Genomic DNA, 121,896 nt, shown 5'->3' with positions numbered 1-121,896 from the left:
ATTTCTGCACTTTTTGTATTGTTTCTTTCCAGGTGATAATCATCGTCCCTCCTAGTTTTGTACATGTGCACTTCTCTATTTAGATGATTGTACTGCTTGTATTTTAGCATCACCTGAAAAAATATATAGTGACGGGAGTGTTAGTAGTTTCTTAATTTTAAAAATTGCTTTGCAAGACTCAATATATCTAAGCTTACACATGATCCTAACTGCCTTTTTTTGAAGGATTAATACCCTATTTACGTACTTGGCAGGAGCACATCCCCATACTTCAATTCCATATGTGAGGTATGGCTACACTAAAGCATAGTAGATTATACTCATTTGCTCATATTTAAGAAATTGTGACATTGTCCACATTGCATAAACTGATTTGCTAAGTTTTTGGCATAAGAAATCAATATGATGCTCCCAACAGAGATGCTAATCTAACATTACGCCAAGGAAGGAAGTTTTATGTTTCAATTTTATTTCTGAACCATCATCAGACACAACACTCCATTGCATTTCATCTTGTTTGTGGTGTATTTGAAATTCCATTAGTTTTGTTTTATTGATGTTGAAGCTTAAGTGATTGTTTTGAAAGTAGTTCTTCAATCCACATAAGACATCAGAACAATTTTGGGCCAGATCATTCTCGTTAGTTCCCCAGTTAACAAAAAAACCTGCAGACAGTGCTGAATGTGTTGTACAAAAGAGCTTGAAACAAGATAACAAAGAATACGCAGCTTCTGCAGAGTGACTCCAGGTATCACTAATTTCATGGAAAATTTATTTATGTATTTTAGAAATAAATATTACTCATTTACTAACACTATATTATTGACATTGAATGTAAACTACTTGAAATAAAGTGTAAGTGTTTTTGAAATAAAGTAAAATAAAAACACAAAGTGCCACCTTCTGTTTTTTCATATGTAATGGCAACCCATAATAGCACACAAAAGGGCAGGGGGAAGAATACTTACCACCATAATTTTTGGTTCTGAATCACAAAAATAAAATTGTCCAAAATTAAATACAGCAATCACATTTTAATGGAAAAAAAAGCTTTGCTGAGTGCCCACAAAAGAGGAACCACAGAAGTAAATTTATTCTGCATAACTGAACAATCATGTGTGTCATGTGGAGGACACACCTTTGAATTCCAGTGTTACCAAGACATTTCTTACTAACTTGGAGGACTGCAACAGCATACACTCATGTCGCAAGGGGAACAACTAGCATTTTAGGTCTGACAAAATCAACTTTCTTTTTTTATTGTCATCAGTCTGCTGACTGGTTTGATGCGGCCCGCCACGAATTCCTTTCCTGTGCTAACCTCTTCATCTCAGAATAGCACTTGCAACCTACGTCCTCAATTATTTGCTTGACGTATTCCAATCTCTGTCTTCCTCTACAGTTTTTGCCCTCTACAGCTCCCTCTAGTACCATGGAAGTAATTCCCTCATGTCGTAGCAGATGTCCTATCATCCTGTCCCTTCTCCTTATCAGTGTTTTACACATATTCCTTTCCTCTCCTATTCTGCGTAGAACCTCCTCATTCCTTACCTTATCAGTCCACCTAATTTTCAACATTTGTCTATAGCACCACATCTCAAATGCTTCGATTCTCTTCTGTTCCGGTTTTCCCACAGTCCATGTTTCACTACCATACAATGCTGTACTCCAGACGTACATCCTCAGAAATTTCTTCCTCAAATTAAGGCCGGTATTTGATATTAGTAGACTTCTCTTGGCCAGAAATGCCTTTTTTGCATAGCGAGTCTGCTTTTGATGTCCTCCTTGCTCCGTCCGTCATTGGTTATTTTACTGCCTAGGTAGCAGAATTCCTTAACTTCATTGACTTCGTGACCATCAATCCTGATGTTAAGTTTCTCGCTGTTCTCATTTCTACTACTTCTCATTACCTTCGTCTTTCTCTGATTTACTCTCAAACCATACTGTGTACTCATTAGACTGTTCATTCCGTTCAGCATATTATTTAATTCTTCTTCACTTTCACTCAGGATAGCAATGTCATCAGCGAATCGTATCATTGGTATCCTTTCACCTTGTATTTTAATTCCACTCCTGAACCTTTCTTTGATTTCCATCATTGCTTCCTCAATGTACAGATTGAAGAGTAGGGGCGAAAGGCTACAGCCTTGTCTTACACCCTTCTTAATACGAGCACTTCGTTCTTGATCGTCCACTCTTATTATTCCCTCTTGGTTGTTGTACATATTGTATATGACCCGTCTCTCCCTATAGCTTACCCCTACTTTTTTCAGAATCTCGAACAGCTTGCACCATTTTATATTGTCGAACACTTTTTCCAGGTTGACAAATCCTATGTAAGTGTCTCGATTTTTCTTTAGCCTTGCTTCCATTATTAACCGTAACGTCAGAATTGCCTCTCTCGTCCCTTTACTTTTCCTAAAGCCAAACTGATCGTCACCTAGCACATTCTCAATTTTCTTTTCCATTCTTCTGTATATTATTCTTGTAAGCAGCTTCGATGCATGAGCTATTAAGCTGATTGTGCGATAATTCTCGCACTTGTCAGCTCTTGCCGTCTTCGGAATTGTGTGGATGATGCTTTTCCAAAAGTCAGGTGGTATATCGCCAGACTCATATATTCTACACACCAATGTGAATAGTCATTTTGTTGCCACTTCCCCCAATGATTTTAGAAATTCTGATGGAATGTTATCTATCCCTTCTGCCTTATTTGACCGTAAGTCCTCCAAAGCTCTTTTAAATTCCAACTCTAATACTGGATCCCCTATCTCTTCTAAATCGACTCCTGTTTCTTCTTCTATCACATCAGACAAATCTTCACCCTCATAGAGGCTTTCAATGTATTCTTTCCACCTATCTGCTCTCTCCTCTGCATTTAACAGTGGAATTCCCGTTGCACTCTTAATGTTACCACCGTTGCTTTTAATGTCACCAAAGGTTGTTTTGACTTTCCTGTATGCTGAGTCTGTCCTTCCGACAATCATATCTTTTTCGATGTCTTCACATTTTTCCTGCAGCCATTTCGTCTTAGCTTCCCTGCACTTCCTATTTATTTCATTCCTCAGCGACTTGTACTTCTGTATTCCTGATTTTCCCGGAACATGTTTGTACTTCCTCCTTTTATCAATCAACTGAAGTATTTCTTCTGTTAGCCATGGTTTATTCGCAGCTACCTTCTTTGTACCTATGTTTTCCTTCCCAACTTCTGTGATGGCCCTTTTTAGAGATGTCCATTCCTCTTCAACTGTACTGCCTACTGCGCTATTCCTTATTGCTGTATCTATAGTGTTAGAGAACTTCAAACGTATCTAGTCATTCCTTAGTACTTCCGTATCCCACTTCTTTGCCTATTGATTCTTCCTGACAGATGTCTTGAACTTCAGCCTACTATTCATCACTACTATATTGTGATCTGAGTCTATATCTGCTCCTGGGTACGCCTTACAATCCAGTATCTGATTTCGGAATCTCTGTCTGACCATGATGTAATCTAATTGAAATCTTCCCGTATCTCCCGGCCTTTTCCAAGTATACCTCCTCCTCTTGTGATTCTTGAACAGGGTATTCACTATTACTAGCTGAAACTTGTTACAGAACTCAATTAGTCTTTCTCCTCTTTCATTCCTTGTCCCAAGCCCATATTCTCCTGTAACCTTTTCTTCTACTCCTTCCCCTGGAACTGCATTCCAGTCGCCCATGACTATTAGATTTTCGTCCCCCTTTACATACTGCATTACCCTTTCGATATCCTCATACACTTTCTCTATCTGTTCATCTTCTGCTTGTGACCTCGGCATGTATACCTGAACTATCGTTGTCGGTGTTGGTCTGCTGTCGATTCTGATTAGAACAACCCGGTCACTGAACTGTTCACAGTAACACACCCTCTGCCCTACCTTCCTATTCATAACGAATCCTACACCTGTTATACCATTTTCTGCTGCTGTTGATATTACCCGATACTCATCTGACCAGAAATCCTTGTCTTCCTTCCACTTCACTTCACTGAGCCCTACTATATCTAGATTGAGCCTTTGCATTTCCCTTTTCAGATTTTCTAGTTTCCCTACCATGTTCAAGCTTCTGACATTCCACACCCCGACTTGTAGAACGTTATCCTTTCGTTGACTATTCAATCTTTTTCTCATGGTAACCTCCCCCTTGGCAGTCCCCTCCCGGAGATCCTAATGGGGGACTATTCCGGAATCTTTTGCCAATGGAGAGATCATCATGACACTTCTTCAATTACAGGCCACATGTCCTGTGGATACACGTTACGTGTCTTTAATGAAGTGGTTTCCATTGCCTTCTGCATCCTCATGTCGTTGATCATTGCTGATTCTTCCGCTTTTAAGGGCAATTTCCCACCCCTAGGACAAGAGAGTGCCCTGAACCTCTATCTGCTCCTCCACCCTCTTTGACAAGGCCGTTGGCAGAATGAGGCTGACTTCTTATGCCGGAAGTCTTCGGCCGCCAATGCTGATTATTTATCAAAATTTAGGCAGTGGCGGAGATCGAACCCGAGACCGAAGACGTTTTGATTATGAATCAAAGACGCTACCCCTAGTAGACCACGGGTATTCAAATCAACATTAACACCCAACAACCCCATACTGATACATCATAGGCACAGGACAACGCATCCCTCCTCCCCCCCCCTCCCCCCCCCCTACAATTAATGGTGTTTTCCCATAGGGGCTTTGGATATCATTGAGCATTTCCTCAACACTTGCACAGTGACTACTGGAAATTGGTAATGAATTACACAGCCCATTTATCAACCTCTCTCTACAAACCCTGTCAACAGAATGTAATCCAGTCTCTCATGTATGTGAAAAAGTGCTATGTCACCCACTGCTTTCCACTGTATGTTAAACTGCAGGCTCCATATAATTTGCTGGGTGAATCAGGTCACGGGTTTGATGAAGACAGAGAGAAACCATCTGCACTAAGACCTAGCTTAATAAGTGCGGCAGTGTTTAAGCTATAACCATTCACTATTACACGTTACTGTGTTACCATGATAAAAAAAAATGCTCTAAGCTGACATAAATGAATGAGAGGAGGCCTTGTGTATATGTGCAATAAATGAAAGTTAATTATGTTCTCAAAGTTTTTATTAAATTGATGTATAAGAAATGAAGTAACAAATTATTCAAAATGGACCATCAAGTACAATTGTGGAGATATAAGTTGTACATCATATCACACATCAGTTTTGTATACCACCAGCAGTCCCTTTATTATGCAAGAATAATTCATGCCGAACCATTGAGGTCCTCATGAGCATCAACAAAATCTTCATTTTCCGCAGCGGCGTTTTCCCGCAGTCTTGCATTCTCCTTGATGAGTAACTGTACTTTTTCTTCATATTTTTGCTGTGGAAAAAAATAATTAAAGGCATCTTTGAAATATTTTAATGAAACGTAAATTACTAACAATTATACTATTGGGTTTCCAGAACACACAAGTAATAATGGAAATTGCTTCAATTCGAGGTAAAAAGCACAATAAACAGACCACTATTGCTCAGTTATTCCTGTATTTGTGATACTGGATGAATGGAATAATTTCAGCATAGTAATCCTATAGTAGCACCTGAAGAGGTACGGTTCAAGAGGAGGTTTAACTTCAAGAAGGCTGACTGGCAGTTCAGTGAAGATCTTGACTCAAAAGTGATAAACACTCCACCGCAACCTGAAATGTACGAAATCTTTATCAAATGCATCCAGCAAGGTTCGAGGGAAACTATTCTGAGAAGATGCAGGACTCAGTATGTTCCAGGCATGTCCAATGACGACAAACTGTCGCTAGAAAGATACCAAACTCTCTATGAAGAGGATCCATTTGCAGAAGAAACGAGCCAAGCTGGTGAAATATTGCTGCAAGCCATTTCAGCAACTCACAAGGCCAAGTGGAATAACCTGGTAGAGAACCTCGACATGAAGCTGAACAGTAGACAAGCCTGGAAACAGCTGAAAAACCTGAGTGGCAACCCTGTAAATTCACAAGACAATTTTACAAGTGTGACTACTGATAAAGTGGCAACCCAGCTCCTGCAGAACGGCAAAATAAAATGGAGGATGCCCAAAAGAAAAGAAAAATTCCCCTTCACCTTTTGATCACACCTCGTATGGTGGTGTTGCTTTTCTAGGCCTCTGAATCACCAGAAGTATGAGACAGAGACGGCACTGCCAGTTCACAGAATAATTGGGTGATGTCCACCACTAACAGCGGTCACAAATGAGAACTCACTTGTAACGAAAGTTCATAGTATGAGCTATAATGTGTTCACTGTCTGTGTCAAGAGGCAATGGTGAGTGTATAATTCAATGAAAAGTACTGTGGCAAGCATTGCACTTGTGAAATAAATTCATGACAGCCCTTAAAGAAAATTACACAGACATTCCTCGAAGGTAGTCCTGCATATTCCCTTAACAGTTTCATAGAGACAGGTCATACATGGGACCACAACTGTGAGTGATCTTCTGTGAGAGGGACTCAACTTTAGAAGACATGAGGTGATCAATTAGAATTATTGTGATTTGTGCCTGATATAAGTGTTCAACTGAACTCTTGTGTCCACATTTAGCAAGATGTGTTACAGTATATTATGTATCATGATTTGAGAATCCGTAGACTTTAATCCAGTCAACACTGTCAAAAGTTTTTCTAAATCTATGGATGCTATCTGGTGGTTACAATTAAAGTGTATCTACTCACGGAGGTCCAGTGTGAGCCGTAATTATCTTATGGCAGCAAAACTTGGTACATACACTAATGTGTTAATGCAGAAGCAATTTACACTGGGAGAAATTAGCTCCAGTTTTGGCCACCAGCTTCAAATCTGGCACTGAACATTGTTTGTATGATGGTGTGACATCCACACTGCCATTTGACAAGCCATAACACGAGTGAACTGTATGGCTATTGACAAGAGAGATTGTGCGCTGTTAGTGAAACTGTTTTATGTGAACAGTAACAATAAAAGTGCTGCATTGAGAGAGTATCATTGACTAAAAGGTCTGAGGAGAGGCCTGATGTCATTAAATGGTTTAAAGAAGATGATAATGAGATTCAGACGCACGAGTGAGCTTGGTGTGGCATCTGGAAGAGGAAGGCGTGCTATCCTGATGGAAGTTATTGATGAGGTTGCTGTTGTTGTATCTGGCCATGCAGTATGTGTCCCGGGTAGTGCTAGTGCTCGTGCAATGTCATGAAAATTGTCTACCGTGTAGTCACAATATGGAAAATTTTGTGGTCTATTTTACTCTGGCACCTGTACAAGATCTGGATGGTGCAGCAACTGAAACTTCATGATCCGCAGCAGCATCACTCTGAATTCACTCTTTGCTTTCTGGCATAGATTGATACTGATGACATATGGCAAGGCTTGATGTGATGAGGTACATTTAACACTACAGGGTGCAGTGAATACACAGAACTGTTGAATTCAGAGTACTGTTAAACCATGTGTTGTGTGTGAAGAGCCACTGCACTCACCATGTGTGGCTGTGTGGTGTAGATTCACAAGTACCTTTATTCTCAGTCCATTTTTCTTTGAAGAGAACACACCCAGAGGGCCTTTCAGGTGTAATGTGACATATGCATGTTACTGAGACCTCCTTGTAGAGCATGTGGTTCCTGCTTTGGAAGAACACAACTTTTGAAACCACTTTTTCATGCAGGATGGTGCAACACCTCACTCATGTCACTCACACAATGAAAGATCTGCTTAATTCAACCTTTCAAATATGTGTCACCTCCAAAGGTTCTCCAGATGCATAGCGTGCAAGGTCACTTGAGCTGAATCCATATGACTTTGGCTGTCGGGATGTCCAAAATATTGTGTTTACTAAGGACACATTCAGTCTCAATCTGATCTGAGGGCCAATATACAGGAACATGTCACTCGAGTCCACCAGAACAGCTTGAGCAACTGTTGACCACATTGTTTTATGGATTCACTATCTCATCAACATCTCTGGTGCTCATATTGAACAAATTGTGTAAGCATTGGTTAATAATAAAATCAACATTATACCTTTCCCACTTGTTTGACTTCTGCCCACATCCAGTTCCAAATCCATTACATATAGAAATATTTCTATATATCTTTCTTGGACTCACAGCACCAGATTTTCACATGGTGGCCAAAATTGGAACTAATTTTTTTTCCAGCGTACATCGGTTTCACATTAATGTGTTAGCATATCTACCAAGATTTGCTGCCGTATGATAATTACCACCGGCACTGGACCTCCATGACGAGTTGCACTAATTATAACCATCTGGTGCAAATGAAGTTTTGCCTTTATGCAGTGTATACTCTAAGACTAGCAGTAGGGTCAGCATTGCTTTGCCTGTTCTTACATTTCTCTGGAACCCAAATACATTTTCCAGCAAGTCAGCCTCTACCAGTCATTCCATCCTTCTATAGAAGTTGAGTTAGTATTTTGTAGCCATTACTTATTAAACTGATGGTGCAGTAATACAGCTGCCTCCTTTGGAACTGGAATTATTACATTGATCTTGAAGTCTGTATCTATGTTACCGTGTCTCATATATTCTGTATACCAGCTGGAATAGTTTTGTCATGCTTGGTCTGCCCAAAGATCTTAATCATTGTAATGGAATGTTATCTACTCAAGGTGCTTTCTCTCAATGTAGGTCCTTTAGTGCACTGTCAAATTCTTTGCACAATGAAAATAATCAATTATTGATAATACATTATAACATAAATGGATAGATAAAAAATCTACTCACCAAGCAGTAGTAGGAGAACACACACACAAAAAGGTTTAACTTTTGCAAGCTTTCAGAGCCAGTGGCTCCTCCTTCTGGCAGAAGAGTTGAGAAGGAATGAAGAGGGGCGAAGGAAAAGGACAGGAGAGGTTTAGGATAAGGGTTACAGTTCAGAAAAACCACCCAGACCCCGGGTCAGGGGAGACTTACCAGATGGGATGAGAAGGAAAGACTGTTGGGAACTGCACTGGATGAGATTTGAAAACCTGAGAGCTTAACAGTGGTATACACCTTTCCCTTCAACCCTCTTCCCTCCCCTTCAACTCTTCTGCCAGAAGAAGGAGCCATTGGCTCCAAAAGCTTGTAAAAGTTTAATCTTTTGTGTGTGTGTGTGTGTGTGTTCTCCCACTGCTGCTTGGCAAGCAAATTTTTTATGTATCCATTTACATTAAATTCTTTGCACAGTTCATATCTCCCATTTCATCTTCATTTATTTCCATATTCCTTTCCATAATGTTGTCCTTAGGTTTCTTTCCTTTGTATAGTTCCTGTATGTTTTCTCCCACCTTTCAGCCCTCCCTTCTAATACTGACTTAGCATCTGAACTGTTGATATTCATACATCTGCTTCTTTTTCTCCAAAAATTTCTTTAATTTTCTTGCAATCAGCATTTAACCTTATTACATCTACTTATGTTGCCACAGCTTTGCATTTCACCTTTACACAAGAAATGGAGTACTTACAAAAGGAAAGCCTGGGTGGAAAGGTGGAAATATCTACGAAAGTGTCTGATTTCAACAGATAGGATGACTACAGGTTATTGGTTTCATGGCTTCTGGTCATCAAGCAAGTAACAAGCCAACCGTACCATATGAATAATATAGAATAATTTCCACGAAGGTATCTGGGAAAGCATTGCATTAGTGTCTGATGATGATGTATTTAATAAATCAGCCCACTCCTTGCATGACTTTCTGTCACTAAGGGACTGTAACAGTGGCATATCATGAGCACTTGAGAAATTTTACCTGATAAATTCACTTCTTCAGAAAAAGCATTGAGCACACACCCATTTACATGCAGATGTGACACTGACTAACAACAATGTTCTCCCACCAGAACCCTCCTGAAGAAGATCCTAATGAATATGATTAAACATTAAGTTAACAGAAGTAAAAGGAGAAAATCATTGCACCCTAATCACCCAGAAAATTTTGCTTTTATTGGTAATGGCGTACGCAAGGTTTCACACTTGGTTGATGATTAATGCAGCTCCCTCACATTGTTAATAAATAGTTTATCTCATTCCACATCACCGAAGGTTTTCCCTCACAACAGGATAAATAAAACACACCAAAATAATGAATTTGTGAAAGAATTGCCCCTATGTTTATGCATAGTATTAGAGACAAAATGTTGAATACCTAATCTAGGATGGCTCATCCATGCTTTAAAATTTACTCACCAAAACACAAATCTGTCACATTAGTCTCTCTTCCAGCCCACTTACTGGCCCATCTGTTAAATTTCTGATATTACAACTTGATAATGAATTCAGTTGGGAAGGGCACACCACAGAATTGCTGAAGCACCTAAACAAGTCTGTATTTGCAGTGAGAATGAAGTCAGGTATAGGAGATGTAAATATATAAAAAGAAAACATGCATAGTTTGCTTACTTTCATTCTGTTATGCCACATGGGATCATATTCTGGGGTAACTCATTAAACTGAACAGAAGTTTTTAGCGTACAAAAGCATGTGGTGCAAATTCAAGAACGTCATATAGAAACCTGTTCAAGGAACTTGGTATTCTAACCACTGCTTCTCAGTATATTTATTCCTTAATGAAATTTGTTGCAAGTAATATGTATCTATTTCAAACCAATAGCTCAAGAGATAGCATCAGTACTAGGAATAAGGACAATCTACATAAAGACCTAAAATCACTTACCTTGGTCTGAAAAGGGGACCAATATTCAGCAACACACATTTTCAATAAATTTCCAGCAACTATTAAAGCTTTGGTTTCAGATAAAGTATCGTTTAAACAGAGCTTGAAAGACTTTTTGACAGGTAACTCCCCCTACTCTATAGATGAATATCTTAACAAGGACTGTTAGACGAACTTCGATAAAAAGTCTGTTAGGTTTCAGTTTTGACAGCACTTGGTCACAACAGTCAGGATTAGATATTTTGTGTATGATAAATTTATTAAAAGTGCATTACTATATTTCATTCTGACAGGGTATTAATTCTGTAAATATTAGCAGTTCCAGTTTACTGTAATGTATTAACATATTTTGACGATCTCCTGACTAATGATCAGTGTAGGTAGCACAATTTCTTACTTGTTCCACACCCATGAGAATCTTCTCATTTTTGGATCTATGGAATGAAAACCGAATCTAATCCAATTTAATCTCTCTTTGCGTAACACAGTATTATGTACCTTAGAACATAAAGCCTTTTACTGTAGACATTAGAAGAAATTGTGGATCTGTGGTGTTAGCTCTGTACTATAATTTTCCCATCACCGACCTTACCAAGTTGTTTATTATAATAAGTTAGAATTATGCTGAACAAGAAATACTTTTTAGGTAAGCAAAGTGAAAGGCATAACTTATATACAAAAAAGTTGCCTAATTTTCAAGCTCAAGAACATTATAACTGCATAAATACATTCCTAATTGTATCAAAAGGAAAATTCTGACAAGAAAAGTAATAAGTTATGAGACAGAATTGTTGACTAGTAAATCCATTTGGGAGGCAAAATGTGTACTGTACTACTGCAGACAGACACATATAAAAGTGACACCACTGCTGCTTGTGGAAATGTGTTTTGATAAGGTTAACAGAAACAAATTATTACAGATTCTGGCAGTTAACCAGGTTCCCAAGCAGGTTATCAAAAATATTTACAAAATTTACAGAACAAATTAACCTATATGAAGAAAGAGGGCAAATTATCAGAATATGACAGAATCCATGCTGGACTACAACAGGGAAAATAGCCAGTACAGAGTGAGATATGCATGAAAAATAAAATTCTGGAAAGAGTGGACACATTCACATATTTAAGCTGTACACTATTTTTTCCAGTAGAAACAGATCTCACTGAGAAAGCTTCCACATATAGAAAAAGAATGGTAATCATTAATAATGCAATGAAACGTTCCCTAGTCTGGAAATATACCACATTATGCCTTTATAAGACCTGCGTTGTGCTGTAGCAGCGAATTCAGACAAAAAGGCAAAAGATGCAAAAAGATGAAGATTAATATTTGTGCTGTGGCAGCAAATCCAGACAAAAAGGTAAAAGATGCAAAAAGATTCACCGTCTGTCAAATGAAATTCTTGAGACAAACAACTGGTTACATCAAATGAAATCACAAAAGGAATAAAGGTGTTTTGAAGGTATGTAGTGTGAAATCCATCACAAACTGTATATAGAACTACCAAAATAACTGGAGAAAATATCTACAACAAGTCCATGTTACACTAAAACCACAATGGTGTAAGATCACTTGATCAACCAATGGAAAGATGGCAGGAGAACTTTTTGGTGACACAGTAACAGTATGAGATACCCTACTCTTGGAAGGAAGAAGAAGAAATATTTGTTTGTTTATTTACTTGTTGGCATCAAAACAGTATCAATGACTTCTGTATGTTCCCTATGTCACAAGAATAGGATCTCTGTGATTCATAGCTCTAAGTTTAAGTTGCACAGTAAGAATTTTCAGCTCGGTATATACCTTCAAGTCATTGAAGAGAGCAACCTGCTTTTCGTACTCTGCTTTGACGTCAGCATTGAGGCGTGTCGCGAGCTGCATCTTCTTGACAGCTTCTGCGTACCTCTCCCTCTCTCCCTTGATCCTTTCCTCCATGGCATTTACGTCACGCTGCAGGTGTTCCACCTCCATGTTGCGGATGTTCAGCATGTCCTTTGTAAGGGCTACAACCTCCTTCAGTGACGACACCTGAAATCCATATTACAAGAGCAAATATTTGAAAACCTGCTAATAACAAAAATAAACAGAAAAATAGGTTTATTGGGGATTCAGCTGCACAAGGATTTAAAAAAAAAAAAAAAAAAAAAAAAAAAAAAAAAAAAAAAAAAAAACCTTGGACCCTGTTAAATGATCCATCCCAGCATTAATATCAAATGATTGGCTGTCACCACAGAATATCTACAATATTAATAAAGTGCAGCCTGAAGATTTCTGTAATCTTTCATATAACAAAATAATAGTTTTTAGGGAATAACAGAAAATGGAAAAGAAAATTGAGGATCTGTTAGGTGATCGTGAGTTTGGCTTTAGGAAAGGGAAAGGCAGCAGAGTGACAGTTCTGATGTTGTGGTTGATAATGGAAGCAAGACTGAAGAAAAATCAAGACATGTTCACAGTATTTGTCGACCTGAAGGAATTTTTCAACAAAGTAAAATGGTGTAACATGTTCAAAATCTTGAGGAAAATTGGGGTAAGCTATTGGGGAAGGCAGGTAAGATACAATATGTACAAGAACCAAGAAGGAACAATAAGAGAGGAAGGCCAAGAATAAAGGCCAGAGATTAAAAAGGAGTGTAAGACAGGGATGTAGGCTTTCCCCCCTGCTATTCAATCTATATGTCGAAGAAGCAATGGCGGGAATAAAAGAAAAGTTCAAGAGTGAGATTAAAATTCAAGATGAAAGGATATCAGTGCCAAGATTCGCTGATGACATTGCTATCTCAGTGAAAGTGAAGAAAACTTACATGATTTGTTGAATGGAATGGACAGTCTAATGAGTATAGAATATGGATTGAGAGTAAATCAAAGAAAGACAAAAGTAATGAGGAGTAGCACAAATGAGAACAGCGGCAAACTTTATATCATAATTGGTGATCCTGGAGTAGGTGAAGTTATGGAATTCTGCTACCTAGGCAGCACAATAACCCATAACATACACAGCAAGGAAGACACAAAATACAGACTAGCATTGGCAAAAAGTGCAATCCTGGCCAAGAGAAGTCTACTAATTTCAAACACAGGTCTTAATTTGAGGACAAAATTTTTGAGAATGTATGTTTGGAACACAGCCGTGTATGGTAGTGAGACATGAAGTGTGGGGAATCTGGGACAGAAGGGAAAAGAAGCATTTGAGATGTGGTGCTACAGAAGAATGTTGAAGATCAGGTGGACCGATAGGGTAAGGAATGAGGATGTTCTCCACAGAATTAGCAAAGAACGGAATATATGGAAAACACTGACAAGAAGAAGGGACAGAATGGTAAGGCATCACTGGGGAGGTGGCAACCAAATGACTATTCAAGTTGGCATGTACAGTCTATGAGACTTGAAAACATAGGCAAGGAGAAGAGAAAGGATGATAGGACATGTGCTAAGACATCATGGAATAACTTCCATGGTACGTGAGGGAGCTGTAGGGGGTAAAAACTGTAAAGGAAGACAGAGATTGGGATATGTCCAGCAAATAAGTGAGGACACAGGTAGCAAGTGCTACTTTGAGATGAAAAGGTTGGCACAGGAGAGGAATTCTTGGTAGGCTGCATCAAACGAGTCAGAGGACTGATTTTTCTTTTTTTCTTTTGGTGTGTGTGTGGGGGGGGGGGGATATGAGATATACATGGCCAGAAAAAAAAATGCAACACACTCAAGGACAATGTCCTCTGGCACCAGGGTGTAATATGTGTATTTTAAGGGTTGTAGTGTTAGTGATTCATTTGTCACTGTTATCATTGATCAGATGGCACTCAGGAGGCCCGTCTACACACCCTTTGTTTTGAATCTGCACGCAATAACTGTGCTGAGTTTAGAGGTGAACAGTGTTTCCAACATTTACTCTATGATGGAACAATTGATGAATACATACTCCTGCGGAACAGCTTGAACCATCTGAATGGGGTTGCATTGTGGACCTGTGGAAAGCTGGACTGATATCTTGACGGAGTGCTGCACATGTTGTACACAGTGCATTAGTGGTGTGTTGCCGCTTTCAGCAGTGGTTTGTGGAACATTTCACATCTGTGCATAAGGTTATGGATGTCTGTAGATTACAGCTACACAAGTTTTACATATTGCACAAGTAATTGTGGCCAACCAAACATCACCCAGGAACAAAATCTGGGGAAGTGTTACACCTGATGTGTCACCAAGGACGATTTTGAACTATCTGCAGCAGGATTAAGATCACGTGTGCCTCTGGCCGGACTTCCACTGACACCATGACACCGCCAAGCATGGCTCCTCTGGTGTCATGAAAGAATCAGCTGGAGAGTAGAATGGTGCTCTGTTGCCTTCAGTGATGAGAGTAGTTTGTGCCTGTATGCAAGTGTTGGACGTGCATGCATATGGCATAGACTTGGTGATCTGCCTATTCCAGAGTGCATTCACCTACGGCACACAGATCCCATCCCAGGCTTCTAGGTGAGGGACCATCAGTTGCAACTCATAGTCACATTTGGTGTTTCTGCAGGGTAAAGTAACCACTGCCTGCTACATTGCACAGGTTGTTATAGCCATGCTACAGCCATTTCCTTGACAGAAAGGTGATGTGCTTTTTCAGCAGGACAATGCATGTCCACATATGGCTATTGTGATGCCACATGCTCTTCGTGGTGTACAACTGCCCTTCCTCTGCATTGATGCGACTGTTAGGCACTCATTACTGTGACATGTGTTTCATTTAGTCTGAGCTTATTATCAGATACTTCTACAATGATGAACTGCCTGTCAGCTCACTTGTCAATAAAATGACCTCATCCTTGATGTTGTTCCATTTTTTTTTCTGGCATGTAGTTTGCATGCTAAAAATATAAATATACCTCTAATCAGATGAAACTGTAACTGCAACTCTGTCCCGATGGGAATGGTAAAAAACAGTTGTATAATTGAAGTGAAAACTTAGCAGAGTAGCACAGTGATTAGCACACTGGACTCACATTTGGGAAGACAACGGTTCAAATCCACATTCAGCCAACCTGATTTAGGTTTTTCATGATTTCCCTAAATTGCTTAAGGCAATAAAATTAAGGAATAAGAACATCAGCAGAATTCAGGCAGCTGAGATGTGATTTGTTCCTAACATGGCAGGGAAGACAGAGAGGGATAGAAGCCTGAATGAGGATATCCAAAAATAGGCTCAAGTGCCTGGAAGAATTCTGGAAAGTGTCGTAAATACTTTAGAGAAACTTGAATCTTGGTGCCATCAAAATAGGCTGAAACTAAGTGTAACTTAAAACCAAATTGATGTAATTTGAAGATAAATCATTTGAATGAAGTGAAAAATAGATTGCTTGCAATGATCAGAATAACACAGAAGCAAACCAAATGAAGTTCTTAGGCCTAAATCTTGATAAAAATTTAAATTGAAAGGTACACATAGACTACTTAGCAAACAAATTTAACAGCCTAGCTTTTGCAATGTATGTAGACATCAAAAACATAGTCTATCATTCTTGCTTTGAGTCAGTTACTCGTTATGGCATAATCTTCTGTGGAAATTCAGCAAATGTCATGAGACACCTAGTACTACAAAAAATTAAAAAAATAGGAACATGTGTATTGACAAACAACAGGCATCATGATGACAACTGTTAAAGAAATCTAGAAATACTATCTATTCCTTCCCTTTACATGTAAGAGGTATTGTAATTATTATGTAAAAAATCAACATGTACTTAACTCTTTCCATTTCATCCACAACTACAGCACTCACCACAGAGAGAAATTTAAACTCCCACAGCATGGTTTAAAACTCTATAACCAACCATCACAGTATATGGGGTAAAAATTTACAATGAAATAAAAGGTTGTAATATATTTAACACGGAGTTAGGTTCGCTGAGAAGATTACTTTAGACCTCTCTGATGGAAAAGTGTTACTATTCTACTGAAGAATTCTTTGAGGGTAGTTTTACAGTTTAAACAAGGAAATTATACATTTACTTTCGTATACTGAAAACAGTAGTATGTAATTGTGTAGCAATATCTCAGAAATGAAAATAAAATGAATTAAACACTGTGATATGTCTCTAATGCATAAAATCAACAATGATTTGAAATCATATGTTATGAGATGACTAAATCTATCTATCTACCATGTAAAGACTAATGTATGATTTGAAATGCAGAGGCAAAACACCAGAGGATGACCAAGAGTGAGATGGCAAAAACCAGAGCAGAAAGGGACAGCACTGAAGAGGGAGAGAAGTTTAATGACTGTAATTGAAAAAGAAGCTTCACTCACTCACCCACAAAATAAGATGGAATGATGTGGGATATGATGATAAATGCCAATCAGCCTCAATTTCTGTTTTAAATTTCATAAATTCTGCATAATGTTAGCTAGTAGTTGAGGTCAAACAAAAATATTATAATTTGACATGTTGCCTGTCGATGTTCACCTTGGGATCCTTTGCTGAGCACTAATTGACTGTCAGCCAAAGCTCAGGAGAAGGGTACCGACAAACAAAAAGTAAAAAACTGGCTTGCAAAATCCTCAACAATTTTGTTCACTATCAGTAAACCTCTGATTCCTTAAAGAATTGAACTACCATGTATAAAACAACTGCAAATGTCTGATTACTTTACAAATAAGTTAATGTGCTAAATATTTTATAATAAACAAGTAAGTGAGAAAAAGTATAGAAAAGGTTTGGAATTATGCTTAAAATTTGTCAGAAGTCACTAAGTGCTTCACTTATGAAACATTGGATGCATATAGTTTGAGTAATGTGCACTTCATTTTGGGCAAAGACTAGTTATTGATGCATCTAAATGTCTATGACATATCTCCTGAATTGTGTGTGGTATAATGAAGTAATTTTGCAGGTACAGTCAGTGGTATATGTGGATACTGTCTGCAGGCTGCGTTGTGCATAGAGTTAGTAGTAAAATACTAATAAATTAAAAAGTCATGCCTGATGTTGATGTTTTGCTGCATGAACAGTGAAAATGTAGAAAGTGATAAACTTTCATTTTATAGGGAGTGCCAGGTATAAATAGTTTTTAAATGTTTGAAACTACATTAAAGCTCGTTGGAAGTCACTAAGTACTTTCATTATCAAATATTCGGTGAATAACATCTGGATATTTGCACACTGTCAGTCACATTGCCTTGAGACAAACATGCAGTTTCTAACTACAATGCTTGCCCTATTGAGGTTAACTTTTAACGCAAGAGTATATCCGTTAATGAATAGATTGTGACAGCTTTTAAATTTTGTAATTCACTAAATAATTACATGAAATATTGAAAATCAAATTTTTGTTATCCCTGCAAGCTGTCAGACAGGCAACCTGTAACTGACACAGGGTTCTCGGTTAGTTGCTTAGTGATATAGATAATTTATTTTTCACTAATTTTTTGTTAAATCATTTAAGCTTCCAAACATATCTACATTCATATCCATACTCTGCAAACCATTGTGAGTGCGTAGCACAGGGTACTTCCCATTCATTGAACAAGGGTGAACTCTCCATTCAGTTTGTACATGCACTATGTGATCAAAAATATCTGGACACCCATAAAACATGTTTTTCATATTAGGTGCACTGTGCTGTCACCTACTGCCAGCTACTCCATATCAACTACCTCAGTAGACATTAGACATCGTGAGAGAACAGAATGGGGCACTCCGCAGAACTCATGGACTTCGAATGTGGTCAGGTTATTGGGTGTCACTTGTGTCATATGTCTGTACACGAGATTTCCACACTCCTAAACATCCCTAGGTCCACTCTTTCTGATGTGGCAGCGAAGTGGAAACGTGAAGGGACACACACAGCACAAAAGCGTACAGGCCAACCTTGTCTGTTGACTGACAGAGACTGCCGGCAGTTGAAGAGGGTCATAACGTGTAAAGGCATCTATCCAGACCAACACACAGGAATTCCAAACTGCATCAGGATCCACTGGAAGTTCTATGACATTTAGGCGGGAGGTGAGAAAACTTGGATTTCATGATTGAACAGCTGCTCATAAGCCACACATCACGCCACTGCTCATAAGCCACACATCACGTCGGTAAATGCTAAACGGTGCCTCTCTTGGTGTAAGGAGCATAAACATTGGACGATTCAACAGTGTAAAAATGTTGCGTGGAGTGACAAATCACTGTACACAATGTGGCGATCCGACAGGCGTCATCTTCCAGCGTGTATAGTGCCAACAGTAAAATTTGGAGGAGGTGGTGTTACGGTGTGATCGTGGAGGGGGCTTTCACCCCTTGTTGTTTTGCATGGCACTATCACAGCACAGGCCTACTTTGATGTTTTAAGCACCTTCTTGCTTCCCACTGTTGAAGAACAATTCGGGGATGGCGATGCATCTTTCAACACGATTGAGCACCTGTTCATAATGCACAGCCTGTAGCGAAGTGGTTACATGACAATAACATCCCTGTAATGGACTGGCCTGCACAGAGTCCTGACCTAGAATGTTTTGGAATGCTGACTTCATCGCAGGTCTCACCGACTGACAGTGATACCTCTCCTCAGTGCAGCACTCTATGAAGAATGAGCTGCCAGTCCCCAAGAAACGTTCCAGCACCTGATTGAACGTATTGCCTGTGAGAGTGGAAGCTGTCATCAAGGCTAAGGGTGGGCCAACACCACAACGAATTCCAGCATTACCGATGGAGGGTGCCACAAACTTCTAAGTCATTTTCAGCCAGGTGTCTGTACACTTTTGATCACAGAGTGTAATGTGGCTGCTATTTGCGTGTATTTGTGTTACCATTGTTTTTATGTCACATTTGACTGTTGTTGTAGATGTGATCTTTTCCATGAAGGCTGGCTTGATAAGCTCTCCATGCTAGTCTACCCTGTGCAAGTCTTGTCATCTCTCCAAAGCTACTTAACTAGGGATGATGGTTATCACTGAAACAACCAGCTTTCAGTTATATCAGTTTTTCACCACACTAGTTTAGTCTGACTGCTAAAACCACTCAAAATAACTGGTTTCTGAAATAACAGTTTCTCAGCTGCAACACACAGCAACAAGGACATTATTGTCTCAGCAATGCTGTACCAGTTCTTACGCCATGTGTTTGTTCCTCGTTTCTGTCGGCACTGTTATTACAATAGCACTGATCGTTTTTCACATTTTCTGGAATAGCACAACATTTCAAACCAATGCAAATTTTGCAGATAAAAATTAATCCTTTTTCAAAAATGGTTTATTTAAAAATGAAAAACTTTAGCACTGCTGTTATGGCTGATTGATATGTCTTAGTAAAAAATAAAAAACCGCTGTTATAACTGAAACCAAACAAATACCTTAAAATACAGGTTATTCAGGACTAAAATATGGATATCAGTTTTAACCAGTTGGCTTTCCCATCCCTACTGCAACCTACATTCATTTGAACCTGACTAGTATATTACTTCCTTGGTCTCACTCTACAATTATTACTCCTTTGTACACTTCCCTCCGTTACCAAACTAACAGTCTCTTGATGTCTCAGAATGTATCCTATCAGCCAATCCCTTCTTTTAGTCACGTTGTGCCACAAAATTCTTTTTCTCCTGATTAGGGTGAATAGTTCTTTATTACTTACTCAATATAACCAACTAATCTCCATCATTCTTCAGTAGCATCACGTTTCAATTCTCTTGTCCGAACTGTTTACCACTCCTGCTTCACATCCATAAATCTATATTTACACCTATACTTTGTGAACCACTGTGAAGTACACAACAGAAGGTGCATTCCACTGTACCAGTTATTAGGTCTGTTTCCTGTTCCATTCACCTATGGAGCACAAGAGAAATGATTGTTTAAATGTCTACGTGCATGCTGTAATTAATCTAATTTTGTCTTCATGATCCTCATGGAAGCAATACGTAGGGAGTTGTAGTATATTCCTAGAGTCATCATTTAAAGCTAATTCTTGAGACTCCCTCAGTAGTCTTTCTCAGGATAGTTTCTGTCTGTCTTCAAGCATCTGCCAGTTCAGTTGTTTCAGCACCTTAATACACTCTTCCATGGGTCAAACAAACTTGTGACCATTCATACTGCCCTTCTCAGTATACATTCAGTATCCTCTGCTAGTTTTATTTGTTATAGGTCATACATTTGAGCAATATTCTAGGATGGGTCGCATGAGTGATTTGAAAGCAGTCTCCTTTGTAGACTGATTGCATTTCCCTACTATTCTACCAGCAAACCAAAGTCTGCTAACTGCTTTAGTCCCAAGAGACCTATGTTATAGATACACTCCAGATAAATACCTTCAGAAAAGGCTTCCTATCGCTAGACTTGCCATATTTCTTGGGTCCAGCCCAGAACATATCTTTGAGATTAGTTAAAGCAGCTTATTGGAACATTAACTTTGTTTATTCTATTGTATTTTTCACTGAACATCACTTTTTTTTCAGAAATGCAGCTCATCTCTAGCTGTGTGCATGAAAACATAGCCTCTTTAGCAGCAGAAGGCAGATCAGTGTTATTCCCATCTTTGGCTTTAAAAAAAAATTCTTACATTTGGTGACGCTATAGCATGAATAACATTCCTATGTTTAGCTGATTTCGCATGGTCTTTAACAGCACTCCTTCCTTTATGCACAACAGAAAATTCTCCAGTACATAGCATGCTGTAAACACCCTATTTGTTACTGTTATTACACAGCTTTAAAAACTTTTATTCCAGCTACATGTTAACATGAAATAGACACTTTCTTTTGCCCATTGCTAAATAATAAGATGAAAAATGAATAGAGATAAAATGATCAAAAACTTACATGCGAGCTACTTCACACTTGAAAATGACATAAAGACATTGATCGTGTGAAGTTGTGAAATGCATAAGTTAAAAGTTGTCGCAGAACTGTTACCTGCACCTCCCCATTGATGACAGCACTTGCTCCATGGTTGGCTGAGAGAAGCATCACCATAAAAAATGTTTAAAAACATGATGTCAAACACATAGCCCTAAGGTTTAAAAAAAGTTTCTCGTCAGTCACAAAATTCTCAAGCCCCGGACATTTTTGCAATCCTGGATATTACCCCAGACAGTACTAAAAAACTAGGACTGTCCAGGCTAAACCTGACATATAGTAAGCCTATTATCACTTCAATTTATATTCAATGTCAAAGATTTTCTTTATTTCAGAAACACTTTTCTTGCTGTTTCCAGTCCACATTCTATATCTCCACATTTTGCTTCCACTTTACTTTGGCAATTATCAGTTATTTTGCTGCCCAAGTAGCAAACCTCATCTACTATGTTTAATATCTCATTTCCCAAGCTAATTCCATCAGAAGTGCCTTATTTAATTGCAACAAAATGGAATTACAAACATTGGCAGTGAGCAGGTATTGATTTAAATCAATGGGGAAAATTGAAAATTTGTGCCAAACCAGGATTTGGACCCAGGTCTCCTACTTACAAAGAAGATGCGCTGGCCTTTGTGCCATCCAGACTTCGCAACTGCACTACCTTAGCATGCCTCCTATCAGTCCCATATTCTCAACTTATCCACACACTACTAATGTACTATTCATGTGCCCCTTCCCCATTATGCTCAATACTGATGGCATTTCATCAGTTTCCATAAGAGTTCAAGCCTGGTGTGCATCTTCACTGAAGAGATCAATGGATGCCTGAATTACATATACTGGGTGATCAAAAAGTCAGTATAAATTTGAAAACTTAATAAACCATGGAATAATGTAGCTAGAGAGGTAAAAACTGACACACATGCTTGGAATGACATGGGGTTTTATTAGAACCAAAAAAAAAAAAAAAGTTCACAAGATGTCCGATAGATGGCGCTGGACAGCAAAATTTCAGTGACTGCGCATGACAATTGTTTATAGAAGGAGCTGTAATGAGAGAGAGAATCAGATGCGCCAGCAGTCGCAGCATGTTGACATTACCTGAAAAGGTGCTTTTAGTGAAGCTGTATTATCAGAATGGGGAATGTGCTAGTTCAGCGTTACGATCCTATCACCATAGGAAGGGGATTCGAACGGGTAAAGGTCCGTTGACAAATACAGCTGTGGCGAGAATGATTTCAAAGTTCGATGCCACAGGTTGTTTAGGCGATAGACCCCATAGTGGCCGACCGAGCTCAAGGCGTAATACTGCTGAGACAGTTCAGGAAGAAATGGAGATTGTAGTGGGTTCGTCTATGCACGGGGAAGTCAGCGCTCGTGCAGTCGCATGCCGCACCGGCATTCCATACACTACTGTTTGGTTGGCACTTAGGCATACCCTCTGATGCTATCCGTACAATATCCATTGGCATCATGAACTGTTACCTGGTGATTAGTGAAGCAGAGGGCATTTGCGGTGTGGGTGTTTCAAAAGATGGCGGAAGATGACGATTGGTTGAGTAACGTGTTGTGGACCGACGAAGCTCATTTCACGCTCCGAGGGTCTGTCAATGCCCACAACTGCAGAATTTGGGCTACTGAAAATCCTAGAACTGTCATGGAAACTCCATTGCACGACAAGAAAGTCACGGTATGGGTTGGATTTACCACATCTACTGTTATCGGGCCTCTTTTCTTCTAGGAAATGCATGATTCTGGTTTTGTAACTGCTACCATGACGGGTGAGAGGTACGCCGATATATTACAGAATTGCATCATCCCCAGCCTAGCTTTTAAACACCTGCTGGAACGTACGATGTTTATGCAGGATGGCGCTCCACCCCATATTGGTAGATGCGTGAAAGATCTCTTGCGCATATCATTTGGTGATGATCGTGTGCTCAGCCGCCACATTCGTCATGCTTGGGCTCCTAGGTCCCCAGACCTCAGTCCGTGCGATTATTGGCTTTGGGGTTACCTGAAGTTGCAAGTGTATCATGATCGACCGACATCTCTAGGGATGCTGAAAGACAACATCTGACGCCAATACCTCACCATAACTCCGGACATGCTTTACAGTGCTGTTCATAACATTATTCCTCAACTACAGCTATTGTTGAGGAATAATGGTGGACATATTGAGCATTTCCTGTAAAGAATATCATCTTTGCTTTGTCTTACTTTGTTATGCTAATTATTGCTATTCTGATGAGATGATGTGCCATCTATCAGACATTTTATGAACTTTTGTATTTTTTTGGTTCTAATAAAACCCCATGTCATTCCAAGCATGTGTGTCAATTTGTACCTCTCTATCTACATTATTCCGTGATTTATTCAGTTTTCAAATTTATACTGACTGTTTGATCACCCAGTACATGTTGCCATGAGTAATTAGGATAATGGGCAGGGGCACTACATTAGTAGTGGGTGTATAAGTTGAGAATTTTGGTCTAACAGGAGGTATGCTAAGGTAGTCCATGCAATTGCCATTTTCAACTTTCTCCATTGATTTAAATTAATGCTCACTCACAGTCAATGTCTGTAATTCCCATGTGTGTCAATTCACTGTGGCTGCTGGATCAAAATGGTGTCTGTTCTTTTGGACACGTCCAAAAGAACAGTCACCACATACACACATATATATTATTTAATTCAGCTACATTCCATTACACTTGTTTTACGTTCATAATTATTCATCTTACAACCTCTTTTTATAACACTACCCATTGCATTTAATTGCTCTTCCAAGACCCTTACAATCTATGAGAGAATTACAGTGTCATCAACAAAACTCAAAATTTTAATTTGTTACCCTCTTAAATTTTGATTTCCTTTCCAAACTTGTGTTTAGTTTTCTTTGCAGCTGTTTGTACAACATCATGATTACATTTTGATTAACAAATGTGTGGGTTGCATCTATATACATCTGGCAGTGGACGAATGGTGATGGGCATGATAGCGCTCAGGAAAAGTAATATATGTACAAAATATAAAGCAGAACATGGGGGCAGACCTGGTTGAGGAGTGCCTTGTTCTTGAGCTCTTGGCTGTTGCACACGGCATCCTTGTCACGCAGGAGCTCCGAAGCCTTTGCCAGAGCTGCTCGCAGTTCGTCCAGTGACTCATTGCCCTTGGTGGCAGCAGCCAGCTTCTGACGCAACTCTGCCAGCTCACTCTCTTGCAGCTGCAAGCGTTTCTCAAACCCTTCCCGCTCTGCAGTATTTGTCTGGAAAAGAGGAATGAATGCATTATTGTATATGCCTGATGTAATTGATATAATAATTGGTTCATTAGGCTTCTGTTATGCAGCTGGAACCCAAAACATAATTGTGCAAAAAGAAATATTTCTGCAGTAAATTTTCAACTGTGGAGCCAACACCAATTATGAAATATGCCATTTTTAGAGGCTTGCTATGTGCAATGTGTAGTATATCATTAGGAAAAGCCATGGCACACTCTTAGGCTCTTCAAGAAATGAGAAATATTCACATGAATATAGAGAGAAAAACTATTATTTTAAGTTAACTGAGCTAGAGTCGACATTGTCACTAGTCTTCTGTTAATGCAGAGCCAACAATAATGTACGGACATTGTCACTTGCTGTGGTGGACGTGTTACTCCGTGCAGCCGCTGATGGAAGGTCTTATGGTGGCTCACCAAGGAAGAACCAAAGAGCCTGTATTAGCAATGAACATTATGCAAAATGTAACATATGTGACTTACTCTGTTGCATACAGACCGGAGAGAAGAAGGGGCACGAAGCTCATTGTAAAGTACAATATATGGTTGAAAAGGTGGTATTCTGGTTATGAATGCTTTATGTAGTTCGAGAAGAGAAGTGACCCCTTTTCCCAGCTAACTCACAAAATCTTCAGGGAAGAGGATCAGAGCAAGGCGAAGAAGATTATCAGGTGGAACTGAATAGCAGGAACAGCTCTACAAGATAAATTTATAGGCAACCATAGTATCCAGAAGATATTAATGAAAAATTGAATCTACAAAAGTAATCTATTATTCTGGGAAGATGTATGTAACTGGTAGGTTTGATTGATTGATTGATTGATTTTTATCGCCAAAAACAAAACATTTACAGGGATGTAAAGCTTGTATAAGCAATGTCAATAAATGTACAAACAACAATGACAATAAATACACAAATAATTAATCTATGTTAGAAATTATGCTCACAGAAATCTTCCATTGTATAAAAACAATTTTGAATTAATAAAGTTCTTACAAATATTTTAAATTTTTTCAACTCCAGACTCTTAACTGACTCTGGTAGTTTATTACCTAGCTTTACAGATGTGTGTGTGAAGCTGTTTAGAGTTTTGGTATATGAGCAGTAGTCTTTTCTTACATCATTGCAGTGTCGTGTGTGATAACTATGTACACCTGCAAGCACCAGGCACAAGACAAGCGTTCAAGCCATCACATCAAGCGTATCATCCTCTTTTCATACGAAACAAACAAACATGTCAAGCATCAAATTGCCTGGTGCTCTGTATTATGAGGGCTATTCAGAGACTAAAGTTCTGTTACTTTATGAAAAATGCTAATGCATTACAAGTTTGTTCTATTATATACAACTTAAAGCTAAAATGTTAGCTATTTTGTACGTAACTTTCTCCTAAGGAGTGAGTTTTTCAGTGCCCTCATAAAATTCTGCCACCTATGGGGTAAGCAGCTCTCAGGTTTACACGATGAGCTACTGTGGTCATGCTTTGACAGTCTCCTTCAACTTGTCATCATCTTCAAACTGCTGTGACTCTAGTAATTCTTTCTTCTTGAGAAACAGTTGGAAATCAAAGGATGACAAATCAGTGCAGTATGGAGGATGATCAGACGGTTCCCATTTCAAACCCTTAAGCAAGATTTGTGTGCATGTGGCTGTATGTGGCCTAGTATTATCATGCCCAAAAATGATGCCGGAACTCAACATCCTATGTGTTTTGTTTTGGATGGCGCTTCTGAGCTTGTTTAGAGTTTTACAGCAAATTTCGGAGTTTAATGTAGTGCCTCTTTTGATGAAATCAACAAGGAGTACTCCTTTCCTGTCCCAAAAACAGTTGCCATTAGTTTTCATGCAGAAAATGTTTGGTGGCACTTTAAAGAATTATATGTCCACCTACTGTGGGCTCATTCCATTGATTGGTTTTTTTTTGCTTCCACACTGACATATGCAACTCATGTGTCATCTCCTGCCACAATGTGACTAAGGAGTTCCTCTCCTCCTACATCATACTGTATCAGACACATTAATGCAGCTACCAAATCTTTTCATTTTATGTATGTCAGCTGGAAGCATTCCTAGAACTATGCAAGTTGGATGATGTGGTTTTAATCTTTTATAAAAATGAAATAAGGAATCTGCAGCAGTACTTATGTTGGAAAAATTATGGTATTTCTAAACCAGACTGCAATGTGCTAATAAGGCCGTTTACAGGCCATTGCAGAAATTGTGCATACATGCCTAACGCTGTTAGGTGTGCACACATACACTATGAGTTCAGATTAGTGTGTTATAGACAGTTGTGGTTTGTTAACATATATTAGAGCCACAAAACAGAATGAAGAGAAATCCTTCTCAGATACACAGCAAAGCAAGCCTAGAATATGGCCTCATGGGTAAGGAGGCCTTCTTATCAGAATGAAGAGTATAGGCTCACCAGTGAGTTGAATAAGAAAAGGAAATATTGTACATGCAACTGAAAATATGAAGTATGTTTTTACATTTTAGGTCTCAAGTCTTGGATAGATTGTATTATGTATTGGAAATTACAGGATAGTGTGCACCAAATGCTCTGTCATTAACTGCACCAGGCAACAATTTCAAAACTCTCAGAGACAACAGATTGTCAGATGCAGTGGGATGTTGGAATACCATCAATATGATATGAAAGTTGCTGTGGCCTTCTCCACCAGACATCACGATGCCTAGAGTATCAGCAACCAAACTGACAGCCTGCAGCCGCGGGTTGCCCGCTTTGCAGGCACACCGAAGCACTACACAACCGACAGGAAATATTGATTAACGGCCACAACAACAACAACACCACAGCAAAGACACCAGCGGCCACCAGGGGCCACTACCAGCCCACATAAACATAAGGAAGAGGTCGCTGCAAATCCTGGAACTATTTCCACACGTCAAACCACGTGACGGAAAATAGTTCCGAGGTACTCATCCGCTCAAGGCCGGCGCTCGGCCGCACATCGGCAGTTCATCGACTGCCAGCAGACACGGATAGCTGCCGCCCCGGCAGCCCGGCTTGGATCTTCTCGCTGATCTCTGGATTAGGCTTGGTATATCAGAGAAGTCTCTGGCGGAGACTAGTACGAAATTATTTAAGTTGTTTTCTATACTATTCTTGTACGTAGTTGTGATTTGAAGACGGATCACTGTTTTGTGTTGGTGTTATACTTGGAGAATTTGTTTTGGTTAATTGAACAGTCCAAGAAATTGTTTTCAGACTTAGATCGTTAGTTCCTTCTGCTTATGCAGACATATCAAAAGTAATGTTGCACAGGGTGAAACTGACAAAAAATGGGATTTGCAGCACATACGTGATAACCGAGCTTATCAGCCACAAGTTTATACAACACTGTCTCTGATATAAGAGGGAAATTGACAATTCTGTGAAATGAATTGATAATTTTCTCTGATTTTGTCAATAACATTTTCAACAAGTTCATCCATCCTTTCCAGATAAACAGTATCATTTTCACACAGCTCTATCACTCATAATGTTCTATCTGCACACTGCACAAAATTCACTACAAACGTCTACAGCTTTCTTTTTGTTTTGCAGGTTGAGAATGGATCACAGCACTTAATTCACAGTTGGCAGGGCTTTTTATGACAGTGGCCATTTTGATAGTGTAAATGACCATTCAATAACCTTCCTGCAGTGTTGACAAATTTGTAGTCTCATATTTAGACCAGCGCCACAGCTGTGCTAAAATCACTCCACTGTCTCCACTCCTCCATGAACCAGACAGCATCAGAACTTACTTTCCAAACAGCCCAATTATCTATATAGTTGTACTAAATAAATACAGGGTTATTACAAATGATTGAAGCGATTTCACAGCTCTACAATAACTTTATTATTTGAGATATTTTCACAATGCTTTGCACACACATACAAAAACTCAAACAGTTTTTTTAGGCATTCACAAATGTTCGATATGTGCCCCTTTAGTGATTCGGCAGACATCAAGCCGATAATCAAGTTCCTCCCACACTCGTTGCAGCATGTCCCCATCAATGAGTTCGAAAGCATTGTTGATGTGAGCTCGCAGTTCTGGCACGTTTCTTGGTAGAGGAGGTTTAAACACTGAATCTTTCACATAACCCCACAGAAAGAAATTGCATGGGGTTAAGTCGGGAGAGCGTGGAGGCTGTGACATGAATTGCTGATCATGATCTCCACCACGACCGATCCGTCGGTTTTCCAATCTCCTGTTTAAGAAATGCCGAACATCATGATGGAAGTGCGGTGGAGCACCATCCTGTGGTACGTTTAGCTCTCTGCTTGCTTTATTCGTCGACTTCCGTGAGCTACGCGTGAAACTTGCCCGCACACGTTCAACCGTTTCTTCGCTCACTGCAGGCCGACCCGTTGATTTCTTACAGAGGCATCCAGAAGCTTTAAACTGCGCATACCATCGCCGAATGGAGTTAGCATTTGGTGGATCTTTGTTGGACTTCGTCCTGAAGTGTCGTTGCACTGTTATGACTGACTGATGTGAGTGCATTTAAAGCACGACATACGCTTTCTCAGCTCCTGTCGCCATTTTGTCTCACTGCGCTCTCGAGCGCTCTGGCGGCAGAAACCTGAAGTGCGGCTTCAGCCGAACAAAACTTTATGAGTTTTTCTACGTATCTGTAGTGTGTTGTGACAATATGTCAATAAATGTAGCTACAGTGAATTTATGAAATCGCTTCAATCATTTGTAATAGCCCTGTATAATTTATTTCTCCAATAGTGGAGTAAGAAAACTTATAACAGAGTTCAGATGAAGCTTTACAGTTTTTGGACATCTTAGTTCCTAAAATGGAGAACTTTATCTTGAAGATTATGTTCTTTCTAACTTAGTCATACATCAACCCAATTCCTCCCCCCCCCCCCCCCCTCCCCATCCCTCTCTTCTTTATTATTTTAGATCTGATGTGTAAATAGTTTATAACATGAGCACATTACAGTGGATAATTTTTGTTGGCAGTAAGCTTTCATGACACACAAACACAAATTCCTTGCACTAAACAGTGCACTCTATTGCAGTATTCAGCACATGCTACAGCTTTACATTGTCTTTTCATAGGAGATGCAAATGCATATTATAAGATTAATGTCTCCAATATCAGCTATCTTAACAATTTTTTTGTTATTTATCCCTCCTGTGATGCCAGATGAATATGGAAATCTTGTAATGTTCAGAGTAGAAGAAGTTATATTTTACTGAACAATATATGAAATTTGTTGCAGAAGAAATAATTCATATTCATTTACAAATGTTTAATATATGTTGGAGCATTTCGACTCCAGCATAATCGAGGCTGTGTCAGTGAATAAGACCATACTAATTGCAGCAGCACAGTCAGAATATAATTTAATGCAGAAGCTCAGAGCTACAGGAAGTCAACAAACTCTAATCTGAACACACATGTATTTGAAAAAGGGGAACATTATAGCAAACAAGAAGGGCATTCAGTAAGTAATGAACACCTTTTTTCTGTAAGCAGGTTGGTTTTATTCAGAATTCATCACATTATTCCCCACTCCTCTGGTTAAAAACCCTTTTTTTCAACATAATCTCCATTCAATGTGACAGCCTTATGCTAGCTTACTAGGAGGGCCTATATGCCAGCATGGTACCTCTCTACTGGTCAAAATTGGAGCCAACATTTAACTGCAGCAATGATCTCCCCATCATCCACGTACTGTTCCTGCAGAGTGCATCCTTCATTGGGCCGAACAGATGGAAATCGGAAGGTGTGAGATCCAGGCTGTAGAGTGGATGAGGAAGAACAGTCCAATGAAGTTTTGTGAGCTTCTCTTGAGTGTGCAGACTTGTATAAAGTCTTGTATTGTCACAGAAAATGAGTTCATTTTCATTTTTGGGGTGATAAACAAACTGAAATCATTCTTCAGTTTCCTGAGGGCAGCACGATACACTTCTGAGAAGTTTGTTGCACAATGAGGGAGGACTTCAAACAGAATAACTGCTTCAAAGTCTGACTGCGGGTGCAACTTTGAACTTTTTCTTCAGAGGGGAGGTAGTGTGGCACAACTCCATGGATTGCCATTTGGTTTCCTGTTCAAAGTGATGGTAAAAAGGAAGAGGGAAGAGATGAAAAGCATATACGAAAATTGTCGTTTAAGGCCAACCCAAGAAAATAGGGATGCATATAGGAAAAAGAAGAAAACATACACCAAACTGATAAAAGAAACTAAATCGACATATTATGAAAACAAAATAGCAACCTCAACAAATATCACTAAGACCATATGGTCTCTCATAAATGGAAAGAGGAAAGGTGTAGGTATGGGAAACACTGGTAATAACATAGCACTTGAGGTAAATGGGAGGGAACTCATGGATGCACAAAATGTCAGCAATACCTTAAACAAACATTATACTGAAGTTGTGGAGAAATTTATAACTCAAAATAATACTTCAGAAATAAACACAATAAATATTCTATATGAAACAAAATGTTTATTCTTGATCCCAACTAATGAATCAGAAATTGTAAAAATAATGTTGTTGTTGTTGTTGTCTTCAGTCCTGAGACTGGTTTGATGCAGCTCTCCATGCTACTCTATCCTGTGCAAGGTTCTTCATCTCCCAGTACTTACTGCAACCTACATCCTTCTGAATCTGCTTAGTGTATTGATCTCTTGGTCTCCCTCTATGATTTTTACCCACCACGCTGCCCTCCAATGCTAAATTTGTGATCCCTTGATGCCTCAGAACATGTCCTACCAAGCGGTCCCTTCTTCTAGTCAAGTTGTGCCACAAACTCCTCTTCTCCCCAATTCTATTCAATACCTCCTCATTAGTTACGTGATCTACCCATCTAATCTTCAGCATTCTTCTGTAGCACCGCATTTCAAAAGCTTCTATTCTCTTCTTGTCCAAACTATTTATCGTCCATGTTTCACTTCCATACATGGCTACACTCCATACAAATACTTTCAGAAATGACTTCCTGACACTTAAATCTACACTCGATGTTAACAAATTTCTCTACTTCAGAAACGCTTTCCTTGCCATTGCCAGTCTACATTTTATGTCCTCTCTACTTTGACCATCATCAGTTATTTTGCTCCCCAAATAGCAAAACTCCTTTACTACTTTAAGTGTCTCATTTCCTAATCTAATTCCCTCAGCTTCACCCGACTTAATTCAACTACATTCCATTAGCCTCATTTTGCTTTTGTTGATGTTCATCTTATATCCTCCTTTCAAGACACTGTCCATTCCGTTCAACTGCTCTTCCAAGTCCTTTGCTGTCTCTGACAGAATTACAATGTCATCGGCGAACCTCAAAGTTTTTATTTCTTCTCCATGGATTTTAATACCTACTCCGAATTTTTCTTTTGTTTCCTTTACTGCTTGCTCAATATACAGATTGAATAACATCGGGGACAGGCTACAACCCTGTCTCACTCCCTTCCCAACTGCTGCTTCCCTTTCGTGCCCCTCAACTCTTATAACTGCCATCTGGTTTCTGTACAAATTTTAAATAGCCTTTGCTCCCTGTATTTTACCCCTGCCATCTGTAGAATTTGAAAGAGAGTATTCCAGTCAACATTGTAAAAAGCTTTCTCTAAGTCTACAAATGCTAGAAACATAGGTTTGCCTTTCCTTAATCTATTTTCTAAGATAAGTCGTAGGGTCAGTATTGCCTCATGTGTTCCAACATTTCTGTGGAATCCAAACTGATCTTCCCCGAGGTCAGCTTCTACTAGTTTTTCCATTTGTCTGTAAAGAATTCGCATTAGTATTTTGCAGCAGTGACTTATTAAACTGTTAGTTCGGTAATTTTCACATCTGTCAACACCTGCTTTCTTTGGGATTGGAATTATTATATTCTTCTTGAAGTCTGAGGGTATTTCACCTGTCTCATACATCTTGCTCACCAGATGGTAGAGTTTTGTCAGGACTGGCTCTCCCGAGGCCGTCAGTAGTTCCAATGGAATGTTGTCTACTCCTGGGGCCTTGTTTCGACTCAGGTCTTTTAGTGCTCTGTCAAACTCTTCACGCAGTATCGTATCTCCCATTTCATCTTCATCTACATCCTCTTCCATTTCCATAATATTGTCCTCAAGTACATCGCCCTTGTATAGACCCTCTATATACTCCTTCCACCTTTCTGCTTTCCCTTCTTTGCTTACAACTGGGTTTCCACCTGAGCTCTTGATATTCATACAAGTGGCTCTCTTTTCTCCAAAGGTCTCTTTAATTTTCCTGTAGGCAGTATCTATCTTACCCCTAGTGAGATAAGCCTCTACATCCTTACATTTGTCCTCTAGCCATCCCTGCTTAGCCATTTTGCACTTCCTGTCAATCTCATTTTTGAGACGTTTGTATTCCTTTTTGCCTGCTTCACTTCTGTGTTTTTATATTTTCTCCTTTCATCAGTTAAATTCAATATTTCTTCTGTTACCCAATAACAATACATAGTCTAAATACAAGAAACACCGAGGGACTAGATGGTATATCCATTAAAGTAATCAAATGTTGTTTACAATGGGTAGTAAACCCATTAGCCTGTCTGATAAACTTATCTATAGAAAAAGGAATATTTCCAATGTGCCTAAAAAAGAATAAAGTAATCCCTATACATAAATGAGGATGCAAAAAAGACCCAGGAAATTACAGATCTATAACTATTACATATGTACTCTCTAAAATAACAGAAACCATAATAAAAGGCAGAATAATAAATTTGATAAAAACAGGCAATAATTTCAACAATGAACAACATGGATTCGGAAAGGGCAAATCTACCAAAACAGCAATAGCTGAATTTGTAACACTTGTAACTAAAGCACTTAATGAACAGAAGAAAGTCTATGGTATGTTCCTGGACCTATCTAAAGCATTTGATTGTGTATTTCATGACATCCTTTTAGAAAAACTTCATTGTTATGGTATAAGGTGAAAGCAGTAGACATCATTAAATCGTTTTTGGAAAATAGAAAGCAGTGTGTAGAAATAAAGCAAATAGTTAAAATAATATTACAAGTGTCTTTTCAATTTTTGAAATTGTGAAATGTGAAGTTCCTCAAGGATCCATCCTTGGTCCACTACTTTTAATTTTTTATGTCAATGATATGACCAAATCAGTATCTGATAGTGTAGTCATGTATTTAGATGACATTTCATTTGTTGTTACCAGTTCTACAACACATGACCTGCAAGAGAAGGCATCACTAAATGTGAAAAGTGGAAACAATTATTTCAAGGGTTCTTTAGGGAAGGAGACCAGACAGCGAGGTCACCAGTCTCATCGGATTAGGGAAGCACGGGGAAGGAAGTCGGCCATCCCCTTTCAAAGGAACCATCCTGGCATTTGCCTGGAGCGATTTAGGGAAATCACGGAAAACCTAAATCAGGATAGGTATATGACATGAGAGAATCACGTAAATAACATGTGCAGCAAAATAGGTTCAAGCATATTTCTGATGAGAAAAATGTCAAAGTCATTAAATAGACACACTCTACAATCAATGTACTATGGACTAGTCCATTCACACCTGTCATATGGTATTCTGGCTTGGAGAAATGCTGCAAATGTGCACACACAAAGGGTATTAAGATTGAACTGTTGTCCTCCCGAATGCGAGTCCAGTGTCTAACCACTGCGCTTTATTTCAAGGAAAACAATCTCTTTATAAATGGAAACAAAACAACATACATGCAGATACATGCAAACAAAAAACACACTTTGGACAACATCACAGTCATGCTTGGAGACCTGGAACTAAAGGAGAAAGACAGCTATAAATTTCTAGGTGTAACCGTGGATAGGTATATGACATGAGAGAATCACGTAAATAACATGTGCAGCAAAATAGGTTCAAGCATATTTCTGATGAGAAAAATGTCAAAGTCATTAAATAGACACACTCTACAATCAATGTACTATGGACTAGTCCATTCACACCTGTCATATGGCATTCTGGCTTGGAGAAATGCTGCAAATGTGCACACACAAAGGGTATTAAGATTACAAAAGAGGGCCATTCGATGGATTGCAAAAGCATCACCTAGAGAATCCTGTAGAAATAAATTCAAGGAGCTAAAAATTTTAACAGTAGTAAAAACTAACTGCACTGCATTGCTAAACAGAGAATATCATGAACATAATACAAGAATAAAAAATTATAATATAGAAGGAAGTAGGCTAAAATTAACAGATAAAGAACCTGTAAATGCGGACACATACCATACAACAGCTTACCACAATGTATGAAGATGACAGAAAGTATGTCCCTTTTTAAAAGAAAATTAATGAAACATCTGACCAATATTTGTCCTTACAGTGTTACAGAATATCTTGAAATAGACAAATTAAATAGTGTGCCAGTATACATTTTTTATAATGTACTTTTAATGACATTTTCTGTGATTACTCTATAAAATATATGTATACGTACTATCTTTTTGTAACTAGCAAATATATGTATCAGACAGACTATAAATGCAATCGCACATAAATTGATACATATCACTGTATTTTTCTGCTATGTATATGTGAGATTTATGAAAACATGAAGTGTCCAATGTCGTTGTAAGAAATGACCCATGGACAAATAAAGAATAAAGAATGTACGTGTTTCATTGACTGTGACAATGTTCAACAAATAGTTGTCACAATCAGCCTTGTAAAGCACACGTAATTCTTCACAGATAGTCTTTCGTTGCTCTTTATGGTCTTGTGTTAGGCAGCGATGAAGCCAGCAGGCACACACCTTTGAATACCCCAACTGATGGACAAGTGTGTCAGCATTACCAACAGAGACGTCCTGTTGTGCAGTGAGGTGTTTCATTGTCGTCCATCAATCATGTTGGATGAGAGTGCCTACATGTTCCAACATTGTAAGAGTCATTGCTGTGTGCAGCCACTTGGCAGACAGGTTTGCGTGACATTGGTGTGCTGATGACAGGTGCCTCGTCCAGCGTCTCACCGTGCTTTTGTTCACTGCCAGGTCTTTGCGGGTATTTTCCAAGTGCCTATGAATATCTGCAATGCTCTGGCTTTCTACCAAAATAAACTCAATGACAGCCCTCTGCTTTGAATGCACCTCCATTACAGACACCATTTTGAAGTCTGTGTACAGCACTGCCACCAATCGTAACTTCATGAAACTATAGGAGCTGAAATGTGAATATTTAATAATGTTCCACAACAAATTCTGCATTTTTCAACTGAAATTTGTTGCAAAAATCATATGTTGCATAACTTATTGAACACTTCTCTTATCTGTACTGATTTTATGAAATAGAGAAGAAGATATTTGCATGGTATGAAGTGGGTCTCGTTATAGGTCTACCACTGTCGCTTACCAGACTGATCCCGTCTGAACTTTTGTACCAGTTTGTTCACTTACAGCACTCTGCAGGATGGCCTTTAACTTCAGCAAGGCACTGCATCACACCACTGCTCCTGAACTGAGCCAGAATGGTTACAGGAACACTTTATGGATATGGGAGAACTGCTGTGGCCCTTTAGGCCAACTGCCTCAGTGCTTTTCGGTACATATGAGACAACACTGAGTGAGATGTGAACAGCCTTACAGCCAACTCTGAGCAATCTCTGTGAGTTGTGGGTAGAGTCGAGTAGTTGTGGAACAAGGTGGCTCTGCAATGCTTTCAGTGCTTTGTGTAGTCCATGTTGTGATGAGCCACACCCATCATCAGGGAGTGTCTCTAAGCAAATTTTTCCTGAGTACCATCAAATGGGGTGATTTTGGACAGTTTTGTGGTTATTTTCACCATAACTTGCATAGCTTTTGTTAGATTTAATTATTTGTTACAGGAAAGGTGGGTATATGTTTAACAAATAACATATCCTAAAAACAGAAAATTTGTGTGTACCTCTATTTACCTGAGCAGACAAATAAAATGTCCAAAATCACCCCCATGGATTGGGGTGATTTCAGATGTGTTTTTTAAATCTCTGTTCAAAATTTCAAAGTGTATGGGGGAATTTGGACAAAAATTGACTTTTCTTTTAAATTCTACATTCTTCCTACTTGATTTTGGTTACTTTTGGCACATTTTAACGTTGCCCATGATTAAAAATAGGTGATAAGTGTTGATATAATGAATTTCATACATTAAAGGTCTGTGATACCTTGTTTCAATATTTCTCCTCATTTGGTACTGGTTGTCCTCCCTTACTTCTCTTAGTTAACTGTTAGAAATTTTTTTCTCTTTTCAGCCAGATTAAACAAGATAGCATTTCACTAAATATCTAATATCCAATTTAGTGACAAGAAATCACCAATGATTAGCCCTCAAGGTACCTCACTTCAGTATTTCTTCTTCTTCTTCCTCACTTAGTACTGGTTTTCCTCCCATTTTATTTATTTATTTATTTATTTTATGTATTTCCTCCATTTTATTTTGAAGGGTTGATGTATGTACACCCCGCAAATTACACGGTTTTCTACATGATAATTTGCCACACTGAATATTGTGAAAAGCTTTTATACATTCTCACCATTGCCCAAAATCGCACCACACAGTACACAGTTCTGTAAAAGCTGTACTTATTTTATAGCTTTACACAAAGAACTCAACAAACTTGTACAGGAATTGTCCCAGTGCTGTAGGCTACTGAGCTCAATCACAACTGCAGTTATAATACTTTCCTGCTGGTCACAACAACAGAAAGTTTCCACTTGACGATACCGCCTGAACTTTCACAATTACACTGTTCATCAGATATTTACCTTGGTAAACAATGAACCCAAAATAAAAGTCATAGCATGCAATAAAAACAATTTTGTGATTAAAATATGTGGCATGCAGAAATGAAAATGAGCAGCAATTCATTTCTGTGCAGCAGGAAATAGCAAATAAATCATACTGTCTGAATTCCCCCCCATGTCTGAAATCACCTCATTTGACTTTATATCAATTACTAATTGCCCCATAACAGATGTGGAGATAATCCAGTTTGAACCCTGGTGGCAAAAATTCTCACTTCCAGTATTTGGGCAACAAGGTCAGGAGGGGTGGTGACATAAAGTTCCTGATCACCAGTCCATGTGCAAATGTCCTGGATTAAATTCCAAACTTCTCCACAGTGTTTCATGATGTGAGGACACATGACACTGTTGACAGTGATCTGTTCACTGGATGGGGACATTTGGCAGTCCTCTTGGTGCTATTTGAAAGCAGTAGGCTATGTTCCAGCATTGTGTTTCACCTTCTCCCTTCCCTTCACCCATAACAACACAAACTGACAATACACTGTACAAAGGGTGTTTGAAAAGCCCATGCAAAAATAAAAACTACTAACATTTTCGGGGTAAACCTTTCTTATTTTTTGACATAGTCTCCTTTTAGACTTATACACTTTGTCCAATGCTGTTCTAATTGGTTGATCCCTTCCAACTAATAGGAATTGTCCATGTCTGCAAAATAGCTATTAGTTGCTGCGCTCACCTCCTCGTTTGAATAAAATCTTCGTCCCACCTGCCATTTCTTCAAATTGGGGAACAAATAATAGTCTGAGGGAGCCAAGTCTGGAGAATAGGGGGGATGTGAAACGAGTTGGGATCCTGTTTCCATTAATTTTTGTGAGCACAACTGCTGAGGTGTGTGCTGGTGCATTGTCATGATGGAAAAAGGCTTTTTTGCAGTGCAATTGCCAGCGTTTTTCTTGCAGCTCGGTTTTCAAACGGTCCAATAACGATGAATAATATGTACCTGTAGCAGTTTCACCCTTTTCCAGATAGTCCATGAGGATCACTCTTGCAAATCCCAAAAGACAGTCGCCATAACCTTTTCGGCTGAAGGAATGGTCTTCGCCTTTTTTGGTGCAGATTCTCCCTTGGTAACCCATTGTTTAGATTGTTATTTGGTCTCAGGAGTATATTCATGTATCCATGTTTCATCCACAGTCCTGCGGATTCTTCCTGAACAGCTGCAAACCATCCTTGCAACACTTCACATGATTCCATTTTTGGTCAAGCATGAGCAATCGCGGAACTCATCTTGCGGATAGTTTTCTCATGTCCAAATGTTTATGCAAAATATTATGTACCCATTCATTCAAGATGCCCACAGCACTAGCTATCTCATGCACTTTAACTCTTCTGTCATCCATCGCCATACCATGGATTTTACCAATGACTTATGGAGCCGTAACCTCCACAGGGCATCCAGAATGTTCAGCATCACTTGTGCCCATATGGGCACTCCAAAAAGTTTGAAATGACTTATAAACTGTTCTAATCAAAGGTGCAGAGTCAAGCTTCACTTAAGTCTCCTGAGATGTTTTGCCTTTCACGAAGCAATGGTTAATCACCACACGAAATTCTTTTTCGTCCATTTTTTGACAATCACTTGACTTCCTCGATTTACATGAATGCCAAACACAAAGAAATAGACCAATATGGCTGAAACTTGGTGTGCGTTCTTTCCAAAGATGCTACTAACTAAACATGACCTCAATACACTCCAGTGGTGCCATCTTTTGGACTTTTCACGGACTTTTCAAATGCCCCTCGCACAAGCACTCATCCCAATAAACTACATGGCACTACATAACAAGTTGGAGGAAGGCAACAGCAAACCACCACTAAGTAACCGAAAATCGATTTTTCTGACAATAAAACAACAAAATACAGCCAATGCTGATTTTCCTTCCAATTCTATCAACTATTTGGTCGTGGTGCACACAACACGCCATGGGGTCGCCACTCAGGACCTTTGCCTTTCGCAGGCAAGTGCTCTACGAACTGAGCTACCCAAGCACGTCTCACACCCCGTCCTCACAGCTTTACTTCTGCCAGTACCTCGTCTCCTACCTTCCAAACTTTACAGAAGCTCTCCTGCGAACCTTGCAGAACTAGCACTCCTGAAAGAAAGGATACTGCGGAGACGTGGCTTAGCCACTGGGTCTGTGGCTCTGTGGGGTCTCTGCCACACACAAAACCTACAATCAGCTCTTACTAACTGAAATCCTGACTCATCTGACCAGGCCACAGCTTTCCAGTCAACTAGGCTCCAACCAATATGATCACAAGCCCAAGAATGCTACAGCAGGTCATGTCATGATATTAGCAAAGACACACACATCGATCGTCTGCTGCCATAGCCCATTAACACCAAATTTTACTGCACTGTCTTAATGGCTACATTCATTGTATCTCCCACATTGATTTCTGTATTTATTTTACAGAGTGTTGACAATAAAACAAAAAATACGGCCAATGCTGATTTTCCTTCCAAAGGTCCTGAGTTCGAGTCTCGGTCCGGCACACAGTTTTAATCTGCCAGGAAGCTTCATATCAGCACACACTCGACTGCAGAGTGAAAATCTCATTCTGGAAGCATCCGCCAGGCTGTGGCTAAGCCACGTCTCCGCAATATCCTTTCTTTCAGGAGTGCTAGTTCTGTAAGGTTCACAGCAGATCTTCTGTAAAGTTTGGGAGGTAGGAGACAAGTTCAAGTCTCGGTCTGGCACACAGTTTTAATCTGCCAAGAAGTTTCATATCAGTGCACACTCCACTGCAGAGTGAAAACCTCATCCTGGCCACAGACCCAAGTTGTCACAAGGCACTGTGCAAGCTGATGGTGGCTCCATAATGGTGTGGGCTGTGTTTACATGGAATTGACTGAGTCCTCTGGTCAAGCAGAACTGATCATTGACCGAAAACAGATAGGCATGGCTGCTTGGAGACCATCTGCAGCCATTCATGGATGCTATGTACCCAAACAACTATAGAACATTTATGGATGACAAATTGTCATGTCATTGGGCCCCAATTGTTCACAACTGGTCTGAAGAACATTCTGGACAATTTGACTGAATAATTTGGCCAACCAGATCACCTGACCTGAACCCCACTGACCATTTATGGAACATAATCAGGAGGCTAGTTTGTGCCCAAAATCCTGAAATCGTGGACGGTTATAGAGGAACCGTGGCACAATATTTCTGCATGGGACTACCAGTGACTTGTTGAATCCATGCTACATTGAGTTGCTGCACTATGTCAGGCAAAAGAAGGTCCAACATGATATTAGGAGATATCCCATGAATTTTGACATCTCAATGTATGAGTATGTTGATTACTGCACATGGTATAAAGTATCTTTGAGAAATTTGCATTTGCAGAATAATTAGATGAGGTGTGCCTATCTGCTTTCCAGGGTCTCCTTACCTTGATCTGTTCTTGCAGTCTTTTTATTTCCTCCTGGGCCTCGTCTCTGTGGTTTGTCGCTTGACTCCCTTGGTCCTGCACCGGTTTTGCCAGTTCCTGCGTGCTGCCATCTACTTGACTGCTTTTATCCTCCGACATCCTGTGATGAATCAGATGGAACAATAGTAAAATGTGCCAAATGACATGAAACTTAGCCAATGTGTAGCACACATTACAAGGCAAAAAAATGAGGGCTACACAGAAAGTGGCTTTCATTTTCATGTAGGGAGGGAAATGCTGGAGTGGGGACAGAGTGGCATGGACAGAATATGTGTTTTACTGAATCATACAATAGGTTTGTTGCTTTTGGAGCTGTGGTAACAGGAAAGCCACAATGTTCCTCAGTCACCTGCAGTGGTTATTCAAAGTGAGCATTGCAAGTGAAACTCTAAACAAATGTAAAGCTTATAATTATGAGGGAAGTAGCCTAGTGTGAATGGTTAAAAACAAATGAAACTGGTTTGAAATAAGGAGATTTCCCTCTTCTACCACCATAAAGACAATTCATCTGCAAAACTCTGCATTTGTGTGTAACTGCTGGTGGCACTTAGAGTCAATGCAAATTTTGAGGAGAGACAAGTCAGGAATTTGACTTATTTTGCAAATTTCTGTTGAATAATGCCATGTGGAATAACATTCTAGGGTAGTTCATCTTTAAGAAAGGAAGTCTTCATTTCTCAAAAAAATTCTGTAAGACTAACATGTGGTGCTTGCCCATAGTCATCTTGTAGACACCTATTTAAGGCATTGGGTGTTATGACTTCTGCTTCAGTGTATTTACTCCCTTATGAAGTTTGTTGGAAATAATCCACTGCAGTTCAAAAGGAACAATGACGTACATTATTACAGTAACTGAAGGAAAAATGACATTCATTACTCCACATTAAGGCTGTCTTTAGCACAAAATGGGGTGCACAATATCACAACTAAAATTTTTGGTAGCCTATCCAGTGGTATGTGAGATGCTACCCAAAATATCTGAGAATTTCATTGTACCTGTCAAACTAGTAGCAGTATGACATTCTGCCACTAGATGTCTCGAGGTACACATTCCTACTCATCATATGTAGCCCCATACGACTTCTACCTGTTCCTAAAGATGAAAATCACCTTGAAAGGGTTATGTTTTGACTTGATTGAAGACATCCAAGGGGAGTCGCAATGGGTCCTGAAAACTCTTCGCCCTTCAAACTTCCAGGAATGGTTCCATAGATGGGAATAATTCTGGGATCATTTCATGCATGCCCAAGGCGACTACTTTGAAGGTGACAGAGGACATTAGGATGTAAATATGGTTCTCTGATTTCTAGAATGAAATTCTTGGATATTTTTGGTAGCACCTCATAAAAGTCTGACAAACAAGTAAAATTTGAAAACAAACTGAAAAGGCTTATCCTTGACAACTCTTTCCATTCTGTAGAAGTATTTCTGTTATTGTAATATGTAAAAAGTGGTGGGTAGGAAACAGTAACTCACATCTGCTTATTCAACATAATAATAATAAAAACAGTAACAACAACAACCACAATAATAATAATGATAATAATAATAAAACAAAATAAGAACTTTCATTTGTTCAGCACATAGTTATTAATTTGTGATGTGAATGTAAAATGACTCATTCCACAGATTATTGTGCAAATGATCCATGGAACATGAAAGTAACTAACTAACCAACTAACTATGTAGCTAATCAGTGAATATGAAGACTACAGAAGCGCAAGCCACACGAGAAACAACACTGAATAACAGAAAATTATGATCAGTAGGTTCACAAGAGTCATAAATGAGCTGTTATTTGTCAAAAAGCTAAACAATGGTTTGGAACAATAGATATTAACAAATGTTATAGTTACAGTCATGTTTGCAAGTTGTTGTGTTGTCATATGTCCTCTTACATATAATCAAAGTGCAAATGTGGAGTAACAATAAAATAATTAAAATACAGCAGGATGGAACAGTTCATGGCAAAGATCTGGATAATGTGATCACTGTGCCATTTGCTATTGGATTGTAGCAGTGCCAATTCACTTAAACTGATGTAACATGTCCAATGTTGCTCTTATTAAGCGTGCACGCTGTTCCTTTCCACTCTGTTTTAATCCCTTCACTATAACTCTACATTTGTACTTAAATGATAAATAGTAGAAGAATGTACACTACAGCACCTTAAAATTTGGGAAACATGTCTCTGTTAGTATTGGACATGTTTACATATATACTATGTGACCAAAAAAGACACCTACCAGCGACATTAATTTCAGTTGTGTCCTCCTTTTGCCTTAGAGCACTTTCAAGAATGTGTCTGCATGCCTGTGGGCAAATTGCAGCTCACTTTTCCTCAAGAGCCACAACCAGAGAAGTTAATCACGCTAGTCTCTGGGATGTGGGGCAAAATCAGTGTTCTGATGCAGGTGTCCTACTGGATTCAGGTTGGGACTTGGGGCAAGCCAACCCATATCAGGAATGTTATTGTTCACAAACCACTGCTTCACAGATTCTGTGTTGTGACAGGGTACATTGAAACTTTCTGGCAGATTTAAACTGTGTGTCGGACCGAGACTCGAACTTGGTCCCAAGTTCGAGTCTCAGTCCAGTGCACACTGTTTTCGTGGTGTCACCGCCAGACACCACACTTGCTAGGTGGTAGCTTAAATCAGCCGCGGTCCATTAGTACATGTCAGACCCGCGTGTCGCCACTGTCAGGATCGCAGACCGAGCGCCACCACAAGGCAGGTCTCGAGAGACGTACTAGCACTCGCCCCAGTTGTACGACGACTTTGCTAGCGACTACACTGACGAAGCCTTTTTCTCATTTGCCGAGAGACAGTTAGAATAGCCTTCAGCTAAGTCCATGGCTACGACCTAGCAAGGCGCCATTAGTTACTTCATGAATCTAAAGAGTCTCACTTGTATCATCAAGAATGCTGTATACCAAAGGACGATATAAAAGTTAAGTGTTCTAGTAGCTACGTTCTTTTCTTTATCACATTCATCACGTATCCTGTTCCAGACTTCACGCCAGTCGGCGTGTGTGTACGTGTGCCCTTTCGGCTACCCGTCTCTGTGGACTGGCTGCCTTGTCAGCCCACTACAGTTTTAATCTGCCAGGAAGTTTCAAATCAGCGCACACTTTGCTGCAGAGTGAAAATCTCATTCTGGAAACATCCCCCAGGCTGTGGCTAAGCTAGTTCTGCAAGGTTCGCAGGAGAGCTTCTGTAAAGTTTGGAAGGTAGGAGACGAGGTACTGGCAGAAGTAAAGCTGTGAGGATGGGGCGTGAGTTGTGCTTGGGTAGCTCAGTTAGTAGAGCACTTGCCCGCGAAAGGCAAAGATCCCGAGTTCGAGTCTCGGTTCAGCACGCAGTTTTAATCTGCCAGGAAGTTTCATATCAGTGCACACTCCACTGCAGAGTGAAAATGTCATTCTCGATAGGGTACATTGTCATACAAAATGGCTTCATGTTCAAACTGATCCTCTACTGCTGTAAAATATGTCCATACCCCTTCATACTTATCATATTCTTAAGTACAGTATGGGGATCACAACCTAACCACAAATAACACCCCCGTATCTTAACATCTCCTCTATATTTCACTGTACACAGAACATATTATGGCAGGTAACATTCTATGTAAACACAATGCTCCAAATATTCTCAGTTTGGTCTGGTGACCTTGCTGGTCAAGGTAGGAATTTCCAAACTTGAAGACAAACAGTAGAAACTCTCGCCATGTGCAGGTGGGCATTATCTTGCCAAAATGTAAGCCCAGGATGTCTTGCCATTGAGGATGACGAAACAAGCCATAGACTATCACTGAGGTACTGCTGTGCTGTAAGGGTGCTGCAGATGTCAACGAAAGGTGTCCCGCTATGAAAAGAAATGGTACCAAGGCCACCATTCCTGGTTGTCATGCTGTATGGCAGGCGACTGTCAGATTTGTATCGCACAGCCGTCCAGGATGTCTAGAGACATTTCCAAGCTGGTCATCAGAGCTAAGTTTGAAGTAGGATTCATCACTGATGACAATTCTACTCCATTCATTGAGATTCCAGGTGGAAGACATGTTTGGAGATGCCCCAGACAGCAGTGAGATACCAACCTGACTACTGCCCACCATACAACAAGTCAGCCAGAAGTGACGTGGGGTGTCATTTCTTTTCATACAAATGCCCATTTGGTTGTCATTCATGGTCGCTGTACAGCACAACAGTACATTGACAATATTCTATGCCCCGTTTTGTTGCCCTTCATGACAAGCTATCCTAGGCTTACATTTCGACAAGACAATGCCTGCCTGCAGATGGTGAGAGTTCCTACTGCTTGTCTTCACACTTGCCCAACCTTGCCTTGGCCAGCAAAGTCACCGGAACTCTCCCCAACTGAGAATGTTTGGAGCACTATGGACAAGGCCCTCCAAACAGATCAGGATTTTGAAAATCTAGTGCACCAGGGTAAAGGAATTTTGTTAATGGATTTTATTGAACTTTGAACTGACATTAAATTCTGAAACCTACTGTTGCACATTAAGAAATGTGAAGTGTGTACTCCAAAACCAGAGTTGCTCAATTGCAGATGTTGAAGTTTTGCATGTAAATGTTGAGCCACTCTTTGCATGATTTCAGTTCAAATTTGCCATTTTGAAACATTCACCCTTTAACTCAGACTTGGCTCCAAGTGATTTCCATCTCTAAATATAACTAGAAAGTGGTTTGGCTACCAATGCTTAGACTCTGATGGGTTTCAAGACAGTGTCACAGTTTGGCTGGGGCCTCAGACACTTGTTTTTATGCAGAGGGAATTTGTCTGCTGGTCAAGAAATCAGACAAATAATTAAATATGAATGGGTATTAAGGGTGTACCCAACAAGGTGCAACTCTCATATTAGGGATGTACACAGAAAGAGGTAGCTGTTCTCTCCTAGAAAAAAAAAAGTCTTCACAAACTAATCTCACATCCTCCCCTCCCAAACATACATACATATCAATTCACTGTCACTTCCAAAACATCCAATATATGTTATGTGTACTGACTAGGTGTAACTGTACTCAGAGTCATTAGTAATAAAATCTATAACCTATTTTGTCATTCACCTTTAAACTAACATAAGCTCCCCTCCTTCCCACCCCACCACCTATAACTTAGCTTAGATACTGATGGTTATTGAATGGAAAATTAATACAAATGTGTAGATTTGAGGATTTTCTAATACATTTCACTTAATTATAACAGTATTTATAGCCTGATAAAAGAACCCTCTTCCCCCTGGGAAGAAAGAGTTGCAATCAATGGTGTGAGGATGCAGAAGGCAATGGAAACCACTGCATTAAAGAAATATAATAATGTGTAGCCACAGAACATGTCACCTCTAATTGAAAAAAAATGTCATGATGAGTTCTCCATTGGCAAAAGATTCTGGACTAGTCCCCCTTCTGGATCTCTGGGAGGGGACTGACACGGGGGAGGTGATCACGAGAAAAAGATGGAATAACTAACGAAAGAATAACATTCCATGAGTCAGGACATGGAATATTAGATGCTTTAATGTGGTAGAAAAGTTACAAAATCTGAAACAGGAAATGTAAAGGTGCAATGTAGATATAAGAGGGGTCAGTGAAGTGGTCAGATGAATATAGCATAATATCAAAAGCAGTAGAAATGGTATAACAGAAGTAGAATTTGTTATGAGTAGAAAGGTAGGACAGAGAGTGAGTTACTGTGAACAGTTCAGTGATAGGGTTGTTCTCATCAAAATCAACAGTAAATCAACTCCAACAATAGTAATTCCAGTGAATATGTGGACATCAAAAGCAGGCTCCCAGGTAGATGCTATTTTTCTTGACTTCCGGAAGGCGTTCGATACAGTTCCGCACTGTCACCTGATAAACAAAGTAAGAGCCTACGGAATATCAGACCAGCTGTGTGGCTGGATTGAAGAGTTTTTAGCAAACAGAACACAGCATGTTGTTATCAATGGAGAGACGTCTACAGGCGTTAAGGTAACCTCTGGCGTGCCACAGGGGAGTGTTATGGGACCATTGCTTTTCACAATATATATAAATGACCTAGTAGATAGTGTCGGAAGTTCCATGCGGCTTTTCGCGGATGATGCTGTAGTATACAGAGAAGTTGCAGCATTAGAAAATTGTAGCGAAATGCAGGAAGATCTGCAGCGGATAGGCACTTGGTGCAGGGAGTGGCAACTGTCCCTTAACATAGACAAATGTAATGTATTGCGAATACATAGAAAGAAGGATCCTTTATTGTATGATTATATGATAGCGGAAGAAACACTGGTAGCAGTTACTTCTGTAAAATATCTGGGAGTAAGCGTGCGGAACGATTTGAAGTGGAATGATCATATAAAATTAATTGTTGGTAAGGCGGGTACCAGGTTGAGATTCATTGGGAGAGTGCTTAGAAAATGTAGTCCAGCAACAAAGGAGGTGGCTTACAAAACACTCGTTCGACCTATACTTGAGTATTGCTCATCAGTGTGGGATCCGTACCAGATCGGGTTGACGGAGGAGATAGAGAAGATCCAAAGAAGAGCGGCGCGTTTCGTCACAGGGTTATTTGGTAACCGTGATAGCGTTACGGAGATGTTTAATAAACTCAAGTGGCAGACTCTGCAAGAGAGGCGCTCTGCATCGCGGTGTAGCTTGCTCGCCAGGTTTCGAGAGGGTGCGTTTCTGGATGAGGTATCGAGTATATTGCTTCCCCCTACTTATACCTCCCGAGGAGATCACGAATGTAAAATTAGAGAGATTAGAGCGTGCACGGAGGCTTTCAGACAGTCGTTCTTCCCGCGAACCATACGCGACTGGAACAGGAATGGGAGGTAATGACAGTGGCACGTAAGGTGCCCTCCGCCACACACCGTTGGGTGGCTTGCGGAGTATGAATGTAGATGTAGATGTAGATGAAGCAGAGAACACATAGAGGATCTTGAATTGGTAACAGCATGTAAATGAAGATGGAAATCTAATGAGCATGAGGGATGGAACACAATAGTAGGGGAAGGAATGGAAGAAAAAGTTACTGGAGAATATGGTATTGGTAGTAGGACTGATGAAGGAGGAAGACTAATTGAGTCCTGGAATAAACTGCAGCTAGTAGTAGCAAATACACAGTTAAAAAATCACAATAAGAGGTGGTATGCTTGGGAAAGGCTTAGAGACATGGGAAGATACTAGTTGCATTACAACAAGGTCAACAGGGATTCTGAAATCAGATATTGGATTGTAAGGCATACCCAAGAGCAGATATACACTCAGATCACAATGATGAAGAGTAAACTGAAGTACTGGGAAATGATGAGGCATGTTTTCAGTTCTGTTATGCTGTAGATGCTTTGGCAATTAATACTGCAAATACAAAGTTACGTTGAAGAGGAATGGACATACTGAAGAAAGCAGTCACTGAAGCTGGACAAGCTAATATAGGTACAAGAAAAATAACTACAAAGAAACCTTGGGTAACAAAAGAGAAGCCAAGGCGAAATGGCCACAGGAAAAATGTGAGGAAATACATCACTGACTCTGCATATCAGGGATCCAACAGTTTGTTGGTAAGTTTGTGCAGGTATGTGGCATCAGATATCTGTACACAGGTCATGTAAATAATGGGCCGCTGTTTGTGTACATGGTGAAGGCGCCCAATAGGGACCCAGATGGATTTCGTAGGATTCTCATCAGGCAAATTTGATTGCCGAGACATCAACAGGAGTTCACTACAATGCTCCAGACCACTGTAGCACAGTTATGGCTCTGAAACACGGACAATTATACTGCTGAAAGATGGCATTGCTGTTGGGAAGACATCAAGCATGGAGGGATGCATGTGGTTCACAGGTGTCAGTGTGTCTCCAATTACAACCACAGCTCCCATGCAAGCACAGGAGAAAGTCTCCCATAGCATAATACAGGGTGATTCAAAAAGAATACCACAACTTTAAAAATGTGTATTTAATGAAAGAAACATAATATAACCTTCTGTTATATATCATTACAAAGAGTATTTAAAAAGGTTTTTTTTCACTCAAAAACAAGTTCAGAGATGTTCAATATGGCCCCCTCCAGACACTCGAGCAATATCAACCCGATACTCCAACTTGTTCCACACTCTCTGTAGCATATCAGGCGTAACAGTTTGGATAGCTGCTGTTATTTCTCGTTTCAAATAATCAATGGTGGCTGGGAGAGGTGGCCGAAACACCATATCCTAACATACCCCCATAAGAAAAAATCGCAGGGGGTAAGATCAGGGCTTCTTGGAGGCCAGTGATGAAGTGCTCTGTCACGGGCTGCCTGGCGACCGATCCATCGCCTCGGGTAGTTGACGATAAGGTTTCATAACTAACCTTTTTCGTAGGACTCTCCATACAGTTGATTGTGGAATTTGCAGCTCTCTGCTAGCTCTGCGAGTCGATTTTCCTGGGCTGCGAACAAATGCTTGCTGGATGCGTGCTACATTTTCATCACTCGTTCTCGGCCATCCAGAACTTTTCCCTTTGCACAAACACCCATTCTCTGCAAACTGTTTATACCAATGTTTAATACACCACCTATCAGGAGGTTTAACACCATACTTCGTTCGAAATGCACGCTGAACAACTGTCGTCGATTCACTTCTGCCGTACTCAATAACACAAAAAGCTTTCCGTTGAGCGGTTGCCATCTTAGCATCAACTGACGCTGACGCCTAGTCAACAGCGTCTCAAGCGAACAAATGTACAACTAAATGAAACTTTATAGCTCCCTTAATTCGCCGACAGATAGTGCTTAGCTCTGCCTTTTGTCGTTGCAGAGTTTTAAATTCCTAAAGCTGTGGTATTCTTTTTGAATCACCCTGTACTGTTCCCACCTGCCTGTGTCTGTGGTGTGCTGCACATTTCGAGCCGCTGTTTGCCTCAATGACAGCAATTGTGGAGATGACCATTGACCTGGTGTAGCAAAAATGTGATTCACCCAAAGAGCTGACTCATTTCCATTGATCGATGGTCAAATGCCAGTGGTCCCATACCCACTGCAATCATAATGGATGATGCCGTTGGGTCAACGTGTGAACATGTAGGGGTGGTCTGTTGTGGAGCTCAACATTCAACTATGTACAATGAACAGCGTGCTCTGAAATACTTGTGCATACACCAGCATTGTGTTCTTTCAGCAGAGGTGCCACAGCTTACTATACTATTTTACAGAGCAGACAAGCCCCCAAACCTCACATTTTGTGAAGAGTCGTGGACGTCCAACAATTTAACACCTAGTGGTAGTTTCACTGTCCTTCTACCTCTTTTCATAGATGCTCATCACAGTAGCATGTGAACATTTGACCAGCTTCACCATTTTTGAGGTATTAATTCACAGGCTCTGTGTAATAATACTCTGCCCTTTGTCAAAGCTGCTTATCTAAATGGATTTCCCCATTTGCAGCCCGTGTATTCGCTAGGGTGATCCCCTGTCTGTGAAATGGCCAGTCTGCTGAAGAGAAATATCATTACGGAGTGTGACTACCCTGAGAAACAATATAGGAGAGCTACTCTCATTGTGAAAAGCAACATTCTTAGTGAGGAGATCCCCAGCATGCTCTGTGGAATTCAAATCAGGAAACCAAACTGACAGCACTATGCACTTATACTTACTTTTTTCTTATTGAGGATATTCCTCCATGAACTGAGCTCAAGCAATGGTTGATTGGAGGATTACATCATCAAAAATTGCACATATTTAAGCAAGAAGCATGTCTTTTATTCATTCAATTGCGCATGCTGTTCTGTCAACCCCATCACGAAGGACAGCCTCCAGGGACATGAAACATGTCTAGTTATACATCAATAGGCAATGCCATCCCTGCTGGCTACTTATGTACAGTATAGTTGGTAGCAACACAGTAATGACTAGAGCTAACCTACTCACGTTAATAATTATGGTAATGAATACTAAATTCCTTTATATAAGGTGTCCCACAAGGAATGGTCATTATTCAGGATTATGACAGAAATGATCATTTGAAGCCAAAAACTTCATATGGATACATGTAGTATTCCAAATGGTTTCCAAGATAGAGTACATTTAACATACATTATTACTTATTTCCTGCATTTTTCAATACACTTTCATGACTAAACATGTACATGTGTACAACAGTTAGTAAACATTACAACATGCATTTTACAAATTGAAAAATACAAATTTTTTGCACATTCACCTCTAAGCATTACCATTCATGTCCTATTACAGCTGTTGTACAGTTCACAAAAAATGTTCGAATATCCCACTATGAACTTAATTGCATTTGTTCACTCTTGAGAGAACATACTGTGTTACTTCTCTGACTGCTTCTATGCATTCCCTAATCAAGGCAGCATTGTACATGATGTGACCAAGCATTTCACATATTCAGCTTTCGTTTGTACACCTCGGACTTCACCTAACTGCATAAACCAAAACTAATAGTGTGAGGTCTGGAAATATTGGTGGCCAATTAACTGCACTGCAATGATCAATCCAGCAACTAGGGTAAGCGGGGCTGAGAGGCTTACTCACTTGTCTGGAAAAATGTCGAGGGTTTCTGTTGTGTTGGAAGTACATTGCAGTCTGCAGGGCCAAAGGAATGTACGCAGGGTGTTCAACAAATGAATTTTCCAAAAAATGTAAGTAATTCTGTCCTGTCATTCACTCTTCTAAAATGACTGGATCTACAAGGATGGTTTGAAAAGTTCTCAGAACAGAATAGAAAAAAAGTACTTACATAACTGAAACTTCTGTTATTTTTTAATGTAGTCTCCTTGTAGGTTAATGCACTTGGTCGAACAATGTTCCACTGCCTTGATCCCACCTCGAAAATGAGTTTCCTCCAGGCCTGCAAAATAGTTGTCAACTCTGGCTATCAATTCTTCGTTTGAAGTGAATCTTTGTCCACCAAGAAAAATTTTCAGTTTTGGGAAGAGAGGGAATTTTGACAGAACCATATCAGGTGAATAAGGCAGCTGTGGTAACAATTCATACCTTAGTTCATGTAATTCTGGCATGGCGATAGTACGTGTGCAGGTGCACATTGTCTTGATGGAAGATGACATTCTTCCTTGCTAAACCTGGCCTTTTTTTGCGTATCTTTTGTTGCAATTTGTCTAGGAGGTTGGCATAGTATTCTCCAGTAATTGTTTGCCCAGTGGGGAGATAATCTACAAAGAGAATCCCCTTCCATCCCAGAACACCGATGCCATGACCTTTCCCGCTGAAGGAATTGTCTTTGCTTTCTTTTGTGGTGGACAATCAGCATGTTTCCACTGCTTAGAATATTTTGTCTCTGGGGTATACTAGTTCACCCAAGTTTTATCTGTGGTCACAAACCGGCGCAAAAAATCTTGTTCGTTTCTCCTAAAACTGGCCAAACATTGTTCCGATATGTCCATTCTCATGCATTTTTGATCCAGCGTCAAGAGTCGTGGCACCCATCTTGCGGATAATTTTTTCATTTCTAATTCTTCAGTTAAAATGTGATATATCCTTTCAGATGGCATCTGGAAAGTGTGAGAAATTTCACACACTTTTAATCGGCGATCCTCCATGACCATTTTGTGCATTATTGCAATGATATCTGGAGTAGTGACACTTCTTGGCCAACCACTGGGCGAATCATCTTCTAAGCTCTCCCGACCAAATTCATTGGAAACAGTTGAATACGAAGGAGCAGAGTCCCCCAGCGTATTCTGGAAATCGGCATGAATGTCATTTGCTTTCATATCTCTCTTTACAAAGTACTTAATCACTGCTCAAATCTCGATTTTTTCCATCTTCGCAAATCACTACGTGGAAACAACAACAGAGCCACATCACTGCCACAGCGCCCTTCCGAGGGCACTGTTGTGGCACGTCTTTACAGGCAACAGTCCAATGAATATCACATGAACAATTCATTGCACTAGCGCTGACCTCTCGTGGTGATTCCAAAAACTTTTCAAACCACCCTCATATTAACATGTTACCAACCGTGCCACACCAAAGACTGACCAAAAAAAGAACTTGAAAATTACCTTCCACTGTATCGTGTGGGTTTTCCTGTGGCCATCAATGATTACTACGTGTGTTGTTGATACCATTCTGTGTAAAGTATTAAAGGAAGCAAATGACAATTGTCATTTATTCAGTGATAAAATTCAGGTCGTGTAGCATTGTTACCAGTATGAAGGTTGTGGACATTCTGCATGGGAAATATGAACAAGTTTTCTTCATGTAATGTTCGCCATACACATGTTTGTGGGGCTCTGATGTGTGCAGAAAGTCAATGTATGCATGTAGTGGGAGAATCCTGCACCATATCACACTGTGTTGCTGTTCCTGCAAGGGTTGTAGAACTACACGTTCATAAGACAAATGAAATTTGGAAGAATACCTGTTTCATGCAGTGTGCTGAAAACTCTGGTAAACACACTGTGATCAGGAATTTGACTTATCAGGAAGTGCTGATGGTACTCTTTGACAATATCAGGGCTGCTTCCATTGTAGAAGCCATAAACATACACCATATTTGCATATTCTTCATTAGGATAGATGTGTGGCAGTTTAACTAGTGTGTGTACAAACAGTTAACCAATGCTTCTCCCTGATATAGTCTCAGTACTCACAAACTGTTGACAACTGCAAGTTTGAAGAGCTAGTTTAATGGCAGAAACATATCCCAAGCAAAGAGTTTGGAAGCAATGAGTTAGGCTGAGCTAGCATAAAATGTCAAATGAGGTTGGGTGGTTAACACACACATGTGGGTGCCTCTAGCCCAAAACAATTATACATTAAATGTTTTTTATCTAAGAAACCATTTGGAATACAGCATATGTTATATTTATATTCCTGTTATAACCCTGAATATTGAGGATTCCTATTGGGACACCACATAGATGTTTATGTGTTTTGGGAGAAAGGTACCTACTTTGATCTACTGCCCCTCCTCTTAAACTACTTACCTGCTCTTTTCATCTAGTACTTCAAACAAAGCTTTTATGTATCCTTAAACAGACCACTATCAGCTGACAAAACACTGAAAGCACTGAGATCTGTTTAACACAAACTTTACAGTTATGCAGAATTCACATCCCCCAGTCCAAATATTCTGAAAAATTGAAGTAGTGGCTAACAAAGTTTTCTTTTACTTTGTTTTTGAATATTTGAGTATTTTAAATTTTCTTCTTGATGTCTGCTGATAAACTGTTATAAATTTTTGTTCCAGAATATAAAGTTCTGTGTTGAACATTAGCTCAGAATACACAGTCTATTTGGAAATTGTTTTTACTTCTACTATTGTGGTTGTGAACTGCAAAATGTATCCTAAATTCACTTACCTGCAGGTCAACACACTAAGAGAGATTTCTAAGCTCATAGTTCTGTACATATACACTTTTTCACTAACTTATCCTTGTTCTAGTGTCACCTCTGTTTATTATCCATTTGGATGATCCTAAACTTCACACATGGAGCCACATCCAGTGTATTTATATCATCTCTACTTCTGTCATCTTTAAATATTTTATCTGTTTGAAATTGCATATATCCTTCTCAGGCATGATGTTCATCACAACAGACATAAGAATTCTGTCCTGCTATCAAAGATTCTGCATTTTCCATCATAATATCACTGGTCCATTTGAATGGACAGTACGGTGCTGCCACATGGCGGGAAAAATGGTCACTACAATCACTTGGTGCCAAGTACCAGCTTTCTTTGCAGCATATTACTGTGCCAGGTGAGTACTCCATCACTGTGTATTTTTCAAAACTTATTTCATGAAAATATACTCCTATTGGAGGCAATTTCTTAAAGCATTTTTATATGGTTTTGCTGTGTAATAATTTTTGGTAGTACCGTTTGTCCACTGTAACGCACACTGGGACTTCGTGTCAAATTTTCGAGCAATGGTCCCTATGCCTCAGTGGTGATTATATTCACTAATTTCCAATACATTTATCTTGTGAATTATGCTAAATTACATTATCTGGCATTGTTATTATTATTGGTAATCATAGGACGTAATATGTTAATTCAACCATGTTATTAAAGGATGCAGATCGAAGCTCCATTCGGAACATATTTTAGACTCTCTCTTGAATGGAGCCATTTCAGATCTTGATGTCAGTGAGGAGGAGGAGGATGAAGAGGGGGTGTCGACCTGCCAGATGATGCAGTGCAGCAAGATGATGTTCCTTCCCCGAGAGAGCAGAGTAAATTGGACTGTAAAAACTATTCTTCACTTCCTAGTTCTAGGAATTGCAAACAGCTGGATTCAGTACACGATTCACAAAATCAAGAATTATGAGCCAAAGAAGAGTATTCTGCAGTGCCTTGATTTCAAACTAAGAACTGGCGAGCATTTGTTAAATGACCAAGATCGACAACATCCTGAAGAAGATGATGAGGACTCTTTTTCCTCTGTTTAGCACCACAGAACAACTGTTTCTCTCAGTATCATTACAAATAAAATTGTCTCAATCTCACTCTTTCTTTCAGATTTGTAACTGGTATATGGTACAAGTGATATCTTCCTATTGGACAGTATTTTCTTAAAATAACATACTTCTTTTACATTTTTCACTTTCTTTCCAATGCATACTTAAATGTCACCAAGACCCAGTGTACAATGCAATTCCTGAAGAACTATGATTTTTTTTTTAATAATTCCAAAATTTTTGTAAATTCCCTTTCACTGCCTTCTGTTTAACAGGCATACAAAATCGGTTTAAAAAAAATTCATGACAATTGCTGCCAGGTCTCAGGAGGATATGAATTGTTGTAAGATTAAGCATTAAGGTGATGGCAATGAAACATTTGCTATGAACCAACTGTAAGCTCATTCCATTATGCTCTTGGCTTTGTCTGGTAAGGATGTGTTTGTGTTCTTTATCAGTATGCTAGCATCATCAGCAAACAGCACAGTTCTTGAAGAGTCTTCTGGTGCCAAGGGTAAACCATATGCAGAGGCTAAGAACAGGGCAGACAAAATAATCAACCTTGGACCACATGGTTATAATTAAAGTGCAGCTATTCACGGAGGTCTAGAGGGCTGTAATTATCATATGGCAGACAAACTTGGTAGATACAGGGTGTTTCAAAAATGACCGGTATATTTGAAACGGCAATAAAAACTAAACGAGCAGCGATAGAAATACACCGTTTGTTGCAATATGCTTGGGACAACAGTACATTTTCAGGCGGACAAACTTTCGAAATTACAGTAGTTACAATTTTCAACAACAGATGGCGCTGCAAGTGATGTGAAAGATATAGAAGACAACGCAGTCTGTGGGTGCGCCATTCTGTATGTCGTCTTTCTGCTGTAAGCGTGTGCTGTTCACAACGTGCAAGTGTGCTGTAGACAACATGGTTTATTCCTTAGAACAGAGGATTTTTCTGGTGTTGGAATTCCACCGCCTAGAACACAGTGTTGTTGCAACAAGACGAAGTTTTCAACGAAGGTTTAATGTAACCAAAGGACCAAAAAGCGATACAATAAAGGATCTGTTTGAAAAATTTCAACGGACTGGGAACGTGACGGATGAACGTGCTGGAAAGGTAGGGCGACCGCGTACGGCAACCACAGAGGGCAACGCGCAGCTAGTGCAGCAGGTGATCCAACAGCGGCCTCGGGTTTCCATTCGCCGTGTTGCAGCTGCGGTCCAAATGACGCCAACGTCCACGTATCGTCTCATGCGCCAGAGTTTACACCTCTATCCATACAAAATTCAAACGCGGCAACCCCTCAGCGCCGCTACCATTGCTGCACGTGAGACATTCGCTAACAATATAGTGCACAGGATTGATGACGGCGATATGCATGTGGGCAGCATTTGGTTTACTGACGAAGCTTATTTTTACCTGGACGGCTTCGTCAATAAACAGAACTGGCGCATATGGGGAACCGAAAAGCCCCATGTTGCAGTCCCATCGTCCCTGCATCCTCAAAAAGTACTGGTCTGGGCCGCCATTTCTTCCAAAGGAATCATTGGCCCATTTTTCAGATCCGAAACGATTACTGCATCACGCTATCTGGACATTCTTCGTGAATTTGTGGCGGTACAAACTGCCTTAGACGACACTGCGAACACCTCGTGGTTTATGCAAGATGGTGCCCGGCAACATCGCACGGCCGACGTCTTTAATTTCCTGAATGAATATTTCGATGATCGTGTGATTGCTTTGGGCTATCCGAAACATACAGGAGGCGGCGTGGATTGGCCTCCCTATTCGCCAGACATGAACCCCTGTGACTTCTTTCTGTGGGGACACTTGAAAGACCAGGTGTACCGCCAGAATCCAGAAACAATTGAACAGCTGAAGCAGTACATCTCATCTGCATGTGAATCCATTCCGCCAGACACGTTGTCAAAGGTTTCGGGTAATTTCATTCAGAGACTACACCATATTATTGCTACGCATGGTGGATATGTGGAAAATATCGTACTATAGAGTTTCCCAGACCGCAGTGCCATCTGTTGTTGAAAATTGTAACTACTGTAATTTCGAAAGTTTGTCTGCCCGAAAATGTACTGTTGTCCTAAGCATATTGCAACAAACGGTGTATTTCTATCGCTGCTCGTTTAGTTTTTATTGCCGTTTCAAATATACCGGTCATTTTTGAAACACCCTGTATGTTAATGCATTTTGCAGAACTGATTTACACTGGAAAAAAGTTAGATCAAACTTTGTCCACCAGGTGCAAATCTGGTGCTGCACAGCACCTCATCGATGTCTCAGTCGGTCGTATTGAATAAACTGTATCAGTGGCAGTTAATAATAAAATCAACATTATGCCTTTCTCACTTGTTTGATCTTTCTCCCCACATCCTGTTCCTAATCCATTACATATGGAAACATTTCTATATGTTTTTCTTGCATTCAATGCACCAGATTTGGACTTGGTGACCAAAATTGGTACTAATTTCTTTCCAGCAAAAATCAGATCCGTGTCAATGCATTTAAATATCAACCAAGTTTCGCTGCCATATGATAATTACAGCCCACATTGGATCTCTGAGAGTAGCTGCACTTTAATTATAACCATCCGGTAGTTATGTAAATCCACACACTCGCAGTTCTCATTCCCATAATGACAGATACCACCTATAAAGATGCAGGTGCCTGCTGTGTAAAAAATGACACAAAGACACAACACAGTGATGGGCAGCCTGCATTCTGGGGGTTGGAAAACTGTTTCTTGTCCCTGACATGTAGGCCGTCCTGCAGAGCAGGTCGATACCATTCCCACACAACGCATCTGTCGTACAGGGTAGCCTATATGGCAGTGGCTAAAAAATAAATAAAATAAAAAACATTGCATTCCCGTATCTCCATAAATATCAGAACTAGACCATTATTAACCCTCTATGTAGATCCCATCAGGGCAAGTAGTTTGTGTGCCACATTTGGTCCACTTCGGTCTGGGGGGCCTGGGAGCAGTTTCCAGATATATGTACAAAGTCTCAGCTTTATATACAGGGTTATTACAAATGATTGAAGCGATTTCACAGCTCTACAATAACTTTATTATTTGAGATATTTTCACAATGCTTTGCACACACATACAAAAACTCAAAAAGTTTTTTTAGGCATTCACAAATGTTCAATGTACCCCTTTAGTGATTCGGCAGACATCAAGCCGATAATCAAGTTCCTCCCACACTCAGCGCAGCATGTCCCCATCAATGAGTTCGAAAGCATCGTTGATGCGAGCTCGCAGTTCTGCCACGTTTCTTGGTAGAGGAGGTTTAAACACTGAATCTTTCACATAACCCCACAGAAAGAAATCACATGGGGTTAAGTCGGGAGAGCGTGGAGGCCATGACACGAATTGCTGATCATGATCTCCGCCACGACCGATCCATCGGTTTTCCAATCTCCTGTTTAAGAAATGCCGAACATCATGATGGAAGTGCGGTGGAGCACCATCCTGTTGAAAGATGAAGTCGGCGCTGTCGGTCTCCAGTTGTGGCATGAGCCAATTTTCCAGCATGTCCAGATACACATGTCCTGTAACGTTTTTTTCGCAGAAGAAAAAGGGGCCGTAAACTTTAAACCGTGAGATTGCACAAAACACGTTAACTTTTGGTGAATTGCGAATTTGCTGCACGAATGCGTGAGGATTCTCTACCGCCCAGATTCGCACATTGTGTCTGTTCACTTCACCATTAAGAAAAAATGTTGCTTCATCACTGAAAACAAGTTTCGCACTGAACGCATCCTATTCCATGAGCTGTTGCAACCGCACCAAAAATTCAAAGCGTTTGACTTTGTCATGGGGTGTCAGGGCTTGTAGCAATTGTAAACGGTAAGGCTTCTGCTTTAGCCTTTTCCGAAAGATTTTCCAAACCGTCGGCTGTGGTACGTTTAGCTCCCTGCTTGCTTTATTCGTCGACTTCCGCGGGCTACGCGTGAAACTTGCCTGCACGCGTTCAACCGTTTCTTCGCTCACTGCAGGCTGACCTGTTGATTTCCCCTTACAGAGGCATCCAGAAGCTTTAAACTGCGCATACCATCGCTGAATGGAGTTAGCAGTTGGTGGATCTTTGTTGAACTTCGTCCTGAAGTGTCGTTGCACTGTTATGACTGACTGATGTGAGTGCATTTCAAGCACGACATACGCTTTCTCGGCTCCTGTCGCCATTTTGTCTCACTGCGCTCTCGAGCACTCTGGCGGCAGAAACCTGAAGTGCGTCTTCAGCCGAACAAAACTTTATTAGTTTTTCTACGTATCTGTAGTGTGTCGTGACCATATGTCAATGAATGGAGCTACAGTGAATTTATGAAATCGCTTCAATCATTTGTAATAGCCCTGTATATTAAGACAGTGTTCTGCTGGTTTCATCTACATCTGCATACATACTCTGGAAACCATTGTGAAGTGCATCTCAGGAGATACTTAGCATGATACCGCATGTATGGATTCTTCCTGTTTCAACTGAGTATGGAGGGCAGGAAGAATAACTGCTTATATGGCTTTGTGTGTGTAATAAGTCTAATCTTGCCTTCATAGTCCCTGTGGGAGCAATACATAGAGGTATGAGGAATACTTGATACTGTTCCTAAAATTTTGTTAGTAGGATTGTGTGGGATAATTGGTGCCTATCTTCAAGCATCAGCCAATTCCAGTTTTTCAGAATTTCGTAATTGGTATTCTGAGAAACTGGAGTCTGGGGGAAGAATACAGATGGCGCATGTGATGAAACAGGTGCCGAGTTCACGAATGTCATGTTGTAGAGCATGCTCTACAACAGGATATTGTAAGTTGCCAATATACACCCTCTGCCTATGCCCACTCATCCTAATTGATAATTTCGTGGTAGTCATACTGATATAGAAGGCCAAACAGTGTTTACATAATAGCTGATATACGACATGTGTCATTTGGCAGGGGCTCTCCCTTTGAAAGTATATGTCTTACCAGTTACAGTGCTATTATAGGAGGTGGTAGGAGGGAAAGTCTTGCAGCTGGGGCAGTCACAGGGGAAGGAGCCGTAGCACTGGGAGATGGGTGCAGAAGGAGTGTAGGATCTGACAAGAATACTGTGGAGATTAGGAGGGCAATGGAAAGCTATTCTAGGTGTGGTGGGCAAAATTTCAGACAGAATGGATCTCATTTCACGACATGCTTTTAAAAGTCATGGCCCTGTCAAAGTAGCTGATTAACACATTCCAGACCAGGATAATACTGTGTCACCAATGGTGTGCTACGAAGCTATTTTGTGGAGGGGTCAGCAGTACCAGGATTGGATGTGATGGCCCGGGAAATCTGCTTTTTAACTAGGCTGGTGGGGTAATTACATGCAGTGAAGGCTGGGATGAGAATGGTCGTGTATTGCTGTGAAGAGTCTGCATTCGAACAAATACGTTTGCCTTGGATGCCAAGGCTGTATGGGAGGGAACGTTTGACATGGAATGGATAGCAACTGTCAAAATGTAAGTACTGTTGTTTGTTGGTAGGTTTAATGTGGACAGAAGCGTGTAGCTTGCCTTCAGTGAGGATGAGATCAACATCAAAGTGGCATGGGATTCGGGATAGGGCCATGTAAAATTTTCCTTCTCCCAATTAAATTTCTTTCTAATTTCTTAATATTCTTGTCCTTCTGCACCCATCTCCCTACCCTATGGCTCCTACCCCTGTGACCATCCGCTGCAGGACTTTCCCTATGCGCCCTCCTACCACCACCTATAATAGCACTGTAACTGGCAAGACACATACTTTCAAAGAGAGAATTCCTGTGAAACAACTTATTATATACCAGCTATTATGTAAACACTATTTGGCCTTCTACATCGGCTGACTACCACCAAATTATCAATTAGAATGAATGGACATAGGTAGAGGATGTATATTGACAACTCGCAATATTCTGTTGCATAGCATGCTATACAACATGACATTCGTGACCTCGGCACCTGTTTCACCACACGTGCCCCAGACACCAGTTTCTTAGAACTCCGCAGGTGGGAACTAGCATTACAACATATCCCTGGTTCTTGCCAGCCACCTGGCCTTGATTTATGTTAATTTCTTCCATGTGAGCAATTCTGCACTGTAACTACTCATTGCTTCACTTTGTTTTAGTTTTTTACATCTTTCATTGTCTTTGCTGCCTATTTTTCACCACCCCCTCCCACCTCTGTTAATTACAATGCAAACCTTTAAGCTCTCAGGTTTTCAACCAATGCAGTCCCCAACAATCAGGCTTTCCTTCTCATCCCATATAGCAAGTCTCCCCTGACCGGCAGTTCTGCTTGACTTTCCCAAAATCAAACCTTTCTCTTAGACCTCTCCAGTCCTTTTCCTTCACCCTTCTTCCTTCCCCTTCCACCCTTCTGCCTGAAGAAGGAACCACTGGCTCCAAAAGCTTGCCAATGGCAACCATCTATAATGTGTATATCCTGCCGCAGCTTGGTGAGTTCTCTCTCCAATTAAATAACTTTGTCAATAATTGATTGTTTTCACTGATACAGTAGAGTCCTGTTAATCCAAACTAATTGGGACCGGACCTTGTTCAGATTACCAATTTGTTCGGATTAGCAGGAATTACAGTGACGAGTTTCTAGAATGAAGTATACCAAGCAGATAAGTAGGTACACCATGGTAACAACTGCAAACAACTGTGGGAACAATGGCTCACTCTCACTCCCAGCGCTTGTTGTTGTGCATTGTTGAGACCTTTGTAGTGCCTGAGGTCATGCCAGTTGGCTCGCAAAGCACTTGGTTATGTTAGTTATCAATCGCTGGCATGCATAACACTTGTATTGTATTCGTTCAGGTGTAGTGGTGTATGTATTTTCGCCATGAGTAAACGGAAACATACAACATTAACTCTCAAAGAAAAACTGAATGCTTTGAAGTGGTCAGACAATGGTGAGAATGTATCTGAACTGGCAAAAGAACTGGGTGTTGGTAAAGCAACCATTTGTGATTGGAAGAAGAACAGAGTAAAGCTTGAACAGTCCTGTGCAACGTCTTCGGGAAAACACTTGAAATTTGGCAGAATTTGGAACAGTCCCAGTACGATAAAGTGGATGAAGCTCTTTTCCTTTGGTTTGCACAGGAAAGAGAAAGGGGAACTCCTTTGAGTGGAGCACTGGTTCAGGACAAGGCTGTTTACATGAACAAGTTAATGAATCGTGATGAGTCTTTTTGTGCAAGTACAGGTTGGTTGGACAGATTCACAAAACGTCATGGAATCCATCAGCTAACAATTACTGGAGCGAAGCTTTCTTCTGACCATAATGCAGTGAAGGAATACAACTCGGGTGAGTTTGAAAAAAAATTAAGAGAGGGAAAGTACTCTCCCCAATAAATTTATAACGCTGTCGAGACTGGCCTTAATTTTAGGGCATTTCCAACAAAAAGCTTGACATCAAAAGAAGAAGACCATACTCCTGGCTTTAAAATGTGCAAAGATCGTGTGACTTTATTAGCATGCAGCAACGCTGCTGGTAATCACAAGCTGCCTTTAATGCTGATCGGCAAATCTGCTAGGCCCATGAAGTCCCTGCTCGTATATTATCGCAACCAGAAAAAAGCATGGATGGATGGTAAGCTGTTCAAAGAATGGTTTCACGGTCAGTTTGTTCCCTCTATTCAACGGTTTTCTAAGCAAAATCACTTGTCTCTGAGTGCAATCCTTTTGACTGATAATGCGCCATCTCACCCCAGCACTGAGGAATTATGTGATGGAGAAATTGTGACAAAGTTTTTACTGCCAAATGTTACACCACTTCTACAGCCGATGGACCAGGGTGTACTGCATACATTAAAACTGATTTACAGAGAACAATTTTTAAGAATGCTGATCCAAGATGATAGCATTCCTTTAGTAGACAAAATAAAAAAGACCAATGTGAAGGATGTTGTTTATTGGGTCGCTGAGGCATGGCAGAATATTCCAGAAAATACTCTGAGAAAATCATGGAGAAAACTGTGGACATCTCTTGAATTTCAGGACAACATAGTCGAAAATGAAGAGGAAAATCTACTACAAATGATACAGACAGCCCCTGGATGTGAAGAAGCTAGTGAAGTAGACATAGATGAGAGGATGGCAGCGGATGGGCATGTGTGGAGAACCTTACTAATGCTGATTTAGTTGCTGCTGTGACTCGACACCTGGAAGAAGTGGACTGCTGTGACGGATGTGACAATGAGCCTGAAAGCGACGAAGGAGAGCTGGTGCCACAGCAGAAGCCCTTGACCTTGCGCAACATTATTTGGAGCAACAGCCCATTGTTACACATGCTGATTTGATGTTTATGAGATGATGGTGCAACTACGTGCCATTACACCAAAAAATGACTGAGTTTTTGTCATCTAAAAAGCAGAGGTATTTTAGTAAGTTTGACAGCTTTTCTTTTATTGTTATGCATTGTTTAAACCTAATGTTTTCTTGCTAATTTTTCTAATAAATGTTTACTGTACTGTGTAAATTAAAATAGTGTGTATGTACAGCAATTTACCACACAGTTTTCCATACTTAGACTAACATTTTTCATGTTTGGGTTAACTGAATGTTCGGATTACCGGGGTTCAGATTAGGAGGACTCTGCTGTACAGTCACAAATTTTGATATCCATATAATAGTAGTTTTGTTAATAACCATTGGTGTGGTACCAAGTAAAATGCTTTTCAGAAATCAAGAAATACTGCATCCACCTGACTGCTTTGTTCTGTGACATTCAGGATGTCATGTGAGAAAAGTGCAGTTTGCATTTCACATGACTGACGTTTTTGGAATCTGTGATGAAGCAGAACTTCTAGAAATAAGGAATGAATCAAGATAGCCACCAAAAAAGTGAAGCAGCTATTAAATATGTACTAATCACAGGCTGTTGTTAAACTATTATAAACTATTTGTGCTTTCTAACACTTAGATATAAAGAAATTGAATTTTATCATTAGCAGCAGAAACTAATTAGGTGTTAATATTCTGGGGAGTGAGGTTGTGAATTCCAGTATTTTCGAAAAGCAATTATTGTTCTTTGTAGGTAGTACAAAAACCAATCATTGTGAGGATGCAAGCCGCATTTGAAAAGATTTTACACTCATTTTTATATAATGATAACTTCTAGAGTGGTAATATTAACACATAAAATGTCATGTGTTTATGTTTAGAGGTTTCCACAACAGTCTCAACTAATACTTCAGCCTTCAATCATTCCAGGAGTCACTGACTCCTGAGCAGTTATTTCAGAAAGGAACTCTGCTCTTGTTACTGCTAAATGAAAATCTTTATTACTTTCTAGTTGGCAAAGCTCTCCTGTAGCCATTAACAAGGCAACATTTTTTCGCTTTTCCAAAGTCCAATGACAATGTCGTTTGGTCAACATTGGAACATGTATGTGTCACCTCCTGCAAAGTCCCACGTTTAACATGTGACGAATAGTGTGGTCTTAAACATTTGTGTCTGCACTGGCATTGTACACTGTGGGCACAGTGGCCACACATCTCTGCCCAGTCTGCTTTACAGAGCAGACAAGTCACTTATATCAGTAGCATTCCAGTAATTTCACTGCTTAAGAGATACCCATTACCAGGTATAGAGCAACAAAAATATTAATTTGTCTTCAAAGTCACTTATGTTAGTGGCTTTCTCCACCTAAAATGACTGCTCATTCATGTCAGCTCCACATATATCCATTACATACTTTATTATATGCATCACGTGCCTGCAACATCACCAGGTGGCCTTGAATACTGTGGTGAGCAGTGGACACAGTGTTTTGGCTCTTTGGTGTATGTGCCTACTGTAATACAATGGCATCACTTTTATGTCTTGGTAGTGGTATTGGAGAGAACTTTATTTACACAAGTGCAAAGAAACCTAATTCGCAACCACATCACGATAAGTTATAAGTACCGGTAATGAAACATTCAAGTAAATTCACCTTGCTTAACCTAATTAAAGGAACAGTAGGTTAGATTTGACAGTCTACTGACATGGGGGAAAGAGAGAGAGGGAGGGTGGGAGGGAGGGGGGGAGAGGGGGGGAGGGAGAGGGGGAGAGAGAGAGAGAGAGAGAGAGAGAGAGAGAGAGAGAGAGAGAGAGAGAGAGAGATTGAAATTGAGTGCTGACCCTAATCATTCATCAAAGGATAAGAAAATCAGCTATTCCATTATTGAAGGAATCATCCTAGCACTTGTATGGATGTAGACTTTACCACTGTGTACTACTGATGAAAAGCTCTTGGATTTCCATCCAGGTAGCACTGCTAAAATGCCATGACATTTCAGAGTGTGTCATACTTCTGGCAAATTTGTCACCAGAAGATGATGAGTATGATACTTGTTGAAATGTCGTGGTATTTTAACCAGAGGTGTACAAATTCCCATTCTAGCCTACCTGCCCCCTATCTCCACCACAACCATTAAAGCAGCTCAACCTGCCACAATGGAGAAATAAGAGTAATACTGTGGTTAAAGCATGCTAACTAGGGTTGACGCAAGCCTGACAAGCTTTATGGGATCCGTTCAGCCTGCTGCAACTTACAACAGGTTGCACTATCAGTCCAACATCACTAGCCAGATGTATGTTTGCGTAGAAAGTTTCACTGCAGTTCAGTTATCGTAACAGTTGGAGCAGCAAAAGAAACAAACCAAACTTACAGGAGATTAAGGAGAAATTTAGAATTGGGGAATATAAACCAGTCATGAAAAGAATCCATAGTCCAGTAGGGGAAATGTTTTCATGTTTTTATGAGGCAGTTTCAAATAAATAGGGAGTGTCTCACAATGCATATTGTGCAAAAACTTACCATACACTCACTGGGAAGCCTCAGGTATGTTACAGTGTATCTGTAAATTTGACCAGCAGTTTCCTCACTCCAAACCATATTTTGGAAGAGGATGTACATTTAGGGGCTGACAAGTATACTGAAATGTATGCTAAGGACTTGAGGCAATTTAGCAGTGCATAGACTTTATAAATTTAGGGCAAACATTGAAATGGAGAAAAAAGTATGACTCAGTGGATATTAAAAACTATATTCAGTCAGTATGCAATATATAGCATAAAGAGAGTTTAGTACGAAAGAAAAGCTTCTTCTTTCAGACTCATACTTTCTTAAATTAACATAATAAAAAAACTAACTTCATGTTTGCTGAAATGCATTTGGGGAAGTTAGAATGAACTATTTTGGCCACTTACAATGAATTCAGCAAATTCACAATACACATCCTGGAAAAAGTAATTAAAACTAGTATAACTGGGGTCATATTTAGTTGCAGAACCCTGAGGTTACAGAAACTAGACTTTCAAAACCTTACTTTAGTTGGTGTTGCAGTGTAATAGACATTTTCAGGTTCTTTGGTGTAAAGGATCTCAAATTTCAGAGCTGGGTCTGCTTACTTTCAGAGATGGGTCTGCTTACTACAGGAAACATGTATTAAAGCTGACGTGATGATGGTTCGAATAGAGAATTGTCAGTACTAGTCGAAAAACGGTGAAGTTCCAGAGAAAACTTCTCATAGCAAAATAAATAAATAAGCACAAAAGACACTGAAAAGGACAAATAAAATCCACCATTTTGTAGCCTACAATGACACAAAATGAATATACATTTCAATGGTCCTTGCCTTGTGATACTTGGATAAAAAAGGCTTTTCATTGAATTCCCAACCCTATTCATAACAGTCGAATGAAATCATACCATAATAAATTGCTACATATTGTAGCACAGTGGGAAGATGGGCAGACAAGCAAGAATCCTTGAGCCTGCTTCGGTTGGACATACATTGGCTTGGACAGGAGTAAGGCAGCCTGCCCATTCTGTTGATAACGTGCAGCAGCTTGCCTGCCTGATTAAAAGGCAGGTATACGCAGATTAACAGCGTAATGTGTACATATCTGATTTTAGAACTGCCAACCGAGAGTTTTTCACCACTTGCATTTGCTATATCTTAAAAGAAGCCCACACAGAATCTGAACTGGGATGTTTATCTATTATTTTAACTCAATTACAATCCTGCAAAAACAAATCAATCCTCAACCACAATTTAAGTGCCCATGACTGAACAGCTGCACATGTTGTATGCCTAGTCTCCTAGTTATAAGATTATGTATCAGTTGAATCAGCAAGCTGACAGTGAAATAAATAGAAAAGTATGTAGGTGAATTTATATCAAAGAGAACAGTAGAATTTTCTCACATAGGTAACTGTTCGCATATATTGTGCAACAAGAAGGGCTACTATATTCCAGCCCCGTGCAACCTGCATTACCAGTATCCAATCACACGATCTCTTGATGACCAGACACTTGCCACGGCGATCCTTTAATCATATCTTGTCTTATTTAGACTAAATAATTTATTTACCGGTACAATGTGTCAAACATCAAACAGAGAATGTATGTAGCTATTGGTACCTGCAAGCTTGCTTGCTTACTAATTTGGGAAATGCCGCTTGAAGGTACTAATAGTTACTTAATTTCTGTACTCAATGTATCGAAAAGGTTTTGACGTGTTGTACTGATATATAAGTTACTTCAGAATCAAAGCTCACTTTGTAAAACAGAGAAAGAAAATGATGGGAAAGAGTATTGCAACGGGTTTTTGAAAGGGGAAACATTATGGGGCATGCATAAAACAACGTAAACTCGTTGGTTAATGATAACCTATCTTGTAATTGCAATACTCCTCGAGAAATTACCCTTCTTTGGAGGACATTTTCGTTCAATGAGTGTGCATTTTTTCATCTCCGCGCGTTTCGATAGAGAGAGAGAGAGAGAGAGAGAGAGAGAGAGTCAAAGATTATCTGAGCATATAGACTCCAAAACGCTATCATCGGGTTGTGAAATGACCAGCCATGTATATTCCATTGCGGTGTTCTGTGATTAATTTATTTATTGTTGTAAGATATAGCTCCTGAAAGATTCACGTGTCCGCCGACGAAACATTTACGCACGTGTGCAGTATCATGTGCGATGTTTCCTTCCAGAATAGGTGCGTTGTTCTGGTGCGGTTGTAAAATTAAACTTCACAAAATTACAGAACTCGAAATCGCGGGAAAAGCAAATAGCCGTCTTTAAGTACATCTTGATAGTTTTTCTACTGCGGAGGGGAATGACAGTTTTGAAATGCTAACTGTTGCGGTTCTTTTCGACACGAAACAATGACGCGCCATTATTGCCTTATATCGGGCATCAACCATTATCTTCAACTAAAAGTTGTTACTTCACACACTCATCTTTATTTTGTTACAAAGCAAGGCGATTCAAATTCACTACAATATCACTCCCAGTAGGCTACGTGGTAACTAAGAGGCCAGCATTAGCCGCACTCGATTCTTAAGAGCAATGTTTACAGCTCGGCAGCAAGTTTGTAGAAGATGCTTTCTAATGCGCCTATGTACACTAACCTTCAGACACAATCGCAGCAGATCTCCACACACAGCGTTCGCTGGTACCAAACTACATTCTGTGTACGCTACTGAGTTTTCTATTAATACTACGCCGTCTCGGAGCTAAGTTTAGAGAACGGGTTGGAGGCAGACAGAAGCTGCGAGAGGGGGATAAACATGACGCAAAACAAGCTACGTCCACGAGGAAGCAGTCCAAAAGTGTTCCGTTTAGAATGATCAGCGAATGATACCTACGCACATCACATAAACAACTGTCGCAAATGTATCATATCAGTTCTGTGTGTGTGGGCGGGGAAAGTGGGTGGAGGAGGAGGCGGCGGCATGATTGTCATTAAATAGATGGATGAATGCTGTGACATGTAAATACCAGTAACGCGGAAGTAGTATGCTTCCAGCTTTGCTTGTAGAAATCCCACGCAAATCTGGCAGTTGTCCAATTACAAAATCTTACGATTTTTTAGCACAGGAAAAAAATCACAGCATTTTGGGAGCCCACAAGGATACCGCACTAGAACAGTATAGACGTTTTGAAATAGTTATTTTTTCAGACAGCACCCACACCCTACTACTGGCGCGGCGAAGAAACTCTAGCGTCAGGCCAATAGCATGGTCACGCCCTTGCGCCACAGAATTACATTTATTGTGCATACGCTTTGACAGTTACGTGCTCAAGGCAGCCAAACTTGCTTGTCAAGCACGCATGCGCAAGTGTGCTTGTCCAAGCATTCTTGATCCTGTGTAGGATACATTTGCGTAGCAGTGGGAGTGTTCACGCGGCTTGATCGAATTTAGATTATGCACGCTTGTGCCAGCATTCAGGCGTATGTATGTGTTCCAACAATAGGGAGACTTGAGCAAGCATTCGTCAGTGATTTGATTTTCTATTTGGTCCGGTTAAGTTGCATTATGTTCAAAAGTTCCGCAGCGTGTCTACTGCGAATAGTTAATGTGGGAATAATATTTCCGTTTCTTTACTCCAAATATCACGTTTCCCCTTTTGTCTTTTTTTCGTAACGTACAAAATGGCTGCCAAAGCCGACGCATCGTCGTCTGAGGTCGAAATTTTCTGACAAACTTATGCTTGATAAGTGGAGGCGCGATAAATTTGTGCACGCTGGCGCAAACACGCTTGCGCATGACTCCTTAATATGCAGGCGGTATTTCTTTCTTTTTTTCCCCCAGCTTTTCCGTGGCCCTCTCCTGTGGTTCAAACAAACTTGTCACCCAGAATGAGATTTTCACTCTGCAGCGGAGTGTGCGCTGATATGAAACTTCCTGGCAGTTTTAATCTGCCGGGAAGTTTCAAACTTTTCGCCATTAGAAACCCAAGTTGCACGTATTTAGAATCAGCGTTGCCAACCCCAGAAGATAAAATTATGGCATTTTCTATTTAAAATTATCGTTTTTTATCTAAAATTATCGTATATTGATAATCTTAAAAAACAAAAACAATAATGCTAATATGACGTACACAATATTCGTTTTCAATCGCAAATGGCAAAGTCTTCTCATCTTTTAAAATTTTTATCAATAAAACCTAATTACGAACCAAAATGTCTCTAATAGCAATGCTAAGTACTAAAAATACGTTCAGAACCAGAAAAATTCGGAAGTATCCCAAGCATCACAGATTTTATGCAAGGAAAATTCGCTAACCCCGATCGAAAAGTAGCACTGTGTACGTAATACAATTAAAAATGATAATATAATTAAACTCGCCCTAATAAGCATCGTTGTCGAACTCCACATCGGCGTCACTATGCCGATGAGATTACTTCTTCTTACAAGGGAACCTCGCCATCGCACCCCCTCAGATTTAGTTATAAGTTGGCACAGGGATAGGCCTTGAAAAACTGAACACAGATCAATCGAGAAAACAGGAAGAAGTTGTGTGGAACTATGAAAAAAATAAGCAAAATATACAAACTGAGTAGTCCGTGCGCAACGTAAGCAACATCAACGAGAGTATGAGCTTACGAGTGCCATGGTCCCGTGGTTTGCGTGAGCAGCTGCGGAACGAGAGGTGCTTGGTTCAAGCCTTCTCTCGAGTGAAAAGTTTAATTTTTTATTTTCAGACAATTATCAAAGTTCAGGCACTCACACATAATCAACTTCGCTCTCCAAAATTCCAGGACATGTTTAGATTTGCTTGGACATATGCAGGATTTGATGGTCTACACACGGAAACATTTGAAAACTTAAAAAACATATGTTTTGACAGAGCACAAGGGAAACTGTGCGACTGTGAAACTGTTGCATTCATTTGTTGCAGTTTATGTGACAAACTCTTATGTTTTCATCACTTTTTTGGGAGTGATTATCACATCCACAAGAAAACCTAAATCGGGCAAGGTAGAAGAATCTTTTTACCCATTCGCCAAGTGTGCAAGTTAGGTGGGTCGACAACATATTTCTGTCATGTGACGCACATGCCGTCACCAGTGTCGTATAGAATGTATCAGACGTGTTTTCCTGTGGAGGAATCGGTTGACCTATGACCTTGCGATCAAATGTTTGCGGTTCCTATTGGAGAAGCACGTCCTTTCGTCTACTAATCGCACGGTTTTGCGGTGCGGTCGCAAAACACAGACACTAAACTTATTACAGTGAACAGAGACGTCAATGAATGAACGGACACATCGTAACTTTGCGAAAATAAAGAAAGTAAAATTTTCACTCGAGGGAAGACTTGAATCAAGGACCTCTCGTTACGCAGCTGCTCACTCTATCCACGGGACCACGCCGCTCCTCAGCTGGCATTGTCCTTGATGTTGCCTATCTTGCACATGGACTACTCAGTTTGTATATTTTGCTTATTTTTTCATAGTTCCACGCAACTTCTTCCTGTTTTCTCGATTGATCTGTGTTCAGTTTTTCAAGGCCTATCCACTGTGTCAATTTATAACTAAACCGGAGGGGGGGGGGGGGGTGCGATGGGGAGGTTCCCTTGTTAGCATAAATGTTCGACGTGTTCATTGATGCAATCATTGCACTGGTTGGTTCGAACTACTGTACACAATTCTTCACACGCTGGGAAGTGAGCATTACTGCGCTGACTGTACCCGAATGTAACTTATTTCTCAATGGTGTCTTCACTAGATTCATTTTTGAAAAGACCCGCTCACAATCAGCACTAGAATGTTGTAAAACCAATATGTCTTAGCACAAAGATTCCTATTTGGAGGAACTCTTGGTTACCATCAAGGTCCCTAGCGTTCTTTATGAACAACCAAAATTCATCCACCTCTTTAGACCGCAGATTTTCGGGAAATTCTGCATGTGGCAATGCTCTCCACTGATCATCAATCATTTGCATAAGCCTTTTGTCTTTTGGAGAAATCCTCTGAACCGACTTTATAAGTGGAACAAGTGTTGACGGCCTTGTAGCACTTTTTGACAATGCCATTTCTGGTGTTAACCAACTCAACATTTTTAGAACAGAATTGTTAAAATCATACCGCTTTTTTATCTCACAAGATACTATAAGAAACTGTTGCACTCTGTAGTAGAAATCAGTCACTTTAGATTTTTGTGAGATGTTTTCAGATTGGCTCATGAAATCCATCACACCTACACCTAAATACATTTGCGTATAAGGCACAAGTTGGGCTGGGTTTGCTGGATGTATGTCTGTCAAATCAGTTTTATTGATATAATCAGGAGACATAACAGAAGGATTTCTTTGTACGTTTTGCACATTTTATCAAGCAAAGAGCAAATTACTAATTTCTCGCTTTGAAAATAGACTCAGACACACAAATTTCTGTAGAATCCACTCTAGAAATATAAAAAATACACATACAAAGTTGTCCATGAATGCCTTTGCTAACTGTTCAGCTGCATACAGTCTTTCTTCTTCCCACTTGCAAACAAATCTGTCACCATTAGAAACCCAAGTTGCACCTATTTAGAATAGGCCCATGTGTCAAGGAAACAAAGGATAGTGGCAGAGAGAAAATTTCAAATACATTTCTCGTGAAAGACTTGACCCATCAGTTAAGCAAGAGATTAAACAAAATACGTCATATCTGCTGCTGAGCGTTTTGTATTATTGCAAAATATGGGAGTGAGAGTCACTGAAATGATACAGGACTTGGGCCGGACATCATTAAAACAAAAGCGTTTTTCGTTGCGACTGAATCTTTTCACGAAATTCCAATCACCAACTTTCTCCTCTGAATGAGAAAATATTTTGTTGACACTGACCTACATACGGAGACTCGATCACCACGATAAAATAAGGGAAATCAGAGCTCGTATGCAAAGATATAGGTGTTCTTTCTTTCCGCGCACACTACGAGATTGGAATAATAGAAAATTGTGAAGGTGGCTCGATAAGTACTCTGCCAGGCACTTAAATGTGATTTGCAGAGCATCCATGTAGATGTAGATATCGAAGTTTACTGTAAATTATATAAAAGATGTTCTGAAAGCATGTTAGTTTTATTCTGGGTTCCAATAAACTATATTATTCCCCTCTCTTTTGGTCACAAAATGCTATTTTCCAACAATCTCCGTTCAATGCAAGAACCTTGCACCACCTTACTAGGAGGGCCTGTATGTTCGAATGGTACCACTCTACTGGTCACTGTTGGAGGCAACGTCTTGCTCCATCAATAACTTCCCCACCGTCCACGTACTGCTTCCCGCGGAGTGCAAACAGATGGAAGATTTGAGATTCAAGCTGTGGAATTGATGAGGAAGAACAATCCAATGAAGTTTTGTGAGTGCCTCATGTGGGCACACTTGTGGAAAGCCTTGCACTGTCATGGAGTAGTAGCAGTTCGTTTGCATTTTTGGGACAACAAACATTCTGAAGTCGCTTTCTGAATTTACACTTCTGAGCCCCACAAGACCATTGCTGTGACTTTACCGGCTGGAGATGCAGCTTTGAACTTTTTCTTCATAGGAAAGGTGGTGTGGCACCACTTCATGCATTGCTGTTCTGCTTCCAGTTCAAAGTGACGAACCCATGTTTCACCGCTTGTGATGATGTTCAACAAAAAACGATCATGATCAGCCTCGTAACACAAAACCAATTGTGTACAGATGGTCTTCAGTTAAGTGGTAAGGAATCCAGCAGGAACAGACCTATGAATACCACAACTGCTTAGTCAGTATGTCAGCACTACCAACAGACATCCAGTTGAGCAGCAAAGTGTCCAATAGTGATCCGTTGATAGTCTTCAATGCGTGTGTGTGCACATTCTGACATGCAGGGATCACATTTGTGTGCAGCCGGCTGGCATGCAGGAGATCAGACAGGTTTGTGCAACGTTGTTGCGATGACAGATGCCTCGCCCGACTTACCCTGTTTTTGTTCACTGCCAGTCTCCATAGACATTCTTCACGTGCCTAAGAATATCTGGGCTGCTTTGGTTTTCATCCAAGTGAAACTCGAGGACAGCTCTCTGCTTGGTACACACATCTGTTAGAGATGCCATTTTGAGGGCAACATACGGTACTGCTACCTGCTGGAGCTTCATGAAACAGTGGAGACTGAAGCAGAAATATTCCACAGTACTCCACAACAAATTCCTCATTTTTTTCAACTAGATTTGACTAAGGATAAAAATACATTGCATACTTATTGACTAGTACCTATAGCACACAAAGGAACAAGTACTTTGCTGTGTGTATCTTTTTATCTATCCAGATATTAAAATAATAAGGCTTTCAATATTTAAGACATCTAGGATAGAAGAGCTCAGTTCACTGGCAAGGCAGGTGGCAAATATCTACCTCTGCTTGGCATTGCAGTCTCCAGCATCAGGCTGTTTACACCTTGTTTTCGTCCTCTGGTAAACATATACAATTGCTCTCACATTTGTGCACACGAACAATTACCCTAGAGGGAACAGAAGAGTACAATCATAGAGTAGCCACCGTATGATCAGTTTGTTATTGTTTCTTTTTTGTACTAATATTCATCACACATTTCATTCCATACAACACTATTGACAGCCACAATGCAAAACTGATATCTGAATAGGATTATTTTACATGGGAAGTGTACTGTTGTTTAAGGAGCAACATAACACAGGATAAGAAAAAATGTAAATGTGCAATACTGGAATGCGTAGAGGTAATGTGCACTTTATCACTGAAGTAGCTCCAGGTGTCTATACCATTACTCCAAACCCTTGCATGTATGTGAACTAGAGTGTCCATTCATCCTGTTTTTCCCAGGACAGTCCCGTTTTTTACCAAAATGTCCCACTGCCTCGAAAGTTTTTTTGGGGACGCTCAAATGTCCCTTTTTTATGATTCTGCTTGGCTAGAATATTTTACACTACTGGTTGTTTGACTTGCTATTAACTGCACAATTATTTACACTAGGAAGCTTGTGATGACTTTCAGCATACCCCCAAATCGCAAGTAATTTTAAACACACTATAGGTTACGAATAACGACGAAGATTCTTCTCTTCTAAATCGATCCACTGAATCCGTCCTTTCGGTCCAGAGATACTCTACACCACTGATACTTGCTCTCTGGCTTTCGTCACCACACTGTTAATGTTTTGCCCTGTGCAATCACTGTTTCATTATGCCAAAACGGAAGTGTAATTTTAACAGCAATATAAAAAGCTAGTTTCCTTTTATCACTGGTAGTGGAGAAACTGTAGAATGTACATTGTGCAGATCAAAATTTGCTATTGGTCATGGTGGAAGGTCTGACATTGTGAACCACATTAAGACGAGGAAACATCGCATGAGTGATCAAACAAAAAGAGCAAATAAATGCTTGAGTAACTACTATGTAAACCTAAAATCAGTAACAGAAATGGATAGGCAATTGGCAGCACAAGAAGTGACGTCAGCATACCACAGTGCAATGCATAACCATAGCTTCAAGTCAATGGACTGTACTACAGCAGTTGTTAAAAACCTATACAATCCTAAATTCACATGTGGACACACAAAATGTAATGCAATCATTTCAAATGTTATTGCACCGTATGCAGGTCAGCACGTTTTAAATGAACTGAAAAGTGCTCGATTCATTTCTGTAATGATTGATACATCGAATCATCTGGATTTGAAGTTGGTTCCTCTCCTTATCAGGTATTTTTACCCTGAAAATGGCATCACGGTGAAAGGGCTCTAATTGTTTAATTTAGCTGGAGAAACTTCAGATTTATTTCAGAATTATGTGCTGGAGGTTTTAAAGAAATATGATCTTGAGGGAAACATGATTGCAGTTTCTGCAGACAACACTAACACCAATTTTGGTGGTAAGCAGAGGAAAGGAAAAAACAAATTGTTCTATAAACTGCAACAGAACACAGTGAATAATATAGCAGGTGTTGGCTGTCCAGCACATGTGGTGCAGAATTCCTTACAAACTGGCTCAGATTGCCTACCCATCAACTGCCAATTAATTGCAAATAAGATCTACCAGCATTTCCACATATATACAGTAAGGGTTGAATCTCTGAAGTCATTCTGTAAGTTTACTGAAACTGAATACAAAACTGTACTTGGGCACAGCAAGACAAAGTGGCTAGAAAGAATTGTAGAGATATTTCCTGCTTTGAAATCAATTTCATTTCCCTTGATAAGTGTCCTGTTATCATTAAACAATTCTTCGATAACCCTGTGTCTATTGTTCTTTTATATTTTCTTGTTAGCCAGCTAAAACCTTTCTCCACAACAATTAAATGTATTGAGAAACAAGAAATCACAATAGTGGAAGTTTATCAAGAAATAAATTATTGGGCAAATTACAATGTAGAAAATCCGAAAGATTTCTCACATCCTTTGTACATGAGACTAAGAAAGCTGGAAAAGGGTGAAATTACTGTAGAACAATTTCATATTTATGCTGACATCTTCTATGACTCTTGCATTGAGTATATTTAAGAATGGTGTTTACCATTTCTCACACGTTTTAAAGCATTTGACTGGGTTAATACTGAAAAGAAGCAGCTACAGTGGGAGGATATTCAGGACTGTTGTGTTTTTGTTAAAAAGTATTGTACCAAATTTTCCTGTTGAAGGCAAACTGTTCGATGAATTTTCGTGTGCACAGAACTTCATAAAAAGTGAAGAAGTAGACAAAGAAAGTGTTATTGCAACGTGGTGTAAAATATTTGCTTATTTCAAAAGTAAAAACATTAACATGAAAAACATGATTAATTTGGTGGAGCTTTGTCTGGCAGTTCCTGGGCCAAATGCTGCTGCAGAACGTGTTTTTTCGTTAGTGAACTCTTTGTGGTCAGATGAAAAAACAGAATGAAAGTTGAAACAGTGAGGGCCTTGGTCATTGTCAAAACACACTTTAATGGTGTATTGTGTACTGACTTTTATGATACAATTTCAAACGAAAATGCACTTCATGATAAAGTACATAAAAGTGAAAAGTACGGTGATTGTGTGGCAGAATAATTGTAAAAAGTGATTTGGGATCATCTGAGTACACGTTGTAAAGGTCAACTTGTATGTGTATTAAATTTAGTCAATACAATATTTTTGTCCCATTTTTTTTCTTCATTGTCCCAGGTTTTTCTCTGATTTATTTTAAATGTCCCCTTTTTCAATGAAAATGAAATGGACACCCTAATGTGAACTGACATTTTTCACTGACTTGACATTGCAATCGATGGGGGAATTTAAAGGCAGGACATTAATTAGCCACGAGCAACAAAGGCTAACTTGCTGGTACTTAGCAAATTAAGACAGTTGCATCAGTAACTTTTGAATTTCAATAGTTGCTATATCTCAGTTTCTGATGTAAAATTATGTATATGAAGCACTCAAGGTTTCTATTAAAGTATAAAGAAAGGAGTTAATGTAAAAAATACAATTAATGTAACATATACATACAGCTGGTCACAATGGCTGCTTCAAAAAAGCTAGCTGGATGTTGGGGGAAAAGTGTGATTAAGGGATAATATGGTATTTGTTTACAAAGCTTTAATGTCAACAGATAATAAAACAGTGATAAATCAGTATATATAAATCGAAAGCATGCCATAAGAATAAGCAGGTCTTTTGCATACTTTCAATTTGACATTAATCACCCTGAAAGTTAGATATTTGTATTTGCTTGTGTTCAATGAAATTATGCTGCCCTTTTCAATAAAAAGGAATACAACTGCTTGTGCCTCTTCATTCTGTTCCTGCTTGATGGAAGCAACTAATGGAAGTTTTTGTCTTGCCACTTTCCCAGATGGATATTTGAGTGCTATGGCAATTTTCTACCATGCATATTTCTTTTTGGTCAGCATGACTGAATGATGTTTGCTTGTGCTCATGTACTGTTTACACTGGAGAGAATATTCATTTGTAGATACCACATTGCTTAGACAGTGAAAACAGGACTCAACTGTATTAACATCACTTTTAGGGAGGATCTTCCTGGCTGATCTTGGTAGCACAAAGACGTCAGTATACTTTTATTATGGCTATAAAATGTTCAGAAATATGAACTTTATATGGTATAAAAAGCACAAGACCGAACTAGCTTTTTAACAATAATGCAAACCCACTTAAAAGTGTCAGGCGAGATGTATGCACGGTTTTGGAATAACTCTATGGAAGTCTGAAGCTATAGTTCGATGATCAAGTGCACTACCTATAAGCATTTCACTCTCATTCAGACCTACATTTTTATTTTCGTATGTCTTTTCGTATCTCCTTCAAAAAAGCAGCAAACTTTCCATGGAAAATAATCCTACCTGAACATCACAGTTTTACATTGTGGTTTTTGCTAGTGTTTCTAGAGTGAAATATGTGTGGTGAATATTAGCAAAAACAAAGTGATCATGGGATTGGTACTCTATTCTGTTCCCTCTAATGCAGTTGTCAGTTCACACAAACAAAAGAACGGTAGTGAACAGTGGCAAATTGTCTGAATATTCATTCCTTTGTGCTTGCTTTTATTCACTCAGTGGAAATTAGGCATCACAACCCCCAACAGCTGTCTAATTAGCACCCTTACACTGTTTGATACTACAGCACTGTATCCAGGGCTAAATATCAGCCAAACTCTGCTATCTCCACAGCCCCTGGACCTTAACCTGACTCATCCGGCATCCACTAACTATTCCCCACCGTCTCCATTTCCTCTGTTCTCTCTCCCCTTCCCAATACACTCCCCCACATTATCAGACACTGAACAACTCCCCCATGTCTGAGGCCAGAATGAGCTCACCAGTGCTGGGGTCATTTTGATACCACACACCTGTTGCCACACCCTCCCAATCCCCTCCCCCCATCTACTCCACCCAACACAACCCTCACTCCATTTGATTTTATGATTAACACATATACAATTGTTACGTAAGTTCTCTACTTTCTTATATAAGCAAAGAACCTTGAAGTTTGATGTTCAAAGGTAATGCCACAATTACTGATGCTTATAACCTAACTGATGTACACAAAAAATTATTTATTATGAGTAAATACCAATAATTTGACAATTGGTAGAAACACTAGATCAAATATGGTGTGAGCTAATAATTTGTTCTGGCTGAAGTGGTCCACCTCAGGTTAAAGCCCTCACCCCCCATCTTCTTAGCAAACAACTTACTATTTCTGAAACTACCATACAGTATTTGAAAAGTTATCCATGCATAAAGTTCATGTCTTCAAGAAAGATCATTTTCAATTATAGATTATTTCCAAAATTCAGTTACATTGTTTTGTATCCCTAGTTTTTCTGATTACAAAACATGCTATATTGTTAATTACTGAATATAGAAAATTCAATGTTTTAGGCTTTATAACAGGAATTTTGAATCCACATGGAAGTACACGTTGTATCCACAATATAATACATATAACTTTGCCTGTTTTCATGTTATCCAACACGTCAACCAGCTTACTCCTTAATTCACTGAAATTGCACCCCCCCCCCCCATTTTGCTAGCTTTCCTATTATAAATCAAAATTTAATGACAAAATTGAACCATTATTTTCATGCAATTGTATAAATGGTTGTGGAGGGAAATTTGAGACAAACTGAGAAAGTTTCTCCATGACATCTCCTCCTGTTTTGTAAGATAATTCCGATTATTGTGATATGTAAAATCGGTGGGTAGGAATTACTAACTCACATCTTCATTCATTTATTACCATTTTACACAAAGAAAAACACTTAGAAATGTTGAGAATATAACCATATGTGAAATGATTCTTTCCACAACACTGCTTTTTACTGTGCAAAATGATCCATAGAACATGGAACTAACTATACATCAGCCAGCCAGTAGTTCGCATTCATTTCAGTGATGTCATGTGGCAAGTCAGTCTGTAAATATCATCATTAAATTTCTGAGATGCAGTTACCAATATGTAACTGCTCCAGCATAACAAGGGCCAACACGAAGGTGAATGCAAGAGCAGAAAAGGCTGTGAGATGACACCCAATAGCCCACCGACTAGGACCGCACGTTGACAGGAGCAACCTCTATACAAAGAGATTATAAGTGCTTCTGCCAGCCTCGGCTGTAGAGTAGTATGCCCGGCATTAGATGAGCCGTCATCCTAACTATTATACTGAGAATTGTGCCATATATCACTTGCATACATGGACACTAATTAGCAAATGACTGATTATTTCCATGTCGCCCATCGATTGCGACACCATTGTAGACCAAAGTTAAGTATTGAACCGGTTTACTTTATTGTAAAAACAACTATTAATGTGCTTTGCTTGAATTGTTGTATAGCTATCCAAGGTCCTTTCGGTACCCTACAAGAGACAAGCGGGCAGGACCCCCCACAGTAACCATTATCAAATTATTCATGATGTAATGTACATGCTAACATGTGATGAATACAATGTATGAAGCATCATATACAAGTTGATCATTGTAATAACCAAGTCAATAAATATGGGAAAGTGTCAAACAATGCAATGCTGCATCCATTTCAAGTTGGTTGGTGTGTGTGTGTGTGTGTGTGTTTTATATACTAAAGCACTGAGCAAGAATTTGAAACTAGAGGAGATTTTGTTATTGTTTATGACCCTTTCTGACAATTCAGCATCTAGATTAGTTCAGTTTGTTGTTATCTTAAATTATTTACATTACATCTGTACTTTCAGCTACCACACTTTTCCCATTCTTTCAGATCTTAACGCTGAAACTGCATCACGCTCCATCATACACATTATGATGTGGACATTTTGTCTAGCGTAAACAAACCATCAGCCGGTGCCAATCTGTTGATGTCAATTTTGTACCTGCTTTAAATCTGACACTGACCGACCCTGGGGAATTACTAAATACAATTTTGGGTGTGTGTGAACATTAATTTTGTAAGTGAACAGTATATATGCTGTTAACTGTTAATGACTTCTGCTGACATTCAACACATCAAGAAGAGTAATAGTTTATTAAGGCAGGAAAGACTACCACATACAGCTAATCAGTAGTTTTTCGAGGAGTGGAAACATAGTAAACAGCAATAACGGGCAAAATCTGTTCATTATTTTTCCACATTAGGAATCAGAAAAATAACTGAGCTGTTTATGAGTTACAAGTCCGATAAGAATACTTTCTTCCCAGCAGATGCCAACTGACTTTTGAAATTCTGTATTTCCATCACACTATAGTCTGACCTCACACCACAGCATATTTTACTAGACTAGTCTCTCATATAATACCAACAATCCAGAAATGAAATGACTGGAAGCAGAGTCACGAAATGAACAGTAAATTTATAATATTTCTTTGAGCCGAAAAAATGACAAGGAATGTTATCAGATGTGCACACATCATGACTAGTAACAGGACACTGATGTACAGCAAGGAACACATTTTAACATTATGTTAAATAAAAAACTGTACCAGTAATGGTGTGCAGTTGTATTAAAAAATGAAAACTCTCAAATTTAAAAATCAAAAACTATTGCTTCACCTTCATCTATTACTACAGTACATAAAATTATGGAATTATATACATTACAGTTATTTACACAAAAGATCTCAACATGTGCCAGTAATCCTCAAAGGTCCTAAAACACAGGCAGCGAGTGCCAAGTTTCTGAAGAGCACTACAAATATGCTCACTGCATAGAATCACAAAAGATTTGTCCACTGGCATAACAGGGAATTCGGCAACTAATGGCTGTTTGTATTATGCTATTGTACATTCGGTGGTCTGCCTAGTTGGCCAGGGTCTTCCATTATCGGACTGGCAGGTCGGAACTGGTCAGCCGTGAGTCGTGTTACCATTATGCCGATCCCTTCAATTAGGGCGAGGAGGACTCCTCCAACAACTGCACTGCCTACCATGGTTGGCAAGCCTGATCGAGCTGCCAGGATTCCACCTGTTGCTGCACCCGATATAATTGAGTTCCATGGATCTTCTTTCTGTCTGAAGTGTACTAGGGTACAGTCAATGGTAGAGAACATGCCTCCCCATACGGCAAAGTTTCCAGCTATGATAGGAGACCTGTGGACATAAATTTCATCTCAACATGATATAGGAGCAAAACTTCACACACAATTATTTAATGGGAATTTCCAACCACGCACACACTTTAAAGCACCATAATGCTGAAATACACTAACATTTTAAACTTCATTTAAATATACCTGCAATGTGTATAGCTATGTGTATCGCCTTACCTCAGCTATTTTAACATTCATCAATAACCAAGCGATGTGGTGCAGTGGTTAGCACACTGGACTCTCATTTGGGGGAGGATGATGATTCAAACTCCCATCCGGGCATCCTGATCTAGCTTTTCTGTGATGTACCTAAATCACTTCAGGCTAATGTCGAGATAGCTCCTTTGAAAGGGCACGACTGACTTCATTCCCCCACCCTTCTCTGATATAGCGGGACCAATGACTTCGCTGTTTGGTCCCCTCCCCCGAATCAACCAACCAACAAACTATTCTTCCATTTTTATACAGGCTGGACACAGTAGCAGCATGTTTAGATATCAATTGCTTACATGAGCAATTTGTTTCATGTGACAACTATTTGAAATAACCCAGCAGTGAAAAATAAATTGAAATATTAAATTCCAGAAGATCCCACTGGTGGCACATGCTTTAGTGCAGGTAGCTTGTGGAATGGATGTGGTGGCAGTTTTAGTGTTTCAGGTGCAATCACTTCAGTGTACTATGTCTTTTGTGTTGTCTTCATTTTCAGTCAATGTACCCACAAGAACATAATTGTAACTTTGTGAACCACTACTACTTTCAATAAAATACTCTGTAGCACTAGTATTCTCCGGTATGTCACTTATTTTTAAAAAATAAATTTAAAAAGTGAATGAAATAAACAAAATGAAAACATTAACTTAAAGAGAAATAGGGCAGAAACAATATTAAAAAACGATGCTGCAAAAAAACATCAGATGAAATGATGATATGTAAAAACAGCCAACAAACTAACAACACAGTACTAGAGTTATTGATTGTTGATATTTCACTGCAACGACACTTAAAAGTTGGTAGCTATCTATGGAAATACAGAAGCGTCCGATTCCACCAGTCTGCTTTGGCCCATGACGTCACAAATATGGCGGAAATGACCATACACTATGACTCCAATATAGCGCCTATGGCGTCATCACGTAAACATGACCACAAACACGAAAATACATTGAAAAACCAACACACACACATTACATAAAAAACCTAATGAAACTAACAGGAGAAGCATGGGAAATTGGGGGTTGTTGGGTGGGAACAAAGTAAATATAAACAAATTTAGACACCACCATACCAAACCACACAAAATGAAGAAAAAACTGACAACACAAAACTCCCCGAATTCCACTACACACAATATCCTCTGGAATCTGACACTTTCCTTGACCTATATAGCTCAAAAGCAACTCCCGATACTGGAAACCCCACAGCCACAACCACACATTGGAATCGAACCCACCCCTGGACCTATATAGGTCAACCGAAACTACCGATACCAAATCATAAAACCCAAAACTACAACCACGTCCACAATCAGCTGTCCCTGGTCCGAGACGCTGGAGCTTTAAGTATGACTCATTTCTTCATGACATACTAAACACTTCACGACATCATCAAAAAATCAGAATAGTTGAAGAAATTTTATTACAGACAATGCACTGCCCCCATCATCCCTGACAACTGAAAACTGTTGACCCTGTCAGTCATATCCCCAAAGACATAAAGGCAATTCACCAAAATTCACACACGATGAACAGAAAGAAACTACAATAATGTCGACATAACAGAACTAAAATAGTTAACTCACTGAAAAATATTCCGCTGAAAGCACAGTCCCGATACCACACATGTGCAATGCTATCACGCAAATGAACCCCATATGCCACGTAACACGTTACCCATAAACACACCACCCGAGAAAACCACCGACCGCAACAGTGCACCACCTATAAACACTCCACACACGCAAACTGAACAAAAAATATCACTTAACACCACCGATCACATCAAAACGAGACCTAAAAACACGCCACTCTCACAAACTAAATTCCGCGCTGTCCTGACGCACCACAACAGCCTTACGTCATGTCACGGGTCAAAGCCGACGGATGGTATCTGACACTTCGTTTGACCCCTATCTATGTACACAGGAATCCAAATGGTGACCACCAATTCTGGACACACTAACTATATGTAGCAGTGAATTTTATAAGGTAAAGTGAGAGTAAACAGAGTCCTGACAAATCGGCACTCTTGACAGTACTGGCATCAGTAGAGGGTAGTGCTAGATCATTACCTTGACATCTAAGGGTTAAGCCGTGCATGATGATGACGACCGGGCATACGTGCTGTCTTTCTATGGTGAATGAGAATGAAAATGCAAATGCATTTTATGTGCACTGTGTTCACCACATAACACACAATGTTCATGAATTCTGCAAACAAGCATCAAGTGGTAGGCAATGCTCACACTAAAAAAATATACTATGCTGACTGTACGTGGAACAAATAAAATACTTCCATCAGTTAGGCTGGAGATGTATGCATATCAATTGTATAGTAGTATTGTATTTATATCATACTCATTCCTACTGACTGAAGATTATTAAAGTGACAAAAGGCTGTCACACTTGTTTCAAAAGCATGTGGTAATCTTCAATGAAACAGGAATACAAACATTTGTTTTGTGACAGGAGTTATGCCAAGTGAAGCAATACATTGAGAATCAGTACAATAATTACAGCATGTGTTCCAAGAAATGATCCCAGACAATTAACAAAAGGGCTCCGTGGTATTTTCATTAGTGCATCATTACGTGCATCCCTTTCCCCACAACTGGGGGACTAAACCTGAGCAGTCTGAGATGACCAATACATCAACCCACGTTTGGCACAACTCTACTGGACTGCCGCCACTTCCACTGACAAGCATATGTGCCATACCACTTACAACACATTGGCTTCATGCCTGAGATCCTTATCCTCTCACCACCCCACAACAATACCTATGCTCTAGAAATATCTGGGAGTATACGAATGGAATGATTTGAAGTGGAATGATCATATAAAATTAATTGTTGGTAAGGCAGGTGCCAGCTTGAGATTCATTTGGAGAGTCCTTAGAAAATGTAGTCCATCAACAAAGGAGGTGGCTTAAGAAACACTCGTTCGACCTATACTTTAGTATTGCTCACCATTGTGGGATTCGTACCGGGTCGGGTTGACAGAGGAGATAGAGAAGATCCAAAGAGCGGCGCATTTCGTCACAGGGTTATTTGGTAAGCGTGATAGCATTACAGAGATGTTTAGCAAAGTCGAGTGGCAGACTCTGCAAGAGAGGCGCTCTGCATCGCGGTGTAGCTTGCTGTCCAGGTTTCGAGAGGGTGCGTTTCTGGATGAGGTATCAAATATATTGCTTCCTCCTACTTATACCTCCCAAGGATATCATGATGTAAAATTAGACAGATTTGAGTGCAAATGGAGGCTTTCCAGCAGTCATTCTTCCCACAAACCATATGCAACGAACAGGAAAGGGAGGTAATGATAGTGGCATGTAAAGTGCCCTCCGCCACACACCGGTGGGTGTCTGAGTATAAATGTAAATGAACACACTGCCAATTTCCATACCGAGTTTTTATGGAAACTGGTAGTAAGGTGACAGATGCTCTAGAATGATTTTACAGTCTATGAAATTCTGATTCATTTTATCCAACAGCCTTTTACTAGCAATCTTTTTCCATCAATTTCGACATAAGACTGCTGAGCCAAGTACAGCAGCAATAGAAACAAGTACTATTTGTAATAAGTAAGCATGAAACAATGGGTACCCTAATGCCTATGGTGCCTACCATACTGAACAGTTCACACTTCTAGCATGCTGGACATCTCTAATCTGTTGTGACACTGAAATGCCTTGCGTTATCTTTTCTAACAGAAGTAATTTCCTGATTTCTCCATGGGAAGCATCTTTAATCCTGACCGTAAGAAATTTGCAAACAGATCTTAAGAGTAAAGTACTTCATTTCTGCAGTGTTCTTACTGAAATTTGAAACTGCAGGATTATTACTAACAAGGAGGAACAGTAAACCCAGCAGCAACAAGAAAACTTTAACCCCAAGGTAATTTGTGGTGTGTGACATCACAAGGTACCTTTACAAACAGAAAAATAAATGTAACACTGACAATATATTGTTTTAAGTCTATATTACATTTTAGAAGGAACGTAGTGGAGACAATGATCTTTAGCATAGCCTGAGGACTGCACTGGGTTCAAAGATGACAAGAATGGTTGGGAGTTGAAATTCAACAAATGGAATCACATGAGATGTGCTGTTATACAGCACGCATTACACATACTGGAATTCAAAAATACATTTATGTCTGGCATTTTGATGAAGACGTTAGTCAATGTCGTCAGGCAGTAACGAAGGTTATAATTAACCAGCAGAACTATAAGACTTGCAGCTGGTAGGACTTCGTCAACAAAAACAAACTTATTGTGACAACACATAAGCAGGATGCTACATTACATTGACAGTTTCCCAAATTAACATTAACTATGCGATACATTTCGAAATTCAACCTCCCTCTAACAGAGATGTATAATAAGGCTACACAAACGGTGAGAGAACAGCTGTGAAAGTAAGGTAATGACAGAAACTTATTTTCTTGAAGTAAACAGTGAGTCCAAGAACATACACAAAATAACCGAAAGAGATTTCAGTTTTAAAATTACATGAAATTGAAAGTGTTTCGAAACATTAGTAAACTATAAAGCAACTATACACAGTGTTTTACAACTACTGACGTATTCGATAGTATCCGACTACTATTCAGATACAGAATTTTACTGACCTTTGCTTAATCGCTGCGAGGCTGCCCATCAATCTGTGGGAGATTCCCGAAGGCGCATTACGGAAGCCTTTAATGCTCTGGAAAACAGCACCACCCAAACAACCCATTGTGAACGCACCACCACAATCGTCAACTATTCTCCATGGACAAGGTTCTCGGGCATATTCTTCCATTATGACTGGCTGTTTTACTGCAACCACATATAATAACAATATCATCATATATCACAAAGTTTTCAGTTGGCAGTACATGGAATGCGCTTTAAAAAATGATAAAACATGTCTTGATTATTCAGCATCATGCGGAAAAGCGTGTGTTAATTTGGTACCGTGAACGCAGTGCCAAAACCTGTTTGTTAAAGACGTGCTACTACATTACAGAACACACTCGTGTCGATATTGTGGTGCATACCGGACAACTGCCAAAACTTTAAAGACAATTTAATTTCATAAAGCACAGTCCAGCATTGCATCATTTAACCTATACACATACGTATATTGTGGTTAACGTCCAAACAAGGTACACATATGACTACACGAATTACCGGCATACAGAACAGTGAAGACTTACACTACTTACAGGAATACTGACACACGTAACTAAACCCTAATTTTTTACTTCAAACTTCAAGTCTCTACCACCACTATCCTCCACCGCACACCAAAGAAAATCGCTACAGAGAAATCACAGTTCTGTTTCTGTCCATAGATCAACGTGCATCGTGTTATGTCTATGTCGGTTTTCGATAAGCATATTAATTTGAAACAGTTTTCTATGATTACATTTTACTGTTTTACTGATATATTTTAGAGTACGGTGCTGACAATAGTCAATATGATTATCTGCTAAAAACCTCAATTATATGTGTCTTTAAAGAACGTTATTATCACGCGGAGGGTGCAGGAATCGTGTGTCGAATTTGCGTCACACACACATTACACATCCTGTCAGCATTCAAAAATCATATAGGCACATGGTTTCTGTGGCAACAGAGGGGACACCAGAAGGTAATGACAGTTTAAATGATTTTATACATTTGAAACTTAAATATTGTTACCACATGTTACAAAATACTGCCGCACATTTCTAAAGGGAACAGTAAAAGTCAGTGCTTGATTAGTGACAGTACTAATCGGTACGTCTTACCCGTACCTCTGGCAAAAAAAAGGTAAAAATTCAGAACCACAGATTTTGAGATGTGGTACGATAGAACTTTTGTAGAACTGGAAGCGACGTAAAATTAATGTTGTATTCACACTTTTCAAATGCTCAGAAAAAAGTTAAAATAACGTTTTAAGAAGTCTAAATCTCCAAAACGCCACCCGGAAGGTCACAGTACCGAAATCTCTTTTATTTTATAAATCAATCGCTTTATGAACTAAGGTTGGTATCGAGCATAAACAAGTCAATACTGGTCACCTATGGTCTATGCCTATCAAACTTGTATAATTACCTCGACTTGCAACACCTCTGTGAAAAGAGCCAGCGAATATATGGTACAAGTGCACAATACTTGCACTTCTGTGTATATGTTTTATTACATTAGTCACATTCCCTTGTCCCAATGATCCCCGGCACAGTAATAATATGGTAATAATTATCGTTCATCTTTTGTTTATTTTCTTCAATTATATGTGCAAGTGACTTAGAAAGAGATGTACAGACATACTAGATAATATAACATGGTAACACATGTAGAAATATAATCAAAATATTATATTCTATGTGATATTTCATCACTTCTAGAGTCACACACACACACGCACGCACACACACACACACACACACACACACACACACATACAACACTGACACCAATTCAGAACTTCATAGACCTATCAAGAATCTTTGTTTGCTATTGATCATACAGGATGAAATACCTGGTTAATAGCTTGTTTGTCCATCTTTTGAACGAAATGCAGCACTTATTCTGCACACCAGGGATGCAACAGTTTGTTGGTAGGTTTGTGGAGGTATGTGACATTAAGTGTCTACACACAAATCACGTAATTCGCGTATAACGGGCCACTGATCTGTATACGGGGTGATGGCGTCTGATAGCGACCCACATGGGTTCCATAGGATTTACACCAGGCGAACTTGGTCACCGAGACATTTACGTGAGTTCACTATAACGCGCCTGAAACCACTGCATTGTGGTTATGGCTCTGAGATACGGGAGATTCTATTGCTGAAAGACGACATCGCCGTCGGGAAAGACATAAAGCATGGAATGATACAGGCGCTCACAGTTCTCAGCGTGTCCTCGATTACTACCACTGGTCCCATGCAAGTGCAGGACAATGTCTCCCATAGCATAATACTGCTCCCACTAGGCTGCATCCATGACACGCTGCACGTTACAAGCCGCGGTTCACCTCGATGACGACGTTTGTGGAAACAACCATCAGCCTAGTGTAACAAAAAATGTGATTGACCTGAAGAGTCGACACGTTTCCATTGATCAATGGTCGAATTCCGATGGTCCCATCTCCACTTCTGACGTAATTGAGGATGTCGTTTTGTCAACATGTGAACATATAGGAGTGCTCTGCTGCAGAGCTCCATGTTCAACAGTGTACAATGATCGGTGTGCTCTAAAACACTTGTGCACGCACCAGCATTATGTTCACTCGACATAGATGCCACAGTTTACGATGTAGCCTATTTTAGAGAGTTTCCAGAGCAGACAAACCTCTGGACGCCACGTACTATGAAGAGTCGTGGACATCCAACCATTAACACTTAATGTTAGTTTCATTGTCCTTCTACCTTTTCCTGCAGATGCTCACGACTGTAGTATGTGAACGTTCGATCAGATTCGCCGTTTTTGAGATACTTGTCCAGAGGCTCTGATTAATAATAATCTGCGCTTTGTCAAAGGGCTTGTCTCAATGGATTTTCGCATTTGCATATCTTCGCTATGGTGATCCCCTGTCCATGTCTGCTACAATTATATACTTTTGTTGGTGGGTCATGTGCCCACAGTGCCACAAAGCGGCATTGAACATCACACTGGGCAGTGGCCATAATGTTTTGGATGATCAGTGTAGGTTTCATCTTTTGTACAAATCAAATTAAAAATTTCTAACTCTATTTATAGTGTGAACAAAGCTGATGTACTAGGAATTTATAAATATTATAAATATTAAGAGAGCGAATATGGTGTTCATTCCACATTACAGTTAGTAATGTGGTGAACACAGTTGGCATACATAACTAACCCACTGAAAATATATTGATGCAGTGAACACAATGATTAAATGCAATTAATAATTTAACATATATGATGCTCAACATTCTTTTGACAGTGAATGTAGCTATTATTGTACATGCTAATAACTATGATACATTATTTTGTTATTTGATAGGTCCTCATAAGCAGTATAAATGGTGAGTATAGTCGCTGATACAAACTGATCTTAGCACTAATCAGATCATAAAACTCTTTCAGACAGTAAAATGGGTTTTCAGTAACTTATTGTGCAGTCTTCGCTTACGAATGTAATTTCACTCATGCAGTTTCTATTTCCAAGCTCATTTCAACAACTTTGTGGCAACAAAATTCTTTTGGTAAATTAATAAAGTTTGTTTCACTTGTGTTGTTCAAATTTAAACATGGTTCATCATTCCCACAGCTTTCTCAATTACTGTTTGACTGAAGTGGTCAGAATAGAGAAGCAGCAGCATAAACTTTCTTTATGTGAAAGACATAGTAAAACACATCCCATTCTTGAACAAAATGACAGACATGTCAATATGAATAATTTACACATGGGTCACTGCTGTAAAAAGCCATGGAGTGTTAACATATTTTTCAACTTTTTCTTTAAATACTAGTATATCTAATACAGAATTTTTATACTTTTTATATCTGCATATAGCATAATGTAAATTATTTTATGTTTATCTAGCATAGTTTTCTGATATAGGGCCTAGTATGTACTTATATATGAAAATAATTCGTATTTAAGCTTTATAACCGTGAAACTCGCCATTTAATGCTGAAAATTCGCTATGTGATTAAGGTAACACACTTTCTTTTACAGTATACACAATCTTGAAAGAGATAAAATTTTTTATTTTGTGAAAATGTTCCTGCATGTTTACAATAATGATACCCCTTTCATAACTCTTATTGCTCGTTTTTTAATTTAAAATTATTGTTTTGTAACACTTCAATTTCTCCATACCAATATATTATACTTGTACAGGCTATGTACGTTTTCATAGTAAGCACAAAGTACTATTTCAGCATTACAGAAGTCCCTAAGTATTACTCAAGCCTTTTAGTCAATAGTTCAGTGTATTTTGGCTACCTAAAGTAGTCATCTAACCAAACTACTTGATACTTCGTGTTCAGTGCTACTACCATAGTCGTCTGCAAGAAAGGAATGTGGGGAGAACTCGCTACTCCCTTTCCAGGAATATGTAGTTTCATTCATTACAGAAATCTCACTTCTAGAAATGACTGTCTAAACATCAGTCTTCTGGAAAATAATAAGCTTTATCTTCTATAAAATTTAGTTTTTGTAGTGTGACACATCTCGAAACTGACCAACTCTTTTGCATAAAAATGGCAATTTTAGAGTCTTCTCACTCACCCCCACTTGTTAAATTTCTGAAGACATCTGTGGCTACAGCCACTGATTTTAGGATTATATTACTTCTGTCATTTGTTCTTAACTCTCTAAAGTTCATCCATACCATTTTTTTCTCATTTACCGCCTTCATATTGTCTCTAAACCATAATTCTGCTTCTTCTGTTCTCACAGAGACTTTCTGCTTGATTCTGTAGTTTAATAAAAATGCTAATATATCTACAAACAACACTGGCTCCACCATGGACGAATTTTACGATAAACCATTTACCAGAATCAGGAGTAACAGAGGGCCCAACATGGAGCTATGAGGTACTCCACAATTAGTTTTGCTGTAACTTGAAAAGCAACTTTTATTTTTATGACATATTCCTGCCATCTTTGGCCTCCCAGAAAGATAAAACGTAAAATAATTCTAGACTATTCTGCAGAAAATGTACAATTTATTAAGCTAGCATAGAAACCAGTATGGATTTTGAGAACATCAATCGTGTGTAAACCAATTTTCACTTCTTTCATATGATATCCTGAAAACCATCAAGGATCAATGCACTCAAGTAGAGGTAGTATGTATCGACTTCCAAACAGAATTTGACTCAGTACATTTCCGCAATTATTATCGATTGTACAATTATATGGAGTGTCAAGCAAAATTTGAGACTAGATTGAGGATATCTTGGTAGGGAGGATGCAGGATGTTATATTGGATGAAGAGTCATCAAAAGATGTAGAAGTATCTTCAGGTGCACCCCTGGAAACTGTGTAACAACCCTAGCTCTTTACACTGTATATTAATGAGCTTGCAGATGATATTAATAGCAGTGTCAGACTTTTCACAGCTGATGCAGAAAAAATTCCACACAAGTATTTAGTCAGAATTTGACAAGATTTTTAAGTGGTGCAAAACCTGGCAACATATCTTAAATTTTCAGCAATGTAGAAATCATGCAGTTCACTAAAAGAAAATATACAGTACCCTATGTGTGAGGTCCTGCCCACTTTTCTCTTATAGGGTGCCTAAACGATGCTGCCTTCTCGAATAGCTATAAAACAATTCAAGCAAACCACATTAGTGATTTTTATTACAAGAAAGTAAATTGACAATACTTAACTTTGGGTTGCAATTGAATGACGACATGCAAATGATAAAATTTCCTCACTAATTACAATGTCCATGCAAGTTATTCACACTCACTCGTAAGTCACTGCTATCATTAATATCACTGCTCTTCTAAGCCTCTCTGCTAGTGTCTCCACTAGTGTATGTCTTCTACTCCCTCCGAGGCTGGCAAGAGCGACACTTATATTCTCTTCTTCTAGATGCCGCTCCTGTCGTGGTGATGTCCTAGTCAGCCTGCTATTGGCTGATGTCGCCTCACAGCCCTCTCTGCTCTTGTTTTCTTCATCTTTGTGCTGGTGATGACTGGGTGTTGTGTGATGTCCTTAGGTTAGTTAGGTTTAAGTAGTTCTAAGTTCTAGGGGACTGATGACCATAGATGTTAAGTCCCATAGTGCTCAGAGCCATTTGAACCATTTTTGCAAAGGAGATTGCTTACAAAACATTTGTGTGACGCATCCTACAATACTGCCCAAGTGTGTGGGACCCATACCAAACAGGGGATACTAAATGTATACAAAGAAAGGAAGCAAATATGGTCCAAGTTTGTTTGACTTATGGGATAGTGTCATGGATATGCTAAACAAAATGAACTGGCAGATGCTTGATGAAAGCTGCGGTGTCCCAAGAAAGCCTACTTACAAAGTTTCAAGAACTATCTGTAAATGGGGAATCTAGGAATATACTACCACTCCCTATGTATCACTTCCATAGGGATCACTAGGACGAGATTAGATTATTTAATGCACACACAGAGGCATTTAAGTAATCATTCTTCCTAGACTCCATAGTGAATGGCATGGGAAGAAGCCCTAATAATTATGGACAGGAATAACTCGTTTTATTTCGTGGCCGATTTTGGAGTTATTTTTTGCCAAATTTGGTGTTATTTTTTGCCAGATTCAGTGGTATTTCGTCACCAATTTCTGTGAAATATTTGGCTTTCCATGTTTCTTCTTCCAATTTTGGTATAATTTTTTTCCATTTTCGACGTCATTTTTTCCAGTTTCAGTGAATTTTTTGCCAAATTCGCTATTTTTTGCCGATTTCGTTGTTATTTTTGCCAAATTTGGAGTTAAGTTTTTGCCAATTTCTTCGTTTTGTTTGCTGATTTAGGTGCTATTTTTTCAAATTCGACGCTATTTTTTGATGCATTTGGAGTTTTTTCCAAATTCGATGCTTTTTTGCTAATTTCCGTGTTTTTTTGGCCAAATTCGGTGTTTTTTTGTCAGTTTGATTGTTATTTTTGCCCAAATTTGATGCTATTTTTAGTCAAATTCGGTGCTATTTTGTGCCAAATGCGGTGCTATTTTGTGCCAAATTCGGATCTATTTTTTACCTTATTTGGGCTTTTTATGGCAGATTCGGTGTTACCTTTCTTGCCAGATTCCGTCTTACTTTTTTTTTTTTTTAGCAGATTCAGAGTTTCTTTTGCCAAAGTAGATGTAATTTTTTGCGAAATTCGATGTTTCCTGCCAATTTTGGTGCTATTTTTGAGGTCACGTCGTAGTTCGTTACATGGAAAGTGAGCTGTTAGTCTAGGATTATACACGAACATCAGTCTTGAGGAAAAACAAGACAAAATTAATTTCAACATTCAGTAACTATCAGCTACTGTTGTGTTCTGCCCACTCATCAAATATAGAGTGCCTAGGAAACCTGCTCTCTCGTATCGCTAGACAACAATTCAAGCAAATCGTATTTATGGAGTTTATTACAGAAGGAATGATTACAATACTTAACTTTGTGAGACACAGAAGTGTCACAAGCAATGAGAGACAGACAAATATAAGGGATGTTCAGAAAGAAACGAGCCGGAGGCATAATTACAGAAACTAGTACCTACATGTTAGAAGTATTGACCCTGGATGTTGAGACGCATGTCCCATTGTAACAAAAGGTGGTGAATGGCTGTCTCGTAACATTCCTGAGGCTACGATGTTAACCAGTTCGGTAAGTACAGCTGGATGTCGTCGTCCGAGGTGAATCGTATGCCCCTTAGAGCCTTTTTAAGGGGACCAAAAATGGCCCAATGACAGGGAAAGAGGTCCGAACTGTATAGAGGGTGGTCGAGAACCTTCCATTTGAATTTCTGCAGGAGTACCGCGACTGTGTTGGCCGTTGAGACATTGCATTGTCGTGGAGCAGAATGACCCCACATGTGAGATTGCCGGGTCATTTTGATCTGATCGCTTGACAAAGGGTGGTCAAGGTTTGCGAGTAACGCTGGACATTCGCTGTTGTCCTGTGCTGCAGGAAGTGAATCAGAAGGGGGCCATCTTGGTCAAAGAAGAACGTCAGCATAGGGGCAAACGATTCACCTCGGATGACGACGTCCAGCTGTACGTGCGGAACTGGTTAACGTCGCAACCCCGGGAATTTTATGAGACAGCCATTCGCCGCCTTGTGTCACAGTGGGACAAGTGTCTCAACAGCCACGGTCAATACTTCTAACATACAGGTACTGGTTTCTGTAATTATACCTCCGGCTCGTTTCTTTTTGAACGCTCCTTGTATAAGCAAGCTCTTCAGTATACAGGCTGGTCCATTGATAGTAACCGGGCCAAATATCTCACGAAATAAGCATCAAACGAATAAACTACAAAGAACGGAACTCGTCTAGCTTGAAGGGGGAAACCAGATGACGCTATGGTTGGCCCGCTAGATGGCGCTGCCATCGGCCAAACGGATATCAACTGCGTTTTTTTAAAGTAGGAACCCCCATTTTTATTACATATTCGTGTAGTACGTAAAGAAATATGAATGTTTTACTTGGACCACTTTTTTCGCTTTATGATAGACAGCGCTGTAATAGTCACAAACGTATAAGTACGTGGTATCACGTAACATTCCGCCAGTGCGGATGGTATTTACTTCGTAATACATAACCCGTGTTAAAATGGACCGTTTACCAATATCGGAAAAGGTCCAACATCGTGTTGATGTATGGCTATTGTGATCAAAATGCCCAATGGGCGTGTGCTATGTGTGCTGCTCGGCATCCTGGACGACATCATCCAAGTGTCCGGACCGTTCGCCGGATAGTTACGTTATTGAAGGAAACAGGAAGTGTTCAGCCACATGTGAAATGTCAGCCACGACCTGCAACAAATGATGATGCCCAAGTAGGTGTTTCAGTTGCTGTCGCGGCTAATCCGCACATCAGTAGCAGCCAAATTGCGCGAGAATCGGTAATCTCAAAAATATCGGTGTTGAGAATGCTACATCAACATCTATTATCCATTGCAACCGTACTATATTTCTATGCACCAGGAATTGCATGGCGACGACTTTGAACGTCGTTTACAGTTTTTCCACTGGGAACAAGAGAAATTACGAGACGATGACAGATTTTTTGCACGCGTTCTATTTAGCGACGAAGCATCATTCACCAACAGCGGTAACGTAAAACGGCATAATATGCACTATTGGGCAACGGAAAATCCACGATGGCTGCGACAAGTGGAAAATCAGTGACCTTGGCGGGTTAATGTATGGTGCGGCATTACGGGAGGAAGGATAATTGGCCTCCATTTTATCGATGGCAATCTAAATGGTGCAATGTATGCTGATTTGCTACTTAATGTTCTACCGATGTTACTAGAAGATGTTTCACTGCATGACAGAATGGCGATGTACTTCCAACATGATGGATGTCCGGCACATAGCTCGCGTGCGGTTGAAGCGCTATTGAATAGCATATTTCATGACAGGTGGATTGGTCGTCGAAGCACCATACCGTGGCCCGCACGTTCACCGGATCTGACGTCCCCGGATTTCTTTCTGTGGGGAAAGTTGAAGGATATTTGCTATCGTGATCCACCGACAACGCCTGACAACATGCGTCAGCGCATTGTCAGTGCATGTGCGAACATTACGGAAGGCGAACTACTCGCTGTTGAGAGGAATGTCGTTACATCGCTGTTGAGAGGAATGTCGTTACACGTATTGCCAAATGCATTGAGGTTGACGGACATAATTTTGAGCATTTATTGCATTAATGTGGTATTTACAGGTAATCACGCTGTAACAGCATGCGTTCTAAGAAATGATAAGTTCACAAAGGTACATGTATCACATTGGAACAACCGAAATAAAATGTTCAAACGTACCTAAGTTCTGTATTTCAATTTAAAAAACCTACCTGTTACCAATTGTTCGAACAAAATTGTGAGCCATATGTTTGTGAGTATTACAGTGCCATCTGTCACAAAGCGAAAAAAGTGGTCCAAGTAAAACATTCATATTTATTTACGTACTACACGAATATGTAATAAAAAATGGGGGTTCCTATTTAAAAACACGCAGTTGATATCCGTTTGACATACGGCAGCGCCATCTAGCGGGCCAACCATAGCGCCATCTGGTTTCTCCCTTCAAGCTAGACAAGTTCCGTTCTTTGTAGTTTTTTCGTTTGCCACTTATTTTGTGAGATATTTGGCCCGGTCACGATCAATGGACCACCCTGTTTACAATTCGTTGTACAAGAAAAACAACGTAGTTCCTAAGTCAGTACCGCAGCGTTCGTAGACTGCCTAGACGTCAACTGGGCCGTGTCCAGGCGGCGCGGCGCTTGTAGTCTCTTCTCCCAGATGCCGCTGCTGTCTCGGTTTCGTCCTAGAGAGGGGTCCGTCAGCGTACTAATGGCTGACGTCGTCTCACAGGCCTCTCCACTTTTACAAGGCCCTCCAAATCCTTGAACGCCTTGCCTTCCGTATCCGCCTTCCTTCCCCCACACGGCTCCTGTATGAACTGATCCCCTTCCCCCACCTCCTCCTGTTCCTCCAACATCTCCGCATCCTTTACATTGTTCGCAGGCTTGATCCCCCCCACCCTTTGGTTTCCTCCTTCCTCTCCACCCCCCCCCCCCCCAACCATTGCCGCGCCTCTATCGCTGTATACCTCCCTCTCTCCACCTCCACACCCTCCATCTCCTTCAACAGGGCAATTTCCTACACCTCCCCCTCCTGGATGACGAACTTCGCCGTGACATCTACCTTCCAACTATAACCTGGCCTTGTCCCCCCCCCCTCCCCAGGGCCCCCTTTTCCTCTTTCCTCCTTCTCCCAGAGCGGCTTTTCCTCCGTCCCCCCTCCCCTGAGACCCTGCACCCCATCCTTGCCTCTCTCCTTCCCACATCCCTCCCTACCTGGCCCTCTTCCGCGCGCCCCCCGCTCATCTCCCCCATCTCTTCCCCTCCCTCCCTTCTTCAGGTCTCCCTCATCTCCTAGCGCCTGGCAGATCCTCTGTATTGCTCTTCATCAGTGTGCCACATCAGTGTTGTTTAGTGCTGTTTCTCGTGTGCGTCAAGAGGTGTGATTTTAATTGTGTCCTGCCTTGAGGTTCGCCGTCAGTGTTACGTTATGTGCTATGCCATCCGTCGCTACCTTTATGCTCCAGTCATACTGTGCCTTGTGTTCTTTTAACCGGCGCAATGTGTGGCTTTTTGTGTGTGTGCAACTTTTAAACAATTTTTTATCTCCATTTCACAGTCACCCCGTTTTTTGTCTATTGCCTTCCATGATGTTCCCCTTTTTTATATCTATGTTCACCTTATTCTCTCCTTTGATGTTTTTAAATGTCTTCTATTGTTTTGTTCTATGTCTTTCGGCTGAAGAGCAGCGCCTATGCTGCTGCCAGCCCGCCCCGATGGGAAATTGAAATACAATAAAGGAAAAAAAAAAAAATCACAGGCCTCTCTGTTGCAACGTTCCTGGCCGATGTGGCGGCGCTTGACTTTACGCTGGAACAGTTACAAATATTGGTAAACTGTCGCCCTCAGATTTATACCATTTTTTATGAGGTCAAATGATTAATCTCATGATATTTCGTAAAAATCTTCGCGTTATTTCGCTAAAAATTGTCAATTTCGCGTTACCATTTTCACAAAATTTTCCTGTCCCTACCAATAACTGGTACAGGGTGACACACGGGAGACGGGCGGTTTTTAATGAAATAATACTCAGCCAACTTTAAAATTAATGCAAGTTTATTTACACAAAATCAAAGCTCATTATTTGTCATTTCAGTTAACAAAGTTATTTGTGAAAAATAATATCGTCAAGGTGATGTCCATCATTTCGAATCTTCTCAAAATCCTCCATTACACGGACTAAAATCTCTGCAGGGATGGCAGCAATTTCTTGAATGACTGCATTCTTCAATGCGTCCAGATTTCGTGGTTTGTGGTTATAGACACAGTTCTTAAGAAAAAAAGTCACATACTGAAAAGTCGGGAGACCTGGGATGCCAAGGAACATTGCCAAAACGTGAGCTAATCCGGCCAGGAAACATGCGTCTAAGAACTGTCATTGAAGTGTTTGCGGTGTGCGACGTTGCCCCATCCTGCTGGAACCAAACGCGTTTTAAAGGGATTCGTCGTCTTCTTAGTTCTGGTTTCAAGAATGTTTCGAACATACGAATGTAACGAACCGAATTAACAGTAACTGTGGCCCCATTCTCTTCAAAAAAAATAAAGTCCAACAATGCCAACATAGCCAAGAGGACACCAGACTGTTCCTTTTTCTGAGTGTAGAGGACGCTGGTGGATGAGGTGTGGATGCTCTGGAGCCCAGTAACGTAGGTTTTGCTTATTCACGGTCCCGCTCATCAATAAAATTTCATTTTCATTCGATCCCAAAATCACTTGTATTCTGTAAGCGAAGTCTTCTCGTACAACAAAATCAGTTTCCTTAAGTTGTTGGACAATGAGCGTTTTGAAGGGATGGAATTTTAATTCTTTATGCAAAATTCATCTAACTGATTCACGATTGATTCGTAACTCACTAGCTGACTGTCCTGAGCTTCTGACTGCCGCTTGCCTTACCCTTTCATCATTTTCTGGTGTCGTTACTCTGCGTCTTGGGCCAGGATGCTTCTTATCCAGTATGTTTCCAGTTGATCTGAAGTTTTCCACCCATCTGAGGATTGTGTTACGGCTCGGAACAGCTCCATGTAGACCGACATTAAACCGCGCACGAAACAATCGCTGCGTAGCAATAATAGACTCACCACTTTTCACGAAACTTTCATAGACAAACACTCGACGTTGCAAGTCCCACTGCTCCATAGTGACTGGTTAAATGAAATGGCTTCTTGTGTGGATCAGAACTATCCCCACCCCGACCACCTCCCACCACCGCGCCCTCAGTATTACGCAGTTCAAAACCGTCCGTCTCCCGTGTGTCATCCTATACATTGGGAAGTAAGCTGTGCCATGCAGTTCACCATTGTCTGCAGGGTATATGTGTAGATAAAGAGGTGGAAACATCAGGTCATTATTGATCAGATCAAAGGCTTTACATAGCTATAGAAACAGCCACCAGTCCGATTCATCTTGCTCGGTAGCAGGGCTTCACAGCCAGCGTGCGCTGGTCTGTATGCAGTGAGTACCGTACCCCCTCCAATTCCACTGTCACACACATCGATTGAGGTGACACAGTGGTTAGCACACTAGACTCGCATTCAGGAGGACGCCGGCTCAAAGCCGCGTCCGGCCATCCAGATTTGGGTTTTCTGTGATTTCCCTAAATCTCTCTAGGCAAATGTTGGGATGGTTCCTTTCAAAGGGCACGGCCAGTTTTTAATGCGTACATGCATTCCCTCCACATGTTTAGGCCAAGTATTAGGCACATTTATGCGATCGGGAATGCTCAGTAGCAGCCAGGCTACATGTACATCTGACAATTACGCGTCAACAAAGAGCATTAATGAAATACACTCCTGGAAATGGAAAAAAGAACACATTGACACCGGTGTGTCAGACCCACCATACTTGCTCCGAACACTGCGAGAGGGCTGTACAAGCAATGATCACACGCACGGCACAGCGGACACACCAGGAACCGCGGTGTTGGCCGTCGAATGGCGCTAGCTGCGCAGCATTTGTGCACCGCCGCCGTCAGTGTCAGCCAGTTTGCCGTGGCATACGGACCTCCATCGCAGTCTTTAACACTGGTAGCATGCCGCGACAGCGTGGACGTGAACCGTATGTGCAGTTGACGGACTTTGAGCGAGGGCGTAAAGTGGGCATGCGGGAGGCCAGGTGGACGTACCGCCGAATTGCTCAACACGTGGGGCGTGAGGTCTCCACAGTACATCGATGTTGTCGCCAGTGGTCGGCGGAAGGTGCACGTGCCCGTCGACCTGGGACCGGACCGCAGCGACGCACGGATGCACGCCAAGACCGTAGGATCCTACGCAGTGCCGTAGGGGACCGCACCGCCACTTCCCAGCAAATTAGGGACACTGTTGCTCCTGGGGTATCGGCGAGGACCATTCGCAACCGTCTCCATGAAGCTGGGCTACGGTCCCGCACACCGTTAGGCCGTCTTCCGCTCACGCCCCAACATCGTGCAGCCCGCCTCCAGTGGTGTCGCGACAGGCGTGAATGGAGGGACGAATGGAGACGTGTCGTCTTCAGCGATGAGAGTCGCTTCTGCCTTGGTGCCAATGATGGTCGTATGCGTGTTTGGCGCCGTGCAGGTGAGCGCCACAATCAGGACTGCGTACGACCGAGGCACACAGGGCCAACACCCGGCATCATGGTGTGGGGAGCGATCTCCTACACTGGCCGTACACCACTGGTGATCGTCGAGGGGACACTGAATAGTGCACGGTACATCCAAACCGTCATCGAACCCATCGTTCTATCATTCCTAGACCGGCAAGGGAACTTGCTGTTCCAACAGGACAATGCACGTCCGCATGTATCCCGTGCCACCCAACGTGCTCTAGAAGGTGTAAGTCAACTACCCTGGCCAGCAAGATCTCCGGATCTGTCCCCCATTGAGCATGTTTGGGACTGGATGAAGCGTCGTCTCACGCGGTCTGCACGTCCAGCACGAACGCTGGTCCAACTGAGGCGCCAGGTGGAAATGGCATGGCAAGCCGTTCCACAGGACTACATCCAGCATCTCTACGATCGTCTCCATGGGAGAATAGCAGCCTGCATTGCTGCGAAAGGTGGATATACACTGTACTAGTGCCGACATTGTGCATGCTCTGTTGCCTGTGTCTATGTGCCTGTGGTTCTGTCAGTGTGATCATGTGATGTATCTGACCCCAGGAATGTGTCAATAAAGTTTCCCCTTCCTGGGACAATGAATTCACGGTGTTCTTATTTCAATTTCCAGGAGTGTATCATAGGAGGCAATGTTGTGCAACAATAGTAGGGACAAGATCCGACTATTCGGGAGTAGGATCTTACAATCTGAGGCAGTGCTCCGAGACAAACTTCCGTCACAATGTCCACAGATGTGACGTCAGATCCGCCTAGCAACAGCGATCTGAACGCTCATTGGCTGAAAGCTTGGATATATATATGTGCAGGAGAAGAGTGAAGTGTCCTTATTGGCTGAGGGAGAAAGGCGGGGTGGTCTCTCTTGTCCTTTGGGAAGACAGGCCGAGTTAGTAGCGAGGCGCCACTCAAAACGCACGGTCGAGTAACGGGGGCGGCTCCAAAAGAACGGTCGCGAGTAAAAATATTCCAGCTGTTACATCTACATCTACATGATTACTCTGCAATTCACATTTAAGTGCTTGGCAGAGGGTTCATCGAACCACAATCATACTATCTCTCTACCATTCCACTCCCGAACAGCGCGCGGGAAAAACGAACACCTAAAACTTTCTGTTCGAGCTCTGATTTCTCTTATTTTATTTTAATGATCATTCCTACCTATGTAGGTTGGGCTCAACAAAATATTTTCGCATTCGGAAGAGGAAGTTGGTGGCTGAAATTTCGTAAATAGATCTCGCCGCGACGAAAAACGTCTTTGCTTTAATGACTTCCATCCCAACTCGCGTATCATATCTGACACACTCTCCATCCTATTACGTGATAATACAAAACGATCTGCCCTTTTTGCACCCTTTCGATGTCCTCCGTCAATCCCACTTGGTAAGGATCCCACACTGCGCAGCAATATTCTAACAGAGAACGAACGAGTGTAGTGTAAGCTGTCTCTTTAGTGGACTTGTTGCATCTTCTAAAAAAATGTCCACATGAGATAAAGTGAAGGTTAGTTATCAGTGAACGCCACGTGTCATGGGCAATGTATATCACGTGTATGAAAAGTGAGAAATGTATTAATGTGTTGTAAAGGGTTGAATATAATGACATAGCCCAGAGTCGCCATATTGCAAATTCTGTAACGTGTGTATCAAAGTATTTTTTTTATTAAAACGAGTATAGTACAAACGTTGTTGACATTTAACAGCTGGCATCCCGAAACACTCCACTTCAGCAGCATCACCTACATTGAACCTAGCACCTGAGCGCTACTACTGTGCGACGAGGGACTACCGAAGCAGCAAGACACCAGGTGAGTGATACAGAAACCAGAGAAGTACGGCAGAGTCTCTTCCTTCTCGCTACAATGCCAGTGAGGGCATTGTAAATTTCCTTATCTGTTCTTGACACAATCCGACCTTACCTTCCTTCCATCGTTATAGGGAATACGGAGGGGAACCGCGTTGAGCATTGTGGAACGACGAAATCGAACGTGAAGGATATTCTTGAAAAATATAGAATGTGCTTATCTATATCTACATCCACATCCATACTTCGCAAGCCACCTTAAGATGCGTAGCGGAGGATATTCTGTACATCTACTAATCAAATCCTTTCCTGTGCCAGTAACAAGTAGAGCGAGGAAGAAACAACTATATGCCTCCGTATGGGCTGTAATTGCTCGTATGTTATCTTTGCTGTCTTTACAAAATGCATGTTGGCGGCAGTAGAATCGTTCTGCAGTCAGCTTTGAACTCCGGTTCTCTAAATTTTCTCAATAGTGTTCCTCGAAAAGAAGGTTGCCTTTGCTCCAGGGATTCCCATTTGGGTTCCCGAAGCATAATAATAGCGATATTTGCTTACAAGCTAGTTTTCTTGTCACTTTCATTGACTTTTTGACGTATGGTTTGATGCTGTACAACTTTTCTCCTACCTAACCTAACATAACCTAGTCTAACCTAGCCTATTCACCAAGTTCGCCAGCTCTCAAGTGCTGCATGCTTTATTCCGACGAAATGAGTGTTTCTCGGAAAGTGTGAAAAATAGGAGTTTTCTGATGTAGCTTTCCTACAGTAATGTTTAATCAAACAGCAAAGATTTGGTACTCAATCGGTGCAGAATTTAATGCCCTACATTTTGATGTTCTTGGCTGTTTTGGTTAAATGCTTAGTTTCAGAGGAGTTATAAAAACAGAAAAACTGCGAAATTTTTGTGGTTTTCTTTTCATCACGACTGAACCTCGAAACAGAAATCGTGGCAAACTCAGGTTTTTCAAATTAGAAAGCTCCTTGAGCGATTAAAACAGTTTCCAGAATTCCACTAATTTTTGGAAGGCAGCCCACTTTTTGGATGTAATTTTTCTGGCCTATGTGCTCTTCATGTAATTCTTTAGCATTCTTGGAGTAGTTATTACTGCCTTGTGATGGTGGTAGCTGGCTGTCAGCTGGCACATCTTTATCATGCAGGCTTCCACATGTTATTTCACCCGATTCTAGATTTTCTCAGTGGGACGTGCACTGGTAGCATATACAGTTGCAGAATATTTTTCAGGCAATAAATAATGATCTAAACTGCAAACGGCCAAAAGGACAGATTCCACACGTTCTGAAGCAAAAAGAAACGATTTCCTTAGTGCTCTAAATAGGCTAGACATAATACCAAAGGCGTTTTCCACTATCTTCTTGGTCTAGAGCGTCTCTAGTTATTAATGCTCATGGAAACTTCAATATTAAAAAGGTTTGGTTTCATACTAAGAGGCTGCAAAGGAAAAGCATCGTCAGCTACAAAAACATGTGGCACAATTGATCTTCTTCCTGGCAGAGGAGTCATTTTGAGACCTGTCGCCGCAGGTTCAGTGAAATCTGCAATTCCAGTGGCTCTGAAAACATAACTGCTCTGCGTACTGCAATGGCATTGAAGCTCATTGTACTTTTTGCTATTCTGAATAAAGAGCTTAGGCTTGGGTACGAATCACCATTTGTAACAATGTTCAATTTCAAACATTTCATTAAATAAAATTCCTAATGCTCAAAACTGCAAAGTTAGAGAAAGTCGTTCTGTTACATTAATAGCTTTTCTGAATTTGGTGTCTTGCTTTGAAGTCATTGGGCCCATTTTACAAGCAAGCTTTTAGAAATTAGCTGATTTTATTATTAAAAAAATCAAAATCCGCGCTGGATCATTAATACCAATTTCAGACATTAATTGACTGTAAGCAACGAAATTTTCAATCCCCAAATCCATTCTACGATCCACGCAGAATGATTTTTATTCTTTTTTGACGTCTTTAGAATGATTACACAGACTGAAATTTCGCGTTTCGAAGCTTTGAACGTGGCAAGCAGAACAAGGCAGATATACGACGCAGGGCACATTTATGCGTAGCATCCAGTGACTGTCAGATGTAAAAGTACCTAAGCGGGCCACACATTTATGACAAATTATAACATTTTAGGGACTGTCATATACATATCAGTGATACAAATTTCTAGTGATTTCCGTCAGTACCGACATGTAAACAACCAAAGCGATTTTCTGTACAATACTCGAGTTATATTTTTGGACGAAAGTATCAGCTGTAAACGCACATTTAATGTATATCAGTAATGAACTGGACTGCCGTAACTGTATGTTTTAGATTGTGCCATTAGTGTAAAACAACGGGCGCTTGAAAAACAGGTATCTGATCAGGCTAGCGAAACCAATTCATGCTTAACATGTAAATACGACAGCGGAAGACAGTTCCCAAAATTCCGGTTTTAGTCTTGCATAAGTTTGGTAGCGTGTAAGACTGGGTCCACACGTTGGAGGCAACGATGACGCCAACAATGTTGGTCCATTGCGTGGTTCGAGGAAATAGTATTGGAACCAACAATGGCCCAAGTGTTGTCACTACTCCATTGCATGTTGGTATTTGGACCTAACATCAGAGGGCACTGGGACCAATATCGACACACATTTGCACCACTGTCGTTCATTTTGGTTGCCATTTCGAAAACCGAGTTTATTTGTTTCTCGTACTTCCAGGCTGCATATTTGAAAGTACAGTATCTCAGGAACAGGGGAATAACATGTAAGTTGAAACTTACTGGCAGATTAAAACTGTGTGCCGGACCGAGACTCGAACTCGGGACCTTTGCCTTTCGCGGGCAAGTGCTCTACCATCTGAGCTACACAAGCACGACTCACGCCCCGTCCTCACAACTTCGCTTCTTCCAGTACCTCGTCTCCTACCTTTCATTCTGGAAACATGTAAGTGCTTGAGTTTTTGGAACTTTAGCAGCAGGAAAGACATTTGTGGAATCCCTCTATGAGGAACAACAGAAATCACAGTGTCACTCTGGATGCATGGCAGTCAACCACCGACACAACTGATGAATCTCTTTTGGGAATCGTACCTGCTCAGGGTATAAATACACGCACACATCTCAATAAAGATTGATTACTGGTGTATTTATTTTATATCCACTTTAAGGCAAGTAAAGACGCAGCACGAAGTAATTATCCGAATGGTGCGGAAATTGGTGGACGTGATGTTCATGTGCAGTCAAACAAATGATTACAATTTCTGAAAAATTGGATTATTTATTAAAGTGTAGTGTTTCACAAATTGAGCAATTCAGTAATACGCTCATCAAAACCTGGCCCTTATACTAGCAATTATTCGCCTTGGCGTTGATCTACAGAGTTGTTGGATGTCCTCTTGAGGGACGCAATGCCAAATTCTGTCCAACTGGCGCATTAGATGGTCAAAATCCCGAGTTGGTTGGAATATCCTGCACATAACGCTCCAAATGTTCTCAATTGGGCAGAGATCCGGCGACCTTGCTGGCCAAGGTAAGGTTAGGTAAGCAAGAAGACATGCAATAGCAACTCTAGCCGTGTGCATGTGGGCGTTATCATGCTGAAATGTAGACCCAGGATCGCTTGCCATTAAGGGCAACAAAACGAGGCGTAGAATATCGGCGACTTGATTGCTGTGCTGTGTGTGTCTAGACACGTCTTCGGCCTGGAACTATCTTCAGTAGTGAGTCCCACTTCGAACTGAACCACGATGACCAGTGTAGACGTGTCTAGAGACGCCCCAGACAGCGTTGGAATACCAGTATACCTACCTGACTGTTGCCCGACTACCAGGAGTGATGGTGTGGCGTGCCATTTCTTTTCATAGCAGCATCCATTGGTTATCATGCACGACACCCTTACAGTGCAGAGGTACATTGATGATAGTCTGTATCCCGTTTTGTTACCCTTCAAGACAAGCCATTTTGCTCTTATATTTCAGCAAGATAATGCCCGCCCAAACAGAGCAATAGTTTCTACTGCTTGTCTTCGTGCTTCACAAAGCCTACCTGGGCTAGCCAGGTCGCCAGATCTCTCCCCATTTGAGAATGTTTGGACCACTATGTAGGGTCCTCTACCATGGGATTTTGACCGTGTAATGAGCAGTTGGACAGAATTTGGCACAATATCTCCGGGTGGATATCCACAATTCTATCAATTAATGCCAAGCCGAATAACTGCTTGCATGAGGGCTAGAGGTGGCCCAGCCCATAGTAAACTCGCTAATTTGTGGAGCTCTTTCTCTTGAATAAGGCATGGCAGTTTTCTGAAACTGTAATAATTTGTTTGTATATGTACATCACATCTATCGATCTTCGTCCCATTCGGATAACTGCTTCGTGATGCGCTTTTTTTTTTTTTTGTCATAGAACAGTCGGTGAGCCTGCTGGCTGCTTCTTTTTTTTTCTTTTCTTTATTGAGTTTCGATTTCCCCCAAAGGGGGCGGGCTGGCAGCAGCTTAGTATGCCGCTCTTCAGTCTACAGAATTTGTTTTAAAAAGATGAAGATAATAAATAATAAAAACAGGCGATAAAATCGGAGACTTAAATGGTAACATGGCGGAAAAATCGTGGAACTTAAAAACATAGAACAAAGGGATGATGATGTTGATAAAATACGTATGAAGCAGACAGGTAAAATAATAGACAGACAACTAAAAAACACGGCGACAGTCTGGTCTCTGTTCGCAAGAGACATAAAATTCACACCTCGCGACAGCATGATGTCTGTTCGCATCACTTTGGAGAGACGAACGACACTGAACATTCACTTGAACACTGCACTAAAAAGTTGGCACATACGACATACCACAGCCGATGGCAGGTGGGGGGAAACTGGACAGATGATGGGAAAATAAAAAGGGGGGGAGGAGAGGAAAAGCGAAGGGGGGCTGCTTCTTGAACGTACCTACTCTTTGCTCAGCAAACAGCAACACTACCAGTAGCGAGAAGTGGGAGAAGGCCCTACTTATACATGATCTCAGCTCTGCTCAAGCACATGATCCCGCTGGTAGCTGCTTGAACAAACCTAATATGTGGGCCCAATGTGTAACTGCGTTGCCATTACGGGGATGTGAAACTCATAGAATGAATTCTGGTAAGGCAGCATTAGTGGCTGCCAGGCCACTTGGAGCGCTGTAAGTCTCGCTTTCTTATTGGCTGATGTTTAGTCTTCCATTTTTGTTTTCGTTTCATAGTTACTGTAGTGCGGCTTTTGATGTTTGGCTGACCGGAGGAGGACGAGACGCCTTTGTTGCCCAGGTAACACCAATGGCGAGCCGGCTTTCCCTACCACGACGCCAGCGGTAAGCGCCCCTGTTGCCACACCGTGAGTAAACAGTACCACGTGATGACACGCATTAGGCGCATCAGCGTTTGTCAGCTCGCATTGTAAAGTCGTATTTTCTCGCAGTGAAATGTTCTGCAGTCGTCAGGTAAATTGAACAAGTGTTTTGTGTTCTCGTTGCATTAATAACAGTGCAGTACATCTGAATACGACATTTGCAATAACATTGTCGCCCAAGAACACGTTCACCGGCTGAGAAGACAACGTTTTGTTGCAAAACATTCCTCGGAATTCGAAAATAGTAATAGAAAAAACGTCATACGACGCTAATGTGATCTGTAAAGCTGGAATAGTGAAGTGGAGGAAACCTGATATTTTGCCCTGGGCACGAAGAAATGGTCCATGAGATAAAGTTTAACCTAGTTTGTATAAAGCTAAGTTAACGGAACTTATAGTGTTGTACAAGTCAAAACTCCACGCTACCAGGTCGACGAACTGGTTAACGGTAAAGGGCATAGTTTAATCAGGCTTCCTCCGTATCATGCTCATTTAAATCCGACTGAGAGTATGTGGACCTAGGTGAAAAGTAATGTGGCATAAAACAGCGAGAAGTTGACACTAACCGAGGTTGAAATGCTGACAAAAGAAACCACTGCACATCTTACACGACAGGACTGGTCTTGAGTTATCAGCCATACAAGGAAGATAGTTGAAGAGCCATTCATGGAGAACTTTGACGAGTCCTAAGGAATATGTAACTTCTTTAGTTGCTATGTTAAAATCTGCTTATTTTGTCAGAACGCAGCAAAGTTTAGAAATATTCATCTCACAAACATTGTTATGCAGTTAAAATTGTGACAGAATCCTGAAATAGTGTATTATTAAACTAGCAACTGGCCCACCCGGTTAGCCGTGCGGTCTAACGCATGGCTTTCCGGATACGAAGGAGCGCCTGGTCCCCGGCACAAATACGCCCGGCGGACTTGTGTCGAGGTCCAGTGAGTCGGCCAGTCTGTGGACGGTTTTTAGGCGGTTTTCCATCTGCCACGGCGTATGCGGGCTGGTTCCCCTTATTCCGCCTCAGTTACACTATGTCGGCGATTGCTGCGCAAACAAGTTCTCCATGTATGCGTACATCACCATTACTCTTCCACGCAAACATAGGGGTTACACTCGTCTGGTATGAGACGTTCGCTGGGGTGTCCACCGGGGGCCGAACTGTCCAATAACCCTGGGTTCGGTGTGGGGCGGCGGAGGGGTGAAGTGGACTGCGGTAGTCGTCGTGGGGTTGTGGACCACTGCGGCTGCGGCGGAGACGGAGCCTCTCCGTCGTTTCTAGGCCCCTGGTTAACATACAATACAAACTAACAACTGAATGCAAGACACGTCAACAGTTTACGAAACATCCCATTCTCAGTACAAAAATAAACGTGTAACTTCACCATTTATATTGCTACAAAATTCACAGCAGTTCTCGCTTCACCAGCTATCGATGGCCCTCAATAATTACATTATCTGATTGAAAAATTCTGTAGTCTCTTTAATATCGCGGTGGATATGGAAGTTTCTCATATTAATGATCTGGCAAAACACTCTCGTCTTTGTGCGCTATCATCTGCCAGAATCTTGTTTCGATATCTCAAAACATTTATAAGATCCGAAGAATTTATGAATATTTCATTCTAGGGTTTTCACTGACGCACGAGTTCGTGACAGAGCATCCTAGTTTAAAGAATAATTCGATATACACTGAAGAGTCAAAGAAACTGGTACGCCTGTCTAATATCGTGTAGGGCCCCCGCGAGTATGCAGAAGTGCCGCAACATCACGTGGCATGGAGTCGACTAATGTCCGAATTAGTGCTGGAAGGAACTGACACCACGAATCCTGCAGGGCTGTCCATAAAAAGAGTACGAGGGGGTGAAGATCTCTTCTGAACAGCATGTAGCAAGGCATCCCAGATATGCTCAATAATGTTATGGCTAGGGAGTTTGGTGGCCAGCGGAAGTGTTCAAACTCAGAAGTGTGTTCCTGGAGCCACTCTATAGCAATTCTGGACGTGTGGAGTGTCGCATTGTCCTGCTGGAATTGTCCAAGCCCGTCGGAATGCACAATGGACATGAATGGATGCTGGTGATCAGATAGGATGCTTACATACGTGTCACCTGTCAGAGTCTTATCTAGAGGTATCCGGGGTCACATATTCCCATATCGTTACAGAGCCTCCATATTCTTGACAGTCCCCTGCTGACATGCAGGGTCCATGGAATCATGAGGTTGTGCCTGTACATGGCCATATGTTCGATACAATTTGAAACGAGACTCGTTCGACGAGGCAACATGTTTCAAGTCCCCAACAGTTCAATGTTGGTGTTGGCGGACCCAGGCGAGACGTAAAGCTTTGTGTCGTACTGTCATCAAGGGTGTGGTGTCACCGCCAGACACCACACTTGCTAGGTGGTAGCTTAAATCGGCCGCGGTCCATTAGTACATGTCGGACCCGCGTGTCGCCACTGTCAGGATCGCAGACCGAGCGCCACCACAAGGCAGGTCTCGAGAGACGTACTAGCACTCGCCCAGTTGTACGACGACATTGCTAGCGACTACACGATCGAAGCCTTTCTCTCATTTGCCGAGAGACAGTTAGAATAGCCTTCAGCTAAGTTAATGGCTACGACCTAGCAAGGCGCCATTTGTAACATTGCATGTATCTCAAGATAGTCTCACTTGTATCATCAAGAATGCTGTATACCAAAGGACGATATAAAAGTTAAGTGTTCTAGTAACTACGTTCTTTTCTTTATCACATTCATTACGAATCCTGTTCCAGACTTAACGCCAGACGGCGTGAGTTGACGCGTGCCCTTTCGGCTACTTCACTGTGGACTGGCTGCCTTAACAGTCCACTACAAAGGGTACACGAGTGGGCCTTTGGTTCTGAAAGCCAATATCGATGGTGTTTCGTTGAATGGTTAGCCTGCTGACGCTTGTTGATGGCCCAGCATTGAAGTCTGCAGCGATTTGCAGAAGGGTTGCACTTCTGTCACGTTGGTCCCATTCTTGCAGCATCTTTTTCCAACCGCAGCGATGTCGGAGATTTGATGTCTACAACAGTGAAATACGAGCAAATGCAGTCAAAGAACTCTCTGCTGCGAAAGTTGTTACCGTTTGATGACTGGAGCGACACTAACGCTCCAAGCGGTAAGGAAGCGGTTAGTGTTACGCATCGTATGCTTGTTTTTATTTTCGTACTTAACTGATAAAATAGTTGTTATATTTTACCGTACTATGCATTAATAAATTACCGAGAGGCATGAATTATCGCGAAATAAAAGTAAAGACAGCCGACTCTCACTGATTCAATGACATAAGCTGCAACTTATTCATGAAGATATACTTTCGAGTATGTGTATAACAGCATCTCACTCCGCTGAAAGCAAGAGAACATAAATACATATATCAAGCATGAGAGCCATACACACTACTGGCCATTAAAATTGCTAAACGGAGGAAATGCAGATGATAAACGGGCATTCATTGGACGAATATATTATACTAGAACTGACATGTGATTACATTTTCACGCAATTTGGGTGCATAGATCCTGAGAAATCAGCACCAAGAACAACCACCTCTGGCCGTAATAACGGCCTTGATACGCCTGGGCAGTGAGTCAAACGGATGGCGTGTACAGGTACAGCTGCCCACGCAGCTTCAACACGATACCACAGTTCATCAAGAGTAGTGACTGGCGTATTGTGACGAGCCAGTTGCTCGGCCACCATTGACCAGACGTTTTCAATTGGTGAGAGATCTGGAGAATGTGCTGGCCAGGGCAGCAGTCTTAACATTTTCTGTATCCAGAAAGGCTCGTACAGGACATGCAACATGCGGTCGTGCATTATCCTGCTGAAATGTAAGGTCTCACAGGTATCGAATGAAGGGTAGTGCCACGGTTCGTAACACATCTGAAATGTAAGGTCCACTGTTCAGAGTGTGCCGGCCGGTGTGGCCGTGCGGTTAAAGGCGCTTCAGTCTGGAACCGCGTGACCGCTACGGTCGCAGGTTCGAATCCTGCCTCGGGCATGGATGTGTGTGATGTCCTTAGGTTAGTTAGGTTTGATTAGTTCTAAGTTCTAGGCGACTGATGACCTCAGAAGTTAAGTCGCATAGAGCTCAGAGCCATTTGAACCATTTTGTTCAGGGTGCCGTCAATGCGAACAAGAGGTGACCTCATACCATCATGACGGGTGATACGTCAGTATGGCGATGACGAATACACGCTACCAATGTGCGTTCACCGCGATGTTGCCAAACACGGCTGCGACCATCATGATGCTGTAAGGAGAACCTGGATTTATCTGAAAAAATGACGTTTTGCCATTCGTGCACCCAGGTTCGTCGACTACACCATCGCAGGCACTCCTGTGATGCAACGTCAAGGGTAACCGTAGCCATGGTCTCCGAGCTGATAGTCCATGCTGCTGCAAACGTCGTCGAACTGTTCGTGCAGATGGTTGTTGTCTTGCAAACGTCCCCACCTGTTGACTCAGGGATCGAGACGTGGCTGCACGATCCGTTACAGCCATGCGGGTAAGATGCCTGTCATCTCGACTGCTAGTGATACGAGGCCGTTGGGATCCAGCACGGCGTTCCGTATTACCCTCCTGAACCCACCGATTCCATATTCTGCTAACAGTCATTGGATCTCGACCAACGCGAGCAGCAATGTCGCGATACGATAAACCGCAATCGCGATAGGCTACAATCCGACCTTTATCAAAGTCGGAAACGTGATGGTACAGATTTCTCCTCCTTACGCGAGGCATCACAACGTTTCACCAGGCAATGCCGGTCAACTGATATTTGTGTATGAGAAATGGGTTGGAAACTTTCCTCATGCCAGCACGTCGTAGGTGTTGCCACCGGCACCAACCTTGTGTGAATGCACTGAAAAGCTATCATTTACGTATCACACCATTTTCTTTCTGTAGGTTAAATTTCGCATCTGTAGCACATCATCTTCGTGGTGCAATTTTAATGGCTAGTAGTGTATCTCTTTTGTTTTCTGTCCTTGTTAACGATAGACACTTTCTTCGTCACTAAAAAATTATTTACGGTGTCTAGTGATTAGCTCATTCTAACACATTATAATACACGAATTTTTTTGAAAATACAATTACTTTTGCTTTTAATGCGAATGTGTTGAATATAATTGCCGTTTGTGACTTAGATGTACCAACAATTGTGGAATCAGTGTCATCTTTGTTGGGAAAGTTTGACTGTTTTCGGGTATTTTATTACCGCGTCTCTGAGTGGTTTTACATTCAGCTACAAGTGTGATGACTTAATTTGGTACGTAAATAGAGTATTTAATACATAGCAAAGAGGTTTCCTACGTTTCACATTCATTCATTTGGCAGAAAGTGTAGCGAACAAAGCTCCCCTTTGTTGGGTAGAAAAACGACGTATTTCTGCTAAAGGTCAAGTCTACTCGTGTTGACGAGCAGTCTTTTGTAGATAAAGGAAAACGATATTATTCAGTAAATAGCTGCACGTTACGACAGAATTGTAAATAAACTGTCACGTAATGTAACGTTTCGTTATGTCCCAAGGTCCTTAGAAAATTAATGAAAGACAAATGTGGTGTGATATTTTAGTTATTGTCGATTTTTAAGGCTCTGTAGTCTGTATGCACACCTTATTGTAAAGGCAATGTTGCAAATCAGTATAAACATTAGTATTTCCACTCATCGAATAGTGCATTGAGAAGTGTCGCTTGCTGGCCACTTGGTTTAGTGCTGTCGCTTTGGGTAATAAAAATGAGACAGAGTGTCGTGTCTGTTACGTTAGGTTGTGACGTCCGCTACATCGATTTTCGATATTGGATGTGACGTCATCAATAATTTACAAATTAAGAATGACTCACGCTGTATTATTATTTGCAATATGTCGTTTCAAAATAACGTAGCACTGATAATTCATCACTAACACGTCACCATTATAATTAAATGTCAGTTAATAATGCACCAACCATATAAGCCTTGAAGGGATACTACGATACTCAAGAGAGAATTTCACACGCCGTTGTGTTAGCGCAATGGATAACGCCCTGGTTCCTGGACTCAAAAGGTGTAGGTTCGCATCTCGCCACAAGTAAGAGTTTTGGGGACAACTGAAAAGCAGGATACAACCCATCGGCTTTGACCAGTGACGTCATAGTTAATCATAGATATTAATGTCTTTATTTTCGAGCCATAGATAATAAATCGGTTATCTGCTGTGGATAAGCGCCATCATTGTAAACTAATTGAAATAAATGACCGTGTTTTTAAAAGACAGCGCTAGACATCACCCGAGATTTTTTTTTTGTTTGCATTCATTTAAATAATTGGTACTTTCCAATTCCTTCGCTACTTAACTTCATTCTTAGTGAGTTTCAGATTATTTGGAAGAATAGTTTTTCATTTAGAAGAATTTTTACTTTTTGATTTTCGTTTGTAGGTATGTTTTTATCTGCTCTCATGAACATGGAAGACTTAAAGCAGGCCTTGAGCGTAGACATGATGGCAACCATTCGATTTTTGCAAATGTGTGGCCTTATTGCTGATTACGTTCGACGTGAGTGAACACATGCGCCTGGTAAGTGTGTCTGCTCGTCGTACTCAAGATTTATTCATATGGAGGTGTAGAAAGGATCGACTATGGCGCTCAATTAGACTAGGAACATTGTTTGCGAAATCGAAGCTGGCCGTGAGGGATATAATAAAAATTATATTCTGTTGATTTTTGAGGTATCCTGTGTGGTGGTATGAGCATGAATATCGTGTGAGTGAGCGTCGTACCGTTTTAGAGTGGTACTCGTTTTGTAGGGAAGTTTGTGGGGAATATTTAACGTATAGGCGGCCCTTGGACGGGGGCGGCGAGGGGGGGGGGGGAGGGGGGGGGGATTTGCGGTGGGATTGTGGGTTTGGGGGACTGTAATTTCAGGTCTAGAGTGTGATAATGTCATTTTTTTAAGTAGTGATTTGAAGAGAAGTAATAAAATGAGCTCCAACATGGAAAGTTAAGCGTTTCCGGACACGTGTCCACATAACATATTTTCTTTCTTTGTGTGTGAGGAATGTTTCCTGAAAGTTTAGCCGTATCTTTTTGTAACGCCCTGTATATATATATATATATATATATATATATATATATATATATATATATATATATATATATATATACTGCTAACGAAAACGTGGAAATGGACGTACGTTACATTTGCAGCCTGTACCTCAGTTGAACTACATGAATAGACAATAAGACGACATGTATACAATTTGTATACCGTACTTCACTATGGGGTACAGTTTTTTCTTCGCCTTCGATGCTAATATTATCTACTGGAAGTTATAGTTCTGATCACAGCACAATAGTATCCCATTCTTTAGTTGAGCTGTAAAGCTATACACATTTGTATCCTGCTCTCCAGTTCACATACATAGGTAAATATCATCAATGTTATATAAGTCGTTCTTTTCGAATAGCTAGTGTCAGTGTAAAGGTCAAATGAAGGACGTGATACAAATTTTAGTTGTATCGGGTGTTTCGCCTTTAATATTGCTAGTACAGATTCGAAAAAATCGTACTGATAGTACTGCTGGGAAACGAAAGAAGAACAACAGCTATGAAATTTCTATTACATACTGGAGTACACGAAAACATACGTAATGAACATTTAAACGAGCAATATGTTTGGGGAATACTACGCCTCCATGAATATTCGTCTAAGCGACTTTGAAGTGTGGAAATCCAGCGTTTCCCCTTCCATACAAGAGATTTCACACCTGACCAATAACCCTCTATGCTATTTGTGCAAGCCCCTGTGGATAATGATCTGAACTCAGTATTGTGATTAACTACAAGATGCTGATAACCCCTGTCCCCTAAATCCCTATATGAAGAAAACCCGTCTGAAACTACAATGGAACCCTCTACAACGTGATCTTCAATTAAGCTGACCAAAACTTCCTTCGATTTGGTACTACTTTAAACATTACATCGTCACACTCTTGTCCTGAAACTACAGCCCCTCCAAACCCGTAATCCCACCGGAGGTTCCCCGCTGTTGTACTTCCTTTTGCCAAAATGCGACTCGTCAATTTCGACTATAACACCGGCCCCCTATATTGCATGTATTCCCCACAAACGTCCCTACAAAAAGGGTACCAATCCACAACTATGCGCTTACCCACACGATATTCATGGACACACAGCCACACAGGATATCTCAAACAGCAACAATACGTGATTTTCATAATGTCTCTCAAGGCGAGCTTAGATTTTTCGGGACTAGTGCAGCAGGGGATACAACCCGTCGGCTTTGAACAATGACGTCACAAGTCGCCAGAGAGCATGTATTATAGAGATGAAAGAGCTGAGGAGAATGTTGAGAAACAAAGGAATGCGAGAAAGATAAACATTGATCTTGTCAAAAGCATAAGTGTTTTTGACTTTTAAAAAAAAAAAAATCTCACGAGATAGAATAAACTGATCCTACTTTATTAAGCAATATCTTGTCAAAAGCCGAGAAGCGATTGTTCTTAATGTTCTAGCTCCCTTCAGTACGTAATAAGTGTTTTTTGACTTAAAAAAAAATCTCACGAGAAAGAATAAACTGATCCTACTTTATTAAGCAGCTCCCTTCAGTACCTAATAACTGTTTTTTGCCTTTAAAAAAAAATCTCACAAGATAGAATAAACTGATCCTACTTTATTAAGCAATATCTTGTCAAAAGCCGAGAAGCGATTCTTCTTAGTGTTCTAGCTCCCTTCAGTACGTAATAAGAGTTTTTTGGCTTTAAAAAAAAATCTCACGAGATAGAATAAACTGATCCTACTTTATTAAGCAATAGTGTTTTTTGCCTTTTTTTTAAAAAAAATCTCACGAGATAGAATAAACTGATCCTACTTTATTAAGCAATATCTTGTCAGAAGCCGAGAAGCGATTCTTCGTAGTGTTGTAGCTGACTTCAGTAGCTGATAAGTGTTTTTTGGCTTTAAAAAAAAATCTCACGAGATAGAATAAACTGATCCTACTTTATTAAGCAATCAGTAGAAAAACGAAATGGAAAGATAACAGCAAAAACTGTTATGTTTTAGTTTAGTTTGTTTTATTGATTGCTGAATAAAGTAGGATCAGTTTATTCTATCTCGTGAGATTTTTTTTTAAAAAAAGCCAAAAAACACAATCCACATTACCTCAGAAAAATATTAAGTACCGGACGAATAAAAAACAAACAATTAAGTTAATTAAATCACACATTTAATGATGCACCGAATATCAAGCGATCGCTTTTAGATTACCATTCAATTATTTTAATGATAGTGCTTATTAGAACACAGAACTGCTTTATTATCTATGCCTCGAAGTGAAGACATTACGATCTATGACTAAGGAATGACGTCATTGTTCAAAGCCGACGGGTTGTATCCCCTGCTGCACTAGACCCGATTTTTCGAACCACGTCCCTCCTCTAATGGACCGCCACAACTGATCTTTGCTGCAGCGCCATATGAGTAAATCGTGAGTACGGCGACGAGATACACTTGTGAGGCGCATATGTTCGCCGCACTCACGACATCGAACATACTCGGCAATGAGACCACACATTTGTAAAAAACAAATCGTGGGTAACATGTCTATGCCCATAGCCTCTCTCAAATCATCCAGGTTCATCGGAACAGATAAATCCATAAAACTATAGTCCAAATTACCCCAATATTACTAAGAATGAAATTAAGTACCGAATACATTGTAAAGAACCAATTATTTAAATAAATGCACACGAAGAATATTTTGAGCAATATGTAGCGATCTCTCTTAAAATCACATTCAATTATTTCGAAGCACAATGATAGCGCTTATCCGGAACACAAAAACTGTTTTTTTTCTATGGCTGAAACTAAAGACGTTATTATCTATGAGTGATTTATGACGTCATTGGTCAAAGCCGACGGGTTCTATCCCCTACTTCACTAGACGCCCAATATTTCCATCCATTTTTCCCCTTCATTTCCCACAGAACTAATACGATACAAACACGCGATATCCTTAACGTGAAAATACTACTGGCCTTTATATATGTCAACTATATATTTCGTCTCTCGTATTCCTTTGTTTCTGAACAGTCTTGTCAGCTCTTTCATCTGTGTAATAAATACTCTCTGGCCAATTCTGACGTCATTGGTCAAAGCCGACGGGTTGTATCCCCTGCTTCACTAGACCACCTTAACATTAAGGTGGAAATATTCCTCGCCTTGGTATATGTCTACCATATTTTTTCTCTCCTCTCTTCCCTTGTTTCTGAACACTCCTCTCAGCTGTTACATCTGTGTAATAAATTATCTCTGGCAAATTCTGACGTCATTGGCCAAAACCGACGTGTTGTATTCCATTCTGGTAATTTCCAAGAATGATTGCCTATCGAAGTCGCGGTGGCCAAACGATACATATCGAACGTGCAATCGTAAATCGATCATGCGACTCTGGTGGCGGACGTTGTGAGTATGTTTACGGAGGCCGCTACAGCAACGACAAAAGAAGGGCGTTACAAAAATACTTGTAATTGCAAAGGAGACGACTTACCTTACTCGTCATCGGTGTTGTTATCATGCGAAAGTCCATTACGGTGGTCTGGATGGATAATTTGGGAGAGTCGAACCATGTATGCTTCGTGATCCTCGTTCGTTTTCCGCACTGTCTGCAATGAAATTTAAACGGTATTTCAGCATCGAAACTGTTCTTACGAAGTTTTACACACTTCGCACCACCACATCTACATAGTCCCTTCTTTCCTCGTCCGGTGGTACTCCATATTTGAGACAAAATGTAGAACTACTTTCTGTGCTGTAGAAACATGGAATTACATTTTGCCATGTGAGAGAATCTGCCGAAGCAACGTCAAGAACACCAGACATCCCACTCACTAACGACATAAATCGTCTGGGATTCCCTAGAAACTCACAAATAATTCGCGGAGGTGTGTAATGTAGAGCAACTAAGGGAACGACGGAAAACAGATATAAATGACGATCACAAATAACTGATCACATCACCCGCCACCAGACTCGCATGATCGATTTACGATTGCACGTTCGATATGTATCGTTTGGGCACCGCGACTTCAATAGGCAATCATTCTTGGAAATTTCCCCCCGTTCTTCAGTAGACTCCGTCAAAATGACATTACGCTTGCGGGAAGTGTTGTGAAAATGACGTCACGCGTGCGGGAAGTGTTGTGAAAAGAGTGTTACACGCTTCCGCATCGTAATACGGGCGTTGCATTTCCGATAGTGTTGTGATCTGTGGTTGCCACGGCAGCGAGTAAACAGCGACGAGCTGGGCAGAGAGCAGAGGGCGCGATGCTGTGCTGCAGCCTATTACTGGTGCCGGTGGCGGTGCTGATGACGTACGTGGTGGCGCGGTCGCTGCCGCCGCCAGATGCCACTGCCGGCGTCCGGAGTCCCTTCTGCGACGAACCGGACCCGGAGCTGCGGCGCGCTGCGGAACTGGTGTACTGGTGCGCCACGGCCGTGCTCACCGTCGGCGTCGCATCGCTGCCCGAGTTCTGGACCGCCCTCGACAGGACCCGGCGCTATTGGAAGGCGGCCGACAGCGCGCCCGCCGCCGCAGAGCAGGTCGGTACCACGTCTTGTGCAACTCTCGATACACCCAGATCACTTAAGAATTACACTGAGGAGACACAGAAACTGGTACACCTGCCTTATATCGCATAGAGCCCCAGCGAACACGCAGAAGTGCCGCAACACGACGTGACATGTACTCGACTAATACAGGGTGAAAAGTATTTAAACCGACAAACTCTGGGAGGTTGTAGGGGACATCAAAACAAACATTTTTCCCTAATGTCGTTTTTTCCTCCTCCTCATCATCATCATTTAAGACTGATTATGCCTTTCAGCGTTCAGTCTGGAGCATAGCCCCCTTATAAAATTCCTCCATGCTCCCCTATTCAGTGCTAACATTGGTGCCTCTTCTGATGTTGAACCTATTACTTCAAAATCATTCTTAACCGAATCCAGGTACGTTCTCCGGGACTAGTGCAGCAGGGGATACAACCCGTCGGCTTTGAACAATGACGTCACAAGTCACCAGAGAGCATGTATTACAGAGATGAAAGAGCTGAGGAGAATGTTGAGAAACAAAGGAATGCGAGAGAGATAAACATTGATCTTGTCAAAAGCATAAGTTTTTTTTTTACTTTTTTTAAAAAAAAATCTCACGAGATAGAATAAACTGATCCTACTTTATTAAGCAATATCTTGTCAAAAGCCGAGAAGCGATTGTTCTTAATGTTCTAGCTCCCTTCAGTACGTAATAAGTGTTTTTTGACTTTTTAAAAAAAAATCTCACGAGATAGAATAAACTGATCCTACTTTATTAAGCAATATCTTGTCAAAAGCCGAGAAGCGATTGTTCTTAATGTTCTAGCTCCCTTCAGTACGTAATAAGAGTTTTTTGCCTTTAAAAAAAAAAAAATCTCACGAGATAGAATAAACTGATCCTACTTTATTAAGCAATCAGTAAAAAAAACGAAATGGAAAGATAACAGCAAAAGCTGTTATGTTTTAGTTTAGTTTTTTTATTGATTGCTGAATAAAGTAGGATCAGTTTATTCTATCTCGTGAGATTTTTTTAAAAAAAGCCAAAAAACACGATCCACATTACCTCAATATCATTACGAAAAATATTAAGTACCGGACGAATAAAAACAAACAATTAAGTTAATTAAATCACACATTTAATGATGCACCGAATATCAAGCGATCGCTTTTAGATTAACATTCAGTTATTTTAATGATAGTGCTTACTAGAACACAGAACTGCTTTATTATCTATGCCTCGAAGTGAAGACATTACGATCTATGACTAAGGAATGACGTCATTGTTCAATGCCGACGGGTTGTATCCCCTGCTGCACTAGACCCCGTTCTCCTTGGTCTGCCCCGACTCCTCCTACCCTCTACTGCTGAACCCATGAGTCTCTTGGGTAACCTTGCTTCTCCCATGCGTGTAACATGACCCCACCATCTAAGCCTGTTCGCCCTGACTGCTACATCTATAGAGTTCATTCCCAGTTTTTCTTTGATTTCCTCATTGTGGACACCCTCCTGCCATTGTTCCCATCTACTAGTACCTGCAATCATCCTAGCTACTTTCATATCCGTAAACTCAACCTTGTTGATAAGGTAACCTAAATCCACCCAGCTTTCGCTCCCATACAACAAAGTTGGTCGAAAGATTGAACGGTGCACAGATAACTTAGTCTTGGTACTGACTTCCTTCTTGCAGAAGAGAGTACATCG

The 121,896-nt window shown here is 40.6% G+C and overlaps 2 protein-coding genes across 3 annotated transcripts; both read right to left on the bottom strand.

Moving 5' to 3' along the window:
* Nucleotides 1–5,102: 5,102 nt before the first annotated feature.
* Nucleotides 5,103–69,055, bottom strand: LOC126215089 (intermediate filament protein ifa-1). Its single transcript, XM_049941735.1, has 5 exons — nt 68,910–69,055; nt 40,996–41,134; nt 24,588–24,800; nt 12,505–12,729; nt 5,103–5,381 (listed from the first exon to the last, which is right to left on the bottom strand). Exons 2-5 carry the CDS (start codon nt 41,131–41,133, stop codon nt 5,262–5,264), a joined length of 696 nt encoding a protein of 231 aa, XP_049797692.1. The 5' UTR covers nt 41,134; nt 68,910–69,055; the 3' UTR covers nt 5,103–5,261.
* Nucleotides 69,056–81,754: 12,699 nt separating this feature from the next.
* On the bottom strand, nt 81,755–87,879 carry LOC126215077 (mitochondrial import inner membrane translocase subunit Tim17-B-like). Of its 2 annotated transcripts, none has more exons than XM_049941725.1 (3): nt 87,744–87,879; nt 87,165–87,354; nt 81,755–82,318 (listed from the first exon to the last, which is right to left on the bottom strand). In XM_049941725.1, exons 2-3 carry the CDS (start codon nt 87,335–87,337, stop codon nt 82,006–82,008), a joined length of 486 nt encoding a protein of 161 aa, XP_049797682.1. In that variant the 5' UTR covers nt 87,338–87,354; nt 87,744–87,879; the 3' UTR covers nt 81,755–82,005. The 2 variants fall into 2 exon arrangements, with proteins under 2 accessions (XP_049797682.1, XP_049797683.1); XM_049941726.1 differs by having other exon boundaries at nt 87,735–87,862.
* Nucleotides 87,880–121,896: the final 34,017 nt, after the last annotated feature.

Source organism: Schistocerca nitens, chromosome 12, assembly GCF_023898315.1.
Source record: "Schistocerca nitens isolate TAMUIC-IGC-003100 chromosome 12, iqSchNite1.1, whole genome shotgun sequence".
Taxonomy (NCBI): Eukaryota; Metazoa; Arthropoda; class Insecta; order Orthoptera; family Acrididae; genus Schistocerca; species Schistocerca nitens.
Note: the sequence above shows the minus strand (reverse complement) of the source record. Positions and strands in the feature narration are given on the sequence as shown.

Bases quoted from the DNA above. Each gene is read 5' to 3' on its own strand.
- LOC126215089 (XM_049941735.1), bottom strand. From the start codon at position 41,133: ATGTCGGAGGATAAAAGCAGTCAAGTAGATGGCAGCACGCAGGAACTG. The intron at 24,801-40,995 runs GTAAGGAGACCC...CCTCTTTTCCAG, and splicing joins GACTGCAAGAACAGATCAAG to ACAAATACTGCAGAGCGGGA. The intron at 12,730-24,587 runs GTCTGCCCCCAT...TATGGATTTCAG, and splicing joins ACAAGGCACTCCTCAACCAG to GTGTCGTCACTGAAGGAGGT.
- LOC126215077 (XM_049941725.1), bottom strand. From the start codon at position 87,337: ATGGAAGAATATGCCCGAGAACCTTGTCCATGGAGAATAGTTGACGAT. The intron at 82,319-87,164 runs GTCAGTAAAATT...TTATGTCCACAG, and splicing joins CTCGCAGCGATTAAGCAAAG to GTCTCCTATCATAGCTGGAA.